At 39.0% G+C, this 144,179-nt stretch overlaps 4 protein-coding genes across 11 annotated transcripts in view; 1 reads left to right on the forward strand and 3 right to left on the reverse strand.

Annotated features, from left to right (window-relative positions):
- Nucleotides 1–13,431: 13,431 nt before the first annotated feature.
- On the reverse strand, nt 13,432–29,087 carry DDX24 (DEAD-box helicase 24). 2 transcript variants are annotated; one of them, XM_054828071.1, is made up of 9 exons: nt 28,965–29,087; nt 27,858–28,598; nt 24,451–24,828; nt 22,639–22,792; nt 21,745–22,260; nt 19,755–19,830; nt 18,975–19,163; nt 16,392–16,521; nt 13,432–14,624 (listed from the first exon to the last, which is right to left on the reverse strand). In XM_054828071.1, the coding sequence occupies exons 2-9, from the start codon at nt 28,579–28,581 to the stop codon at nt 14,389–14,391; spliced, it is 2,403 nt and encodes an 800-aa protein (XP_054684046.1). In that variant the 5' UTR covers nt 28,582–28,598; nt 28,965–29,087; the 3' UTR covers nt 13,432–14,388. The 2 variants fall into 2 exon arrangements, 1 of the variants encoding a protein (XP_054684046.1); XR_008577426.1 differs by lacking the exon at nt 13,432–14,624 and adding an exon at nt 18,492–18,884 and having other exon boundaries at nt 16,442–16,521.
- A 417-nt stretch (nt 29,088–29,504) lies between these two features.
- PPP4R4 (protein phosphatase 4 regulatory subunit 4) lies at nt 29,505–107,888 on the forward strand. 5 transcript variants are annotated; one of them, XM_054827656.1, is made up of 25 exons: nt 29,506–29,705; nt 40,546–40,619; nt 64,260–64,362; nt 69,387–69,534; nt 70,209–70,282; nt 72,448–72,554; nt 75,065–75,172; nt 76,938–77,059; nt 79,607–79,729; nt 83,368–83,537; nt 84,587–84,706; nt 86,570–86,647; nt 88,143–88,226; nt 89,513–89,695; nt 90,466–90,571; nt 91,383–91,530; nt 94,651–94,795; nt 95,683–95,724; nt 95,816–95,890; nt 98,150–98,225; nt 98,630–98,710; nt 99,053–99,146; nt 99,592–99,662; nt 100,437–100,575; nt 106,759–107,888. In XM_054827656.1, the coding sequence occupies exons 3-25, from the start codon at nt 64,312–64,314 to the stop codon at nt 106,781–106,783; spliced, it is 2,370 nt and encodes a 789-aa protein (XP_054683631.1). In that variant the 5' UTR covers nt 29,506–29,705; nt 40,546–40,619; nt 64,260–64,311; the 3' UTR covers nt 106,784–107,888. The 5 variants fall into 5 exon arrangements, with proteins under 5 accessions (XP_054683632.1, XP_054683631.1, XP_054683628.1 ...); XM_054827653.1 differs by lacking the exon at nt 29,506–29,705 and adding an exon at nt 39,424–40,063; XM_054827654.1 differs by lacking the exons at nt 29,506–29,705; nt 106,759–107,888 and adding exons at nt 39,424–40,063; nt 104,594–104,632.
- Nucleotides 107,889–110,258: 2,370 nt separating this feature from the next.
- Nucleotides 110,259–119,614, reverse strand: SERPINA10 (serpin family A member 10). 2 transcript variants are annotated; one of them, XM_054827658.1, is made up of 6 exons: nt 119,512–119,571; nt 118,254–118,476; nt 115,851–116,590; nt 114,126–114,399; nt 113,266–113,413; nt 110,259–110,472 (listed from the first exon to the last, which is right to left on the reverse strand). In XM_054827658.1, exons 2-6 carry the CDS (start codon nt 118,310–118,312, stop codon nt 110,281–110,283), a joined length of 1,413 nt encoding a protein of 470 aa, XP_054683633.1. In that variant the 5' UTR covers nt 118,313–118,476; nt 119,512–119,571; the 3' UTR covers nt 110,259–110,280. The 2 variants fall into 2 exon arrangements, with proteins under 2 accessions (XP_054683633.1, XP_054683634.1); XM_054827659.1 differs by lacking the exon at nt 118,254–118,476 and having other exon boundaries at nt 119,512–119,614.
- A 17,466-nt stretch (nt 119,615–137,080) lies between these two features.
- LOC129206993 (alpha-1-antiproteinase 2-like) overlaps nt 137,081–144,179 on the reverse strand; it is a 9,637-nt gene continuing 2,538 nt past the window's right edge. For both annotated transcript variants that reach the window (XM_054827258.1, XM_054827257.1), the window contains 4 exons: nt 141,135–141,800; nt 139,874–140,144; nt 137,964–138,111; nt 137,081–137,329 (listed from right to left, as the gene is read on the reverse strand). In XM_054827258.1, the coding sequence (XP_054683233.1) occupies nt 137,135–137,329; nt 137,964–138,111; nt 139,874–140,144; nt 141,135–141,783 (1,263 nt within the window). In that variant the 5' untranslated portion in view covers nt 141,784–141,800 and the 3' untranslated portion in view covers nt 137,081–137,134. The remainder of the gene's footprint in view (nt 137,330–137,963; nt 138,112–139,873; nt 140,145–141,134; nt 141,801–144,179) is intronic.

Raw genomic sequence — 144,179 nt, forward strand, 5'->3', positions numbered from 1 at the left:
GTAGTTACTATGAGTATTTATCATCTTTCAGGAACTCTCCTCTTCTCAGTCACTGCAATGCAACAACACCTGGCAAGACTTGGTTTTAGTTGCAATAGCTGAATAAATAAATATGCAGAAAGCTGCAAATGTAAAAAGAAGAGAGGGACTGATAGGGATTTATAGTCAGCCATGGTAAGAAACAACAAGAGACAGAGTAACAACTCATGCTCTGCTATTGTGATAATGCCTAGTGAAGTGGGGCGGAAAAGTGGGATGGTAACTACAGCCAGTGGTGAGAGATATGGCACTGAAGCAGAACTGAGAGGAGAGCAAGGCTCTTCCTTTCATCTTACCATATTTTATTTCCCTCTTGCAAGGAGGGGGTAGGATTCCACAAGGAGAATAACCACTGCTTGTGCAGCAGCATCACTCTGGTTAAGTTTTGGACATGGGACAAAACTCTATCTCTGTAAGAGACCTCCGCATGAAACTAATACTGGAGTTAATCACTGTACCAGCTTATCCCTCAATGTATCCACTGCTGCAATGTGCTCTGCACTTTATAATCCAACAGCAAAGTGAATTTGTTTACTTACAATTCAGTGCTGGCTAGGGAAAAATGTGCTATATCAGATTTGCCAGGATGGATAAAGCCAACAGCTAAAGCAGAGAGATCTATTTACTTCTCACAGGAGCCTTTTGAATTTGAAGGTTTCCTTCCAGAACATGACAAAAGTTTTTGAACGATTGTGGCATTTTTGTGCAAGGAGCACACAAACGCAATGCCTGATATTCACCATTCACCATATAAAGCCAGAATCTTTTCATGTTTTAATTGGGAAAGATGCCTGTCTGGCCTCCAGACACCATGCAGCCTGCTGAACTCCCAGGGTTATAAAATGACAAATGATTTGACAACCAAACAGGCTCAGGCTTACAGGACTTGGGCAATCTTTTGCTCGATGCTTGTTAAGCAACCAGCACACAGGAACCCAGTCTGCACCTGGCAGTTCTGGCTGTATTAATACTATTGGATCAGTAACTAACGAGAGCTGTCAGGAATTGGCAAGCACCACTTGTAAAGCTGTCACTCGAATCCAGTTCTCCCCCCCCGCCCAACACTCTAAGGTATTTAATCAATTTTTCTAAATGAGTGTTTACTTTTCACGTTAACTCATCTGCAAATTTATGCTGATAGCTTAAAAACAAAGCAGAGAGGGAGAACATGTAGTTCTAGCAATTGCAAGGTCACAGAATTTTTTTTGTTGGACTCCCTTCTCCCTAACTCCTCCGCTTTGGCCATTTGGTAGAACAAAGCACATTTACCAGCCCCACATGTACCTGTGCATTAGTCCTCTGTTGGGGAAATGATGCCATATAGTCAAGAACCTGACTTCCTTTTCAGAGCATATAAAATGGTCATAAATATAAGTGCACTAAAGAGCAGGAAAGTTTATTTACGGCATTGTTTGCCCAGCAGTGGAACCGGTGTCTCATGGCTGTTTGTTCTTGCACCGTAACCCAGCTCTGGGAGGCTGTACTTCATCGTGAGCTGAATTCTGGTTTCACCCTCTGCATATGAGGAACAGTTTAATTAAAATGCAGGAATAACAAAGACAGCTTCCATTGACATACAGTAGATAAGCCTTTCTCGGTCAGACCGATGCCTTACAAGAGGCAGTTTTCCCAGTCTAGGTTTTTGGTTTGTTGTTTGGGTTTTTTTTTAGATTGTAAGGCATTGCAGTGTAATGAAGTATAATGGAAAATGCAAACATTTTCTTCTTTGCAAGCAGAAAGCTGCCCCTGGCTAGTGGTAACATCCAGACTTCTGTGTTCAGAAAAGTGCTGGGATAAATGATGGTCCTCTTTTCTAATAAAACAGTTCCTGATAAATGTTTCTCAATGTTTATTTTCGTGCTGTCATTGATCATATTTTAATTAGGAAAAAACAACATGGAATTTCGACTTGATAAAGCTGTCCTTGTTTTTACAAATACTAGGTCTTGATTCCCTTTTTTTGCTAATGAAAGAATGTAATTTTTGTTGTCTTTGGGTGGGAAATAGGAAGAAGAAAGATAAGTCAGTATGAGGTATCCTGTTTCAAGGCTTAAAGGAAGGTGCATTTTTTTTTGCTGAGATTTAGTTGAGATTGAACATTGAGTTTTTCTTGTTTTTCTTGTTTCTTTTTAAATGTGTGATGACAACATTTTTTCCAGCTTGCATTTCTTTATCATTTGGTAAATGTATACTTCATTTCTTTTATGAATGAGACAAACTACTCCAGGTGGGAGGACAGGACAGGGGATGGGGATGGGATGGAAGCTAATGACAACACTTTGTTCTTATACAAATATATGTAGTTGTATTAGCTAAAAGCTAGGTCACATTGCGTATATGTGTACAGACATACATGAATGATGTACTAGAAAATAGACTTTTTAAAACTTCCATGATGAAAGGGACATACTTTCCAATCATGTTTATACATGTATATATGTGCAAGGATAAACTTTTTCTCCCAGATGGATCTTAGGAGATTTTGAGAACCTAGGAAAATAAAGAAGAAAAATAGTGAGAAATATTTCAGCAAATTCAATTCTCAGAATTTTTTTAGCTTGCCAAGAAAACCACACTGTGAGGCATTTTAGAACTGAGAGGATGGAAATGACCTCACTTGAGCCAGCTTAGAAGTAACACTACAAGAAACAGTCTGAAATGACTGCATCTTATACATTGCACCTTACAGCACTGTTATTACCAATGCTGGTACAGAAATCTAATAGGGTTATTTTATTCCTGTGTTATTGAAGAAATTTGATTAACTATATTCTTGTCTCCAAATAGCCTCATTTAGCATTAGTAGCTTAGCACTAGTAGCTAAAGTAGTTGAAGCCTCAGGCTGCAAGAGCTGACCAAGAGGAAACTTTTTGATAAAACTAATGCTGCTAACGCAGAACTAGCTGAATCCAGCAGATGTGAGCGGAATGAAGGAGGATGGAGGAAACAATTCCAAGAGAATGAGGTAACTTCAGAAGAAGGCCAGCCCAGCGACAGTGAAAAATCAATAAGAAATCAAGAGACCACCCACCAGAATTAAGTGAGTGGACTTGGGGATCAGGTGGTGGGTGTACGGGTATAACTGAGGGGCATGATGTGGGGCAGGGGTCCCTCTCTGGAGGCACCCAGCTCGAGCTGTAACCCAAGAACTGATAAAAGAGGAACTGGAAACCTTCACTCAGACTTTACATTAATCAGTGGGATCCTGGGGTCGGAGCCTGTTAGGGTGGCTGGTGTGCAGAAATCCGTAACAGTTTGGTAACCCACTGTGACACTAGGTGACCACCGTTGGAACCTCTCACCTCCAAAAGTCCAATCAGCGCCAACAGGTGAGTTCACCTGGAATCTTTGGCAGTAGGAGGCACCGAACCTGGTGAGTCTTAAATTCCCACTTCAAAATTTTAAATTCTGGTAAAATAGTGCACTAAAGGAGAATTGCACAGCCTGATCAGCATAAGATGCAAAATTTTAGAATGGGAAATACTTTTGGCAGAGAAAAGGGGATGCTCTTACCTGAAGTACTGGAAAACTTGGGTAATATTGATGCTACCAAAGGAATACGGAAAAAGAGATTAGTAACATTATGCCAAGGTGATTGGCCACTCCTTACACGAGAGGGCAATCCAGCGGAAAGGTAGCCACCGCAAGGAACCTTTGACCAACAGGAATTAACCTTCCTCCATCAACATTTGGAAGACAGGTTTCCTGGACAAAGGAATTATTGTTATGTATGGGATAATTGGGCATTTGCTAGGCAAAAAGAAAAGCCTAGAAAAAGTGGAAAAAGTTCCTTCAGAAATACCATGAGTATATAATCTCCTAAAATGCTTGTGGAATCTGCTCCACCCTGTGCTCTGCTCTTTACTTTGGCTTCTGTATACCCACTACTCTCATCTACTCTTATTTTCCAGACCGCCTCACAGGTGGTACCAGAACTGGGGACAGCTGTGCCTGGCCCAGGTGGGGTGCCCCCGGTAGCCAATACAAGGATCTACCGACCTTGGCATCCCCAGGATTTGATTTCTTGGAGTCAACAGACTCCCAGACTTAGAGAGGACCCAGAAAAAGTGTTACAAGTCATGAAGGGAATACTGTGGGCATACGACCCTGCCTGGGGAGATGTGCAGGTGCTCCTTGAAGTCCTGTTCACCCTAGACGAAAAGTACTGAATTCTTGATGTGAACCGTTGCTGGGCAGAACAAGGGGGAGATGCAGCTGCCTGGCCAGCCTCGCCAACTGTGGATCCCAGATGGAATCCTAATGTAGATGCAGATTACAGACAATTGCAATTAGCCAGACAAGGCTTTGAAGGGGCTATACGTTTGGCAGGACAAAAACCTGTGAATTGGTCTAAAATAAGGGACTGTCAACAGAAGCCTGAGGAAAGCTTCTTAGCTTTTCTCTCTAGATTATTTAAACAAGTCAGAATGTTTGGATGAGGAATAGACCCAGAAGCAGAAGCTAATAGACCTCTAATGATCTCTACTTTTGTGGATCAAACAGCTCTGGATATTAAAAAATATTTTTCTAAACATGTTCCTGATTGCCCAGGGAAGTCAATGGACAAGGTAGTAGTGTGTTTGGCTACATCCGTATACAATGGTTGAGATGAGGAAAGGGTTAAAGAAAAGAGACGTCAGAGGAAAGAGGAAGTAAGACTGTTTGTGGCTGTGCTGAGGGAAGGGTTTGGAGAAAGTAGAGGGAGAGGCAGGGAAAGAACCAGCGGAGGTAGATGGAATCAAAGTGATCGCGATTTCCATCTGGGAGCTAATGACTGTTGCGCTTTTTGTGGGGAACGGGGGGACTGGAAACGGGAATGTCCCGTGAGGCCAAGAGGGCCCTGGGGACCTGGATTTGGATGAATATTGCCAAACAGCAACGACGGGAGGAGGGAGACGGACAAATCTCAGGGTACATATGGATTTTGGAGTACTAAACTGAATCATAAGGGTCAAATTGTGGGAAAAATGGAAGACAAGAAAATACTATTCCTAGTGGACACAGGAGCCACTATATCACTTTTGAATTTCAAGCCTAAGGGGCAACTCTCAGCTGATAGAGTATTGGTTCAAAGCGTCATGGGAAAAAAGGAACAATTGCATAGCCAGCCAATGTTGCTACAGATATGTGGCCAGGGGGGTGTGAGAAGATTTGTGATTGCAGAAGAATCACCTATGTGTTTGTTGGGATGAGACCTTTTACAGTCCCTAAATGCCCAGATCTGTCTGTCTCCAGAAAGGGTAGAACTGATATCAGCCGAAAACTCGCACAAAATTCCTGGGGTTCCACCTGAACTTATTAAAGAACCTTCAAAATTGTGGAGCTCCTCTGAAATGGATGTGAGTTTATTGACAGCACAACTGGTCTCCATAAAAACAAAGGGAGAAAAGCCCATAGCAATCAAGCAGTATCAAATTCCCAGGGAAGCAAAAAAATTTCTACAAATCAACCAATATCTGAAAAAAGGGGAGTTATGATAATGCAGTTCCCCACATAATACCCCTATTTTACCTGTAAGCAAAAATAGGTTACACGAAGAAGGAGTCCCGGAATAGTGGTTTGTACAGGATCTCAGAGCAATAAACCAACATGTGATTGTACCTCATCTGGTGGTTTGGGACCCATCAATATTATTACAAATTCCCACCTTTGGCAAAATACTGATTTAACAGCTGCATTTTTTAGTATTCCTATAGCAGAAGACAGCCAGTATCTGCCTTTAAGTGGAAAAGCCAACAACTAATGTGGACCCGCTTGCCCCAAGGGTTCACTGGGTCTCCTACGATATTCTCCCATTTGCTTAAAGATGACTTGGAAGATATTTTATTACCTGGAGGTTCTATACTTGTACAATATGTAGATGATTTGTTACTTGCCCCTAAGGTATATGAAGATTGCTTGACAGATACTATTTGTCTATGTATTGCTTTAGCAGAAAAAGGTCACTGTGCATCTCTTTCTAAGCTTCAGCTGTGTCAGCAGGAAGTAAAATCTTTAGGATTTATATTAAAAGAAGGACAAAGATTAGTAGACCCAGGATGGGTCCAGGCTATTGTAGAAATACCTTGACCAGTAACAATGAAACAACTGTGAGGATTTTTAGCCGCAGTAGGATACTGAAGACCCTGGATACTGGGGCTAGGGGAGTTAAGTAACCTGTTGACAGAAGCTACCAAGGCAGATGAAATGGAGTCTCTATGTTGGGGTCCAGAAAGAGAAAAGGCTTTCCAAACTATAAAAGGAGCTTTAGCTTCCTCCGGCTATTGGGGATTGCCTCTGGGATTGCCGGATTACTCCAAGCCCTTTGAACTACCTTTGAACTATTTGTGCGTGAGAACAAAGGAGTAGCCAGCGGAGTCCTTACTCCAAAGCTAGGTCCACACTGCCGCCCTGAGGTTTACTACTCAACTCAGCTGGATCCTGTAGTGACAGGGAGTAATTCCAGCGTTAAAGCTATAGCAGCAGCAGTGACTACCATAGAAAAAAGTAGACCATTAGTCCTGGGTCACCCAACAACCATATAAGTTCCACACAAAGTAGCACTGATTCTTAAGCAACATGCTACATAAGCATTGTCCCCACAAAAAGCACATCGCTATGAATTAATGATTTTAAATGCAGATAATGTTACTTCGAAAAGATGTAAAGTTTTGAATCCAGCAACTTTACTGCCTGTTCCCTCTGATGGTGAGCTGCATCATGATTGTGCTAAGGTAGTGTTTCAGTCCAGCCGTCTACGGGAAGATCTGCAGGATCAACCTCTAGAGAACTCAGATCTAACCTTTTCACCGATGGATCTTCATACTATGTGAATGAAAAATGACACACAGGCTATGCAGTGGTGAGAAACTTAGAGGTACTTGAAGGAGAACCTCTACAACCCTCAGTGAGTGCCCAAGGGGCTGAATTAACTGCATTAGCAAGAGCAGCCTGGTGGGGACATAATCAGTGGGTAACTATTCATCCTGATTCTAAGTATGCTTTTGGAGTGTGTTATGCAATGGGTATGCTATGGAAAGAATGAGGGTTCCTTACCTTAGTGGGAAAAAATATTTCTAATGGAACTGAAATCTGAGTGGTATTGAAAGCTATTAAGCTTCCAAGGAAAAGTGTTGTAGCACATTGTCCAGCTCATACCAAAGGATCCAGCAAAATTGAAAGAAATAATGAATTGGCAGATAAAGCAGCTGAAGCTGCTGCCTGCCAACCTATACATGAGTGTACTGCTGTAACAACTCCCTCTGCTGATGATTGGCCAGAGATCGATAATCCAGCCCAAACATATGCGGAGATTACTCAGGAAGAACAGGCTCGATGGGAAAGTTGGGAGACAGTGAAAGATGAAACTGGAATTTGGACTATTGGGTGAAAACCCATTTTACCAAGAAAATATTTAATGACTTCGTCTAGGTGGTTTCATGATAAAACACATGGAGGGATGACAGCAATTGTTAACCAGATTGAAAAAATGTGGGCAGCCCCTGGAATACATATGGCAGTAAAAAGGATTGTGAGTTCTTGTCCCACATGTTGGAAGTTTTGCGATGCAAAACCCAAACAGGAGGTTGGAGGATGGCCATGAGCATACTTCCCATTCGAAAGACTGCAAATTAATTATGCTGACATGCCTCCTGTGAGCAGATTTAAACCTCTGCTGGTAATCGTGGATCAATTCTCAGGATGGATAGAAGCTTTTCCCATGAGGAAAGCTGATACTGCGGGAGTGGTCAAAGCACACTTGCAGAAAATCATTCCCGGATATGAAATACCTGAAACCATAGAATCTGATTGGGGTTCTCACTTTTCAGCGAGAATACTAAACCATATATATGTAAGTTTAGGAATATAGTGACAACTACATGTTCCATATCATCCACAGTCCTCAGGACAGGTGGAAAGAATAAATAAGACTCTCAAAACTAAAATTGCTCGAACTTGTAGTCAGGTAGGTTTGAAATGGCCTGAAGTTTTAGGAATAGTACTATGGGATATAAGAAATACTCCTTGTCAACCTCTAGGGTTATCACAAGCAGAAATAGCGTCTGTCAGGCACTTAGCTGTACCTGGGACCTTTGCCACTGCTAGGACTTGCCTCTTAGGTGGAGATGAAGGAGTTGCCAAATTTGTACTGAGTATACAAAAACATCTACAAGAAAATAGGGCACAAGCCAGATGGTTTCAAACAGTACCAGCTGGAATCCGAGTATGTGATATCCAGTCTGGAGATGCAGCAATGATAAAAGTCCACTCTGGCAAAACAAAGTTGGATGCTAAATGGGAGGCTCCATATACTGTGTTATTAACTTCTTACTCTGTTGTAAAGGTTGCAGAAAAGGATAACTGGATTCACCACTCCTGTTAAATGACTGCCCAGAGAATATCAGTTAGACTACTGTGGAACCCGCAGGGCTCCATCAATCCTACCTTGCAGATTGAGACTGGGACTGTTCAAGCTTACAAAGGCTGAAGGAAATCCCAGAACCATGTTGTTTTTGTTTTCCTTCTAGAGCAACCTGGACCAGGGAGTCACCCGCTGCTTGACCAAGTGGACCATCAGAGACCATAAATCAAGGACAGTGTCCCATTTGGTGTATCCACATAAAGTGGCAATCACTCCAGGCTCAGTTCCAAGAGGGAAAGGTTTGAGATGGCATCAGCACACTTGGCTTTGGTTATCCTGCAATAATTGTGGCCCATGCCATCCTGAGTGGTGCATTAATAACTGTTATAAAGGTTGTTGGGAAAACCATCAGGCCACAGAGGAATAATTGCAGTAACATCCCACGATATGACACCAGAACAATCTACAGGTGGTAGAAAGGTAAAGGACAATTTAGTCTAAATGGAACTCAGGTATCTGAGGACAAAGACGGTTGTGACCTTCCATTGGGAAGATGTGGGATTTTAATCTTACATACCAGTGTACTAACATGCAGATATTACTCCCCATTTTGGGCCCTACAAGGCCATTATTTTGTCTGTGGCTGAAAAGCTTATAAAATACTATTGGCCAAATAGACAGGCAGTTGTTACATAGCCCGTGGGGTGCCATATTTACACATTACTTCTAAATTACCTCAGGGAACAATTAGGAACTTCAGAGAAACTTCCCTCATTGAAACTCAAGAACAAATTCTTCACTAGATAGCACATGGAGAAATCCACTAACAGAGGGAAAACTAATAGGCTGTTCCATTTCAGGAGTAATTCCATTAGTGACTGCCCAGCCATTGCTTGTGTAGGCTGATACACTATCAGACTACAAATGGTCTCAGAAAAAGTTGCTTTAGAATTTGAAGACTCTATCAATGATCTAGGAATAGCCATTGAATCCCTCAGCAAGGAGACGCAGCAAGAATCTTTCCCCTCTAAAATAGGTCAGATTATCTCCTGCCATTTCAAGGAGGAACGTTGCATTAATTAGATCTCAGTGTTGTATCTATATAAGTAACAGTTCCCACGAGATGTATCAAAAGGTGATTGAGGCAGAAACACATGCCCACAGAGGAGCCCAAACTGCATATAACCCCCCTGAAAATGACTGGTTACAAAACTTGTTCTCTGGATAAGGATTATCACCATAGTTTAGCAGTCTATTTAGTTCATTGCTAAAAAGTCTTTTACCTGTGGTTATTATGGTTCTGATAGCCTGCTGTGTTTTTACTTGTATTCAGAATTGTTTACAGAATATGCTTATGAAATCTATACAAGGGTATCGAATCCTCATACAAGACCAACTATAGATGGACAGGGATGCCCGAAAAAAAGACAAAGGGAGGACTGTTATGGAAGAAATTTGATTAACTATATTCTTCTCTCCAAATAGCCTCATTTAGCATTAGTAGCTTAGCACTAGTGGCTAAACTAGTTGAAGCCTCAGGCTGCAAGAGCTGACCAAGAGGAAACTTTTTGATAAAACTAATGCTGCTAATGCAGAACTAGCTGAATCCAGCAGATGTGAGCGGAATGAAGGAGGATGGAGGAAACAATTCCAAGAGAATGAGGTAACTTCAGAAGAAGGCCAGCCCAGCGACAGTGAAAAATCAATAAGAAATCAAGAGACCACCCACCAGAATTAAGTGAGTGGACTTGGGGATCAGGTGGTGGGCGTACAGGTATAACTGAGGGGCATGATGTGGGGCAGGGGTCCCTCTCTGGAGGCACCCAGCTCGAGCTGTAACCCAAGAACTGATAAAAGAGGAACCGGAAACCTTCACTCAGACTTTACATTAATCAGTGGGATCCTGGGGTCGGAGCCTGTTAGGGTGGCTGGTGTGCAGAAATCCATATACTGGTGCAGGTATTCCTATGAGGAAAGGAAAATAAATTCTACTTCTGTAAAGCATCCACACTACTGATTAGACTGATATAATTACATCGATAATAAAAGAACATCAGACCTTTAATTAGCCCAATGGTACCAAAGCCCATATGTACTCTGCAGTGCCCTTTCTCTTTTTTTCAAACCCAGGATTTGGGTCTGTTTTCTGTAACTGCATCCCTCACCTACAGCAATTTGGCAATTTGTACCACCTAAAGTTGGTTGCTCTGGAAACAGGCTACAGTTTCTTCCAGCTTCACAGCAAGAGCTGCTGAACTCCAAGACAAACAAATGTAGCAACTCTGTTCATTTGCTTCCCCAAGCTGATGAACTTGACTCAGGAGTCACAGGTTATTTTCCTCTTTCTTATTCACTCTGTGAGGCCAACCCCATGAGGAGCTTTTGACTTGAGAAAACACTGAAACCCTCAAGTACCTTTTACAAAAGGAAGCCGGAATAGGAAATCTCACATGGGCCAGAGAACTATCAGATAACATCTGCTTGAGTAACAGAACTGGGGAGTGAAAGGCATCAGGACCATTTCCTAAAAGAGAGCCCTTCTGTGTGGTGCCTCCCTTCTCCCCAGTCTTACGACCTCTGAGAACATCCTGCTTTTCTGCAAGGACTATTGGATATTACTAACGCATTGCTGCTTGCTACATTATCTGTCTGTTACTAGTCACTCAACTCATGGTCTCCTGAGCTCCTTCCTTCACCAAGCCATTCATCAAACAATCTGGAATTGCTCAGGCGCCCAAAACGTGCCCTGCTAGCACAGGACAAAACAGTGGGTGTTTGAACACCCAAGAAAGCACAGTGTTTCTTACCAGATTTTCCTCCTGGTGTCAGGCAGTACGAGGTGAGGTTATCAGATCCTATCTTCTTTCCCGCTTAGGGACCTGGATACACAAGACTGCCTGTAGCGAGTGTGCCGGTACCCAGCCCTTTCTCAGTTAGGTGCAAATTACCTCCCCTATTCCACATGGCTAGCCCTGTGCCTGGGCTGCCGGCATATGGCAAGGCAGCACTCCAGCTTCTGCTTTGCTAACTTGCTGTTTTATTAACGATACAGGGGAGGCGAGAAAGAAAAGGCTAGGGGAATGTCAGGAAACTTTCCTGTCCAATATGTGAGATCCTGTCCAAACTATCTCCTCAGCAGATGTCTTAAACTACAGGGACTCTTCCTTCTCTTGAACGGTGTATGGCAGACCAGGAACTCTGCGGCAGGGATGAGGCCAACTGGTCCCACGCATTCACAAAATAAAAATGAAGGCTCAGAAGCTATCAGTTTCAGTTTTCTGTTATGGAGTACTGCTTGCTCTGTACCAGCTTGGCCCCTACCAACACTCTGCTGAACTCACGCTTTTATTAATCTACTCATAAGTCGCTGTGACAGCCTAAATAGACTTCAGTGCTTTCACTAATGGGTATTTTAGCAGACATAAGCTGCCACAAAACACAAGATTACTTGTTTGAAGCCTTAGAGTAACTGCTGTGCCAGTAGAGCATTACAGAAACCATTGAATACTACATATTTCATTAAATACTAAAATTAAATTGCCCATATGTACTTGATGTAAAACTCTTCCTGTCTAATTTGCACCAGTAATACACATGTAAATGATCAGAGCTGGAGAAAACATTCTCCTTTGCCGTCCTCTCTTCCTGCAGTAACCTAGTTCACATTGGAGTAGGGCAGATAATTGGTAATATTTTCAAGTTACTGTTCAATAGTTTGTTTAAATTAGCTAAAGCAAGTATAAGGGTTTTCCTCTAGGTAGAGGATTCAGGGTATCCTGGTAAGATAAGGACAAGGCAAAGCAGGCAGCCACAAGAGAGCTTTCAGAGTGCTAGACAAGTATTCTTTTTAAGACACTGAGATATTTTTAGGGTCCAGGCTCAGCTTGAGCTCCTGTGGGGGTGCAGCATCAGTAGATTCAGCATTGAGAGCTCATGCTGAGCACATCAGAGGCTGCAGGAGAAAACCAGCTGCAGAGCATGCCACAGGCGAGCATGAAGGCGGCGAGGAGGAGGAGGGCAGAAGTGTCATGCTTCACCTTGGGCAGACTTAGCAAGACAGTGGGCTGAGGGCCAGACAGAGGGGCGGGAGTGTGAGAACTAGGTTGTTAAACACAGTGAAACACAAGCAGCTGAAAAACTTCACAGCAATGATGGAGAGGAAATAATAATACCCTCAGTTCCCCAATTCAGTTCTCTTGATCATGTGGAATTAGAAATTGCCCAAACTGTCCTACCTCATGCAGATTTTCAGACAAGGGAGGAGACACAGAGCTCTTGTGTCAGGATCCAGCCTTGATTTTGCTGATGAATCGCAAGCAGAAATACATCACAAGATGCAGAAAAGGCCCACTTGCTCTTCAGTCCCATCAGGGATGCAAAACCAATGCAAGTTTCCTTTTCAGAATTTAAGAATGTGATTAAAATGGCACAGAAAAGGAATGAGGGCATGTTTGCCTTTGCTCAGTTCCTTTTTTCAGCTTTCCTTACAGGAAACTTTCTTTAAATTCTTGTTTTTATTTTCTAGGTGTCACATTAATTCCAAAGATGAGTTGCCTTCTTACATGGGTGAGGAAACAGAACTTTACCATCTCTTCCCCCCCAAAACTTCCCCCTCTACTCCAGAGGGCATGAGAAAACAGTGCATTGCAAGGAAAGCTTACGCTTATGATTAAATTGTCACAGGTCTTCTTCAGTAATGCAAGGAAGCAACAGAAAAGCCCTCCAGAGATGCGGGAGTAAGAGGGTCTTCAATTATGCACATAGATAAGAGAAGAAAGAGCTTGCTTTTCTGACATCACCAGCAAGTGGTTGGACAGGGCACTCAACTCCACAAATTTCAATTTGACTAGCTGAGTAAACTGATGCTTCCCATCACAGCAGTGACACTGGTTCTATACTGTATGAGACACAAACTAGAGCTGGCAGGTGAAGGTTCCCTGTGCTCCCACCAATACAGATCCCACTGCTGTGTCTTTTGGGTGCTTTTCCCCCTCTCCTTGCCTGCTAAGTGCAAAGGGCATCAACTATAAGGAATTCAGAAATCTCAAGTGATTGAAAACAGACACAGGCTTTGGGTTTCATAGCAGGTATAATTTAACAAAAAAATCAAAATATATTTTTCTGACATATTTTTAGAAAATAGTTTTAAAAATTATTTGCCCAGGTCAGGTTAAAATGATTTAAAAGCATAATTATCAGGAAGCACTCTTCAAAAGTGACATTTCACAACATCATCATCTTTTCCATTAAAGCAAAGGTCATGGTTCTAACATGTTTTCAAATACAGACTTAACTGCAAATATTAATTAATAAAACACTGAATAGCAACACTTCTTCCTCAAAACTCTACACATCTCCCAAGGTCAGTCCTGGCCCACTGCCACCTTGACTTTTTTTGCACATTATAAACCACATTAACACAGGACTAAGGGAATTAGACCCAGTGGAGAACAGAACAGAGAAATACTATCAGAGGAGAAAGAAAATTGGGAGATATTTCCACAGCCAGAATTACAGACCTGCTGGTAACACTACCTATATTTGCCGCCTTTCTCACTGAATTGGCTACAGTAAAAGCCAAACCTCCAATTACCACCAGCTCAGATTGTACTCAGACTGTATACAGCCTACCTTCCTCTTTCCTTTAAGGACACTAAAATTCAAATCAAGTTTTCTCATTAGAGTATGCCCACAGTGAATTTTACCCATCTCATAAAAAGGAGTAATAAACAGAACTATTGCAGAACTAATTAACATCTATTAATACAGAGTAAGAAAAAAATGAGTAAGAACGTAAGAAAACAAGATCCAAGACAGGATTCAACAGTAACTAACCACGTGTTAACAGAGCCCTTTAAATCAATGTTTTGCTTTGTGCCCGCACAACCAAGACACAGGCAACATCCTCTGATATTACGTGTCTTCTAGCTGAGTTCCTCCATAAGCACTGCCAGCCTTGATAAGGATTGTCCTTGCTTCCGTTGCACTGAGTGATCTTGCTCAGTTATCTAATTTAATTGTATTGATTTCTTCTTCTTGGCTTGTTGTTTGGACACGGTGCCCAGAGCAGATTCTGAAATACCCACTGATGTCTGAGGCAGGAGTAGTTTTCCAGACTGTGTTGGGTACTTGGTTTTCATGAGGACTTTAAACAGTGGCTGGGACAACAGATGTTTTAGTTGTTTTTTCATCCCCTTCAGCATCTTTTGCTTCTGGCTTTCTTCTTGCTCACTAGCTTTTCCTCCTTGGGGCAGAAATCAAAGATACAGAACATTACAAGAGAAGAACTTGCATTGGCCTCTTTCACCAGACTTTTGCAGTACTAGGGGCAGATGCTAATCTCATCTTTCTCTCTGTCACAAGGTCACTCAACTCCCATACAGTCTTCCAGTCATCTGTGACACTTTCAGATCACCCAGGTTGTCCACAAGACAACAAGATCAAGAAGAATTCTGACTGCTGAGTAACTATAGCCCAGGTATCATTCTGCTAAATCATTCAGTTGGTTCTCAACCCAGAACAGACTCAGGAACAAAAGGAAAGGGGGCCCAGAAGATAAAATGTTAACCCAGGGCTCCTAGCTCAGGCAGAAACTTCTGCGTATTTTGTTACTTTATGCATGCCTCATTTCAGCACCTGTAAAATGGGAAGCCCTTTCCTCCTTATACATAAAAACCAATGAGGTGTTCAGATTTAATAACATAGGAGAAGGGCATAGAAAAGACTGGAGATAGTTAATATGGCCAGAGGCCTGAACTGGAGAAAATAAATGAAATCAAGGTTGCTGTAATGTAATGTAAATGAAAGGACATTAGTAAATCCTTTTTAACAGTTTAAGAGGCATTTTATTTATGGGAGGAATAGCTGAGATCTTAATGGGTCTCCAACAAGCTACAGAAGAATCAGAGAATGAATACATTTTACAGCATGAATCTGGCAAGATTTTAGGTGGCAATTACAAAGTGCTTCACTCGAGAGCCACAACTAACTTGGACTGGATGTGCTGTTTTGAAACTCATTTCAAAGCACAGCATACTCAGATTATGTCAAAACAAGACAGCAGAGTGCTAATTATCTGAGAGCGCTCCTGAACAGTTTGGACAGAGATGATTAGTGCTTGCTTGCAAAGTGGTTGAGAACAAGCTAGTTCAGCCATGAATAAAGAAAAAAATTAATCTGAACATGCTTCAAAATCAAGGCATCTGCATATTTAGCAGCTAACAGGTTACAGACAGCTTAAGCTGGAGTGATGCAGACAGCAGCGCTATTCAGCATGCCTTCAAGGAACTGGTAGGAAATGATACCTTCATGCCTTTGAACACAACGTGGCATTTTACAGTGCACTAAGCAGTGCAAACCTTCATGGCATTGAACTAATAGGCACCTGTAGTTGCACAGCCCTACACATTCTCTCAGGCACAGCCTGCAGAACATTTCATTTTAAAAATATAAGAAATTATTTCCTTCTAACACACCACCAAAAACCTCAGCAACTTGACTATAAGTATTGGCCACTTAGCCCACACAACTCAACCTACATAAGGCTCAGATAATTTCTGATGTTTGCTAGTGTTTCCTGGGTGTTCCTACACAGAGCTGTCAGGCTCCTGTCCTGCTGCCTGACTACAGGGAGGTGGGAGAGATAAACAGAAGTGGAGAAACAGCTTTTTCTTTGACACAGAGGGGACAAGACCCAAGCAGGACATACTGGGCTATTAGATTACCCTAAAACGTTTGCCAGAAGCTAAACAGTTCTCGTCCTATGACATGTGGACTTGTCAGCAACTTGCCAGAATTGTCACACCTCACTCCCTCAGCTCCATCACTATCTACTGCACAAGCATCCTGAAAACACCAGGTACCAGCAGTACCATGTACTAAGCAATGACACTCCTTTCCTTCCCCTTCTGCCCCACAGGTTTTAAGAGTTCCTCTGCCATGGTGGGGCTTCTTCTGGACACCACTGCTATGGGACCAACTGAGCATACCCATAAACAAGCATTCTACTTGCCCATAAACATGTCATCATCAAGATCAATCTCAAGAGCCTCTGCAGCTTGCTGGAGCCAGGAGTTGTGTTGCTTTGCCCGACTGTTGAAAAATTCTGCCTTCTCAATCTGCCGTGCCAAATTCATCCGCTCCTGCAACAAAAGTACATTTTAGACATTATGATCAGGTTTAAATGTGGGGCACTTTAGCAGAATCAGTATTTGAACGCATGCATTACAACACAACTGAGGTGCAGAGACACTTTTGTTCCCTACTGCTGTCCCAGCAGATGCCTCACGTAATAAAGACGTCATCACTTGCTGAAGTGTTTTCCTTCTTCAGATCCGTGATAGAATCTGACTTCTAAAACACCTCGACTACTACATATGCCTGAATTTTAACTCCTCATTCTTTAAAAAAAAAAAAAAAAAAATCATTACAGACACTTCAGAAACATGAAGGACAAATCATGATCACTTCCAAGTTACATTAAAGATAGTACAGCTGGATCTTAAAGTTCCTAGTCTCAGCAATAAGGGGCAGCTTCATCCCACTCTGAAGAAATAAGCTCCTGTAGGCCATATGTAAACAGCTACTTATGTTTTCAGAAATGCACCTGATCTTGTTTAGGCACAGGACAAAATGTCCTGTCCTTCTTCCCAGCTGCACACAGGTGGAACAAAGATGTCCAGCAAACCTAACCTGACCTGCAGCCTTCCAGCTGGTTCAAGCTGTTTTAAATATCTAATTCATTACGGAAAGAAAATCTGCACTGACAGTAAATAATAATCAACCCAACAGCAAATTCTACTGTTTGGAATGTGCCTGCAGTTGCACAAAACCAACCCTGTGCAGGACACCCTGACCACCCCAACGCAATAGTCTGGTGCTACACAGTAACAGCACCAGCCAGAACTGCTGGATAATTAAAACATAGAGAGAGGAAATTAAACTTGCAGTTGACTAATAAAACAACTCAGTCACTTCTCCTTAGATCATTACCAGAAATTTCAAATAGTTTTTCCATCTCAGTAAAACTTGAGTCCTCTTTTGGTCTCTCCTCTGCCCTGGTTCATCAATTCTATTACTCTCTAGTGTGAAATACCTTCAGACTTTTCCTGAACTTGAATGAAGGCATGCAGATCCAGGGAACAAGCGTGCTGAAGGGACAGACGTGAAGAACCCGCAGCACTATTAGTCCCAACTTTGCGATTAAGCCCAGGGCAAAGTGTAAATGTGACCTGACCATGTGAAGGGCCTAGGAGGCTGGAGTCCTGGCATTACGATTACAAAGACATCTTTTCTGGGGAAAGGAGCACTGTTATGGATAGGAGTGAAGATCGTGAGACGGTGACAGGAAAATTTAAGTGTGGAAACAATATTTATTTGCCCATTAATTGACAGAGCATGCTAAGAGCCAAGAACTACTCATCAAGAAACACAGAAGGGACCTCTGAAGAAACACTCTAAAAACAACAGATTTCTTTCGGTAACCAGAAACATTTGGTGGGTGGAAAGGAGAGGGGGAAAGATGGAAAAAAAAAAAGATGCATCAAATTCTTTTTGTTACTACCAAGAGGAGAAAAATGAGTCTATGGAAGCATTTCTATAATTTTCTTTCTCTTTCAGAAAGCTGCATCATCTGAAAGATTCACACTAAATATCCCATCTGTAGCAAGCCTGGGCTCTGTAACTTGCTGACATTATTTGCAAGGTGAGGATACTCCTGTTGCCACTGAGGTAGACCCTGGGCTCACTCCAAGCCAACTGGATAAGCATGAACCACAATACCTTAAGGAAAATATCTGTTGCATTACCTGACTGCTTGCATTTTTCTCCCATTCTCAATGACTGCAATATTCAGGCACTCCAACCCCAGCTGGATTCCTTTCAAATGTAGCATTTAAATATGTACAAATGGGACATGGCTGATGTCACCCAAACTGGTAAGAGAATGCTGAGACATGAAATGGCCTCTTACTCAATAGCCAGAAATTCTGTGGTGACCAGATGCTTTCTAAAATACATTGTTTTGCAAATCCTAACCATTGTCTATCTTGTGAGTTGGTGAATGACTGAATTCTCCTTAAAATGGGCAATAACCTAGAAAAAGGAAACATACCTGGTTTGACAAGGCTCAGTGGCAGCTGTGGCCTCACAGTATAGGAACTTTTAGAAAAGCAGAGAACTCATTCCTTCAACTGAGAAGAGGCATATGAAGACCACTGAAGATCCCAGGACCTGCTACTGTTCTCTAGTCTGTTCCTAACAGAAGAGGGTTAACAGTGCCATCCCAGCTCCCAGCCACAAAACATACTCGCTTCTCTGTACTGTTTTGGGGCATTGAGTCACAAGAAGCTGTACGTAACAACATACAAGAAAAATGTAAGTGATGTTTATGTTTGAACATCTTTCTTGGGCCAGTTATTGATGAGAAATCACAAATATTTCTTAAAAAAAGATAAAATGTGATTAACTTCATTTTCAAATCCACATCCTGAAGAGTAAATTTCATCTGAAACGTGGAAAGAGTATGATGGGTAATGGCAGTAATATAAGTAAGCAAGGAACTACTCAGGCTGCAAAGAGATTGCTGTTTCTTTACCTTGATAGAAGTCATGCACTTGGTTTCAACTGGGAAAAATGGCAGCTCTTCACTCTTCTCCAATGTTTTATAAATTTTCCTAAAATTGATCAAGTCATCAGGGCCTATCAGCAATAGGCTAAGGCCTTCGTTGGCAGCTCGCGCCGTTCTGCCGCTTCTGTGTACATACAACTCAGAAGTACGAGGGACCTGCAAATATTCAGAAAACCCATGAAGCTGGCCATGGAAAGCTAGCAGCAGCCTGTCATGCTTTGGCCAAGGGGTTGCCAGAGAACGTTGGTTTTTACATACACATGGTATGTTGCATGAAACACAGCTGAAAGTAAAGTAAAAGATGATATCTGCAGACACTTTTTGTTCTCTGGTCCAGTATTCTTCTTTGCATAACCTTTTGTGAGCATCTCCTAACTTCTGACCCTCTGCCATTACATTTGCAAAAATTGTATGCATCCTCAGATAAGAGTTATAGGGCTGGGTCATGTGACAACTTTGGATATCAAAGTTAAGCAAAAAGGAAGGAGAATCATATCCGTTATGTCATTTCTTACATATAATCACACATTCATGAAGTGCTACCTACCACGGTCAGTCACTGCAGCAATGTGATCTTTAAATACAGAGCACTACATGACAGTTAAATTAATAGTTAAATCTCTATACTTGGGACTATACTATATACAGGACCAAGAATCTCAGCTTTATAGTCTTCAGGGTTTGGATTGGCAAAAGCTTATTTCAAAACAAAAAACCGTAAAAGCAAAAACATTAAAAATATTTAACCTGGTAGTGGATGACGTGCTGCACATTGGGAATATCAAGACCACGAGCTGCAACATCTGTTGTCAGGAGGACACAGCTGAGAAAGTGATAACATTTAATGAACATAAAATCGAAGAGTAAACCATCTGCCATGGAACATAATACAGCGAGCTAGAATTCTACCACAGCAATTTAAGGAACAGATTTGTACTATATCATCTGCTGGAAATATGCTATTTGTTTGCCCTTACAGAAAACGATACCCAATATTACATCAGAGGCAGTCTTGAAACAGCAATTAATGCAAATGTTACCTTCAGCAGGTCTACTCTGTTTCTAATAAAGAAACTCACTACCTTGCTGGATCCTGTTTTCCTATGCTTTTATTCTCTCCCAATTCACAGGAACACTAGCACAGATCGCTATTCAATGACCTAATCCAACCACTTGGCAGGGGGGTATGCTCCCTTTCATTACTTTTCTCAGTGCTCTGCCCAGCCTGGGTTTAAAAATATCTTTAGCTTGATATGACCGTACCATTAACAACACAGTTGATCTTTTGGCAGGAGAAAAAGGTTATTACAAGTTTCTTCAGTTGAGAAAAAAATGACATTATTAACATTATAGATTTAATTAACAGCTTTTGGGGGCTGAAGTATCTTCTACCAAGTTGTACTCAAATAAGTTCTCTCAGTAAATCAAAACCTAGAAATATAAAGGGGAGGGATTCTGTTCTGACAATTAATATTTCTCCTTACCCCCAGAAATGAAGAACTACTCAAAAAAGTCATTCTTTTATATAAAGTCTACTACAGAGATGAAAGTCTCCCTAGGGTATGGAACAATTTGTTTTAAAAAAAGTCTCCCAGCAACTGAAACGAGTTACTTGTAGGTAACGGAAATTTGTTAAGATTTCATGGCTTCTGACTGCATACTCTATAGCTACAAGGTTCAAAGCCGAAATAAACAGAGAAAATTCTACGATCTGCAATCTGCAGGAAGACATGATAGACTGTCTCATGGATTTCTTCTTGCCTTGAAAATCTGCAGTCTCTGAAAATGCCCTGCCTGGCCTAGGCCAATGCTATCGATACTACATTTTGCCAAGGCATACTGCAGATCTATCGTGGCAATTCAACCTCTGTCCCTTCTCTTGTATTACTCTAGGATACCTTGACCGTCAGGAAGCTAATTCATCTAACTCAACACGCAAAAGCCTAACCCAGCAAAAAGTGGTTATTTTTCTGATGGCTTAGTGAGATGAACTGACTTACAGAAGGATCAAATGAGCTGCAGAGCCAGGGCACAGGGGCAGAGAGGTGTGCAGGATGGTTATAAAAGCATATGGCTGAAAACAGGGCAAGTGACAGCTCTTTCAGCAGCAAGGAGCTGTCAGACCAGAGGATAATTCAGGCTCCAAGGGACCTCAGGAGGTCTCCAGTCCAACCTCCTCCTCAAAGCAGGATTACCTATAAGGTTGGACCAGGTTGGTCAGGGCTTTATCCAATTGAGCCTCAAAAACATCCAAGAGTGAGCAGCCTGTTCCAATGCCTGACTGTCCTCAAAGAGGAAAAGCTCCTTCTTACATTCAGCCTGAATCTCTCATTTCAACTTGAACCTGTTATCCCTCATCCACCTACCACACACCACTGTGAAGAGCCTGGCTCCACCTTCTTGATAACCTTCTTTTAAGGTATCAGACAGCTACCATTAGGTTCCCACAGTCTTTTTCCCCAATGATATAAACCCAGTGCCCTCAGCTTCTCCCCTTGCAAAGCAAGTGCTTCTTGATCATCCTGGTGGTCTTCCACTGAACTTGCTCCAGTTCATCACCTGAACCATCCTGTGAAACCTCATCCTTACTCGTTAATAACCTCGCCACATGAACAAGGCACTCACATCCCCAGCTAACTCCCCCAACCTGCTCCTACTCTAACAAACAGAGCTGTTTCCTCTCCCCACTACTCTTTACACAATTTCTTTTCTACCAGGAAGCAGAAAATCAACTCACCTCTCTCGCTCAGCAAACCTTTCCAGGTTTTTCAGCCTTTGCTTTTGGTGCATGTTGGCATGCAAAGGAAGAGGATCGCAATTTAAGATTGTGAGGAGAGAACTGAGGCGTTTTACACAGTCTATACTGTTTGCAAAGACCATGGTTCTTCCTGGATACTGGAGAAGAAAGTAATAGAGATAATAGTCCTTCTCATTTGTATTACAGTGGATTCTGGTTTCTGTCAGAGTCTCAACAGTAGCCTCTTTCCTTGTTAAGTCTATCACTTTGGGTTTGCCCTTTATTCCTACTTTTTCCATTAACAATTCTAGTTTGGTCTTCTTGTCCATCTTTTTAGCATGCTTTTTCTGTAAAACTCTTGTGGGAGTCTGATGGACTAAAGTCAAAGTTGCAGAAAAAACAAAAGTCTGTCGTTGAGGGTTATACTGTGAATCATTTAAGAGTTCCAGCAACTGAGACAGCTCTAAGAAGTGACCTTTCTCAACCATTCGATCTGCTTCGTCAATCACAAGGCACCTGTCAAATAGAGAAAACACAGTAAAAATACACTTGCCCAGATAAATACAAATCTGATACACTTCAAAAGAACTTTTCCTGCTAAACACATAATGGAAGTTCTGCATGTAAAACCCAAAGGAACACCAGGTATGCTGGGATAGCTACAGCAGCCTTCCACATTTCTTTTTGAAAAATCAGGTTTCTAAAGGAAAAACAAGGGGTTTGCTACTGGCTATACTTGACATTTCCTTCCATTAATATAACCTCTGTGCATTTCAATAACACACTCTGGCAAAGAAATAAGTGATCTTACATAGTTGCAATTACTTAATCAGTAAACATCATCAGTATGCAGTGACGCTCAATTCAGTATTCACTAGTTAGTGGCACCTTTACCTGAGCTGCCGAAGATTTGAAAGATGTGGGTGTCTCTCTTTAACTAACTCCCACAGACGGCCTGGGGTTGCAATTACAATTTCTGGCTTTCGATTCAGTACACGTTCTTGCTTCTGTGCAGCCATGCCTCCAACCAGAATTGCAGTCTTAATGCCTAGAACATATAAATAATACTTTTTATCTCACTAATTTATCAGTGCATGCCTTTACATACATACATTCAAAGAAGTATTTTTAGAAGTCTATACTGCAACTTTCAGCAAGCATTTTGGTCAGGAAACTTCAGGGGTTTTATATAACAGTGAACATGCAGCAATCCCCTCAATTTTACGGAAAAATCCTCATTATAGTTAGATGCCAAAAATAAAGTAGCCTTTCTTTTAGTGCACTTGTCTTCCAATAGAATCACCTATGTCCTCCATAGCTGTTAGCTTTGTTTACCCCTACTTAAGAATCTCATGCTTTGTCAATTGTATCTGCGTGAACAAACACGTCCCTGTTATAAATAACCCCATGCCCCTCCAAGAATAAGACTGAGAAATGTTTGTCTTGCTAATAACTGCTCATTTGCTATGTAATAATCCTAACAAGAATGCTCCTGCCCAATTAATGATTCTCTGGACTGCAGAGTAGTGCAGAGACCCTAAGTTACCTTTAAGCAATTTGCTCAGGCACTAAAAGGACTTTAGCTTTGGAAGGACAGACTCCACATGTGGCTTATTTCACCCTACTTCTTCAAAGAACACACTGGCCCATGACAAACTGTGCAAGATTCTTTGAGTATCCAACCTACCGCAGATCTCTCTTCCTACTACTTGTAGGACCCTGTGCTTCCAGGTAGGGATTTTTTTCAAAGTGAGTTTGAGACCACAAAGAAAGCCCACATCAAAACATATTTTCTCTCCTGCTACAGCAACTATACATCACTTGGGCAGCAGATTTTTACACATAAATAGCACTGCTCCTAACAGAACTGTACTTACATAAATTGATTATTTCCGGCTAGCAGTTAAAATTAGCCTTGTAATCAGCTGTAGACTGATGAGCACAGCAGGACGTATAGACACAAAAGGAAGATGTACTTAAGAGCAGTTCACTGCACTACATATCCTCTTCAATAAATAAACAATTACTACTACTGGAGAAGTGGGGAGTTGTTTCCCAATTCTCCCCATCTTGAACACATCCTCACTCATTCACTTAATAGATGTGCTGACCTCTGGTTTGGAAGAGAAAGGGACTGAATTACTTTCATCAAGCACGTTACCCAGCAATGTGCTGTGGCCTGACTGCTGTAGAAGGTAAATCAGACAATCCAGCAATGTCTTCTACCCTTAAATTTTATGGCCATGATTTCTTTTTTTCATAGATAATTTTATATATATATATAAAAAACTATATGTATTGACATATCTGTCAAAAAAGTAAATTATTAAATATATTTTAAATATATTTTTTATATATAATGAAATTATTTTTTATCTATAACCTACATCATCCAAAACTATGATAAAGTTAGCTGTGGCTGGTTATCTAGTACTGATTCTATGTTGCTAAAGGGTGAGTCAGTACCTATTTGAAGGAAGAAACACTTTAAAGCAAAATATCTCACATGAACTGTTTGCTTCCACTTGCATCTCATCGAAGAATCTTAAAGCATTTCTCAAATATCAGTGACTACGAACCCTAGCCCTTCAAAATCCACCCCAATTTTATGATGCAGAAGCAACTGTGGCACACATTCTGGCTCAACACCAATACCAAGATCCAAACTCAGCATAACGTGGGACGTGGCCCGTGGGGTCTACATACCTGTAAACTTTGCAACTGCATCAATGTGGTGTTTTACTTGTACAGCTAATTCTCTGGTGGGAGTAAGGACCAGTCCTAAAAGAGGTCTCTTTTTATGGGAGCTAACAGTATGTGTCTCGTCATCACAATCAAATTCAAAATTTTCCAGCACCTTCACACAGCCTGTTGTGAAAGATACATCATCTTCATCTCCACTATCTTCAACCTGCTGATGGATTAGTTTTTCTGCTTCATCCTCATCTTCCCATCTTGTTTCATCATGATGCTGATGGGACTCTTTAGAAACACTGTCATTTCTGGTTGTTGAGCTATTTGATTTTTGCCACTGCAGCACAGAGTGAATCATTGGAATTGCAAATGCAAGTGTTTTGCCGCTTCCTAAAAAACAAACAAGAAGAATAACACAGACGACAAGTCATTTATTTGAAAAGATGAGAAAAGCAACAGCTAATCACACACTGTTCTTAAAACAAACAGTTGTAACAGACACAAACTCTTTATCTTTAGAAGACCAGAAACTTGCAGCAATAGCATCTTTTCTCCTATTCCCTTTAAACATCTCCTTGAGGTCATCAATAGCGTAATTCCTGGGGAACAGGTATTTTTCCAATCTCTAGCAGGTCAGGCAGATTCATTTGTTCTGAAAGTGTTTTTTTAAAGCTGCAGTTGCAGCCAAGATATTTTTAAAGAACTGTATGCCCGTAAGGAGAATACCATGCCCTAATTGACAGTTCTGATCAATGTTCTCCAAATAAAGGAATAGCAAATGAGGCCAAGGACAAACTGGAATGTACTTGAGGATTCACTTCCATCTTCAATTTGCAGTACTGTGTTTACGGCTTTCTAAGAAACTGTCCTATGATATACTCCATCTAATTTCCTGATCTATCACCAGCTCACATTTTTATAATCAAAGCGCATAAATTTAAAACAGATGATCCACTTTGGAGAAAAGGAGGCTGTCAAATACAAAAACACTCACCTAACTTTAATTTCAAGCGTTCACTGTACCAAACCGCAAGTCACATCCCTGCCACATGTTCCTTTCTGAACTGTCACTAACAGAGGTGTTAGGAGAAGCCTTGTAGCACATCCACCCTGGTTAAGGTTCCCATAAACATCGGTTCATTGACTACAAAAGCAGCATCCAGGGCATGACACTATTACCATTCCTGTACCAGGCCACTGCTGGGAAGCAGTCCTCTGGAAATCTCATCTCAGTTCCTTGAGCACTGTTTGTCCAAATCACAAAACATGTAATGGTTTGCCAAATTCAGCAACACAGAATTTTGCCTATTTAGGGGAAAACCTTAATATTAGTTAATAAACAGCTAAGCTGTCAGTATCCTGACCAATACTGCTGCAATCCAGTTCCCCACCTTTCTGCACGTCTGGAAGGTCTCTTCTGACTTCTGCACTTGAAGCAGAAAATGTTTATAATCTACATTTGCAGAGCACTTATACAGTAAGATTTTGTATTACCAAAGAATCTGTTTTTAAGGTGAAGAACATGGCTGATCTTGAATTAAATGTAATGCAATTTGGCTGGTGCAAATGTCAGTACTGCACCCAGCTAGATTATGGCTGTGATAATCAGGACTATTTTGCAGGCACTACATTCACCCACAAATTAAACAAATAATCACCTCACAGGGCACATTATCTTCACAACACAAAAATCACACACCATAGCCAGGCCTGCAAAACCAGGAGAAAAGCACTGGTATCCCCAGATACTACAGCTCAAGCTAATTCACGCTCCTTTAAACAGTTTTAGATTGTAAGATTTTAGAGATAAAATTTGGTTCCTTAACCAAAAACTTCACCAGTTCTACATGGTAATGAATAGAACTGGTTAGATCCACTGCAAAAACAAGCCTTGACATTCCCCACATCTGATCTCCACTGCCATATCAAAATCTTGCCATTCTCCCCTATGTTACTACCAAAAAAGGGAAGACAAATCGTTCTTTCACCTGTCACTTTCCTCCCTCAGGCACAATGCTAAGGGAAGCTGTAGGATGTAGAAGAAAGAACCGGAGAGTTTGAGCCCCTCCCAGCTGCAGCACTTCCTAACAGACAATTGTCCACATCTTCTCTCAAGTTTCTAAAGGAACACCAATGACCCACTGGGCATCGCTGGAGAGAACCTGGTTTTCTTTCATGAAAGAACAAAATAAATGCGCAAAACAGTCCTGATACCTCAGGGTTATACAAAATTGACTGCAACAACACAACCTGCCACCAACCGTGCTTTCCATTCTGCAGCTAGAGAGGGATTTGCTTTCCAGCACTGTCCAAATGGCACTTTTTTCAGCATAAAACCACCATTTAAATTTTCAGTTCTGTTTTCAAAAACACTCCCTGCGGGGTTTTCTAATCTTATTAAAGCTAATAGCACCAGCCTAGCTTCTAATTAAAATAAAAATGCAAATGACTGCATATCTTATTAGTTACTATACCTTCATGTTCGAGAGCAGTAAATGGCTTTACAAGACAAGCAGTGAGATAAGGCAACTGGAACAGATGAAAAGAATGCAAAGGAAGCCTTTAAACCAACACGGCTTCCAATTGTGCTTCCTATTTTTAGTTTTTATGGAGAAAAACATGTTGCACTGCTAAAGAAGACAAAACTTCAAAGGTATGAGCAGCAAAAAAAGTTAGAAAGTAATGCTGTGCGACTTCACAGCATTGTTTTAAGTAAAAAAAGAAACTACAACAAATTTCACGAAGGCTAACAACGCTCAAAGACAAAGGCATGAGTGGATCACAAGCTGGACAAGAGACAGTACCTCTCCAGTTAATGAATCAATGTAATTCTTCAAGCATAAGCAGTGAGAAGGGCTGGTGACAACCTACAGGCCAAGCCCAGAGACAGTGCACAGGGTGGGCCCGTTTTGCTAAGATAAAGGCCAGGGCCATATTCACAATGGCTAACGCTGTGCCTAGTATTTATTTACTGCTCCAAGCTAGTACTAAATCACCATCAAAAGGAACCTTGTTCTCTGCTTTGCCTTGGCATGGGGACACCCACAGAAGTTAGTTAAGCTGTTGGGAAAATGACTCTGTTTGTTTCATTAATTCCACCCTTTGTGATGTATCACCTTACAGTTCCCAAAATAGGAAACAACTGGAGAAACAGGAGACTTCTGTCAAAAGCATAAAAACTTATTGAGACTTCAAAGCTTTGCACACTGTAAAGATGCAATCTCCTGTGTTTGCAAGTTACAAAAGTTTTAATATGTCACAACGAATCATTACTAATATATTGCATATGCAAAAGATATAAGCTCTTGTCCTACATATCAATGCTTCTGCTACATATAAAAATTCGTAACAATGAGCTGCATTTAAAGAGAGGAGATGGGAAGCACCCAGCATATACAACCAGTTTAACAGATTTGTACCTGTTTCTGCAGCACCAAGAACATCCATATTATCCCGGATGGCAGAAGGCAAGGCTAAGGCTTGAATAGGAGTTGGAGCACTAAACCCCAGGTAGCTCAAGGCCTGCAGCACTGGTTCAGGTACAAACAGGTTTTTCCATGCAGACACATCAGCTTTGTGATCAGTTGAGGCAGACAAAACTTCTGTTGTCCAGTTTTTAACTTTTTTAGAAGTGGGTACTGATGGAAGAGTTTCCTGAGCTTGAGAAGACTTCTTTTTAGCTACCTTCTTTTTCTTTGGAGCATCTTTTGTGCTTGAAGTGCTCTCAGACACATGTCCATGGTCCTCACAATTTGCCACTTCAATTACTTTGTTACACTTTACCTCTTTATCAACTGGCACATCCATTTCCACTGCAGTAGGATCATTGCTTTTATCTGTTTTGCTTCTCAAATCTTTGCTTTTCTTTTTCTTTTTGGGAGGAACGACAGGTGCTTCCTCATCCTCATTACCTTCTTCTGAAATACTCTCAGCCTTTCTCTTCTTCTCTTTTACTTTCCCCACTTTGGAAGAACTTACTAGTTTGTACTCTGTAAGTTCCTCCAAGCATACTATATCTTTAAAATCCTCATCAGCAAATAGATTGGGGTCGATTTGCACACTTTTCCATTTTCCTATTACTTCAATGCCTTTTTGTTTTAATTTAAAGGAAGAATTAAATCTCCCTCTTTTTTTGGTCTTCATTTTTACCTAAAAAGAAACTGGAGAGTAAAAAAGCAGGGCATTAGATCAAAAGAATGAGGGTTACACTGATGATACACAAACACACTCGAGAAAGCAAAGCCTAAGTCATTTATTTTGAGGAATCGCCTTAAATGTAAGTACGGCAGGCCAGGCCTGCAGCCCCGCTCCTGGGACAGCTCCGCGGATAATACTAAAACCGCCAGAATAAATCCCGGCAGGCCGCGAAGCGCTCCCGCCCCAGCCTACCCCCGGTACCACCGCCAAAGGCCCGGCCCAGCCACTGCCGCCGGGCACCTGCCGGGACCCGCGGGAGGTCCCGAGGGCCCCCACCGGCCCACAGCCCCGGGGCGAGGGGCTCCCCGAGCTCCCCCTGCGGCGCTTACCGCGCTGTGCAGCCGCAGGACCGACAGAGACCGGCCGCGGGGCTCTGCCCGACACCAACAGCCGCCACCGCTAAGGCCGCCGCCCGCCGCGTGCTCTTGCGGGCGCCACCATCACGGTGTGACGTCACTGAGCGGCGCCCGCGGCGCCCGCGAGCGCGTTTCCAGGGGGCGGTGCCGGGTCGGTGGGAGGAGGGGCGAGGGAGCGGGGCGGAGAGCTGCCCGCGTGAGGGAGGCGGTGCCGCGGGACAGGGCAGAGCAGAGCAGGGCAGAGCAGAGCAGAGCAGGGCAGGGCAGAGCAGAGCAGAGCAGAGCAGAGCGGCCCGGCGGGCGGGGCTGCCCTGCCCTGCCCCGCCCCGCCCCGCCCCGCTCCTCCTGCCCCGCCCCGCTCCTCCTGCCCCGCGTGTGCACGCGCGCCCTTTTTTCGCGGGCCGCGCGGGGCAGGCAGCCCACCTGCGGTAACGGCCGGTTTCCGGGCCCGCCTCAGGCTGTGAGGGGAGGGTGGTGCGTCCGGCGGGGACGGCGTGGCCCTCACCGAGACGCCTGGCGGGGGGAGCGTCACTGGCTGGGCCGTGCTGGGAGACGCTGTGTAGCCGCCGAGGTCTGCTTTCTCCCGGAGGTGAAGCACGAGTGATGGTCACGGGCGAGGGTTGTTCTCAGCAGGGCCTTGATTCAGGCGCTTAACGTGGCCCCTGACCTACGTTTGGCTGTATGATGCGCTTAAGGAGACAAGGTTTCTAATATGTAAGTAGTTAACGTGAAGGAATGAGGATACTCTTTCCAATTTTTGGGTTACTGGAGAGTAACATGGCTTGCTAGCGTTACTATCAACATAACTTGTTACTGCAAGCTACGTTTTAAACAAAGCACACGGCAGGATAGCCGTGGCTTGCAATCCCCTTGGACAGACAGTGCGGATGGTGACAGCTACTCCACCAGTGTGGAAGAGGGCATACCTTTCTTCTAACCCGGTGTCGCCTTTATCTTTCACAAGTACATTAGTACCTATGGTGCTGTTTGCATAAATAATACTAAAGTGTAGATCAGACAGATTGCTGCAGCACTGGCAAAGAAGGAATAGGAAAATTTGTTTATGTTTGCAACTGAAAATAATCAACATCTGTACAGATCATTTGTGTATTATTGTGTGCATAATACATCTCATTCAAGAAAGAAGGTATAAAAGGCCTCTTGAATTTCAACTCTAAAATTAGCAGCTAAGGTTGAATGTCATCAGCATTGCTCATTCAATAAAAAACTTGTTATTCATGCTGGCTTATGTGTTAATGTGTTCTTTATTATTCCCTGTTTAGAAGAGTATTGTGGGTAAAGTAATGCAATTTGGAGAAAAGGTGCAAATAGCTATAGAAGCAAGCATAATGCTGAGGTCTCAGCATGATTTTTTTTTCTCCTGTGTGATCAAGTGCTCTTTGCAGCTTGATCTTGGTGTAGGAAGAGGACGTCATAAATTATGTACTATGATAATGGCAGATTTTTATTTCTGCTAAAAGACTGGCAGATGTTCTGAATATCTTCTTTTCCTGTGAGACATGGGGAAGAGAAGCAAAACCAGGAGGTTTCTAGGTTATAGAGACCAGCACAGTAGATTAAGGTGCAATTACAGCAACAATTACAATTATTTCTTTGTGGTATCTGCAGGTGCTTCTTGGTTATGTGAGAAGATGGGAAAATGGAGGGTTGTTTTCTTTGTGCATTTTTTTTTAAGGTGTTAAGGCCAAGGGCAGAAATGAGCATATTAAATGTTTTCAAGGACAGTTTCAGTTCCAGGTAATCATCATTAATGAGCTGCCAATACACAACGTGAGGAGTTGCTTCCAATTCATACCCTCATGTGAGCATTTGATGCTTTGTCCTCATGTTCTGTAAGAAATGAGCTGAAATCAGTGAGAGTCCCGAAGTGAGTTCAGGGAGCAGGATTTGATACAGTAGCTTTCACAATTCAACCAGTTATTTATGTAGTACTGAACTGGGGATAGCGATGACTGATAGTGCTGGCTGGCTGATGGAAGCTGTGACTGGATCTTCATGGTCAAGTTTAATGAGGGGTCTCAGCTGTCTTTATGCATTCCTTCATTAAAGGTATCTTTCCTTCCAGGTTGTGTAGATTCAAATTTATAAGTGACAGTTTTGCTAGTTTATAATTTTTCCACTTTATTACCTTTTGTTTTACTGGATATTAGCAAAAGCAAATTTGCAGAAGCAAAAGAAACTGATTACTCTGAAATTCTGGTGTGGCTGACTTAATGCTGATCCCAAATAAAGAGTAAAAAAAAACCGTGGACAGGAGAGTTCTTAGCTGTTAATCTGTCCTTACGTAGTATCAGAGTTTGCAGCTCTGTCCTGAAAGAAAGACTTAACAGGGAAATGACTTGCCAAATTATGCTGAATTACGCTTTTTAATGTAATTACAGACATATTTTTGAGGGGCATAGGAGTATTCTGATTTACTCCTCAAGTATCCATTTGTAGATTCAGCTGACTTTTCTTCTTGATCAGTATTGAGCTCTATATACTATTTATAGACTAAGGGACTGAATTATAGTCCCTAAATCTTAATCTGAAAGAAAGCACACGCCTATTTGTAATGAGAATGGAGGTTCAGAACAGTCTTACCTACATAGAGGTGCAACTCTTCTTATTGCCATGGCGTGAACTGGTTGTACAAGAGGCATTAATTTTTTGAGTTGCTTTGAAAAGGGATAACCAAGGGAACTAAACATTAGCTTAATTTTAAAGTAACATTAATTTTCCTGAGCCTTTGTAACCTGAAAGTGACACAGTTTTTCTGTCCTGTGACAAAGCTTTGTCAACAAGAACTGGGCATTTGTGTCCTACAAGAGAGTCAGCTGTTACACTTTTGGTAAGTACAACTCCATTACTGACAGTGCAAAGCAAGCTTTTGGTTAAAATGCCAACAACAAACAAATCAGAAGTCTGCTTTATCTCCCCCTTCCCCACCTCCCCAAAGACTTCTTTAGATCAACAGTTATTTAAATACCAGGAAATTGTGAATTGAAGATAATAACGTATTAATAATAGCTAATGAGTCATGCTATTTCTATGCTTGCATAACTCATATCAGTACCTACATATTTGATTATTTTATCAATAATTTCCAAATTATCTAAGCCAGTATGTCTGAGGGCCCAAGAGAAATTGAGGGGTTTGATGTCTTGATTACAGAACTTTAGCTGACAACAGATCCTTCTGTCCTTCCCAGCTGTAAACTGATGGTCCTGCAGATCAGTAGCCCAGAGATCATGGTTTGGTCCCTCCTGTGCACTATTAGATACTAGATATTATAAGTTTTGTCAATTAATGTTTTGATGTTTTGTAAAATATAAAAGATTTCTCCTAAGGTTAGTGATCCTTCTGACCAATACCTGTAATTCTGGGATTCAGGTAGCTGAATTCAGTGCCAGGAACAGTTGAATCTCCATGTGAGCAACAGATGTAGGCTTTCACTTGGTAATCAAATTCTTCATCTTGTTTTTTGTCTTTTGCAGGAAGATCAGTGTCTGTTTACTGATTTTTAATAGCCATTCCTGCTAATAAAAGAATATTAGTATACCATGATTTATATTCACACTCATTTTATGGTGTATTTTGCACATGAAAAACTTGCTGCCACTGGCCTGTGGGGTACTTCAGCCTCCTGTGCTTTGCAGACTGTAGAATTTGCTCTTTTGTCTTCTCTGTTATGACAGATGAGGCCCGTCGTCCTGGTCCTGACATGGGAAGGTAAAATCTTGGTTCTCTCAGGCTCAAGGCCTTTGTTCTTGCATTCAGAAGTTCTGGAATATCGTTCTAGGACTGCTAAGATCTTAAGACATAGCACCATAAAAATAATAACTCTGGGAGATGGGTTGTTAACTGGAGGACAGTTTTAGGTTGGATTCTTCTTTCTGTCTTCTGCAGCATTTTGGAATGTTTTTCCTGTATTTCTCCAATTTATTAGTTCTCTATTGTTAAACCTCATTTGAAAACATATATCCCTCTACCTGTGTCTTTTTCTCTCTTTGTTCTTTCTTGTAACTTTGCAGATGAGTTGTTTACTTATCTCTGCGAAGCATTTTTGGTATATAGTATGCTTTGTCAAAGACATAGTGCTGCTTCTCCAGCTACTGCGTTCACAAAGCCAGGAGAAACAAGATAGTCTCCAGGCATGAGATTTAAGACTACTGGGACATTTAACTCTAGTTACAATAGCAAAGACTTTTTCAATTGCAGATACATCAAGGTGAAGATTTTTCTGTGTGACTGAAGGATAGCAAAGACACCTTCATTTAAGACAAGGGAAACATTTGCAATGGTTGCAAATGCAGTCAGAGGCAATAGAATGTATTTTGAAGGGAAGAATGATAACGGAAGTTATGAAGATAACAGAGCATGAAATGAAAGGCTGTATTGGTTAACCAAGGGGAAATGGGAAATCAGGCCACGTCACTTGATAGGGTAACTGGTCTTCTGGGTAGAAAAATAAAGTTAATCTAATCTATCTGGACATCCTCAAAATATTTTCTGTATGAGAAATTATTAATATCAAGGAATAGGAGAGAACTTTGAGGTGAAAGGAGCTGGCTGAAGAGGAAGGGAAATACATGTTTCATTTGGGGGAGCACATTGGTGTGTATATTGATAGATTAACCTATCAGGTATATGGAGTTTACTCAAGGACTTTCTTAAAGTCTTGTGGACTAATCTTATTTTATTAATAACTGTGATACAATATTAAATTTGCTGATGACACAGTTATGAATACAGAGGGGAATTATGATGTCAGGCAGATTGAAAGGACCTCGAGGACCAGAATAATGGGATGAATTTCCTCATACAAAGTGCAGCACCGTTCAGCTAAGGCTAATACTGAGAATTTATACTATTAAGACAGGAGTTAATTAGTTTTAGATTACTGTGGATGAGAATGATCTCATGTATTAACTGATCACAAGATAACTGTGCGCTGCCAATGTAGTATATTTGGTAAATTAATTCCTGTACAGACATTCATTCTTCACAGGAAGCGTTACTTCCCTGAAATTTTTATTTGCAATACTATAGTCTGGTCATTCTAATTCAAGAGAGGTGAAGTCAAACTGCAGCAGATGCCGAGAGGACTTTGAGGGTGATCACGGGATTGAAGAGGCTGTTTTAGGAGTGAAGACTAAATGCTGATCTTAGCTTGTTTAACCCCGGATTAGACCAGATACGACTGCAGTCTTTAAATACCGGGAAAGGAAGAATAATTTAAAGGACAACACTGGCACAAGAAGAAACTCGATAAACTGGCCAACAGTAATTTTAGGTAGGAAATCTGAAGTTTCTATGGCAACCAATGAGTAAAGAATACTTGAAGGCAAAAAGTTGTTAGTTTTAATATAAAGTTTGACATGAGTATGACAGATAGTGTTCATGGTTGTCATAGCAAGGAACTGGACTCATCGGCTACCTCTACATTATGAATATTGGCAGTGCCAGTCCTTGGCCTCTGAGGCAGACTGGTGTGGCTTGACCGTGTCCGTACTGGTAAACTCTCTTAAACTCCTGAGTTAGGGCGCTCGCATCCTTACTGCCAACCGGGAAGTGTCTGGGCTGGCGCTAACCCAGGGAACCGCGTGGAGAGTGCCGGCTGGGCTCAGGCACCACGTTGGCGACTTCACTGGGGGAAGGACTGAGCTCCAGTCCCTGTGCCATGCCCAGTATCGTTTAATTGGTTACTGGTTCCAGAGATGTCTTCCCTTCCCTGCTCATTGTAAAGGGTTGAGAAAAATCCTGGTAGAATATTGTATAGACCTCCCTACTGAAATACTAATGGCACTGAAATTTTTTCCATTATTGTTCCTATTTCTAAAATGTAAATAAATTCTGCTTTATGCGGAGATTTGAAAAAAAAAAAAAAGAAAAAGTAAACCTGGGCAAAAAATGTGTTCTTTTTTTACAATAGAAAATAATTCACTTAAACTTCATAAAGTAGTTTGCTATTAGATCCTACTCTCAGGTCAAAAATCCTACAAATAGCTGGAAGATATGAGGAAAAATGGCACTTTCTATTTGCTTTGTTGTTATTCTGTCGTTGTGCATGTGCTATTAACTACTTTTGGAAAGAGGGTAGCAGATTAGACACTGTAGGAGGAGAACATTACTAGTTCTTACAGAAAGACACAAAGAATGCAGTGATTGCAATCTTACAAATTTTATATATTACATAAAAACAAAAACAAATTTAAGGTTATTTTCTGTGTTCTTGTAAAATAATCTTTTTAGGTTTTTAGATCTTATCAGAGAATATGGTTCACAGTTTACAGTTTACAGATGATGAAAGCACAGTGAGTACATTCCAGTGTGTTTTTCCTTTATACCCCTTTGAATTATGTAGCTGTTACAATGAGATGACCAAAGTGGCAAAAGAACAATCAGAAATTTTCTGCAAATGACAATAGGAAAATGAAGCAACAGTTTCTTAGCAACAAACTGGAAATATGCTAAATAATATTTTTTTCTGCTGAGGTTTGTGTACGCTGTGTTCCAAGCATTGTTCTGAAGTAGACCCAGATTTTTGTCCGTGGTTCTTTTAGATTAATGTTCTTACAGGTTTGCCTCGACATGGAGTTTTTCTGAAGAACCACTGTTTGTGGAGATGTTCTTACCCGGAGTACAAATGGAATCAAAAATCTTGTTTTGTAAGCCTAAGGCATTAGATGGAACATTAAAGCTGCATTTTTTTAAGGGTTTGGTGAACTGTAAAATAAAAAGCAAACCATTCCAGCCAGAGGTTGCTCATTTGGAAAGGGTGAGGAACAGTTGATCCAGCTCTGGCTGTCTCTTGGTGGTGGTGAACAGACTGAATTGAACTTCTGCATAGTTGAGGTGCTGAGTCCTGAGCAGAACTGTGATTACACAGTGCATAATCTACATAGTGTACATTATGAAAAGGTATTTATTTTTTGTGGAATATGAAATTAACAGAAAAAGGGGAAATGAAGAACAAAATGTTTAATTTTGACCTTTACAGAAACTCTTCAGTAGTCTTAAAAAAAGTAAATAAAAAAGCCAAAAGAAACCCCGAAAGAAAGCATTACTTTCAAGTTGACCCAAAATGTATTGCTTCCCGCCCTCCCCCCCCCCAGCATAATCCAAAAATATTCTGCTAAAATCTTCCTCCTTTTTTTGTTTTGGGCACTGCAAAAGAAATTCTGGCTTTTAATCTCAAGTGCACACATTTTACCTGAAAGCATTTCTTGGCATGTCCTTCTATATCCCACAAACCAGTTCCTTCATATTCCAGCTGATTCAGGCATTGCAATAAATGCTGAGATTTTCTAAATTTTCAACTTCTCTGCAAATAATTTGATTTATGGGTTAATTCTTCGGGAACGTGTAACAGGTAAAGTAAGAATCACAACCTTTTCGAGCAGTTTCCAGAAAGGCAGCCACCTAACTGCTGAGGAGCAAAGGAGAACTGTGCACCTGTGCAACATGACAAATCCTTTCACCCAAGAGTCCTTAGGTCGAGTCAGTATACCTGAAGAATCCTTCAGGGACAAAGTCCTCCCATCTATTTTGTCTTTTTTTTTTTTTTTTTTTTTTAGCCTGTATTGCATTTAGACTTTTATTGCTTTAGAAGGCATGAATAACACTATTTCTCTTCTTCCAGTAGGTATGAGTGCCATTTTCCCAGGTGCTCTGCGTTTGTCTCCATCAATGAAGGATTATTTAAAATCAGCCCTGTTTTGGTTTCGGAAGCTTACGCAGCTCCTGTGTTAAAATGGAGTTTCCAGTTCACTCTGGATTTCACAAAAGCAGTATGAAATAGCTCTTCATTCTATTACAATAGCTATGACAAGGTTAGAATGAAGCCGAAAGTAGAGCTGTATTTGGGAGAAGAGAGTAGTGGAAAAGGGAGGAGCTGAAAGCAGCAGCAGCAGTGGAAGGGAAGTCATGCGTGACTTTCATCACAGATGAGAATGACAGACCACTTAGGGTGGATATGCCAGCCGATTTACTATCAGAGGGGATTAATTTTTGTATGTGTCGTTTTGGAACAAAATATGCAAGCTTTTTTTTCTTTTTTCTCTCTATCAGGCAAATGTGTGGGTCAAAAGGAGGTATGTTTATATAGAATCTGGGCAAGGTAATTCCTTCTGTGATCTTTATTCTGGTCCAGTATTCAATTTTCAGAAAAAAAAATCTTATTGTTATACTGCTTTTCGCATTTCCAGGATTTTTGTAGATCTCTCTGACATATCTACTGATCTTAAAATGAATGGGAGTCATACCTGCACAGTGTTTCCTGGACTGAGTTATAAGGACAGATTTTTAAAGGCATTAAGGGAGCTGTTCACTTTAAACCCTCTTCTTTAGTGACTAATATGATAAATCAGCCTAATTGTATATCTAAACTCCACATTCTTCAGTCTTTAAAACTGACTTATGAAATACCTGATTTGAAAACGGCAATGAGTTCCTAATTGAGGGTACACAAAAGAAAATGTCTTTGGTCTCGTAACATCTTTTAAGATTCATGAGAACTACCTGCAAGGTGAAATAACCACAAATTGGCTGTGAAAGAACTTGGAAAATGCTTTTCCTAACTAACTGAGACTGGGATTTCAGCATGTTTTCCTAATACTTAGCATTGGCCAAAGCTTGCATGTCAGGATTCTGAATTTGAGAACATTTTATAAAACTTTTTTTTTTCTCCTTGTGGATCTAGTTACTTAACTACTCTGAGAGGACTTAGGTTCAGTTATAGCTATTATAGCTGCTGTCTGATGATGTTCCTTGGTTAAAAGGATAATGCAAAGGAGATGTTCAAAACAGCGTTTCTCATTTTAATTCGTCATCATGCCTTGAAAACCCCAAATGGTTTTGGTTTTCTATTACATAACAGTTTAATTATTTATATGTACTTTGGATTAGATTTTTCTGCTAGTAATTCTGTTGTACATTTGCAATTAATGGAGATGCTTAAATTTTTTACTGCTATACTGGTTTAACTGAGCACAGGATTTGGCCTAACTAGTACACAGAGAAGTAGCACACAGAGGACTGCATTTATTTTTTGCTAAATAAAAGCTGAGGTACTTACCAGGCATAAAATAAGAGTCAATCAAATTCTAGGCAATGTATTGCATAGTATTATCTAATCCTTACAATTTCTGGAATTATTTTTATACATTATCAACAAAACTTACTGGGTCATGCAGGCATTTCACAGTAAAAGTGAAAAAGAAATGCTGCACCCACTCAAATAAGCCCTTGTAAAATATTTACAGGGTTTTTTAAACTCCAGGTGTGCGTGTGACTGTTGTGTTCCATACGATCATTGCAAAGGCCACTGTCTTGAGGCCCGGAGAATCACTTGGCTCAGTAAATGCTAACCGCAACTGTGCGTGTTGATTCTTGTCCTGCATGCATTTTGCATCGCTAACCTACCCCAAAAGAAGCTGTCTTACTAAATTTTTTTTAAAAAGATAGCGTTTTCCATGCTAATTTGTCCATCAGTTGGGGGTAAAAATGGCGTATCTTTATTTTGAAATAAATACTCTCCATTGTACCCGCAATGTACTCTGTGAGCCAGAATGATAAATCCTACAGCATCCAAGGCCTAACTGCGTGTATCAGGAAGAATATCCACATTGAAATCTGCCCCGCGCCATGTGTGAGTGGTGTGTAACCCCAGTCAGGGAAGCAGTTATGATGCCTTCCATGTAGATTCACAATTCACTGCAAGGACTTCAAAGGGGTTTTTTTGTTGTTTGTTTGTTTGTTTTAGATTAATATAAAGGCATTCATTGGGGGAGGAAGCCGCTTTGGAGTTTTCATTAAAATCAGCATGTTTATAGGTTTCTTCTGTGTGAGTCTGCTTTGAAATGGCAGTGACAGCGGGCAGGACGCTGGTGAGGGGTCCTGGCACAGCTGACAAGGGACGTTACCCGAGCTGAGGGCATGGTAGCAGTGGACGGGGAGGCCGCAGCAGCGGAAGAGGAGCTTCGGGGTAGCTGTAGCTGCGGGAGGGAAAGCCCATGGAGGCCACAGCTGTGGAAGGGGAGCTCCGCGGGCGGCCACAGCAGGCGGGGGGCGCGGGCCCGGCGGGGCAAGCTGGGCCGTGGGAGGCGCGCGCGAGTAACGACCGCTGAGGGGGCGCCGGCGCCCCCCGCGCGTGCGGATCTTGCCGCTGCTTTGCCCCGCGGAGGCCGCTGTAGCGCCGCGTTGCCCCGGCGACCGGCTCGGCGGTGCTGGGGCGGCCCCACCGCGGGGGCCGGCGCCGTGAGGGCTGCGGGGCTGCCCCGGCCCGGGTGCCGTGGCGCTCGCCCCCGCGCTGCCGGGGAGGGCGCCTGCGGGGCTGCGCCGCGGGAACGGGACGGGGGCGGGGAGCGTCACTGCACCACAGCGACCGTCCCTCCTCCCGGGGTGGGAGGGCAGAGGCGGCACCCCGGCACAGGGCTGCTCCGCTCCGCGCCTTGCCCCGTTGGTGAGGAGCAAGCCCCGCAGCCCGGGCACCGTGCAGAGAGGCTCCGCCGTCCCCTCTCCGCGCCCAGAGGCAGCCTGCCCTCCCTCGCCTCCCCCCCCCGTGCGGACAGGGGCGGCCGGCGAAGAGGGGAAACTTGGCTCGAAACTCCCTCCCTCCCGCCCCTGCCGAGGTACCAGCGGCTGCACCGGGCTGCCGGCGCCGGGGGCTGCAGGCACCAGCCCCGCTCCCTGCCCGCCCGGGCCAAGCGGAGCGGCGCGGCCGGATAAAGTTTCCCGTCAGGAGGCTCGGCGGGGGCGAGTGGCGGCGGGCGGCCGCTGCCGCAGTGTGTGCGCTGAGGCGAGGCGGTGGCGGCGGCCTCCCGGCGGCAGGAGGAAGGCGGCAGGCGCGGCTGGCGCGCTCGGAGGGGGTGTTGCGCCGTGTCGGTCCTGCCTCCTTCAGTGCGATGTGAGACTCGGGGAGAGCATCGGTTGCCAAAGGCTTTAGTTGTTACATGCATCCAATAATCTTCTTCTCCAAAATGGATTTTAGTCAGAGCAATCTATTTGGATACATAGAAGACCTGCAGGAACTAACTATTATAGAGAGGCCAGTACGCAGGAGCCTGAAGGTATATACTTCAAAATAGAATGATGCTTTAAAATCCATATGAAACTGTGTCTCTTTGATTTATGTACAGCTAACTGAATAGGCAGTTTATTTTTTACAGCACCAGGATACTAAAAATTGTTTTCAGTTGTTTTGGAATATGACTCGAATTCTATATCGCAGGGACTTAATATTCTCGGTATAACGCTATTAAGCTGGAAAAAAATAGACTAACTTAGCTCTATATATGTGACTTGTTTATACTTTAAGTGATTAATAGGGATAGTGTCTGTCTTGGAACCGTACTTCTATTACATCCCATCTTTTCCTGGTGAAGGATTTATTTGATTGAATTTGAGATGTTGGCTAGAGGTTTCAAGGATTAAATTCAAATTACTCATGGAACTATCTCTGGATGTGGGGAGGAAGGGGTTGTTTTAAGAAGATTAAAATTAGCAAATAGTAAGGCATTGTAAACTCATGTCTCTATTTCATGCTTGACAGACACCAGAAGAAATAGAAAGATTGACAGTTGATGAAGAACTCAGTGATATTGAGAGGGCTGTTTATCTACTCAGGTACTTCCTAAAATATTATTGTGAAACATTGCTGACCATCATGCTTACATACAGCTTTTTTAGTGCTTTACTCCTTTTATTTGCTGTCTTTCAGTAGTAGTTTGTTACTTTCTGTATGTGTATAGATGAGTTAAAAACAGGTACTGTATTTTTTTTAAAAAAATGCATAGGATAGGATGCCTATGTACATGTATAAACATTTCTGAGTTTCTAATATGGCCCTCACCAACACTGAGTAGTACTTCGTTTTCTTTTCCCCTGCAGTTGATTTTGCGAGATTCCCCGAGTGTTAACATTAATAACACCAATTATTCAGTGGCTTCATATTCACTCTAAGGCATGAGCAGTTACCACAGACTGATAACAGAGCTGTTCAAGCATACCATATGCACCTGGGCTTTCAGAAGAGAAAACTTGAGAGATTAGTTTCGTAGTCCTTAGGAAATACTGTAGAAGATACTATATTAACACTTCCCTGTGTTCTGGCTTCTCATTTTACCTCCTCCTCCTTGTTATTTGAAGTATTTATTTGCAACTACTTGAATAACTTAGATTTTGATAGTTTAAAATACAGATCTTTCAACTACTGTGTAAGTCATCTTGAGAGTAGAAATGTTCTGAGGGATTTTGATTTGAATATGCATTTTTAAACAATGCCTAGTAATTAGAGAACCAGCTGCAGCTCCCTCTCAGTTTGCTTATTCTGCTGTTTTAAGTGCTCTTCTAGTCTATGCCTATCCTCAATGTTTAGAGGACGTATTTTCAGTGCCTTAATTTTCCCTTTTTGGGGTGTGTGGCATTATTTTTAGGTTAACATTTTTGTCCACTGATACTACTTTTGATATTGAATTTTGTTTATGTGGTTTTTTTTTTTAAATGCTGAACTTCATTGAATAGTGGATTTTAAAACTTGCTTTGGTAGTAGTTCCTGTAATCAAAGTAGTCTGTTGACTCTAGGGAAATTTAGAGAAAACAGTTTGCATGTGGTGCATATCATTGCAAAGGATGCATATCAGTTTTGTTTTTTACTTCACAGCAATCAGCATGGTTGACTTTTTTTTTCTTTTTTCCTTTCCCTCTTTGACAGCAAATTTCTTTGCTCTTTTCCCAATTAAAGATCATGTTTCTAGAAATACGTCTTTACTGGATCATTGCCTTGTTAAAGGGTAAAAGGTTCCACTTTGTATCTTTCATCCTACTAATTGCTTTTCAACTTGGCCTTGAACTTCTGACATCTTCATCTGCTTTCTCTCTACTTGAGCAGCTGTTCTGGGGACATAATATTCTTTTCCTTGTGATGAAGTTTTCATTTATGCCTCTGCGTTGTCCTCATTGCTGAAAGGTAGCTTCATCTCTGCTTGATAAGCTTTATGTGAGGCAATCGCTTACTGTGATTGTCCAGGTATGTTAATATAATAATCCAGTGGAGGCTTTTGTTGTTCAGTAGTATATTGTATTCCCTGTACTGAGTGAAGTATAAGCAAATGGAGTTGAAAAGCTGCCTGTAGCACAGGTAGTATCCTTTATATAATGTACAAAGGTATGTATTTTTGGCTTGTCTGGTGTTTTTTAATCTATCGTAATACAATACCCCTGCCTGTTCCTGTTTGACAATAATGTCAGTCTGGTCTTTTCATGCCTCATTTTCTCACAGAGATGCATTATTTGCTGCCCTCCAGGTTGTCCCTTATGTGGGACTCTCCTTGATGTTATCCAGAAAGACACTACCTTTTCTGAAAATCCTCCGATAAAAGTTGCTTTGGTGAGATTGAAATGAATTGTTAATGATGTCTGCGTTGTGGTCCATTTGGAAAGGATGATGCTATCTCCATATACATTCAAAAATATGCAAGAACAATAATAGGAAGCGAATCTCTTACCTTAAATATCTACAAATAGTATCAAAGTACTTAATGTTGTGTCATGTTGTCTTTTATATTGCCACTTATTTATGTAACCCTAATCTGCAAGTTGGAGTTTTTTAATTTACTGAGGAGGATATCTTTAGTGTTGCTTGTAATGTACAATGGAGCTGACTAATACTGAGTGAAACCTTTGTATGATACAGGAAAACTAATGTTTAGTAATTATTTTCTGTGAAAGTCTGAAAAGAGTCCTCACATTTTAATAGCTTTCGTTCTGAAGAAAAAGCCCAACCACTTTCTTCTCTTTTTGCATTCTCCTTTCCCTCTGAAACTTGCCCCCAACTTCTCCTCCCCACCTTTGAACTTGGATACTCCAGTCTGCTTATATGCAGTGTTATTGTATGTTTAGTAGATACTTGCTTTTTCTAGATTTCTACTTCTGAAGTCTTTTACTATTGTAGTCTGAAAACAGGTATGTTGACATCCTAGTTGGAGAGAGTAGTACAGCCTTCTACTGTCTGAGATTTTTGGTGCCTGAATAGTGTTTCTGTTTGGTTTCGCTTTGTTTTTGGTTTTGATTCTTGCTATACTGTGTATATGAGGAGGTATTAATTTCCTATCTCTCACCAGTTTCATCAGTTCATTCTTCTTTTTTCACCTCTCATATTACTTTTCATTTGCCAGTAATACTTTGGAGTTTCTGGCATGCTCTTTCTGTTCATTGTCTTCTAAGTATAAATAAATGTTCTTAGCAAATGGTGAGTATATTGACACACTAATCCTGTTTGAAACCCCACTTTCACAGGAATGTGGCTTTATTTTAATTGGTTTTCTATTGTTACCTATCATAGTTTGGTTTTACATTCTAAAGTCCTAATTGTAATTTTGATAATCTTAACAAGTTTGTATATATATATTTTTTATATATGTGTATATATATACACACACACAAAATTATTATTTTTAGGGGATGACTTTGCTTTCAGTCTCCCTTTTTCTGCCAGTAGTATTCTTCAGATAACTATGTAATGCGGTAGATTGACAAGATGATCTAGCTAGAGCTGATCAGTTTTAGTCAGATTAGTTTTCAGCTAAATCAACTCCTTGATTTGGTTCATCATGTGGATATAGAAACAGTTGTGCAAGCAAAAGGACAGGGCTCTAGGTCTCCTGATGGCCAGAATCACTTCAGTATGACGTAAGCATAGGTGAACTTCAGCTTTAGATCATTGTTGCTCAGTTTTAATTAGGTAACATTCTGCAATTAGACTGAGCAAGTTCTAATTTACTGAGAATGCACTAGCAAATTTGGCTGTCATTTGTTGTAATATCAATTAACCTTGATTCTGTTTGAGGAACTGGCCTTCCTTAGATCAGGTTGTCAGGGATGTTTATGAACTTGCCACAGAAATCAAATGGATTTAGGTGCCTGAAGAGGGAGAGGCATCTGAGTGCCTAGGATCTATGTTTTAGAGCTTCAGGCTGAGTGCTTGAGGGTTTCTGGAGGGTCTAACTGGAATCACTGAAGAGTTGTATTCTGACACTGTTATGGATGTTGTTGGCCCAATGGAAGGAGAACAAAATAGCTATGTGCTGCATCTCAACCATGTCGGTGTCAAGATTGATGGCTTATAAAACCATCAGTGGATTAAGACAAGCTGCCAGACTTTGCATCAAAGCGACTGAATAGTTTGCATTCCACTTCAGGGCATTGTGACCTCTGCTTGGACAATGGCAATAAGCAGCTCAGGGACAGTAATTTTTATTCCTGCTATGAACTTCTTCCTGTAGTCTTAGTTTCCATGTTTGCTGATGTTTGATTGATGTTATTACTTTTTTTTATTTGTCTTACTGTAGTTCACCCTTTTAAGGCATACAGCCTATAGCAAAATATGTATTCTTTGCCTGATGTGAATCTGGTTTGGATACAAGGACGGTTACTGGCATGCACGCTGTAGCGTGGTTTGTTTTCTGACGATAGATTTCCCTGGGGGCTTTACATTGTACTGTATTATTTTGTATTCAGCTACTTTTTGTTTATTTGTGTGTTAAAGCTTCTAGGCCTTGACATTTCTGTCATACTCAAAATAACAGGGTAATAATGAGTTATCAAGATAGAAGATTGAAGTATTCACCCTTTTGGGAACAAACGGTACTTTGGTTTTGGAGTGATCCTATCTCTCAGTTTAGCTAACAACACAACTGCCCTCCAAAACATTTAGCACAGTTTTTGAAGACACAATAGATACTTTATCTAGATTGGAAAGAATTCAATGCCTATAAACTTTAGTAAGTGTTTAAAAAAAAAAAAAAAAAGTTGTACTTTATTGTAGTCATCTTTGATTAGCTGAAGTATTCTCAAATTCTAAACATCTTTTTATACACTATATGTTGTTAATTGTGAGTGTCAAAATCACTTTTTATCATTTTTTATTTTTTTTTTATTTTCCTTTTAGTTTTCAGTCTTCAACATGTTAGTTTTGGAGATTTTCTTTGTAGGTGCAGGCAACTCACCTTTGAATGTAAATGAAAGCTTTAATTTGAATGTAACTTTAGGAGATGATTTTCTAATATAAACATTGTGTCAATTTTTTTTTTGTTACATAATCGTGAGAACTAGCTAGTCTATTCAGATTATACACCTTCTGAATTTATGATCCTGATGCATACATAGTATACTGAAAGATCCAGCTGTCATGCTAAGCACGTTGGAAAATAATTCTTCCAACTATACTGGCAAGTTGTAAATACTAACTCAGAGGGAATTTCTTTTTGTTTTCTTGGGCATAATTTAATAGTGTCTTTTATTTTGTAAATTGCAACTTAAATTTTATTAAAGTTTCATTCCTGATTCACTTAGTTGGATGTATAAATTAGTTGCTTGACCTTGACTCTGTTACGCAAATAAATTAATGTTTATGAAACTGATTCTTTCACCTTAAAGTGAAAGGTGTACCTGTAGTCTTCTGAAATGATGCTAAGTCACATACTTTTATTAAAATTTAGATTTGTGCAAATACTTCTCTTGATCATATTTGCTGAGTTGAAACTACAGCTGAGGAATCAGCTGTAAATATCCAGAGCAGAGTTTAAAAAAAAAAAAAAAGCAGAGAGAAAAATCTTCATTTCAGTTTTCTTTCTCAGGCCACAATCAGTGCAGGAGGATGGCAGTGCCAGTCCTCTCCCCATTCTAGAATTTGTGCTACATTTGCCCTTGTGCCTGCACAGCACATTGGGGAATTTATCTGAGGCAAACCCTGAAAATCATGGTTAGTTTTAAAACACATAACAGTGTGATCCAGGACTTGGTGCACCTTGAAAAAGGCCCGTGCCAGCACAAAGGAATCAGGCAGCAGCATGGGAACAATGCTTGGAAGTGGGTGAAATGGCTTTGAGACTTAACACAATGTTTGGCTGGCTTATGGTATTCATGAAGCTAAGGTTTCCCAACATATAGTTTCACAGTCAAGATGAATGAAACTCTTCCTGTATCAGAAAGAGTAGCTTTTCCCTCCTTTCCTTACGTGACTGCGTGTTACTGATAAATTTTGTGTGCCAGTGCTAATACTATTGCAGCCATACAGTCTTGGCCAGATTAGGGAACTGATACTAATTCTAATAAATTTTTCAGGTACTTGCTTACAACAAAATGTGCAACTGCATGACCACTCGTGCTACTGTGAGCATGAGCAGAGAAATCACAGCTGGTAGATCACCCATCAATAGCAGAACATACTCAGTTTGGGTTACTCTATCTTGAATCTATACTTTGAATCTGTGAAGTCAAGTACTGGTTGAAATGATCAGAGAGTATAAAGTATCAGCTGTAGTGTATTTAATGAGCCCTTTGACATTAAATGGACTTCTGGAAGTCTACACGAGAGCTGTGATCGGTGAGATCAGTGGTAGCTCTTCCTTATGCATTGACAAATTCTCCTCTGGAGATGTCAATTACATTTATGTTTCAGAGCATCTTATAAGGAGAAACTAGGTAGCTGTGTGGATATCTTTTTCAGTAGTAAACACAGTTGAAAGAACTGTGGGTTTCCTTAACTTCTATAAATTGTTCTGTTGCCCTGGGAAAACCTTATTATGCTCTCCTAGAAAAGATCTACATAGGAATATCCAGCTAATTATTTACAATGTTTCTTTCTACATGACAAATCCCATACAGGAATAGCATGTTGCCCAGCAGGAGACCAAGTTGGTTTTGTTTTTGTTTAGAAGAGCGCTGGTGTTTAATAAATCACTTTAACAGCTGCACAGTTCATTTTGAGATGGCGCATAATTAATGTGTAAGTATAATAATTCTCCTTTCTATTACCTTCCTTAGAAAGCTCCAAGTGTTTATAACAACGTTTTGTACTTGTGAGGAGCTTTTATCCTCATGCTTGCTCAATATTACTAATTTATGTTTGTATCCTTTGCCTAATTTGGCAAGAGATAATAGTATTGCACTAGTTTATGTCAGGACCTGGAGATGCATCCAGTAGAGACTGCATGAGGATGTAGATGGTAAAACAGTGTTTCGTGTTAGAATATATCAAAGGTACAAACTCCTCAAAGAGAAGGTCAAGCTCTCCATTCATAAGTCTGAGAATGTTTTCACATGATGGTGCCCTGTAATGTAATGACTGTCAGATGTTAGTGACTGAAACAAGTATCTAGTGGATTTTCTTGCAAACTTACAGTTTTGTGAGGACTACTTTATTGTAGGCATAGGGAACCCTTCACATGTCATGGTGTGATGCTTCCACGGCTCTGTATTCTGACTCTATTTCATTGGTTGCTGGCAGAGAGAAGCAGCAGCAGTTAGTACTGGTCCAGCTATTCTTCCCCTAAAAGCAGTAGCAGACGTTTCAGTTTTGTGAGTATCAGGATAGTAGCACGGACCATTACCGGTCCCAAAAATTCGAGTATGCTGAGACTTTTCAGAATGATTCTTAGCGGTGCTACACCACATATTTTTACATTCAGGGCTCTTTTAGATACTCCGCTGAATCTCTGCGAAGCAAGGCAGATAAGACTCCGTTATATATTGGTTCCCATTGCTGCACTTTGTAAACTTTGTGTGAAGGGAAATTGTTTTACTGAGGTGAAATTCTGATTATAATTTAAGGACTTCAGGAACTAGGACTGCAGGCTTGTGCCTGTGTCTGTGCCTCAGCTGATGTGCTATGACAGGAATAATTTGGAATGAGACAAGAAATAGCTTCACTGAGATTTAAAATTAAGTCTGTTCTCTGGGGTATACTTGTAGAACTGTTTTATTTAGCTATTTTTAGAGTTAACTTTAGTAATACTAATATTTTGCCTTTGTTCCATCAGCTGGTAGTCTAAATGCCAGCACTGCGGTAAAGTTACACTGGATCTTTGTCAAGTCTCGGACCCCAAAGCTTTATGGCACGGGAAAGAAACCAGGATTATTTCATCACTTAAACGGAAATTTTTACAGCAGGAGAACAAGCTGGGAATGTAGACAGTTCTTGAGACTAAGCAATTCAAGGAGGTCTCCATTATTCATTGAGAAGTTCTCCTACTTTGGTAGAGGCATCTTACTTAATCTTTAACGGACAGCTTTTTCTATAAGAAAAGTTCTCCATAGATTTGAAGACAAACTGAAAAGGAAATTGGAAGTGATTTCTATAGTGAGGATTTCTATTGACATAGTGTGGCAAAACCCATATTATGGCTGAAGAACCAACTGTTTAAATTATACACAGTTATAGGACTCTGCCTGAAAAAGAAGGTCGTTTCAGATTCCAAAACCGATGCCACAAGTGGCATCTCTAGCCAAAGACAGAGTTATGTCCTCAGGGAAGGATTTTTAAAGATAGGCTAGTGATGCAAAAGTAGCGGGAATCTTTTCATTTGAACATGATAGTCATGGGAATGCTACGTAACTGAGTTGTTCTTGTAACTCACGCTTTGAGAACTAACACGTCACTGGCGTTTTTACATCTTGATTCTCCTCCCTCCCTGCAATATATAATTACCTTCCTTGATCAGGTTGTGTATGGGTCTTTCCAGTCTGAACAATAACCGTATCCCTTGCAGGCTTTGAAAGTAAGGGTTCTCTAATTCTTATGCCTCAGTCTGTTAAAACTGGTTTTACGTGGCTATCACATTCACTGTAGTTCTTGAAGTTGCTCCTCTTTCATGAATAACCTTGCTGGTCTCATGAAGACACTTTTTGACAAGATGGAGTCTTTCCCATTGAATGTTAATTCCCTATAGCCTATCGGATGAACACTTTTGTCTACGGAAGAAAAATATCTTTCTGCTTTATGAGTCATAATAAAACAGAATGAGAAAAGAGACAACCACTTGGAAACTTCTGCTAGATCTCTTAGATACATCTGTCTGAGGCATGCTTTATTGCCTCTGGCTGATACTTTTATACAAGCAGGAAAATGTACCAGACATTTCATATGCATGTTATTATTTGAATGGACTTTTGATGATACAGGTATTCTTAATTTCTACCTTTTAGCTTTTTTTGCATTCAAATAAATGTTTCTGCATGTTTCTTTTTGCAAAGCATTCCCCTACAAGGGGTTAATGTTAAGGAATAAAAATATCAGGCTCTGGATGTATTCCTCTGTGTCTTGGTAGCGGTTGTTTCAGGAGCAGTTTTCTTTGTTGCATGTTGTGTGGCTGTGGGTTCTGAGAATGTGTACAACTCTCATGTGCCGATTAGCTGAGTCATTCCTTGTCAGTGCTATCAATTCACAGCAGGATGGAGGGGAATTGCTATGCTTTCTTGAACTTGTTTCCAACAATAATTAACGTCTTGCCCATTTACCCCTTACATACTAATGGACTTTAGATACCTACCCCTTTCCTAACAGATTGTATAGGTAGACAGTACTACTTAGTCATTGTATAATTCCAAAATTACACACTCTTTGTTTACAGAAACATGCTACAGTGTGATTTTTAGTCCCAGTGTTTCTCTGTAATTCCTGCTTTCCTGTTCTTCCACTGTTCTTAAACTTACTATAGCATAAGAAAGTCAGATTCAGGCTGTGTGTAAGCAGGGACGGGTGAACTGACATGAATGGAATTGCATCATTTTAAGTGTGTATGAATCCAAGCTGAGTATAACAACTATGGGTCTTGTTTTATTGACTTTATCTACTTACGAGTAGCCAGGAAGGTATTTGTAGGTCTTCACACATTTTTTTTAAAGTTACATTTTCTGTAAGATTATATAAATAAAGACGATTAGCATCACCAAGTCAAAATGATGTATAATGGTGAAGAAAGACTGAAGCCTCAAAGAGCATAATCTTACATTCTTTCTAATGGGGGGAGGGGGAAGTAATTTCTCCATTCTTCTTGTCCTTATCCATTTTTCAATAATCATCCAGTTTAAGAATTCTTCTGCCTTTGCAAATAGATCAATACAGACATTTTTTTCCTAAGGCATTTTTCTCATAGGTTTTTAAAGTTAAAGCTTCCACTTGATTGTGGAAAAAAAAATTGGAATTTCTTTTTTCCCAGTGTATCTTAAATCAGAATGACGTAATTTGTTTTTATTTTTTTTAAAACCACAATGCACTGTAACTTTGAATAAAATGGCAAAAGTTGCCACAGGGTTTTCTGTGGCAGTCCAGAATCATGAAGAAGGGTATAAGCAGAAAGTCTTGGAGCCCTTGGTTTTTTGCTTATGAGAATAGCTTTACATACAAATTGTCGATTATGTCCCTGGCTTTTTTGCTTCTGAGAAAAGCTTTGTGTGTGAATTGTCAATTATGTCCCTAGTAAAAAGCTTTGAGTCTGCATTTCTTGAAGTAAAACCAGTGAATTAATTTGGGTAGGTATCAGTTAGCTTTCCCCCCCATGGCTATTGTTGAACAACATTAAGCACTAGAGCCATCAGTTTATGCTAAGATTAAATAGAAGTTGTTCAAAGCTTCCTGTATAACTCCAACACATTTCTCTTTACCAGTTGGAGAAGAGCAGGAAAGTTGGATTCAAGCTGGGTCGAAACATTGATAGCTCAATTGATACAAACAGAGCTGCACAGTAGGAGAAGTGCTGTTGCACTCAGTAATACCAATACATTTTGCTTGCAAGGGGTTATGTCTGCAAAATGGGATGATTTACTGTTTGCCTGTGCTGCATGAGAAGTGCAGCTGACCAGCTTGTGGTCTGACTTTTCAAAGTAGTATATACTCTCTGGTGTGGTTTTTTTCCCTCCTTTTTCCTTTTTTGCCTTTTTTTTTTTTTTTTCCTCCTGCCTAGTGAAATTGCTTGGTAACTTCTGTTTCCAAGAGTATGTATTGAGAAGGCTAGACTAGGGACAGTAAGGAAATATTTTAAAAGTGCTAATTATGTTTTTGTTGTAAATATGAACTGATTGTATTGTTTCTGACAGAATAAACTTATGTAAAAGAGAAATGTGAAGGACATCTGCTTTAATATACATATTTACATGGTAATATTGCTTACTTTGTTGTGCAGGCCTGGAGATAAAAATGCTGGCTTTAAAGGGAGAAACAGCAAAGATGCCATTTTCACTGCTGAAATTGTAACTGAGCTTTTTGAGGAGGAGGATTTATGTCCATATTAAATAGCAAAACATGAGTCACTGCCTCATTGCTGCTTGCACCAAAATTCTTCTGTTATAAACAGTTAATCTCCTTTATGTAATTTCATTTAAAAGCTCAAGTTTAGGATACCTATTTCTCTGCTGTTTTGGGAACTGGAAGTTATTTAGGGTATGGTCTTCAGGGCAAGATTTATTTTTATTTTTGCTTTTTACAACTGCATCAAGTACTAACCACTAAATCAATGGAGAAAAGAATGATGACTACTTAAAATTAGTCTGCTTTAGTACAGGTTTTAACCCTAGAGTATGTCTATTTTGTCTTATTTTTATCACCATGTAAGGCCAACTGTAGGTGCATTTTAAGGGTTATTTGGAACTTCTTTTGAACCTTGCATGCCTGTTGTATTACACATGAAGAAAATACTTGCACCATGAGTTTGTAATAAATGATTAGGTTCATACTGGTATGGTAAAATCAACTCTTAAGGACAGATAAATATACTTGTGCTTTGATCACTTAAACCATCCCACCTATTTGAAAGTGATGTGTTGGAGAGTAAATAGATCAAGAAAATTAATATCCAGATCCTTGTATTTTATTGTTTGCCAATTCTGAAGGCTTTAAGTACTTTTCCAGTGTCTCATCTTACCTCCTGATTAAATGAAGTTGACTTTTTTTTTTTTAAATGAACTATTGGGAAGTGGCAGCTTTTGGATCTATTATATATAATGCCCTACACCTAGAAGACCCATGAGTTTAAGAAGATTCTAAGTAGATTTCAGTACTTGTTAGGTCATTTGAGGTGTTCGCTCACTTTATGTGCTTTTTAGTGAAGGATGCAAGTACTAGGGTTTTGGTTGCTGCTTCCCCTTTTTGAGCTCAACATACAGAGGACTGATTTTATTTTTCCCCAAATGTTATTCCTTCCCTTGCAAGTGCATGCATCTTATTTTCCTTTTCTTTGCCATCATCCGTGTGACTGGGGGTTTGCCTTAAGTTCATTCTCTTCAGGAGACTACACACTGAATAGCAGTGGAGATGGTTTGTGTGGCATCTGTAAAGACTACGTTGGCTCTGTGATACTCATAAAGAACTTTGGAGTTCTGGATGCACTGAAATAACATTGATATTCTAAGTACTGTGTGCTGTTTTTAAGGTAAATTCTACCTGTAGATATCCATTTGCATGGATGCCGTAAAAGTATTATTAATGAAAATAATATATTGTGTTACTATTCCACAATGAGTCTAGGTGAAAAATTTACTGCCCTACACCTTTTAGTGATCAGTTAATTCTGTTCGTTTTCAGTAACAAACCAACCAAAGGCGGGGGGGAAGGCGATGTGCAAATGGTATTGTATCAGTGGTTGCCTTTTACTGTAATTTTTCTTTTTCCATGTTACTTTTGCTTCCATAGAAGGATATTGATACTAACATAGTAAATAGATAAGCCAGATATTCTGGTGGTTAACACGGGTATGCTGTGAAGAATCTATGCAGTTGAGCATTTGACATGCATTCAAAAGAAAGAGATATTCTTTTCTTCCAGAGATGATTCTGAACTAATTTTAGTAAATGTGGGTGGAATTACTGGTAAATGCTTTATTTATTCTTTCCATTGCAGAATGTCAAACTCTTTTTGGGATAATTGTACTGTTAGAAATAATTTAAAATATGAGTATGTGAGGAAAAAATAGTCTTAACAAAAGGCTGTTTAATATTGTTGTAGTAATTTTGAAGGTAGGGAATGTTATTGGAATTATAAGTACCTAAATCTAGTTGGGTAGGCAGGAGGATTCTGGTGGTGTGCTCATAATGATTTTAACAAGAATGTAAATACAGATGAATTATCTGTATATATAATACTCATTTTTATCTACTGTTTAAAATTATTATGCCAGAGAGCTGGAAATTTGCAAGACTTGTGTCATCACTTCGATTTGTTTATTATGTTAATTGCATTATCTGGTTTGATTATCTGTCCACTCCAAGCTGTATGCCGTTAACAGAACAAATCTCATGTATGTTTAAGACATATGACTCTGACTCTTTTTTCATTTTAATTAAGTAGCTGAATTTCATCCTGCTTTCCAAGGTGAACATGAATCAAGTAAAGCACTCTTTTGTTTGACAGAATGTGAATCAGCAACAGCTTGGAATTGAAGTAATTTTTAGTTATTTGCATGTTTACCTCAGAAAGCTGCCTTTGATCTATGGTTGCTTCTGATGGATGAGGAAACAACACTAGAGTTAGCTGTTTGACATTGTATTGCTGATGCATGTAACTGCTTCAGTTTGAAGTAGATGTCCAATACTACTTGAAAATACTTGAATAACAAACAGAAGGTGAACAGGCAAGGTTTTCCACTTCTGAGCTGTCTAAAAGCTAGCTTATATGAGGACTAAGTTCACAGTTTGGTGTTTGTTCTGTAATTATTTTTTTTCTTTTGAGTCACCAGGTCCTTTGAGTATGACAGCAATAATTTGTTAGAAATTTAGTGTTAACTGAAGTCGTCCTGAAGTCACAGTCAAATTTCCTTAGTTGGGAAAAAAGAACTGCTTCTACAGCTAAAGCTTCAAAAGAGTTTCTAAAATTTCAGATACATTTTTCAGCACTTACAATTTTGCTTCCATTTTTTTCAAACTGAAACATGAGTTCAGCTTATTATATATGATATCTATCTACTTACAATATCTCTATAAATATATAGATATATTTCTCTTGCATATGAAGGAAAATGCTGCAAGCAATAGCTTCTAACCCTTGAGGTCAGTCTCTTTACCTGTTTTTCTTTTCCTCCTGGCTTTTCATTCACTGTACTCATACACTGTACTTTTGTTCTGTACTCAGCATTTTTTACAATATCTCTACTGGTCTTTTACATTGCCACTTTCTTTTGATCCAGTCTGTGTGATTTTGAAAATGCATAGTCAGCTCATGTACAAAGTATGTTCTATGTACCATTTGTTTATGTTATAGTGGTTGATGCAGAAACATTGATTTTTGTTGTTCCAGATCTTATAAGCCTATTCTAAAAAGTTTGGGTCTTTTGGAAGATGGCTCAAAAGTCCTAGCTGTACTTTAAGTCTTAGAAGATTATGGTTATTTCAGGATTTTACCATTGTCTTCAATATAAACCAAACTCTTGCGTATACAGAAAAGGGTGGTTTTTTTATGACGCAATGCTGATATAGACAAACGGACCAGTAACAATTACTTTCCTGATCTTTGATGTGCTTTTCCTCATGGTATGCAGAGGAATTCCTAATGGAATTAGTATAGCATAGTTCAGTTTTAAATGATTAAAGAGACTCATAGCAAGGGTTGAGGTGAAGGGATGATATCTTCTGTTAAAGCAGTCAATAAATCTTGAAAAAATAGACAATATTTTTTTTTAGACCTGCGAGTCTATTTTCTAAAGGAGAGATTGAAATGTACAGATACATATTTCTGAGAAGATTCTCATAAACTTCCACAATTATTAGATTAGCTATGGAATTGATACAAGATGGAGTATGTTATGGTCAGAAAGGATGAGCATGCATGATAGAAAGACACAGATAAGTAATAAAGTAGGAGCTTTTGGATCAATTGTGTATAATGCCCCCCACTTATAAGACCCATGAGTTGAAGAAGACTCTAAGTAGATTGCAGTACTTGTTAGGTCATTAAAGTGTTCATCTCTTTCATGTCATAACTAGCTTTGTGGATGAAATAGACTGATACAAAAAATAAGACTGGAGAATGAAAAGCGATCCTGTCTAGTTTGGACTATAAGATAAATTTAGGTCAGCAGAAGTAATTTAACCTTCTAGAATTTGGTTAGCATCTGTGATTCTTCACTGCCCCCGCCCCCCCCCCCCCCCCCGCCACTTTCTGTGTAGAAAAATTAAAGGCCTTGTACTTTTTCAGAATACTTCTTGTATCATATAATGCATGCTGTGAAATGACAAATCTTGCTGAAAGTGAAAATTATAAATTCTGAGTCAGTGAATGAGGACTGAGCAGAGGGGGAAATAATAGCTACTAGCTCATTTTTGTTATATCACCTGGGAACTGGAAATTGCATTATCTTAATCTTGAAGTGAAAAGGGTGGGTTTACTTTTCAAATTTAGACTCAAAATAAAAAACACCAAGGTGAATTCTACCCAGAGACGATACAAAATGCAATATGTGTTATAAGTCATCTAAGGAAGAGGAAACACTTATCTTCTAGGAGATAATATAGTTGATACTAGGGTAATATTTGGGAGGAAAAATGTGTTCCATTGAGGCACTTCCTATGTTCTTGAAGCTTTTCTTAAAATTGAAGGGAGAAAACCTTCATGTTTCCTCATGGTAATTAGTGTTTAAACTCACAGAAACTTATGATGTTAGGAAGAATGAAGTTATTGTATCATTATAGTACATTTGTTTTGGCTCAGGAACAGAAAGGAGTATTTGTATGAATTAGAAATCCTTTCTCTCTTTGACAGTTGTTCAGCAAGCAAACAGAAATAAGAAACTTCAGTTGACTGAACTGATCCTGGTAAACAAGGTTACTATGAATACAAAAGTACTGTGCAGCTAAATCTGGGTTTTCCATTCTTACTGTAATTACATTAGAAGTTTTATTTGTAGTGGTGCATGTTCAATTATGTACTAAGATCAGATTAATTTCTTGTTTTTTTAATATGTAGATCATGTATATTTTATTCAGATGTGCTGTAAAATGGCCAGAGGAACATATATATGAAGGAGAAGATCAGGATGGAAAAGTAGTTTTGAAAATGAGATTTTAATTGGAAAGGGTTACCATGTCAATTGCAAGATGTTCATACTGCGATATTATCAGGACTTCTGACTTCTTGAAAATGGATATTAATCAGGTGTTACATTTTCAGATTCATTTTATTCTATCTTATTTTCAGCAGAATTATAGAAGCCTGAAAATACAAGTTTCTTCTCTTTATTTGCTCTGGCTAGGCAGGTAACAGAGGGAAGGGTTAAAGATAAAAGCTGCTTATTGCTTCTTGGACCCCATCACAGTCTTGAACTTGATTACAGTCTGGTTTATATCCCTATTCTAGAATCTTGCATATTGTTATAAATTTCATATATATGAAGGCTTGCTTACATAAATGTTATCGTATATTAGTGTACACAGAAGAAGGGCATTGGCTTCTAGGACAATTTAAATTAGTTTTGATGTTGTTACAAATGGCACCCAGCTAACTGTGGTCTTCAGAAGGTGTTCTGACAGTGAAGAAAGTGCAGTATACAGCTTAGGAGCCCCAATATTGTATTTTAATACATAAGATTGGTTTATGATATATAAAATAGTTAAGATGATACATAGATCTGTAGTTATGCATATATGTTGTGTCTAAACGAGTAATGTTTTCTAAATTCTTGTACTAGCTTTTTTTTGAGAAGGAAGCCTCTTGTTTTAGCAGTTACTGAACAGTGCCAGAAATGTAAGCAGTTCAATACATCAGATATCTGATTTAAAAAATATACCCCAAATATTTCATATATCTTTGCAGTTTCAAATCCTAGGGCAAATTATCAGATAAAACATCATTTTAATTCCAGATACTTTTTTTTGTCATTTGCAACATGGTAGAGGATAATGTACAAACAATTTTGTACAGCACTTGCATGGTCTATAAAATCTCCCTTGTAATATAGTTTCAAGACTGTGTTAATGTTTGTACAGCTCATGCTTCTCGGTCTTTGTTCAACTGAGGCTCTTAAAGGAAGTTATTTTTATGAAATGACAGATCCTTCCATGGGACTGGATCTGTTTATAATAAACTTATTACAATGTGTGTCAAATAGATGTTCAGATACTCCTGGTATATAATTTATGTTTACAGAAGTATACTTAAAATGTAAGCATACATAACATGAAATAAGAGGAAAGTTACTGCTTTACACCAATATTAAGAAACGATTGTACTTTTACAGAAAATACCAGATTGTATTTTATGAAAGGAGTATTTGCTTTGAAATAAAATGAAAATTAGTCTTAAAATCACTCATCAGTATTTGTAATTTCAAGACATTTTTTTACTCTCTAGATTTTTTCCCCTTTTTGTTACCAAACCCCTGAAATTATACAAAGACAAAATTTAAAAATAAAACCTGTAAAAGTGTTAGTTTTTACTTAGCAAGAGAAGTATGTAGAAGGCAGTTTAATAAATGTTAAGTCTATGTCTTCCTGTCTGCATAGGAAAGATTGCTATATAAAAATCTTCACAACAGAAGTAAAGAAGAAACTCTAAGGAAGTCTTATGGGCCAAGCACTTTTATGTTATTGACAGAAATATTTATCTGGATTTCTAGTTTGCCTTGGCAACCAGTATATTGTACAGGAGAACAGAAATCCTGGAAGGAGAATTGATACTGAGTCATTCTGAATAGGCTAAATCCTGTCAGATACTGAGCTTTTATATAAATAGGAAATTCAGTTTAGGATTTATGAATCACAGTCACAGAATAGTTTAGGTGGTTGGGGACCTCTGGAGGTCATTTGGTCCAATGCCCTGCTCAAAGCAGGGCCACCTTCCAAGTCTAATGTAATCTTGTGTTAGATCAGGTTGCTGAGGATATCGTCCAGATGTGTTTTGAGTGTCTCCAAGGGTCCCCCAACCTCTGAGCACCCTTTTTCAATGTTTGGCAATTTTCTTTGTGAATTTCTTTTTCTTAATACTTTCCTAATACAGTTATTGAATACTGTATTAATTTTTTTAATCACGTTATTCTCATCCCTCACCCATTGAAGTTGGTAAATTTTTACTTCTGTTTTCAACAAATGCAGATTTAAAAGAACACAGAGCATTTTGGAATCTTGCACTGCACGGGGTGTGGAGTTAACACTGTAATCCCCTGCAGCCATCCATCAGAACTTCTAGGTTTGTAAAACTAAGTTACACAAACCACGGACTTCAGTGGCTGATTCAACAATGGCTATTTAGCAAGTCATTTTTGCTGAACTGATAGAGTTAGCCACAGTGTTAAAGAAAAGTCAGTTCATAAACACAGTGCTTTAGTTAGAGCTTGGGTAAACATCATACCTCAGTCATTTTTACAATGCTGTGTTCTGCTCCTGTCATTGTGTTTTGCAGGCTAGTGCAAATGAAGGAGGGAGAGAGAGATGTAAATCTATCTTCTCCTTTTCAAACTCCTTTGTGGTAATATTCTCTTGGGGAACATTCAGTGACTAATCTTCTTTCTTCATGCTGTAGAAGGAGCTGTAGTCCTTCATTCCCATTCCAGATACAAATTTTCCTAATTGAATACCCAGGGACTTTTTAAACTCTTTTGTTCTTATTTTGCAGAATCTATTTTTAAAAATGCTTTTAAAATTAAACTCAAATTGGATTTTTAAGTATCTATTTTAAGTAGTTAGGTTTTTTTAAATATAAGAAATCCTATTGTCTGCCCTGAGCTTGCTGAAAGTTTGCAAACCTGGAAATACCCATCCTGAATATGAGAATCATAATATAGTTGTGGTGGGAAGGGACCTCTGGAGATCCATCTAGTCTACCTCCCTGCTCAAAGCAGTGTCAATTAGAGCAATATATTCAGAGTCTTGTCCTGAACTCAGGATTTTGGATCCTAAGGATGGAGACTCCACCTCCTGTCCTGGCAATTAATTCCAAAGTTTGAACACTCTGACATTAAAGAACTTATTTTTTTAAGGTTTCAGTGGAATTTCCTGTGTATTCAATTTGCGCCCATTGCCTCTCGTCCTGTCACTGGGCACCACTGGAAAGAATCTGCCTCCATCTTCTTTACTGCCTCCCATCAGATTTTATATATACTAAATAAGGCCCCTAAGCCTTCTCTTTTTGAGACTAAAAATCCCTGTTATCTAAGCTTCTGCTCATATACTAGATGCTGTAATCCCTTAATCGTTTTAGTGGTCCTTTGATGGACTCCCGTCTGTCTATGAGTTTCTTGGGCTGAGTAGAGAAGAGTAATTGCCTCCCTTGAGCTGCTGGTGATGCTTTTCCTAGCACAGCCCAAGATGCTGTCAACCACCTTTTGACTTGACACATTGCTGGCTCCTGGGCAGCTTGGTGTCCATTGGAACCTCCAGGTCCTTTCTTGCCATGCTACTTTCCAGCTGGCTGGCCGGCCCCCAGCCTGTTCTGGTGCTTGGGGTTATTTATTGCTCCACAGATGCAGGACTTGCATTTCCCATCGTTGAACTTTGTAAGATCCCTGTTGGTTTGTTTCTGCAGCTTGTTGAGGCAGCAGAACCATCTGGTCTATCAAACCCTCCTCCTGGTTTAGCTGAGGGTGCACTTTGTCCCATCATCCAGGTCATTAACGAAATTGTTAAACAGTATTGCTCTCCATGTAGACTCCTGAGGTAAACCACTAGTGGCTGGCTGCCTTACCATTGATCACAACCCTTTAAGCTCAATAGTTCAGCCAGTTTTCAGTCCACATAACTTTCCTTTTATCTAGCTTATACCTCATCATTTTATCTATGAGGATATTATGAGAGACAATGTCAAAAGCCTTGCTAAAATAAGTTAAAAAACTTCCACCATCCAAGCCAGTCATCTCATTGTAGAAGGCTGTCAAGTTGGTTGGTCTGGCATGATTTCCCCTCCGCAAATCCAGGCTGACTACTCCCAGTCACCTTCTTGTCCTTCATATGTTTGTGAATGAGCAAATCCTCCTAGAAACCAGTCTCAAGGCAGTCCTAAATATAATGTAGACTTCCATTTTATGAGGGTAGAAAAAACAAGTAAAACCAAATGCAGGGGCTAGAGGGAGAGGCTTAGTGCTACGCTTGCACTTGAGAAGTACCAGCTCTTCAGTGAACCTTGTAGCTAGATCAGCTTTGGTACCACCGACTGGCAGCAAGTGGCAGGTGTTGCAGAGGCAGTAAGTGTCAGGACAGAAGTGTTCAGGCATGAGAGCTTTCCCCCTGGCTGAGGATTCCCTGCATTGTAAAGTCACTGGGATCTCCTGTAGGATGAACGCAGAAGATGAGTCCTGAAGTTTTATATTTAAATATTATCTATGTAGATTTTGCTAGCACAAAAGAGGTTGAGCTAAATTGCTTCTAAGTATAGGGCTCTGTTGAGTTCTTCTATAGTTAGCACTGTTAATAAAGGAATAGCACTTTCATTACATTGAGCTTACTGTGACTCTAAAGAAAAGATTTAGCATTTATTTTAATATATTTATTAGTACAAAAGTATCTAAATCTGAGCATTTAGCAATAATTCATTATAATCCTGAAGTCTTTAATATTTAAAGAAAATCTATGGTGCAGCTTCTTTGGTAGAAATAGAAAAAAAATCTTCTGCAGTTGGAAAATTACAGGCTGTGTAGGTGTTGAAATGCCTCCTGCTTCACATTCTTAATTGGCAGCAAGCCAGATACTAAGCATTTCTGGTTTAAAGGGAAATGCTCCCCTTTTCTTTCCGTTTCTGGCTGACAAAGTTTTCTTGCATTTGGATACAAAATGAATAAAATTTTCAATAAAATAGCTTCTCCTAGTTACCTTGACCTTTTGCATTATTACTGGATAATTCAAAGGTGCACATCTCTTCCTTGCAAGTTGTGTTGTAAGGAGTTGGGGCTTCATCCACCTTGTGACCCTTTTCTACTCTGAGACCTCTGGATTTCTCAGTTCTGCTTTAAAGCTTTGTTGGAATTAGTATGTGATACTCAGAGAAATCTGCCATAAACATGAAAGGCTTCAATATTCATAGCTTTAAATTAGATAATAAAAGGGTTTTGAATAATGCAAAAATATTGCAAGCTGTAAATATATCAGTAATTAATCATTAATTTAAGTCCATTTTCAGTAGTTAACAGAATACCATCCTTTTGCTGAGTTTAGATAATGCTACTGGGAGACGTGTTTTTACTGAGGGCTCATACATGCTTACCAAATAAGATTGCAGGGATGCCAATACTAAAATCAGTCTGAAAATCTGTACTCTCATCCATTTTTGCTGGTTTTGAATGGCATTAAAAAGGACTTTGGTGTAACTTTGCCCTGTCAAAACTTGTCAACATTCTTGTGTTTACAGACAACAGTTAAAAATATAGAGCGGTGTATGTGGTAACTAGTCAGAAAATTGGTTCCTAATACTTTCTAAGAAAATCACATTAGCTTAATTTTACATCAGTAGTAGTCTTAACAGAGAATTAAAAAAAAATACAAAAGTACTGATACATTTTCTCAGTTGGAATGCACACTGCATTTAAAAAAAAATGCAGTATTGAATTAGTAATTTTCTGTATTCCTAAAGTAAGATAGATACCAAGAGAAAAAAGATAATACATACTAAAAAAGTATAGGAAATGGTGATTGGTTTTATGCTCTGTCAAGTCTTTTCCTATTGATGTTGAAATTATGTATCTTAAATTTGTCTTGTTTTCAGCCTGTTGAGGTTTTTTTAATTAATATTTTTGTTATTACACTCTGATACAGTGAATTTCAGTGTATTTTTCTTACATCTGTGTTGACTTCCATACTTAGCTGTAATTTTTGTTTGCTCTTTATTATTGTACATGTACAGGCGCAATAAAGGTGAAGTCCCCGCTCTGGGAATGATTCCCAAATTTTGCTTAGCAGGTCAAAATGTTGCAGCCCTGATGACAGCGATGTGTGATAACCTTAGTACAGTGTTAACAGCTTTCTGCTCACTTGTTACTCATCTTAGACTTTATGATAACTCTTCTGTTTGGGTTCTTATCTTTCTAATATTTAAGGTGTATGTGGGCCATTTAAAAAAAAAAAAAAGGTCAAAAATACTCGTTCCTGGCATTCGTGGTGTGTAGCACCTCTTTAGAACAGTTATTGCCATGGCTAAGTTTGTGATGGATCCTTCTTGATTGCTCTGGAACTCAGGGAAATAGGAGTGTTTTATTTTGTCCCAAATTAGTTATATTAGTTAGGTACTGTAATCACACAAGCATTTCTAAAGATATTAATTCATGTTCAGGTTGCACATTGGGAAAAGGCTCTTCACTGAGAGGGTAGTCGGCCACTGGAGTGGGGAGTTGGACTCGATGATCTTTATGGGTCCCTTCCAACTTGAGATATTCTATGGTTCTAATATATTACTACGTGAGCAATCAACAGGACTATATGCAGTGGTGAAGTTAAGCATAAATGTGAATGTCTGTAGGACGAAGGCTCGTAATGTGTTTCTGTGGGCAGGAGCCATCGTGTACTTACAGCATCCGCCTTCAGAGGCATTTCAAGGGCACTATCTATCTCATCTATTTAGGCTGAGATACATTGCTCTTTGTTGAGTCCTATTTCTTTCCATTGATTTTAAAGGAAAATTATCTTCGAGGCAGACATACGCTATCTAAGATTAGGTTAATTCCATCATATATGCTTTAGACAAGACACATGCTTTCAAATTACAGGCACTTTGTGTTATTCTGTACAAAAATGAGACATATCTGCCATAGCAAGATTTACTTTTTCTGGAAGGGGAAGGTTTTGTTGGGGCAGAGGTTTTCCCATGTTAGGACCTGTATAAAGAGTGATAGTTTGTAGTTGGTGAGTTAGGTAATTACACCTGTCTGCAGAATGGAAACCTAACCAGAAGTGAACTGGGGTATGTGTGTGACCCTCCACCTTGCAAAGAGGATTTGAATCCTTGAATTCCTGCCTTCCAGCCTGTACTTTATCTTCCAGAACGTACTGCCCTCTAACATGGGAAATTATATTTGCGAGGATAGTGAAGAATACTTTCTTTCACAAATACACTTAAATTGCAGTTTGCTAAACACGATTAAGTTAATGCTGGTGATACCTAGTTGTTTTTTGAATACTTTCACTGTGAAATTATAGAGTGCAAAGAAAAAAAATCTTTACAGTTGGGTATTACAATATTTCTATTGGGGTATTTTAGTCTCTGTTGATTTTAACCAAAGCTTTTACTATTCCTTCTTGCCTGTTATACAAACATATCCTCATTTTTAAAAGCACATTTGTATGCATTCAGCAAAATCGATCCAAATTAGCCTGCTTGACTGTACCTATAATTTGATTTGATCTTCTGAAAGACAGGAATGTTGAGGATGATGCATTAATGGAACGTGTAAAGATCTTTTCAGCTCTAAATGCTGCGGAAATGCTTTGCATCTTAACTGTGAATTCCCTGGTATACTTCAGAGGCAGAACAAAACTGGAAGGTGGTTGTGCAAATCTACTGTTCTGTGACCAATTTATCTACCTAGTCCCCTTCCTGAGCACATAAGTTTCACTAAGAAAACTTGAAATAATGACAGTATGGGAAGACATATATGGAAGTATTTAAAAGTAGTTTTACTATGAATTTCTTTAAAAATTATGTGTATAATCATATTGTACATTCAATTATAATGTCACACTAAGAAAATTGCATATGTACAGTTGAGCTTTGCGTGCTTATTTATAAATGAGCCGCTTAGCTGTTGGAACAAATCTGAATTTGTTTAGCAAAATGGATTTTATGCATTTAAACATGAAATAGGATGTGTTGATGTTTAGTTTTATTTTTAATTTTGGCATTCACACCCTTTTGTTTTCTGATTCCATCCTAGAAGTTTATCCACTTGGGTAGTTTTGATTTTTGTCTCATGCCTTTTCTTCATTGCTACTTACCCTTTCCCTCCTATCCTGCACTTTTTTTTTTTTTCTTCCTTCCTTCTTCCTTCCGGGATACCTTTGAGAGAGGCAGTATTAGGAGAAACATACAAGATCTGTAATCTAACCAAGTTTTTGCATGCTTCTTTAATCATATTCGTCAATATACATCTGATTGTTTTCCCTACAAAAAGGAAAAAAAGGTAGATTTCTGTTGAAATCTTGTATGTTGAGTGTAGTTTTCATTAATATCTTCTATTTGTCCCCTTTCTAAGCTTTATCACTTGTATTGTTATAATATAAAAGTTTCCACAAAACCACTGCCCTTACCATCCAGTTTGAAAAGATCTTTCAAACATTTTATATTTTTTTCCAAAGGTACGCTAAAAATTAGAACATTCCATATTAGAAATGATACATAACAGCTTTTATGGTTCATATTTTAATGTTGTTTTCTATTACATATTATCTTAAAAAAAAGTAATACTTTTCTTGATTTATTATATGAGTAACCTGGGTAGTTTGGGTTTGTTGTTTTGTTTTTTTAAATGAAAGCTGTGAGCTTGTAATCATCGTATAGAGTAATGTATTTCATGTATATATTTTTGTAAGTTCTGGCCAGGATATCCAAGGAACAAGTGTGGTGGCAAATCTTCCAGTCCTAATGCGACAGAATCCTGCAGAAACACTTCGTCGGGTTTTACCAAAAATCAGAGTAAGTTCTGTGTAATGAAGTTTGAATGTATCTTTTTCTGCCAGTATTTTAACAAAGGCAAAAAAGCCCACTTTTATCCAACCTACTGGATTAAAAAAAAAGGTGGGGTTTTTTTCATTTTCTGTTTAACATACTGAATCAATTTTTTTCTTTCGTGTTTCTCCTTTGAGAGCAGAGTTCTTCCTGAAATGAAGTAATAATAAGAAATGCTGGGGTTTTTTTTACCCTTATTTGTCAGGATGTGAAGAAGTGGTAATCTTTGTCTCTCTAATAAAAAGTCTAATATAGGAATACAGTTTTTGATTCTAGTCTTAGGGGTTTTTTATATAGGGATGGAGAAGAAATTTAAAAGGATGCTCATTAATGTGATCAGGATCTAGGGCCTGGAAAATATTTGTACAGTGGGAGTTGGAGCTCAGTGTGTCTAGATCAGGTGATAATTACTTTGTAAAAGTATCTTCCTGCATAATACTAAAGGACATTCAACTGAAAACAATATATGAAGAAACAGGAGTTAGGAACTGAAGACAGAAAAATTATAAATTAAGCAGACAATTTTAATAATAAATCTGATCAATCTTTGAGCAAATAAGTAAGAAAATGTGTTTTTCATTTTGCAGTGTCATTTAAATCCACACTGAGTGCTGCCTTAGTTGATAAATTAAATGAAACTTAAGTTAATGGGCTCAAGGCAGAGGTAAAAGAGTGAAATATAATGAGATCAGTCTAAATCTAAGTGTTCTTTTCAGGTTTAAGCTTTATAAATTAAAACTTTCTGGAATGTATGAAAGTTAAATTTTTTTCTGTGGCTTTACTCTTATAAAACAGGTTCTTCAATGGTGCTGTTATCTAATATTTATTTAATCTATAATAGAAGAACAATTCTGTTGCACCCATGTTCACTGCACTTTTAACTGCAAAACAGTGTTTCATATCATTAACCACTGGATCTAATTTTTTTTTCCTTATCCTTGTTTTTATTGGAGGAATAGTCCTGACCATTAAATGGAAACTGTTATAGTCTATAAAGGCATAACCCAACCCAACTGCGATTAGACTCTTGCAAATGTAGTCTCACATTGCAGGGAAATAAGCTGACTTGCTTCACTTGTTTCACTTCTGTAGATTGGAAAAAAATCATTTGTGAATTCAAATTTGCACATGCAAAATGAGTTGTATAGGAAGTTCAGGGTCCTATTTATCTGAAATGATTGTCACCATATAACTGGGTAGGGAAACAAGCGAACATATTTAGCATACTTGCAGAAAACCAAAAGCAAAAATAAATACTTTTTTGTTAGAACTGAGGATAAAACAGATACAGGAAGAAATAAATGCAAGAAATGTTCTAGATGGATACATTGCAAATTTTTATTTCACTTGTGAGAAATTGATAAACCTGGTTACTTTTATAAATAAATATAGAAATGTATATCTGCAAATTGCTTATTATTCCTTAAAACCTAATTAAATTAAAATTATATTGGAAACCATTTATATTTTAACAAAAGTGTTTTAGGTTGAAGATGAGCAAAATCAAACATGCAATACAGCAATAAATATGCCAGATCTAAGTAATGATTAAATTGGATGCCAGTATTTTGGTTATGCTAATAAAACAAATACGTTGTGTATCATTTAGATGTTAACGTAGGAATGAGATCATGAAATATTTTTAAAAATTCTATGGTTATAATCAAGTGACATCCTTGTATGGGTTCTTTTCCATAGAGATCCCCACTCTGGATTTCTGCATGCACCTCCTCATGAACCTTGGAAGTCATTGAAATGCAGATTTAGGGAAAGCTTAGACACATTTCTCAGCACTTCTTGTTGTGCACAAAATGGCTCATCTGATTGACGAACAAGATTTTTCCAAATGCTGTGATTGCAGAAAACTATGGATACTCTTGTTGAAGTGTATACATCAAACCTTATTCGGTGCTGATTAGTTCCAAACTCATTTTCACAGTTACTTATTTTCCTAATATGTCAGTCTCCCCTTGAAAGCTTTTCTTGTTTCCTAGTTGATTTTATAGTTTAAGAAGAGGTGGGGTGATTTTCACCCCACCTTATTCCTAACATTGATTTTAAGGTCCATCCTCATTGTGTCTTTGAGCTTCTGTAATCTTATGTGTCTTTCTAGTCCTAAATAAAGATTTCTGTCATATCAACGCAATTACTAAAACGATTGAGTTAGTTTGTTTCTGCTTGCAGCATTTTTTCAAGAGAATTCTGTTGCTGCAGGACATAAAGTGCATTAAAGTAGAGGTGAATTTTCTGTTTTCCAGTTAATGGAATAAGCCAGGCTTTCTAAATTTTGTGAGTTTTGATGCCTGAGTTTAACTTGTAGACATTAGGATAGTTCAAGGATGTGCTAATACCCTTAAATTCCATTAAACACGTTTGTCTGAATAAAATAGGAAAAGTTTTTTTTTCCTCCTGAGTGAGAATCTGTGGAGGATCCATGTACAGAAAAATACATTACTTTCTAAATAAATAAGTAAGTATATTTAAGTCACTCAACTTGAGTTCAGTGAAATTGGAATGAGAAGGGGAGACCCATACATTTTCATAGGTGGAACTGTACGGTTCTGAGTGCAAACGTCAGTGCAGGCAGGTGTATAAGCAATCTAGAAATTTACATTTCAATGTCTCCCGAGGTCCATGAGGAGGCACATCCAGAGAATGTGTTCTCACACATGATTATCCAGAATTGTGTGGATCTGGGGAGGAGACTATTTGGAAACTTTATTTGATGGTAAGTAACCTTGTTTCCCTTGTGTACAAAGTGAATGCGTACATAAAATTGAATTTAGCTCCATTATGTTCTGGTCTGCAGTGGTGTCTTAGCATCTACAGTGTGTAGATAGTTCTTTTGATTATTTTGGGGAATTTTTTTTTTTGAACAAGTGTAAGTCAAAATCCCAGAACAGTATGCACAGGTATTCTAATGCCAGAAACATTCAAATGACAACATTGGTAGTTTTCCTTGTTCTTGGCTGTGGCTGTTGTAATAACAATGGAGCAACAAAGACAGAGAAAGGCTGTGGCAGTAACAAGAGGGCAGTTTCCATAGCTATTGAATGCAAATATTTTATCACACTGGGATTGGTAAGCTGCACAATGCTCTTTCTTATTTTTTTTTCATTTGGAGGAGCAGGGGCACAGAGAATGCTTTTACAAATATACCTGGATGTAAACTGAGACAGTTGTTGAGAGATAAGTAATGGTTCTCTTTGAAATCAGGTAAATTAAAAATTATACATTTACACACATGAACTGGTTAACAGTTGTGTAATGAAAGCTTCTTGTTGTTTTACTTTGAAGCAAGCAAAGTCTACTAAATGATTCTCAGATGTTCTCTGCAAACTGTATTTTTCTCAGCAAAATTCCTCTGCTATGTAATGCTTAGGTGTATAATGGATATTTTCTTAATCTGATCTAGGCTGATTTTTTTAAAAAAAATAAAATATCAGCTTGTTGCAATTTAAGCCAACAGGCAGCTAAAACAACCACAGAGCCGTTCGCTCACTCCCCCTCCCCCAGTGGGATGCAGGAGAATCGGGGCGGGGGGGAAAGGTAAAACTCACGAGTTGAGATAAAGGCAATTTAATATGACAGAAAAGAAAGATAATAATAAAATAATAATATACAAAACAAGTGATGCACAGCACAATTGCTTACCATCCACAGACTGCCGATGCCCAGCTAGTTCCTGAGCTGTGGTTCCAACCCCCGGCCAGCTTCCCCCAAGTAATATGCTGAGCATGATGTCATATAGTATGGAATATTCCTTCGGTCAGTTTGGGTCAGCTGTCCTGGCTGTGTCCCCTCCCAGCTTCTTGTGCACCCCCAGCCTGCTCACTGGTGGGGCAGTATGAGAAGCCAAAAAGTCCTCACTTGGTATAAATATTACCTAGCAACAACCAAAACATCAGTGTGTTATCGACATTATTCTCATCCTAAATCCAAAACGCAGCACTATACCCGCTACTAGGAAGAAAATTAACTCTATCCCAGCTGAAACAAGGACACAGCTTATCACTTATTTTTGACCAGTGATTGGAGAAAACACTCTTCATCTCAAGCACTTTATATATGTGGGTTTGTATCTTTTTTTAAAGTGTTAAATAGGAAGTACTTACTGAATTAAATAGGAACTCTTACTGAGTTTGGAATCACTTGTAAAATGAGTGTAATGCTTTAGTAGTAGAATAATGCACTTTATTTTCTCATGAGATAGATACATTTAGAGAGGTAAACAAATGGAATGTCCACCTAGCTGCTAGATACGTACATACTTACAATGAATGCCATGTCATAGATTGCATCCTGCAAGCTCTTTGCATGTGCGTAAATCTGAAATTTAAAATTGCTTTTTGTTTCATTCAAAAAATTTAGCAATATTTCATTCACCTATTATCTTTGTTTAACTTTTGAATTAATGCTTTTAAAGACAGCCTAATTAATTATATTCTTATATGTGAAAGCTAAGTAATAGTAAATGCTGAATTATCTAGATAAATATTCTACTACATCTTGTTTTATTCTTAAGATTCTCTCTCTCTCTCTCTCTGCACACACACATAGACATTTTCATTTGTGTTCCATGTCAGCTGGCAAGGGATGAAATTTAAATTGCCTTCTGCTATTTTAGTATCTTTCACTAGATGAATGAAATACTTCTTTTTAATTCATGTGCATAAACAGCAGAAGCACAATTGTTGGCTGGTCTGGTTTTACATCTCATTTTGTAAAGTAGAAAAATCCACACATGTGTTCATGAAACTGAAAGTCATAAAAATATTATAGTTAATTTTATTTTTCTTAAAAGGTTCATGCTATAAGAGACTTGAATATCTCCAAGTAATTGCTGTGAAGAGAAAGTAATATTACAGCCACTTTTGTAGTTTACCCAGGTTGTTGCATATTTCCTCTTAAAAGTGAATGTAAAAATTTGAATGTTCTTTCATTACATTTCTGCCTCATGCTCTAAATTGATATAATTTGTAATTATACAGGAGGTGCTGCATGTTGCAGGAGTGGAAATGCAGTTAACAGCTGCTGTTTCATTTTTGACTGTTCTGCAAGAGGAGTCAGTGTCCATTCATACGTACTCCCACTCCTTCCTACACATCATTCTCCAGAACCTGGAACACAGAGATGCAGGTCAGGGCTGTACAACTTTACTGATGGCTGATTACTTTTATGTTTTGTTTCCTTAGTGACCATACAATGCTGTGTAAAGCAGTGAGCGCAATCACTGTGACCTTCTATCTAGGCTTGCATGAATGAAAAGATATTTGCATGCTGACCACTTACGTACTGATACTTAAATGAAATTCTGATTGAAGTAAACAAAACCACTTTGTCTGAAGGATTAAATCCGGAAATTGTTACTGAGTCCAAGCTTCTACTGAAGTACCAGAATTTTGTGGCTGAGAAAATGGAAGGAGGATGGTTAATGTTTCTTCTGTGATGATTTGTTTTTCTTAACTTCTTTGACACTACTTTTACAACATAAAGAAAAAACCTAGAAAGTTTCAGTGGGCATAAGAAAAGAATATGCTTCTAAATGAGGGAAATCATCTTTTCGAAACAAACAGCATCACTGTTATTTTTGTACAGGAATTGAAAAGGTAAAAGAAATAGGGACAGCATTTGCTTCTCACCTATCCTACTTCTTAGTTTAAAGTCTTGAATGTTAATTTTGTGGCTTTTAGGTACATAGTTCCTTGAAGAGGCGCATGTAAAAAGCAAGAACTGATTTTGTAAAACTGGTATGTGTTTTGTTATACTCATTATATGTACAACATAACATATAACCCATTTCTTTCTAACAGGTGTCAGCAATGCATGGCTAGAAACTCTTCTTGCTGTAATAGAAGCTTTACCAAAAGAGACTATCAGACATGAGGTAATAATATTCTCTCACTTATGCTAACAACAAATTAATAATATTTTGTAAGTTTATTTCCCTGCAAGTCTCATTCACTTCAGTAAGATTTGTAGCAGTTCTATGCCTGTGAAAACAGTAATGCTTGTGGAACATACTGTAAGAGAGGACTGTGCTAAATGGTGAGACAGGAAGGTCACATTAAAAATTTTAGTGTTCTTCAGCAAATAAAGACTATTTACTGTAACACTTCCACTGCACTTAGTATTCTCAGTAACATGTTTTCATGTATCCTGGTTTGGCTTACAGGATAGTATCTCAGTCTGTGTCTTCATGAAGAAACTACATTTTGTTTGCTACTGGACTAAAGTTCTGATTTCTCCTGAACGGGACTGAATGCTAGAGATCCATTTCATTGTGTATTATTTCAATTGCTCTTGATGTACCAAAAACCTAATGCCCCGCAAACACTCTTACCTTTCACTGTGTAGCTCAAGAAAGAGGAAGGAAGTCTGTCACTAAGTCATATTGTCACTCCCCTTTACTCAGTTAATTTATTCAATTTTGTTTCAAGTATTCATATTTCATTAAGTTTAAAAGCTTTGTGACAGGTCTATTTCACTGTCTTTATAATTCAAAATGCTATGGAGATTTAAATATATGATTGTTTGTGTAGTATAAAAATACTCATTAAAATTAGTGGGTAATTGAAATCCAGCACTGTTTAAAAAAATAAACTAAAGGGTGAAAAGTTAGGTTGGGGAAAAAAAAAGAGAAATTATTCTGGTCACCTCCAAAATCTAATAGTAATTTAAAAGATGCCATTTAAACAAGATGGAGTTTCTCCCCTGATTTGTCTCTAGGAACACATTTATAAGTTTCCACTAAAATGTGCTTTGGGAAGATCGCAACTGATAAAGCAGTGTTGATTCAGCAGCTATACAGAAAACTGAATCTGAAAAGGGGCCTTTCATGTTACTTGAAGGATCTGTGTATGAGAACTTGGAATATTCTAGTTGGTAACTTTTTTGTAAGTAAAATCATAGGACAATCAGATTCCAAGGAAAATAAGGGAAGGTGTGTGTCTCAAACCAAAGCTCAACTTAACCTAGTATGCTGTTTCTGGCAATGGCCACTTCGTAGGAGAGACTGTGTCTAGGCCAGTAAGTGGAGTTAGTATTGCTAGGCGTGATGTGTTTTCTGTCATAGTTCAAAGACCACAAAAGTAATACTCAGGTTGGTAGATAACTAATGATGTATTTCTTTATGCAGTGTTACAGTTAGAAGCATACCTTATGTACTAATTCTAGTCTGGTTGATGTATTTGTACTTAGAGTGGTAAGATTCTCTCACCTGAAAATTTTGGTTGGTAAGAGGAGAAAAATGCTTTTAGAAGACCGTTGGACTTTCCTGCCTTGTATATTATCCTTTTGTGGAGCTCTGCAAAAGAGATTGAGTGAGGAGCTGTGGCAGGCTCCAGGAGATACCTCTCGGTAATGTTCTTCTAGGCCTGGCACCTGGATTTCTGTGATTATTTCACAGAGCAATAAATAATATATATATTAATATGATGTTCTGCAGACCTTTCTTAGGTTGTTTCTGGCACCACAGAGCTGATCCAACAAATGACAGCAGAGCTCTGATAAAGATGCAGGTTTTCTGTGTCTGTGTGGAAATGAAACCTCTTCCCTACAGATCCCCGAAGTATGCATAATCAAGAGGGATCATTGCCTCAAGCTTTACAACAAAAGAGGTGTTTCCTGGGAAAACTTATGAGAGGAAACCTCAGAGAGGCTTCCTTTTCCGTTCTCTGCATATTTTTTTCTCTTGTGCAGGAACATATTTAACAGCTTTTGTGAAAATTACCAGCTAATAGATAGAAATATTCATATACAACTTAGTCTCAAAATAAAGACACAAGTAGACAGATGTAAAACTGTGGCTGTGACGTGAATCATAAACTGCTATTTGGGCCAAGATATAGGTTTATTATGCTATAATTAGCACTGAATATTAAATACACATTTCCAATAGACTATTAATGTACACAGACATCATTATTGTTAGTAGCGATTAATGCCATGAAAGGTGTAGATGACATTTGGGATATGTTTTTCCAGGTATTTTTTTAAGAAGAGTAATACATTATTTACTGTTCACATTTCTTATTTTTTTCTTTAATATAGATCCTGAATCCACTTGTTTCCAAAGCACAGCTTTCTCAAACACTTCAGTCCCGCTTAGTTAGTTGTAAAATCATGGGAAAATTAGCTAACAAATTTGAAGCTCATATGTAAGTAGACCGTACAAATATTTTCATTCCGCAGTATATACCAATACAAGAAAAGTAGACTTTAATGCAAAAATGAAATGCTTTTTTTTAACAGATCCCTTTATCTGGATATTAATAATTAATAAAAAATGTTCATTATGTAACTAGCATATTCAGACTTGCTGTTGTTCATCAGTTTATAACTTCAGTTTGTATGTTCTTCCACAGGTTCAAATAAGTACCGTTTTCATGCCATACTGTTCCATAATGTTTTTCTTACCAGGAAATAAGCCAAACAGTAGACTTCTCTGCAATTTAGAGACAAAACACAACTTCATCACCTTAGAGTTTCTTGTCATAAAGACAAGAATCTTGTTCCTAAATGTTTATTTGTCTAACCAGATTTAACATGTAGATATATATATTTTTTTTTTTTTTCCTATCCCTAATTAAATGGAGGTGTATCAGGAGCCACTGTTATTGCCTGGTATTATTCAGCTCTTAGATTCAGCATCTGTGGGTTTGGACAGTGGTGCGGAAGAGCAAAGCAATGTTGAAAGTAAATCTGAATAACTTGTCTGCCCAAAGCAGTTGGCAAGGTACATTCCTTGGACAGTTTATCTGGGTCTTACAGTAGTCGGACCATTTCACCAAATGCATTTCCTATCCAGGCAATTGGACATACGTGATTTTTGCATAACAATAGAAATCCACTGGGAGCTACTACATGGACAGGAAACATGTCTAGCTGAGGAATTCCACTCTAATAATGATTTTGATCTGCCTCAAAATGCAAGAATTCAGCATAACAGAAAAGATGAACAACAGGACCATGTGACAAGACATTTAGGAATAAATTTCTTTAAATTATGATTCTTTTTCTTCAATAAAAAGAACTGGAAGCAACCAGAAGGAAGCTATCTACATCTTCATTTGCTATGTAGGCTACACTTGTTGCACATGCAAAAGTTAATGAGCATGATAAAATAGTATTTTTTGAGAATATTACCAAAGCCTTCAAATCTTTTATCTTCAAAATTTGTAGAATTCTGGCAGAATCACAATTGTTTTTATTTATTTGATGTTACATTCTCATGAAAATAAAGTGACATTCCAGATTACTTGGAATCTTACAAGAAATTATAATAGCATTAACCATAATAAGTTCAAATAATCATAACTTCTTTTGTTGGGTTTCTTTAATATGCTTCCTTGCTGTTCGGAAATAGGAAACCACTCATTTCAGTGAACAGATAGTAGCACCATTTCTGTACGGAAGCTACATCTTAAGAAGATGGCTGAGAATTTTCTGGGACATATTGATCATCTAGTAGAGGGCTCTAAGTGTAGTTTAGAGGGCTGAAAAGAGATCTGGATCCACAGGTTTTGAATGTGACAGGCTGAATAAGATTCATGATACGCTCTCATTCCCCTTGCAGGAGGAGTCTTGGTATTTATATAGGCAATATGTAAGCATATCTTCACATTCTTCTTCAGAATGGCACCATTTTTCCTCATAAAATTTATATGATAATAAAACCCCTTTTCTTTTATGTTTTACGTGACTCCCAGGGTATTTTATAGAGTATTGAAAAAGTTCTGACCTTAGAATGGAACATTAGTTTTCCTACTCTCTGTTACAACGGCTAGTTACAAACAAGTCTTTTTTGGAAGTAATCCGTATTTCAGAGTATTCTAAAATACCAACCTCCCAAAACTTTGTACAGTTTTTGAAACTTGAGGCCAAATTTTGCTGTAAGAAGTAAATTAATTTTCATTGGAATGAGTGGAGGCTGCGCAAGCTGGCTTGAAAATTTGCTTGTCTGTGTCTTCATATTATTTCTCTTGAGTTTTGCAACAACATAAGGATTTGGATAGAGCTATTTTATGAATACTCATGACAGCATCTTGGGCAGTGAAAGGAAACACAATGGCTGATTCTGCCAAGTTATAGTATGTGTTTTTAATTAAATAGAATTCAAAATAGTTATTTTGTACCTGCCATTGATTTAACATGAATACTTGGGTCTACTTGCTTAAAGTCATTGCAGTACTGAAGCTTTTAATCTTAAATTCTTTTTCCATTTTCTTCCCAAATATCTCTTTGGTGATACATGCCTTCCAAAGATGAGATATTAGAGACAATTAATTGGTATTTACAATTCCATTTATATAATTCTTTGTATTCTTACAGTGACTGTTCAAAAATTGTACTGAAGATGGTTATTAAATGAGGACAGCATCTCTAAGCCTACCTACTATTTTTGTAGTTTAAAAAAAAAATGGAAGAAATAGGAGCAAATTATAATGACTGTAAATAATCCTTTTTCTGTTTCTTTATAGCACATATTTGTGTCTGATGTACAGTATTCTTTTATAATTCCAAATTCTCAGAAAAATCATTTACCATGTGTGATAAATGTGTTTAAAAAAATGCCATTAGAAGTAATATATGGGTAAAATTTAAGTACTACAGAGTAGATTTTATATATTCTTGTTCTGTATATTAATAAAAAATATTCATATTTTAGTATTAAAAGAGAGATTCTTCCCTTGGTAAAATCACTGTGCCAGGATGTGGAATATGAAGTTAGAATTTGCATGTGTCGGCAATTGGAACATATAGCTCAAGGAATAGGGTGAGTACAATTTGTATAACTGCTGCTAAATGCAAAATCTTTCTCTGAGATATTTAATGGTAACCTAAAAGCTGCTTTTAAGATTTCTAACTTAATTCATACGTACTCAGTAATAAATTTGGAGTGTACAGATGTGTTCTTAGGAATTGGCTGTTTGCAGTTGGCTCTTTTCCATTTTCAGATTTTTGTAAATCTGATAGTAAAATTGCTGAACCATGCAAAGAGTTTTTTGTAAATAATGAGTTCATCTATAGCTTCTTGAAATAATCTCAATTATCCATTGATGTCATTGGGCTTATTTAAAAATGGAAGAGGATTATGGCAAGTATTAGCAGTTTCTAATAATTACTGTGCAGTTTTTTGCAAAAGGGTGCTAAATGTGTTTTTGCCTAGACCCTTCCCAATGATTTAGATGCTTTAATCTCATAAGAAATGGTGAACTGTCAGTATTTTTGATATGTAAACTATTGCAGTGTTTCATATTGAGGATGAATAGGTAGTAGGAAAACTAAAGACAAATAAATAAACAGAAATAAACACCTTTTTAGGTAAATATTGAAGACATAATGTGACAACAGTTCCAGTGCTAATTTTTACTGTTTAGTGATGTTACCTAAATGATATCATGTTATTTTTTCATAACTTTATATGAATACTTAATCATCTGTTTGGAAGAATACTCTTAAGCTACATCTCGATTTGCTGGTAGCAATAATAAACTCTGTAAGGTACAAATCACTTTGATTATAAACATTTGAAAGTAGTGTTGTTCATATTGATTTACAAAAAGGACAGCTGTTACTTGTTTAGTCTGATTGGAAGAGGTATTTGGGGCATTTTTATTTCAGTAAAAATCTGGCATCCTGGAGGTTGTGATCAGTTCTGTATTAAAAACTGTGATTGAAATGACAGTCTAAACTCTTTGTACACAGTCATTCAAAGTGTCAAACATAGTTTAGATTTTGTCATCTTGGTTAATGCTCATGTAAAGTGATTTTATCAGAGTGTTTCTATGCAGTTTTATGTTTTGGGCATTATAAACATTGAGGGCCAGATCCCTGGCTATTATAAATTGCTGAAGTCCCTTTCTTGAGATGTGGTGCTCGCACCACCTTTCACTAATTGATGAGCAGACCAAGAGCTCGTACATGAGAACAGGATGAAGTGGGCTTCTTAACTCAAATGCAGACAAATTCAAACACTAGAAATCTTGACTACTATAAATAAATAAATAAGAGCATGACAGAGAAAAAAAAGTGGAAATACTGGGTATGTTTTCCCAGTTCTTGTAGTAGTAGTTGCTTACCCTCTGTAAAGAAGGCTCATCTTTGAAGTGTAACATTTGCAGGCACTGCAATCCAACATGACTCATATTAATAATTTTTAGCTTTGGACATCTCATTGAGCAGTTTCTGCATATTTGACCAGAAGAGTTTTCTTAGTGACACAGTGAAGTAGCTGGACTCCTTTGAGGTTTTTTCAGACTGCATTTTTTCTGATTCATTTTGAGCTAATTTGAATGCTTTTTTTTTTAGTGATGAAGTTTTGCATTTTAAATTTACATATTTCTTTGGCTGACAAAGAAAAAAGTCCTGAGATTGACTGGTGGTTTTTATTTAATTTACATTTCCCTACAACTTCATCATTTTTCCTTCTTGACTACCCAAAAAATACCTAAATGAGTATTTCAAGGGAGAATTCTGTTTTGCTGTGGCAATATTGTTTCATTGTAAGTTTTCTCTTGACTGCTTGCCTCACTTTGCAGGACAGAACTAACAAAAACTGTGGTGCTTCCTGAGTTAGTAGAACTGGCAAGAGATGAGGGCAGCAGTGTACGCCTTGCAGCTTTTGAGACATTAGTGAATCTGCTTGATATGTTTGATGCAGGTAAGAATTTAATTCAGGCTTACTAGCCCAGTTCTTAATGCTTTAATGCATCTTATAAATGTATTTAAATGCTTTTTTCCCCTGTCTATTCTTCAGACACTTCTGATTTTATTTTGTTTATTGTTTTATCCTTTATGTATTTCATGTCTTACAGTGCTTTATACGTAGTGAGTTTTAAGGAAGGTGAACCAGTTGTCCATGAAATCAGTTATCTTCGAAGCTTCTAATGTAATGTGGCTAAATAGAATGAGTAAAATTACTGTATAAATGATAGGAATATTGGGTTGTTAGTTTTTACTTAATGCTATCAATACTCAGAATACCAAATGTTAGCTCAACAGATGCCATTGCTTGTGGTTTTTTTGCTGTTATCTAGTTTTGGCCTGTTAACTGAAGTAAAGCTAGTCCTAACTACAGACTGCAGCCTGCCTTCTGAGCTGAAAAGCCCAGACTGGGGCAATGATATGATATTTGTGTGTGTATCAGTAAACCTTGTTCTTACATGTTATATGTCAAATACATTTGTAAATTTTGGAACAGAAAATATTTCTTCATGTCCCATAAACTGCAGTGTGCACAATTGATCATTTTTAGAGGTACTAAGCATCAGCAATTACTATTTAAATCCCTTTAATCTTGTGGCTATATGACGCTGAAAGCTTTCTTCTTTGCAGTGAGAAAGTGTGTGTATTTTATAAGGCTTTTTTGTATTTAAAACAGAAAATGTAAATGCTTGTATTTTTCTCAGCGCTTTATATCTTTCATCTGATCAACATGCATATTTCATGCTTCTCCAGGTGTAGGGGTGAGTGTGTCTTCATGTGAGGAAGGAGAAATTCTTTGTTGTTCTTTTGGCATAGTGGTGGTGGGTTACCTACACACATTGCTCTTGGGTTCTCATTACAAGTTCAGTTCAACACTGATTGGGGCAAACTTTAAGGAGAACAACTGTGACTGGTCCAGCGTAGGGGAACATTCTGGGTAACTGCTGTTCCTTGTCCTCCAATCAACTGCTCTGTCTCAGTTTTTTTCAGGGGGATGCAGGAGACAGTAACAGCCAGCTTTTCTGGCTCTGCATCAATTCTGCTATCTGCTGATTTTTATTTTTTTTTTACAACTGGAAATGTACAAAGCAGCAAAGTACATGATAGATCATTGCCATAGTATATATGAAAAAAATACTTTATATTCTTGATCACTGCTCGTTATTTGCCACTTTTTATACTGTCTTTTTCCAAACTCTTCAGTTGTTTATCTTCATTAGCAACTTTATATTTTGCATCACATTTCCCACTCCCACTCCCATCTTACTGACTCTACTACTCATTCCTGATACATAAGTGAGGAGCAAATATTTACTGTACAGGAACTTGGTGATGAATTACTAATATACATGATTGCATATAAGACATATGGAGGAGTGCATAAAGAAGTAAGATTTTGGGGAGAATACCATAAATGGACTTTTTAGCAGTTAGAGCTTATATCGGTAAGTATGATAGTAGGCTAATTTTCAAATTATTGAGCCTTTGCATTGATGCTATCAAGTTTGTGCTTCTCTTTGTACGTCCCAGTCTTCACTCCTCCCCCGCCACCCCCCAATTGCTGTAACTACTGCTTTTAGCTATTGAAAAAAAGTTTAGAGAAAGCAATCAAGGATTATTTACAGGTTTGCAAGGAATCTGTTTCTAGAAATTTGGTTTGTGTAGTTTTTTGTTTCGTGTCTGAACTAGAAAATGAACATTTTGAAGGTAAATGACCCAAAGTTATATCTTAGGGTTTCTTTCCCACAGTATCAAAATAAATTTTCTTCAGGTCAAACAAAATATTTTTTCCAGCCGTAATTATTTGCTGAATTTTGGTGTTGATCTACTATTAAAAAATCCTAATCCCTTTAAAACTTGAACATTTTAAAGTACGATGGTTTTATTTAAAACAACTCAAACCACATAAATTTCTTTGAACGTTTACTCCTTTATTTTATAAGGAGGCAGAGTGCTTGGGTTTGATTTAAATTTCTAAATGATTTCTTTCCTCTGCCCTCAATTATTTTTTTTTGTCTGTGAATTTATTGCTTACCCAAAAATTTTCAACCTCCTCTTCTCAGTAGGTTGAAAAAATTCACTTCCAGCATATACAGATTTTTCTGTTTACTGTCATGGTCATGTTCAGTCTTGATCTCCCTGTATTCCTACTGTTGTAGGAAATATTATTGTAGGAGTATACTGCAGTATTCTTTATTTCTATCCATGTATTCTTGGTGAATGGAGAAGTCATTTATTCTCTCTTATCCTTTACTGGGGAATGCTTTTTCCCTAAAAACAAACAAGCAAACAAAACAGGTAAGGTATTAAAACTTAGGACGTGTATTATGGTAGTATGTTCGTCATTCGCTATACCTCTTATTTTCTACCTCCAGTGAGTGCCTGCCAAAAATACTCCCGAGCATGCTTAAATGATATTTTTAATAACTGATTATGGAAGTTGACTCTCTGTACTTCTTTTTTTGACAAATGGCTGACTTTAAACTTTTCTTTTGTTTTTCAGATGATAGGAGTCAAACTGTGCTCCCCCTGGTGAAATCATTCTGTGAAAAATCCTTCAAAGCAGATGAATCAATCCTAGTTTCTTTATCTTTCCATTTAGGGAAACTGTGTAATGGATTATATGGTATGATTTGATGTTCTTTTAAAAAAGTGTATTAAAGATGAGAGAAGATTGGAGAATTTGAAGCCCTTGGAAAATATCCAGATTTGAATGTATCAAATGAAATGATAGCTAGGAAAGGAAATATGGAAGTAAAAGTCTGAAATAATGTATTGCAGAAATATTGGATATTGTGAATTTCCTCTTTAGGTGTCCATCTGTTTATTGGGATTTTTATGTTTAGACAGGGACAGAGTATTTTGTTTAGACAGGATCAGAGATGGAAACATGGTGGTTGTGTATATTGGTTTGACTGATTTATTTTGATTCCCTCTTGGATATTCTGGAGCTTGTGAGTTGGGTGACTGAATTTTTGAAACTAGAAACCTTTGAAAGCATAGTATGTTAACTGCGTACGTTCACTTCTGTGCTTGATATCCTTTTTGAGGCACAGTATGGAGTGTGGCCCATGAGGAACTTCAGCGGAGAAAGGAGACCTAGTGGCATGTGGATTCCCAGCTGCAACTGAGGCCAAATCTGTACCCATAATTTTTGTGGTTCTCACTTGAGCATAGCAGATCTGTCCTTGATCATTCTGCCCACCATATACCCCCTACACAGAGCCTACCTCTGGAGGGCCAGCGCAGAATAATAGTTTTATATTATAGAGAATTTCCCTCTAGACTCTTAAACCCTTTGATCTTTCTTACAAATCTTTAAAATGATCCTTTGTGATCATGTTATAGACTATCCAAGTGACTGTTGCTTCACTACAAATAACTCAAAAGTGCTGTTCCACCATGTCAAACTGTTAATTACAGAAACATAGAGCTAGGGCAGTCCATCCTGGTTTTATCCTGTCTTCCCAGTCTTCTTTTCTCTAGGTTGAATGACTTTAATTGCTGATCTCTCTTCACCTCTGAACTCTTGTCTGGCAAGTTCATATTTTTCTTGAAGTGTTAATGCCTTTGGAGAGCTGAACAAAGTGAAGGGGTTACTTCATGTCTCTTGCAAGCTATATTGCCATTTACTTTTTTTGGTTTTTTTGCAACAGTTGGCAATAGTGTGACATTATTTGTCCAAGTGCAGCCTATGAAGCTTTTTTTTTTTTTTTTTTTTTAATAAATCTGACAGCTAGTTAGTCCTTCTCTTTCTTGGCCTTGTGCAGACAATGCAGATCTGGCTAAGCATGGTACCTTATCTCTGTCCTAATGGAATAATAGTCTAAAGTTTTAAGACCATATGTCCAGTTTCTGAAGATCATTTTAAACTCTTATCTTCTGGAGTCTTCCTCCAAGGTTGATGTTATCAGAATATTTAATAAGTGAAGTCTCTAATCCAACATCCAAAAAACCAAAATATTGAATATTACCAGAACTTGGATACAAGTCATGTCAGTGAGCCCCGGGTAACATTCTCTTAATTGGTTTTCCAATCAGTTTTGCAGCACCTTTGTAGTTTTTCATCTCTCTTTCCTGATTCCTTATTTTGCTTGTGAAAACATGACCTTCACTGCATCTTCTGTATTCACAGGTCCTCTTCTCCACTACTAGAAAGAAATGGAGTCAGTTTGACAAGTTTTGCTTTTGCCATGTTGGCTGCTACTTGTTTTCTTTTCAGTATTTACAAGTAGATATTTTTTATTTTTCTTCCAATTTTTTCAAAAAATGTGAATCTGACTGATCTATAATTATATGGCATGTCCTTCCCCTCTCCAGCTATTAAATATAAGTACCACTTCAGCCCTTTTCTATTCTGATATCTCACTTATCTAAGATTTCAGCAGATAGTACTTTAAATACTTTTGAATACTGGAATGAAGCACATCTGACCCTTCACATGTTGAAAACCTCTCACATTTAAGTATTCACTGACCTGTTCCTTCTCTACTTAAAGCTTGAATCTTTGTCACTGTTATTAATTGTACTGAGCTTGATGATACTAGTAGAATTTGAGAAAGAAAATAAAAAGCATTAAGCATTTCAACCTTCTTGGTTTCAATCAGTGATAGCTTTCCTCTCTCCCTTGAGTAGAAAACGGAGCCTTTCCTTGATTTTTCTCTTACTAGTAATGTGGTGGGTTGATCTTGGCTGGGGGCCAGGTGCCCACCAGAGCCGCTCTATCACTCCCCTCCTTCACTAGACAGGGGAGAAAAAGTATAATGAAACGCTTACGGGTCAAGATAAGCACAGGGAGAGATCACTCACTAATTATCGTCACGAGCAAAACAGACTGAACACAGAGGGAATTCATCTAATTTATTACTAAGCAAAACAGAGTTGAGGAACAAGAAATAAAACCAAATCTTAAAACACCTCCCCCCACCCCTCCCATCTTCCTGGGCTCAACTTCACTCCCGGCTTCAACCTCCTCCCCCCTCAGCGGCACAGGGGGACAGGGAATGGGCGTTACAGTCAGTTCATCTCACGTTGTTTCTGCTGCTTCTTCGTCCTCAAGGGGAGGACTCCTCTCATCGTCCCCCTGCTCCAACATGGAGGCCCCCCGATGGGAGACAGTCCTTCATGAAGTGCTCCAACGTGAGTCTCTCCCACAGGCTACAGTCCTTCACAAACTGCTCCAGCATGGTCTCTTCCATGGGGTGCAGACCTTCAGGAGCAAACCGCTCCAGCGTGGGTCCCCCACGGGGTCACAAGTCCTGCCGGCAAACCTGCTCTGGCGTGGGCTCCTCTCTCCATGGGTCCACAGGTCCTGCCAGGAGCCTGCTCCAGCGCGGGCTTCCCACAGGGCCACAGCCTCCTTCAGGTGCCTCCACCTGCTCCGGCGTGGGGTCCTCCATGGGCTGCAGGTGGAATCTCTACACCCCCTCATCCTTCCTCCATGGGCTGCAGGGGGACAGCCTGCTTCACCATGGCCTTCACCACGGGCTGCAGGGGGATCTCTGCTCCGGCGCCTGGAGCACCTCCTCCCCCTCCATCTGCACTGACCTTGGTGTCTGCAGAGTTTCTTACATCTTCTCACTCCTCTCTCCAGCTGCAAAAGCTGTTTTTTTCCCTTTTTAAATATGTTATCACAGAGGCACTGATTGGCTTGGCCTTGGCCAGCAGCGGGTCTGTCTTGGAGCCGGCTGGCATTGGCTCTATCAGACACAGGGGGAGCTTCTAGCAACTTCTCACAGAAGCCACCCCTGTAGCCCCCCCGCTACCAAAACCTTGCCACGCAAACCTAACACAACTTATAAAATGACTTGCAATTTTTGAAGCTAGTTACATTCCTGTTTGTTCTGAGTTTTCTAATTTTATTCTTATATCTCTTTATTATCTGTAGCAACATGGCCTAATTTTTCAACTTTCTGCAGGCATGCATTCTTCATGTGACTGAGTTCCATAAGGATCTAAAAATTTAACCAAGAAGAATCCAGTATTAGTGGAATAAAAAAATATATTCACAGTCCTGCAGTTAAAGTCCTGAGTATTTAAAGAATTATGTAAAGAGAAATTAAGATTCACTCTGTTATAGTTAGCTGTCATTTTTCTGTAATCACTTTTTCTGTATAATGTGTACTGATGATGCTCTGCTAGACTCAAGGCAGTGAGGAGGAGGGATAAAAATCAACATATTTGATAGATCTGTAAATGAGATTTATTCTGGGACATTATTAATAGCATTTGTAATGAGGAAAGTAAACTTTTTTTTTTTGGAAGGCATTTTTACTCCTGAACAGCACTTACGGTTTTTGGAGTTTTATAAGAAGCTTTCCACGCTGGGTTTACAGCAGGAAAATGGACACAATGATAATCAACTACAACTTCAAACTCTGGAACAGGAAAAGAAGTATATTTCAGTGAGGAAGAACTGTGCTTACAATTTTCCAGTAAGTAACATTCATTTAAGGTTAAATAATTTGTGTCATGCATATAGCTCACTAAATGGGACTGCATGAGAGAGAGGTTATTGCCAAATTGTATGTTGTTAGCTAGATTCTAGTTTTCTCCTGGAAAGTTCAAGTTAATGGCTTAAAGTAGAGGTTGTCCAAAAGGATTCCTCTTTGCAGAGCCTCAGAAAATTATTGGCAAGTTTTGACAGAGAGAGTGCTGTTCTAAGAAGTTACTAGTCTCATTCTTTCCTACATGTTTTCCTCAAACCCTTAGCACAAAGACTTTGAGAAAATGGCTGTGAAACAGCGTCCCCAGTCTCAAACCACTCAAAGCTAGGTTTTCGCATTTGCTGTGTCATGGCATTACGGGGAGTTGAAGATTGAATCTGCATGGTTAGATTCATGTTCTAGTCATGTTCCTGCGTGAATACAGAAAGTCTTTTCGAGTTTATGTGAGGTCTTTAAACTTACCACTCATGTTTCTGTAAATCTACTTTGTGTTTTGACATTCTGCATTTATATTTGAAGAAAATATGTTTGTACCAAGAGCCAGTAGACAGATATTTTTATTCTACCTTTTAAAGACAAGCACCATGTATGTAGGTAGACATCTGTTGGTTTATTTGAGCAAAACCAAGGTATGTACACACACAATTATGCTGAAATTCAGATGTTTGCTTTGCTACTTGCTAAAACGTTCTTTGTGTTTGTAGTCTCCAATTGCAGCTTCCACTAGTATATGGAAACATTAACAATATTTATAAAAGTAAAGTTTTATATATTTTTGGGTTTAATCTATGACTTCAGGAAAAAAAGCCTACAGTATGTCTGGAAGATATGTAAATCCAATTTAGTTCTTAACTTCAGCACTTGTCTGGTGCCTGTGTTTTGACACAGCCATCAAAAATGCCACACTTCCTCTTTAAAATCACTGCCTGTTATCTCCCAAGCGTCTTGCTGGTTGTAACTCAATGTTTTCCTTTGATAATCTCTGATAGTGTGGTCCTTTAGCTATACAGTTAATAAAAGACTTTATCTTTCCACAGGCCATGATTGTTTTTGTGGATCCAAAGAACTTCCATTTAGAACTATATTCTATATTCTTCTGCCTTTGTCATGACCCTGAAGTTCCCGTCAGATATACTATGGCCATAAGCTTCTATGAAGTAAGTCTACAATGGTTCTTTATTAGTACTTACATGATTTCACTTTATGTTGTTTTCTTTAAGCGTACTTTTGTGACTGTTCAACCGACATAAAAAGACAAGAAAACTTGTTGAAATTATTTAGTTTCTCACAGGTGTTCAGTTCCTTTTAACCTGTTTATATAACCCATATACACACATTAGTCTATTTAAATTGTGTGACATTTGGCTACAAGACCCTACTGCTAGGTGAGCTTTAAAGGCGCAAAAGCTAGAAGAAACTTATAATGGTCTAGAACCACAAACAGAAGCAATTGTAGTAATTACAATATTTGAAGATTTTCAATGCTATTAGAAAATAATGAGACAAATGGGAGAAAGGAACTTGCCACATCTGGTCCTGAAAACCTTCTTTAGAACTGTACAGTCTGCTACTATGCTGCTGTTCTGTGGAGAATATTTATATGGATCAAATCTAAGTTAAATGCTCAATTTAATATGAAACTACTTGGAAATTTATTCAGATGTAGATGGATGTGTGTTCTTGTTATTCCATTCAGTTTACATAAGTTCGACTGTATTATTTTCATAAAAGTTAAAAAATGTATGACTGCACAGATATTATTAGCTATATGGGGTGAATTCCAGAAATGAAAATACACTCTGTCCTGATTGCAGTAACCCATATAGGGAGAGCTTTAAGGTTTTCATAATGTTTTACTGAGAATCCTTGTGTTTCAGTCCCTGACTTAGCCTTTTATCCCATTTTGTTGCTGGGGAAATTGGTAAGTTAAGCAGCTTGCTGAAAGCATTTAAATCACTAGTAGGGGCATAAATGACGCTAAAGTGGCTTTATTTCCACCATTATAAGAAAGGTGGATGGATTTCCAGGTCTTGTTACCTACTGACGCCCTGTCTTAACAAATGTTAATCCAAGGTAATTGTTGACATTGTTAAAATTAGCATCTAATTGTACATAGTATTTTCTGTTTGATGTATAACACTTTTAAGGTACTGCCTAATACAAGCAAAGACTTTTAGCTCATTTAGAAAAAGCCTGTAAAGTTATACCTAGGTCTGAACATACAGTTAGTGGTCGTTGATTTAGTTTTACCATAACTAGGCAACCACGTGACACCCAAAAATGAGTAATTTATGGCATTCACTGCTAGGTGGATTTTTTTTTTTAAACTCCTTTAGTCATTTCCTTAAAGCTTCATCTTGATTGGAAGTAAGCTCTTAATTTCACTTGACTCATATAAACAAAGAAAACATTAAAACCCATCATCTCAGTGTTCAGTATGGCAAAGATCTCATTCCTCGAGTTTTTCTCATATTTGCTATAAAACCTTTTTAACAGTGTGGAGATGCTGGTATTTTTATAAATGTATATGTGACTTATGAATCACAGTAGAAAAGCCCCAAAGAAGTAAGGAGGGAAAACTTCAGATGGAAAGGCTGGGGAAACTTAAAATCCAGCACAGACTAAGCCAATTTTTATATTTTATCTTTTTTAAATTATATAGCAGACTGACTGTTAACTCTCCTAAGGAGCATGAAGCACAACATTTGAGTATTCCAGAACGAATTTTTCTAACCTTGCAGTGCAGTCTTAAAAATTTTTAGTAAATGTGAAGAAGAGTTAATTCTAAAAGCATTTTTCCTGGTTAGGTAACAGGGCTGTTTCTTGACTCATATTCTTTATATAAGCATATTTTTCATGTAATCAGTGGGAAAGTACACAACTTTAGAAGGCTGATATTAAACAATTGGTCTGCATCCCTTCTTCATGCCTGCTGTAAAGTAAGCATATGTACTATAGTTGTTGTAGTGCCATGGAGCTAAAGAATGTTTCACCTTGCTATGTTACTGTGATTTTTTTAGGTTGCCAAGCTTTTAAATTCTGGTGTGTATACAATACATAAAGAACTGGTTACACTATTACAAGATGAGTCACTGGAGGTAATGTACTTTTAGTGGAACTTTCTTTTGCTTGTTACATTGAGGCAGATTATCTTGATGTTTAATAACTCTGCAATAAGACAGTACAGTAGTTGTTTGAAATTGTCAACAGCTTTTACTGCTGTTTCACAGATGCTTCATAAAGATGCCAGCCTTCTGTGAATAAAAAGGAGGAAAATAGGAAGGTGTTTGAATTTAGTAAACCCACTCTGAATTTATTAGCTTTTAAAAATATTCATTCTAAATTGTTTTAATTGCTATATTATTTATTACCTTACAAATTATGTGGAAAGATTTAGTTTTGATACTGTATTAAAATAATCATTGATAGCGTTCAAGGTTTTTGCTTTGTTTTATTTTCATTTCTCCCATTGAAGAGGAGATGAAGAAGTTGTGTATGGTTCAAAGATCAAGATTTATAGAAAGAGTTTCAGTCCAAGATCTGGTACAGAATCTGTGAGTGTGTTTATGGGAAAGTTTAGTGTACCTCCGTTTCAATCAGCATAAAACATGAACCACTTTACTATATTACAGACAATATAGCAAGACTTTTTGGTTTGGAAAAAAGGCAAATATTTAGATTTGAGACAAAATCACCATTTCCTCCTATACCAGTTATTCCAATAGCTCATCTTTTTTGTTTTCTATGTATGATCTTTGGATACGGCATGGAAAAATGAGTTTTACTTTCAGGTGCTCCTTTTTGTTTTGGTACCCTTTGTTAGACATTTTCAAGGAAATTAAAAGTGTTCATAGAACATCCACTTACTGTTTATGAAATTCCAACTCATCCTAAAAGATTTTTCAAGTTGAACACCTGAAAGTTGAGATTCACAAGCAGCTGGTGATTTTGAAAAATTCCTTGGTTTGATCCCTATACAGTTATCTAGATAATAAAAAATATTTGATGCTTTATCTTATATACCACCTCAGTAAGAATTGGTGCCAAAAATATTTATTTATGTACTTTTCTAGTCTAGTTTCAAGTATTACAATGTTTGAAAGTAAGTTTATTCTATTAATATAGAGTATATATTCTATTTTACTTTATCTACTGCAGTTTTTCCTAAAGCAGGAAAAATCGCTTTTAAAATTCAGCTGACAAATATTAAAAAAAAAATGTTTCTCTGTGTTTGTTGAGGCTCTTACTTAACTGTCTATGAAATACAGATCTTTCTTAAGAATGAATGTTCATTTTAAACTACTGTATGCTATGATTAGTTTAGAAAGCATTAGCTATGGTATTCACATAAATCAAAACTATAGTTTGTTTTCCTAAACTGAAACTGGTAATACTTACGTTACTACATTAAAACATCAATTTAAAATCACAGTCCTCATCAATGCAAATACATTGTGTGTCTTTTTTTTTTTTTTTAACATGGATGTGAGAAAACAGTAACATATGAGATGTCAGCAGAGATACGTTGGTGAGGCATAAAAATTGAGTCAAATTAATTTACAGACCTTATTCATGCAGCCTTTCTTTAAATAGGTATTAGATGCCCTGGTAGGTCACCTTCCTGAAATCCTTGAACTAATGACTAGTGGAGGAGAAAACAGTGGATCGGAAAGCAAGGTGGGTATGTTTTTTTAATTTGCTTTCTAAATGAAGGTAGTAGCAAAGTTGTTCAGACATATATTTTATAAAAAGTCTTTCATTATTAGTTTCTGCTTTGGAGAGATGTAGTTTCTGTGATTTTTTTTGATTGATTGTTGACTTTATAAACTTTAAAAAAAAAGGGGGTTTGAAAGATTAGACTTAATATAAAAATGAACAGTTTATCCATGTTCTTTTTCTAATTAACTACAGATTTGCTGAAATAGATCAAACTTTGTAATACAATCATTAGGTTAAAACAAAACTTGGTTTCATACTAAAGGTGTGATAGCTAATACCTAATTACTCTGGTTTTATATTGATGTGGCAACTACCATTTTCAGACACAGTTTCTGTTAGAAGGAAGCCTATTTCCTGAAGTAAAGGCACTGAATTAGGTTTTAGGAGATCTGTATTCAGTTCCCAGCTTTGCTAATTTAATTATATGTGGCTCTGGATGATGGTTTATTCAGTGACTCCTCACCTGCAAAATGGAACATGAAAGATCATCTCCTGCTTCAAGATACTGTTTTAAGCATTCTTCCTAAGAGAAATCGAGCTATACCAACAATATAAGAACTTAATAAATTTATTTTCTTGTATGGACAAAAGCTGAGAGTGTAATTTAAAATGTGAATTTGTCAGATGTTTACAGCTGTAAATGTATATAAAATAAAACGAGTGCCATGTAAAGTGTGGCAGTCTGTTTGATTTTGGTTAGTGCTAAGGAGAATTTAGCTTGGCTACTATGAAGTCTTTACCTCCTACTGAGAAAAGGTGTATAATTCCTACTAAAATTAATTAGTGATCTGAAAGAATAGCTGCAAAGATTGAGGCTAGAAGGAAAATGGGATTTATTTGGTTTGAGAAAGAGAAGACCAAAGAGGGTTGTCATAATGGTCGTCATATCTGTAAAAGAGTATTACAAAGAGAACAATGATTAGTTGTTCTTTGTCAGGAGGAGGGGTTGGAAATGAAAATGTATGTAGTTAGGTACTGGAATAGCTTTTTGACTAGTTAAGTGGCATTTACTGCTTAAGGGAGATTGTTTAAACCGGATCGATAATTTTTTTTTAAGAGCAAGTTAGACTAATATCTGTTGGAAATGGTCACAGTGTAGCTAATCCTGTCTGAGGAGAGGAATTAATTAATCCCTTAAAATGTCTTCCCTTCTTACAGTGTTGTGATGTGCTTTTTGAGTGTAGTAACATGACATACAGCTAGAAGATGTAAAATTATTTTAACATTTATATTTTTATTTCTAGTTATTGTCTATTCCTGACTTGATTCCTGCATTAACAACAGCAGAACAGAGAGCAGCAACTTCTTTAAAATGGAGAACTCACGAGAAGTTACTACAAAAATATGCATGTCTCCCTCATATCATATCAAGTGATCAGATTTACTACCGTTTTCTTCACAGAATGTTGACAATCATTTTGACAAATGTGAGCCTGCCTGTCTCTTTCCCATTTTTATGTTTATGCTATTTAGAACAATGACCACCAGATATTTGCTATATGTGGTACTTCATATATTATATTAATCTTAAAGTACTACTTCTCATTGCATAGGGTATATCAGACTGTGATTTTTTTTTTTTTTTTTTTTAATGTAAGACTGAGAAATTGCTCTGAGAAATCCCCCCCATTTGAGGTGCAAAATTTGGATTGGCAGATTGTCATGTTTTTCCTCCCACTCAAGACTTCTTTCCTTTCCTTGTGCTCATTTTCAGTTTGTTTCTAGGTAAATCAAAACTTTTTCCTCTGAGATATGTCATCTTTTTCCTGATTCCGTACGATACTTCACATTGTGTTCCATTCTTTATGAAAGAACACTTGATTCTGAAAATGATCACTTAGAGCTACTAGTCTGAAATTTTATTGAATTCATTCAAGAGTAAAACTGTCTGCTGTAAGAGCAGATGTTGTAAATTTTATTTTCTAACACCTACAATGTAGAAGGTGCTTTCCAAACATGGAATACTTTAAGGTGTTTATGAAATAGTTCAAAAAACAAGTTAGGCAGAAGGAATAAAGAAGTAGGTGTCTCATTAATTGGCCAAACTTCCTTCTTCTCCCTTACATTGTGCCAATTATTGCAAAATTTATAAAATCAGGCTAATTTTTAGCTGTTTTTTCTACTTCTCGAATTTTTATATATTTTTAGTCATATTCCTTCAGGTATGTTTAATTGTGTTCCTTTTATTTCTTTCAAGAATGTCCTGCCAGTCCAAAAAGCAGCTGCTCGAACTCTCTGCGTTTATTTACGTTATAATCGCAAACAAGAACAGAGGCATGAGGTTATTCAGAAGCTGATCGAACGTAAGATAATTTTTCCTTGATGACTTAGAGAGACAAGTTAGCTTTGAGTGAAGATCTATTTATGGTTATATTTATTCAGTGTAACTTCCTGCCATCATTGGTGGGATTACACTTAGAAGACATTCAGTTGCTCATATTATCGCCAGGCAAAGCGTATTGTGCGTATGCGAGGAATATATCTGAAGCTTATGCAAAGGAATTGGGAAGGAGGCAATGTGGGAAATTGATAATATGCCAAGACCCCTCCAACCTTACTTCTTGAATCCAAAATTGCTTAGCTGTAGGTGCTGTAATATACAAAGCAGAGTTCCTTTATAGAAGTAAAATTCTCTAGAGGCTTTAGCATAACAAGTGCTGAATAAATCTTCTCAGAAATTAATTTATGAATGAGTTAGTCACATAAGTTGGCTTTCTGGTCTATGCTATGTATTTTAAAGATAGGTTAGAAGTTTGAATAGTTCCCATTAGCAATCCTTAACATTTACACAGTAATTTTGATACACCTTTGACATGGTTGGAAAGGCATACAGGGCTTTGTTCAACACAGTAGCTAGTTCACTTGCTATGTTTGCTTTTTCAGATAGTTAAAGGGACAGGTTGAATTTCTGAAAAAAAAAATGCTCAGTGACAGAAATAGCTATTGAATTCAGAAGGTTAGGTTTTCACTGAAAGAAAGAATTGAGATAGGCTGAGAACCTGTGCCTTTTGATGAGTGTGATTATCATCTTTGAGTCAAAGGTTAACCTTTGAAATGTTTTCTAGCTGACATTGAAAACTTAATAGATAATATCTGTGGATTGTTATTTTTCAGAACTGGGCCAAGGAAAAAGCTATTGGAACAGACTTCGTTTTTTAGATACTTGTGAATTCATAATGGAACTGTTTTCAAAATCATTCTTCTGTAAATACTTCTTTCTACCTGTGCTTGAGCTTACACATGATCCAGTGGCAAATGTGAGGTACTGTACAAGGAGTATGTAGCAGTGTACAGGAAAAAAGCTTTAAATGGTATAATAAGAAATATTGTTACAGGTTTTATGTCTTGTTTAAATTATAGGACTTGAGTAAAAAGATACAGAGCCTTCAGGGTGACCAGTATTAAAGGTGTAGGGGACTATGGGAATGATGTTAGAAAACCACAGAAGCGGGTCATTCTGAGTGTTTGGGGGGGCTGATTGAAACTGTCAGATTTTGGGACTGAGAAAGGAACACTGAGGCAGAGGAGCCAGCAATAGATGAGAAGAAAGTAATATGCTGTTTCATGGGTGTAGAGAGAGAAACATAACTTCACAGCCTCCATTAACTTCCATCCATTTCAACATCACTATATGTGAAGTAAATCATACGAGCAATTCTTTCAGTGGCCTGAGCTTAACAAATTATCTTAGATTTTACCTTATGTAAAAGTTTTCTATTTCATTGTTAAAGTAAATTGAAAAAGAATAGAAAAATATAATGGAATTTGGTACGTTATTCATTTTTATACAGTGCTTTTTCCGTTATTTTTGTAGTCAATTTATTTTTTCACTAAACAGATAGGGACCAGGCAGTTATTACCAATAACAAAACAACTTCTTTTTTTTTTTGGTCATATATTTTGTGTGATTTTACATTTTTAATCTTATTTCTGGTGTGTAATTCATGTTGTCATCATGTCTGAACATCTAATACTAATGCTGCATAGAGATTTACATAACCATAATTTGTACATACATGTGTGCATTCAATAAGCTTCAGCAAGTATGGTTTATTACAAAGTGAAGATATCTAAATAGACCTTGTGTTTAGTATAAGTCCAACATCTCAATTCAGCAGGATTCCAAACCTAAAAACTGAGACATTTTGTGCGTACAGGTTAATATTCATGTCTCATGCCCTTAAATTAAGGGGATTATATTAAGACAACAAACTAAATTTGTATATAATCTGAAGTAGATTATTGCTTTTAACAAACATTTTTTAACTAAAAGCTCTATTGATTCATTATTAAAATTTAATGGAAACTTGCAATCCCTTAACTGACATTAAAATTAGTTTTGTCATATTTCTTTTCTGGATTGTTCCCTAACACTTTTTTATGAAAGGAATGCACTGTCTGTAGTAGATTGAAGTTTACGAGTCAGACATATTTGTTAGCTCATGATTTTAAAACAAACTTAGGGAGATACTATTCTAGCTTTCTACAGAATGATGTAATTCTATGTAATGGGAAGTTGTGAAGGTTTTGAAGCTATAAAAAGTCAGATGAATTTATATAAGAATTTTTTTTAATGTTATTAATCACAAAGTTACCATCTCTGGCATGGGGTTGTGTCTGATCACAAGCCAGTGGAATCTGAGAACAGCAGAGAATATCACCATGTATTGTTCTTGAGGGTTTTTTCAATCTACTCCTATAAATTAAAACTACTCCCTATTGTATGCTATTACTGTCTGATCAAATGCAGTGATTTTTATTTTCTTAAATGTATGAAATATTTTTTATTTAATCTGCAGAGTATTTTGGTGTTAATGATATAGAAAGCAATGAACACATTTTTTTTATGTAACCAGTTTAGAAACAGTATCTAAGAATCAAGGCAAATCAATTATTATAGAATCATAGAAACGTTTTTGTTGGAAAAGACCTTTAAGACCATTGAGTCAATCGTTAACCCAGCCCTGCCAAGTCCACCACTAAACCACATCTACACATCTTTTAAATACCTCCAGGGATGGTGACTCAACCGCTTTCCTGGGCAACCTGTTCCAATGCTTGATAACCCTTTTGGCAAAGAATTGTTCTTAATATCCAATCTTAACCTCCCCTCTCTCAGGTCTTCCTTCTGGCCCTTCTTGTAGATGGGCATCACATGCGCTAACCTCCCGTCAACTGGGACCTCCCCGGTTAGCCAGGACTGCTAATAAATGATGGAAAGTGGCTTGGTGAGCACTTCCGCCAGCTCCCTCAACACTCTTGGGTGGATCCCTTCCAGCCCCATGGACTTGTGTGTGTCTAAGTGGTGTAGCAGGTTGCTAATCATTTCCTCTTGGATTATTCTGCTCCCCATCTCTGCCTTCCAGCTCAGTGGGCTGGTTACCCTGAGAACAATTTCAGTCCTTTGTACAGAAAAGACATGGTTAAGTTCACCTAAGTACTTCATGCCGTTCAGTTTCAAAGCATGTAAAGTTGAGCTTCCCGGGGCACCTAGTAACAAATTAAAAAAAAAGTAACCACACAGTGTCTGAGCACAAAAGTATTGTTTGACATTTGTTCTTGATTTTTTTAATATGAATAATTTTTCTCCCTTTATTTACTGCATTTAGAATTGCATCCTCAGTCAATAGAGCAGCTTACAGCTTTTCTTTCACCCTGATTCCTTATCACACTGTCCACCCCTTCTATTGCCTTGAGGAGCGCTTATTGGACCTTTGGCTAGGCTGATTAAACTCACTACACCATCAGAAAACTGTCCATTTTTTTTTCTGCCCCCTGTGCCCCCGTAAGTTGGTTTTCTGCTGTGTTAGTTGAGAGTTGGGCTGCCTGAGCTGATGAAAGGTCCAGCCAGTAGCAGAGACAGCCCAGGTGGGGGGAACCTCCAGGCAGAAGCAGGGAGATAGAGTAGCAGGAAGAAGGGCTTCCTTGTTTTAGGAGCCAGTAAATAGTTAAATCCTTGTAGTCTGTCTGATACACCTTCATACTTGCAGTTGTACAGAACTGCAGTCACGTGATTTTTGGTGAGACTTAGGCTCCTTTGTACTGATGGACCAGACTTCCAAGGTATTTAGGTACCTGATAGTTAGGTGTGTAGATAATTTTGAAAATCTAGAGGTCTGCTGATCTTCCTAGGTTAAAAAAAACCCCAAACCAAAGAAATCTTTATTGACTTTCAGATACAGGACTGCAGTCCTGATCTATGGAGAAGTTTTTGAAAATATTGCAGTATATCTGGAAACAACACATAAGCAACAATCATTTCTGAAAAATAAGACCTACTAACTTAATTATTTTATGTCAAATGTAGCATGCAATACAAAAAATAATAATGATTATTAAACTTCTGCGTCAAAAGGTGAATATTTACTGGGTTTTTTTGTAGAATGAAGCTATGCTATTTGTTGCCAAAAGTTAAATCTACTCTGAAGATTCCCACTGATAAACATTTACTTCAGCAGTTGGAATTATGTATTAGGAAACTTTTGTGTCAAGAGAAAGACAAAGATGTCCTGACTATTGTAAAAAGAGTAAGCATTTTTCTTTTCCAGCAGCATTTTGTCTTGGGGTTATCATTAAAAGTTAAGATGATCAAAGTTATGCTTTCTGATGATGTTTTAATGTAACAAAAGGAGACTAAAGAATTCTATTGTCTATTATGTAATTTTGAACAATTAAGAAAAGATGTAGTATAGTGCATTCTGTCAAATTTATGAGAGTTAGTGTTTCCTTGGTTACTTACATTGCAGTTACTTTCTAGTAGCTGAGATTCAGGATTTTGGCTCAATGACCATTTGTGAAAAAGTAACAGATGACTAAAGATAGGATTAAACGTTGACCCTAGTAAAAATGATCAAGTCTTTGAGGTAGAGATAACTTGTTAATCTATTTATTCTATGATACAAAAGATTTGCAGGATTTTGAAAAGTTACAAATGTCTTTGTAGTGTGAATATTCACGAAAAAGTACATCTTTAAGGGATGGCCATGCTTAGTCTCAGAGAAGCCATGAAGTGAAATAGCTGAAGTTGATGACTTCCTTATAGAGCCAGTCTGCAGGAGAGATTGGGTGACCACCTGCCTGGAGCATCCTGGCTCGTTCAAAGATTCCTGAGTTGTTTTCTCAGCCTTGGTTCCTAGGTCCGTGCTCCAGCTATTCATGCTTCTGTGCTTTTGTTGAGTGTATTTTGAGTTCTATATAAATAGTCTATTAGTCCTTCATTGTGAGTCTCAGCGGGACTCTGAGAATACTCTTTGATAGTTTTTAATTGCATTTGTAGTACAAAAATACAAGCTTCAAATGTTTAGGAAGAAAAGGCATGCTTAATTTGGAATACAACTATTCTAAGTTGCCTATCTGATCAGTTTTTTAGGTAAAAGTTGAGTAAGGATAAATAATGTTTTGATTTTCTTTATAGACAGTGTTGGAATTGGACAGAATGGAGATGTCTGTAGATGCTGTAAGTACTTACTAACTTTAATACTTACCAAGTACTTTTAATTCCCATTTTCATGTAGTGATTTTTTATTTTTATTGATTTTATTTTGAAGTTTCAGAAAAGATTTTACGAAAATGATTTATTGGATCAAGAAAAAGAGAGACAAGAACATCTCCTTTTGGAAATGGTATATTTTATCAGTACAATCTGTTCTTTTTTAACAGTTTGTAGCTAAATATTAATGAGGCAATAATTTTAAGGTAGGGGAAGTGCATATTATGGAGAGACCTGGTAGTTTCATAATCTGTGTGTGGTTTCATTTTATACTTTACAATAGGGTTAAGTCCTTCAAAGTAACATATAACTTCCTTTTCTTTACTGCCTAAATTTTGCTGTATCAGTTAGAAAAGCAAACTGGAATTTTTTGAAAAATACTCATGTTTGATGCCTCTATAGTTCTAAAATCCCGAGCCCTTCAGTACACTTTATGAAATCTTTTCGAGGGAGCTCAGCAATTTTTCAGGCATGTATAACATGATAAATTGAATAATGAAACCCCTCAGAATCCATATACAGCTTCCATAGGCAAAGAAATGAATGCCATAACTTCTTTTGTGCCAAGGAAGCTGAAGGAGGCTCTGTGTGCAACAAGCTTTCCTGTTAGCCAGGAAAAAAAAAAAAAAAAAAGAAGGGCCATTGACATCTGCAGCCCAGCACGAGGGAGACTTAGTGCAGGTTGTATTGAGGAAAAGGAGCTGTAAGATACTTAGGAATTGGAAGAGAAGTCTGCAGAATGCTTTTCTTATAAACTTACAAAGCTATTTATCTTCAGTCATGGCTGTAAGCAAAAGCTGCAGCAGGTGCTTCACCACATAGCCTACTACATCTTCACAAAGCTTAGATTAGATTAGTGCAGTCCTCTGTTCTGCTGCCTCCTCTCCAGCCTGAGGTGGGAGAAGCTAAGAAGCTGATAGGATTTAGAAGAGGCCAAATTTCTTTAGTACTGTTCCTCTGACTTGTAGGAATTTACCTCCTCTTTAGAGAACAAGAACAGGTTCAAGATGGCCCTTCTGTTGGGCACTTGATTTTCTCAGTTCATGATACTTGTCTCATGTACTTCCTGCCACCTCCCATTAGCTCGAGCCAAAGGTTCAAGCTTTGTTCTCAGGACCTGCATACAGATATTCAGACTTGCACTTAACATTAGCATTTTTTAGGTAGAGACAATTAATGTTTTTTAGGGAAAGCATTTGGGCCTGTGGCAAAATAGCCTCCAGTGAGCTCTGTGTTATTGTGTATTGTGTGATAAACATTAATTTTTACCCTGTTTCTACAGCTAGACTTTAGAAGAGCACTTATACTTTTATGATATATGCAATTGATGTGGACATACTTTCTGTGTCACAAAGATCTCATTAAGCATTGTCTGTAAGAGGCATGCTTTTGAGGAACTGGAGGCATACACAGTAAATTATGACCTGTTACAGTGCTAAATAGATGAGGAGCCATTGATCCCAGTTAAATGTATCTGACTGCTACAGTTTTTAATACTGAATATGTTAATAAGTTTCCTTAATTTTAGTAATTGACTTAGTAGAAACTATCTTCCAGCAACCTTGACCTGAATTAATTACCTCTTTTTTTTTTTTTTTTTTTTAACTTGGGTAGTAATTAGAGTGAAATGAAAAAATAGAGTAGAACAATTATGATTCACTTGGCACTTTTCTGCACTACGTTCATAATAAAGATAATATTATGCAGCTTTTTGGAGTGTTATCTATTCACCAAGAATCCTGAAACAAGTATTGACTTTTGAAATTATTGATGTAGCTGTGTTAACACTGTCTTCTTTCTATGGCTGTGGTCTCAAAAGGTATTCTAAGGCTAGCTAATATTACAGACAGGCAAATAAATTCCTTAAACTTGAAGAATTGTAAAATTTGCGTTTGTTTTGCATAAAGGCTTATCAACTCTAGATGTTAGACCTTTAAAAAGTTTGAACATATGTGACACACTTGACCATTTGAGAAAAACATTTTCATTGAATTGTATGTTTGAATTAAAAACTATTGCCAGTTCTATTATCAGAGTATCTGTGTAGTGCAAAAATTTTACATTATCAGCTGCCAATTTTTGTATCTTTTCAACTAAAAATAAAAGGCCAGGCATAGTTTTAATAAGTTAAAAATGCGAACTTCAACTCTGAGGTTCCTTCATAATTAAAGTCAACATTTTTTCGTGTGATTTTTTTTTTATATGTACCCTGATATGTATACTGATTTCATTCTGTAATATTTCATTGATTCTCTGGATATTCACTAGGCGTTGTACTAATTGTAGTAAAGAGTAGAAATTAACTTATTTTGGTGATTTGGAAGCAGTCCTTAATTGAAACACAATATTTTTTTCTGAGTAATACTTAAGAAAATTATTCTTTTTTTTTAAGGAACAATTAGAAAAAGAGAAGCAGCAAAGTGAAGGAAGATCTACAAGTATTAACGATAAAATGTTTGAAAAGAAGCGTAAGTTTATTTATGTACTTATTGTTTGTGCATACCTTACTCTTCTACAGAGGTAGAAGAGAAGGGAGCAGAAAAGACACTTTATACAGTAAATAGATTTTTAGAAAGTGGCAATAAAACTTTTTTTCTATATATTTCTAAAGATGTTTATGAAAACTGGCCTCATTATGTTAGAGGGAAGACTTTTACCTTTATTTATAAAATACATGACTGTTGTCTGGTATTTTTCATTTTGGGAGGTAATGTAAATACTTGTCTGTGGTATATTTGAAGTGTTAGTAGCACTGAATTAGATACTATCGCTGTTTACCCCAGCACTGTGATATGTTATGTCCTCTTTTTTATTTAAAGTTAAACTTTAAGACAGAAGTATTTATGCTAGACTTTTTTTTTTTTTTTTTTAGGTAGAGACAGTAAAACATCATCGGTGTTGGCAAAAAGTATCACTCTCTCTGTTCCTGGAAGCTCTTCTGGTACATCAGCAGGTAAGAACTCTTTAAAAACCCTTCTAGAATGCTTTGATCTCACATCAGCAGGTTAAAACCCACGAAAGCTGCTGTTGACGTTTGTGGGCCAGGGTTTCACCTGCTGCACATAGGAAAAGATTCCACTCCTAGAACTGTTTGTGTTTTCTATGTTTTTTAGTTTTATTTTATTCTTTAGTATATAATTAGGTGACATAAGGTTTATTTATTGTTATTGAAGTATTTAAATCAGTTCATTCAGCTAGCATAGGTTGACAGAAAATGATATTAAAAAGTGTTCTTAATTATTGAGGAAATGCAATGATCTCCATGTTAAAAAATTTTTGCTGTTTATAATTTTAGGCAAAGACGACAAGAAATCCAAGTTGGTTCGAAGCCAGTCTTTCAGTACTCAAGCACTACATCCAAAATACAGCAACATAGACAAGTGTCCTAAGTATTTTTATTATCTTCATTGCTTACCTCATAGGCAACTGTTTACCTAATAGACAACTGTTATCAAATTATATGCACACAAATGTATGAAAGTAGTGATGTGCTCACTGAATTGTGACGTAAATTTTCAGCTTTCTGTTTAATTAAGGTATGCAGTTTTGAACTCAGGGAAGAAATACTGTTTTAGGATGTGCTGAGGCCTACAAATTCTTATTAATTCCTTTTAAGTTAATGTATATCACCTTTTATCATATATTAAAAATATTTTTCAATATGAACTGCTAAATCTAAATATGTACATTTCTTAAAGAAATTTCAGCATAACTCTCATTTAATTTGTTCATATAAAATCAGAAATTACCTTAAATATTATTAAACAGCAGGATGATACAATTAAGAACAACACTTTTCTGTAATAAGCAATTTGGTTTGTTTTGTTTTTTAAGTAAAAGCTCTGCTACAGGATATACATCTTCAGTATCAGGAATGGGAAAGAGTTGTATGTTGTCCTTTAGTGGTAAGTAGGTTATTATATTATATTTTACATTAGTTTTTTGTGTTGGTGCTGAATATGTGGGCCCCATTAAACAGGCATACTGTAAGATATCATACTCCTAAAGAATGTAGAATACTAGATATCCAATATGTTTGAACAATTAAGTGCTAGTCTACCTTTTTTCAGATTTTTTTTTTGTTTGCATGTTTGTTTAAAGTCACATTTAAAAGTAGTAAAAGTAAAATCAGTTTGGCATTTCTTGATTGGCATTTTGGATGTCATAAAAAAGTTGTTCTTGCAATTTGCTTCCACCCATTTTACACGAGGAAAGGGATATGTATAACTTCTACTGGATTAAGGGAGAGAAACTGCTGTCTGGAAATGCCCCTCTCTCCATTTGCTGTTGAAGAGTTTGGATGATTAAAGATTACACTGAGATGAATTGCTTGCTAGAGGAACCTGCCTTTTTCTGTTCACTACCAATAGACACTAGATAATTAGCTTAGATGAAATAGCTAAATTTTAAGCAGCTAAAGATTGACCAATTAAATCTCACTATTTTCATATATTAAATGTATTAATCTTCTGTTCCAAAATGTGTCTTCTAATTATTTTTATTTAACTTTTTTTCATAAAAATACTTGAAGAAATGTTAAGTTGAAACCATTCCCTTATAGAAACTTAAATCTTTTGCATTATGGCCATAGGAAATATGCCAGTATTGCCACAGGAAAAACAGCTCATTCCATTCACTCTCTGTGTATTCTTTGTCTAAATTGCAACTCTCTATTTCAGATGATTCATTCCGGACTCATTCTACTGGTAATAGTGGAAACACTGCCTTCCCTTCCAGTTCTTCTTCTCGCAATTTATTTAACTCAGCTGACCAAAAGAACAATGGAAATAAGGAGAGGCAGTCTCGAAAGATGAGCATGTAAGTGTTTGACAAGAGATTAAATCAAGCTCATGAGTAACATTTTCAAAGAGAATTCAAAAAAGCCATATAAAATTAAGCCTATATTTATGATAGTTCTGTGCCCAGATTTTGAAATACTAAACCAACAGGATAGAAATGTGATGTGTACAATTACAAGTGGTTTTAAGATTGTGTTGCATTCCCTCTTCATTAGTCTTTCACATTGGTGGTTCTGCACGTTTGCATTCAGCTGGTACATGATGGGGAGGGTGGAATGGGATACAGTGAAGGTTAATGTGTTTGATATATAATTACAGTCACTGTGATTTAGCTGCCTGTAGTTTGAGATGCAGAATTAATGTATTGTTAGATGATTTAATTTTTCCTTTTACCTCTTTTTATGTCCTTATATATGTTTATGTAATACTATGTAACAAATTAATGATGAATTTTCAGAGTTATGATGAACCAGGTCTGCTACTTGTTATGAAGGCTGCCTTCTTTGCCTTACGTTAACCATTTAGATTAAAAAAAAAAAAAAAAATCAATGCTAGGCATCTCCCTCAGGCTGTTTTTCTTTAAACATCAGCCTAAGCTGTTCAGTGTTTTGCAAGAACAAAATGAAAGATGAATTTGTTTGCTCCTGTGATAAAAGTGTAAGTCTTTTCTTAGAAAATCGCTGTGATGTGTACTTAGTCAAATCTCTGTAGACTCTAGCAGCTACTTCCCTGCAGATTCCTTTTACACTATAGCTACTATAGTAGTTCTAAATTACTATCATTGGACTAGCTGTAATTTTGGGTGCTCAAACTGAGAGAGATTTGCTTTCTTAGCCAAGGCAGAACAGAAAAGAGGCAGCTATAGCAAGAAAGGGAGGTTGGTTGGGAAAGTAGACTTGAGTGTAGTGAAAACTAGAACTAGAAGCTGAAAAGGATGGGGAAATGCAAGCTGGGCCTTGGAAGTCTGAATAGGTATGAGAGACCAAGAATGAAAGGAGAGTCCAGAATGCAAGGTGTGCATTCAGCTACTTGTATACATTGTGTTATGATACAGTCTCTTGCTGTGTGATCACGTAGGGTTTTTTCTACTAGAATTTTACTGTACAAGACAAATTTGTTTTGGAATGAAATCAAGTTTGCGTAGTGACCTGTTGTTTTTAAAACTACATTTTCTTTGTACAAAAGGTTCAAATATAAGTAGTGAATGAAGGTAGAGTGTTTGTGGAGTCAGTGGTTTCATTGCAGAAGTACTTTAGATGCCAAGTCAAATTGCACTCTATCCCTGTCTTTGACAGAGTCTAATACCTTCTCTTAAATATTACCCACAGTACTTACCTCAGACATTTTACAGGTTACCATTAGGTGGTCACCAATTTCAAAGAGCATGATTTCAAACTCAATAGTTAGATTAGTAGACATGCTGACATTTTCAGCTATCTATGAAGAAAATGGGACATGTATCTTGAGTACATGAAATGAAGTATGGTGCTACGTACTTTCAAAAATTAGGTGTGCTCAAAAATCCATGTGCTTTCGTTCTAATCACTGCATATACCTGTTCGCTGTCTTTAAAACCAGAAAATTAGTTCAAATATTGTAACTTTTTTTTTAGCAACCATTGTAGAAACTCCAATTACTCATCCGTCTCACAAGGATTTCAGGAAAATAAATGGATTAATATTCACAAAGGAATTAAATGCAAAGATTGGTTAGACATTTTTTGCATCACATAAAACTTTTACAAATATCAAAGGTTTTTCTATCTGTCACTTAAAATAAAAGTGCTATCTTTTTGTTTGAATAGAAAGGGACAGAAGAAGACCCACAGAGAGCAGTTTGTACCTTTGTCTTCAGGCAGGAAAGTGGAATGTAGGAGACTCGGCTTCAAGTCTCAGTGTACCAATCCCAAGTGAAAACTTTAACAGCAGACTATTTGAAAGTAGGTATCTGATCAAAAACAGTGATAAAAAGTAGCATCATAGAATGGTTTGGGTTGGAAGTGACCTTCAAGATCATCTAGTTCTAACCCCCCTGCCATGGGCAGGGACACCCTCCACTAGACCACGTTGCAAAAAGCTCCATCTAACCTCACCTTGAACACTTCTGGGGATGGAGCATCCACAACTTCTCTGGGCAACCTGTTTCAGTGCCTCACCACCCTCACAGAGAAGAATTTCTTCCTAATATCTAATCTAAATCTACTCTCCTTCAGTTTAAAGCCATTACCCCTTGTCCTATCACTCCATGCCCTTGTAAACAGTCCCTCTCCAGCTTTCTTGTAGGCCCCCTTCAGGTACTGGAAGGCTGCAATAAGGTCTCCCTGGAACCTTCTCTTCTCCAGGCTGAACAACCCCAACTCTCTCAGCCTGTCTTCATAGGAGAGGTGCTCCAGCTCTCTGATCATCTTCATGGCCCTCCTCACTCCAACAGCTCCATGTCCTTATGTTGAGGGCCCCAGAGCCAACCCAGTACTCCAGGTTGGGTCTCACAAGAGTGGAGTAGAGGGGGAGAATCACCTCCCTTGACCTGCTGGTCACGCTTCTTTTTGTGCAGCCCAGGTTACGGTTGGCTTTCTGGGCTGCAAGTGCGCATTGCCGGCTCATGTTGAGCTTCTCACCAACCAACACCCCCAAGTCCTTCTCCTCAGGGCTGCTCTCAATCCATTCCTTGCCCAGCCTGTAGTTGTGCTTGGGATTGCCCCAACCCATGTGCAGGACCTTGCCCTTGGCCTCATTGAACTTCATGAGTTTTGCATGGGCCCACCTCTCAAGCCTGTCAGGGTCCCTCTGGATGGCATTCCTTTCCGCCAGCATGTTGACTGCACCACACAGCTTGATGCTGTTGGCAAAAGGTGTACTTGATCCCACTGTCCATGTCGCCAACGAAGATGTTAAACAGTGCTGATCCCAATACCAACCCCTGAGGAAAGCCACTCGTCACTGCTCTCCACTTGGACATCGAGCCACAACACTTTGTGACATCCAGCCAATTCCTTATGCACCGAACAGTCCATCTGTCAAATCCATGTCTCTCCAATTTAGAGACAAGGATGTCATGCAGGACAGTGTCAAATGCTTTGCACAAGTCTGGCTAGATGATGTCAGTTGCTCATCCCTTGTCCACCAACGCTGTAACCCTTTTGTAGAAAGCCACCAAATTTGTCAGGCATAATTTGCCCTTAGTGAAGCTATTTTGGCTGTCACCAATTGCCTCCTTATTTTCCATGTGCCTTAGCATAGTTTCCAGGAGGATCTGCTCCATGATCTTGCCGGGCACAGAGGTGAGACTGACCAGCCTGTAGTTCCCTGGCTCTTCCTTCTGGATACTCTCCCTGGTTCAGAAAGTCCCTAAAATGTGTAGTGTCAGAAGCCAAGAGGATATACTAGGGGAAGAAAAATGGGTTTTTTTCAGAAAGAAGAGCAGGCTTAGGGTGACCTACATTTAATTCTGAATAAGAGTTTTAATGTTTTATATTCTTATGGGAAAACACATCTCTCCAGTTGGTATAATGTCTGCTGCACTGTAGATTCAATTTTGCTTTTGTAATCTGGCCCAATACTTAATTGTTTTCATAAGAAAATGGAGCGGCTCTATAAGGAGATACTAAGAGATACAGATACAGGAATGGTTGGTGGTAAATGCCTTCATCCTTGACCTTGTTGACGACAGATATGTTTAGGTGTATGTCTTTTATCTTTTCATTTGTTCAGAAAGTTAGTCCTGGTGCTAAAGGTACACATACTAAAGTACAAAAATGTAAGTTTCAAAGAAACATTATTTTCTAAGTTGAATGACGGAAGAAAATTATATCCAAATATATAAGCAATCTCAACTCTTATCGATAGAAGAATTTGAAAATTGTGTGATGAGAAGTGCAATTGAATTGATGCTCATGAATAACTGTCACCATATATGGATTCACTAAGGCAGAAAACTTGTGAGAAAATAATATTTGAGTATATATTTAGACTATAACATCATGCAAATTTACGTATGTGCTGGTTAAACATTGCACTGACCATCTTAATTCTGTTAAGTCCTAGCTTTTAGTTTATTGGCTCTGCAACATGAATAAGGTAACTTCTCATATGTTTCTTTTTCTAAGTAATTATGTGTGTTTGTGAAGAATGGAAGATTAGGCAGTAATATGTTGTTTAATAATTAAAATATCAACAGATATAATTAATGATTCTTAGTTCAAAGTGATACATGTTTGGAAAAAAAAATTAATCGTTTAATCTTTTCCATAAAAGTGCTCTCCTGAATGTTGGCAAATGTTCACTTTTGACAATATAGTGCAGTTTGCAGGGATGAAGAGTTTCTGATTTCATATATTCATGTTGTTCCAAGAATTTTGCAAAATCCAAAGTTAGTTTGATGGAAAACTGAGGTCTTTACTTACCATACTCATGAGTTCAGACATTTTGTTTGTCCCGTTTCAGAGATGTGTGTGTCAATTAAAATATTCTCTTATTGAAGATAATGTACATGCAAGAAAAAAAAATCTCAGTAAATCCTGATCCAGTGCTCACAAGCAGGTGACAAGAAAATGAGCATTACCTCTGGTGTCATTTGCTAGACCTTAGGTAATACTCAGGCAATAGAAAATGCAAGAATTATGCTAAAGATGCACGCGTATAACTTAATGGTGGAATCACAAGAGAGATGAATACCTGCTTTAAGCACCTTATGGGATAGGAAAGAATCGCAAAGCACACTGGTTGAGTATTTCATCCCACAAGAGACCTTACTTAAGTCAATTTGCAGAGCAAACGTGCTTCTGACTTTGTGTTGAAGAGTTGCCAGTTATATCATGAATCATCCTAGAGCAGAAATTGTCATGATTCATAAACACTGCGTTCCATCAAGTTGTCCGATCTTGAATTATTATGCTATGTAGCTTTATTATCTTCTTTTAAATGTTTTCATTTTTATAAGATTAAGATATTTTCTTTTAGGATGGGAATTGCTGTTTTGCTTGAGTTTACATTGCTGTAATATGATTGATTTGCATATGCAATTGGTTAAAACTATTTTCCAGAACTTTATAGATCAGCTTATAAAATATCCAGCTTTATAGACAATGTTTAAGAATTTTGCATCTTGCCTATAGACATACAGATAGTGCCTGATTTTATTTCATTTTCAATTAAAACTTACTTCAAGAATGAGGGGTGCAGGTTTTCCATCCTGTAATAAGTGGAAGTATATTTATTGTTACATAGAAATCAATTTCTGAATAATAAATTGATATCAGTATTTTGTAAGATATTCACAACTGACCTTTAAGACATCCATATTAGTGTGTGACCATGTTGTAACAATTATATGCATAAGTATGTTTAAAATAGTGTCTTTCATCCAGTCATATAATTGCTTAGGAAGTGGAGCACAAGATGAAGTAGTTCTGCCACCAATCTACTACACTTTGAGTCGATTACTTATGGCTTCTAATCATGTTTTCATCCTGCCATCTAAGATGCTTAGAGTTCTGAGGTCCAGGGGGACTGGCATGTGATTTGGGTCCTGTTTCTAAGATGAGGCTAGTAGGTATCCTGATGCTGATATATTATCATGATAGGTTCCATCAGCAATTTTGAAGGGTGAAACAGAACAATATATTGCGTTATGTCTAAATGATACTGTAAAATATTAATGCAAATCAATATTTCCACAGAGTTCTAAAAGTTAAGCCCTGTTCTTTGAAATATTTCTGACCCATACAGTTGTTAATTGATATACCTATAGCTCTGTGAAGTTGAAGAACAGTATATTTAAAGATTAAAAAATTAAGGCTATGAAAAATGCAGGAGTTGCCCAAATGATGTTGTGGTCAACAGAAGACCTAGAAATAACAAGCTCAAAGCTTCTCTCTCCTCCCTGTCTCCACTTTCCCCAGATTTTATCATGGGTTAAGATGCAGACCTCTGGCATTATTTGTAGCTATGTGCATGTAACCGTCTCAGAGGGATCTCTACGTGACCTTCTGTAGAGAACTTAATGGAGAAATACACTTTTCTAATGAAGAGTGCCTTCAGAAAGTGTCCATTTGACTTTCTCAGTGGGTGCAGTACAGCAGCTAGTAATTTTTAAAGTACAGCAGCGAAGAGTTATATTAAAATGTTGCATGCAATAGCAGTTTATTATGTTATTTAACAATATAGCAACAACATATTATGTGTGTTTCTTCTTTTGTATGAAGAAAAAACAGAAAATCAAACTCTTAGATCTTCTGACAGAAAAAGAAGGGAACCAGAGACTGGTGGAAGCAGCGTTCTGGTGCGATAAGGTGGGAGTGGCAGATGGGACTCTCTAATGCCTGGAATGAATAAAATGCATCTTGCAGTGTTAAAACTTTTTATCTTTTAAATAAAATCCCGAGCTGTAAAATATGTTCTGATAAGTAATGTAATGGTTGCAGAATTCTAATGTTGTAGTGAAATGTTATGAAATATAACTTCGGCTATGTGCTCTTAACTGCTGCAGCTAAAGAGAGGATTTTGTTTTCTTCCATTATGCCTTTGTAGTTCAAATTCTTGGATTCAGAATGCATATATCCATTATTTAATTGGCTTATTTACGATTTTAGCAATTCTTAGCACCCATGTTTTATGCAAGAAATAGAAGGATTTGTTATGAATATGAAAAAGTAATCCCACATTTTAAAGAATCTTCAAACCTCCTTTAAGACCAAAGTCCAGAGCCATTGATCAGTCTATAAAAAACCACAAACTTTTTTGTAGCATTGTGTTGTGAGTTTGGAGGTAATGTTTTTACAAGTGCTAAGTAAAGTTCATAAAATCCTGTGTAAGTTTCAAAGCAATCTAAAAGCAAATGTCTCCAGATGGTATAAAAAAAAAAAATATCGTTTCATAAGTTTTGTTGTATAAATACTTGTTTTAATTTTTAGTATTTCAGACTGTATTTTCACTTGAATAATTTATAATGATGAATCTAGTTTTTAATCAGCTTATATTGCAAACTATCATGCTTTGGTGATGTCATCTGCATTTGTTTGTATTAATGCTAATGTTTCTATCAAAATTTGTCTGTGGGAAAACATGCAATTCTATTTTAAAAAGTTCTATTTATGCCAATACTTGAGAGAGAGCCTATGAAGCTATTGTCAGCTTCTCTATTTCAAAATGGAAGCAGCATAAATATATTGATATCAGAAATATGTGGTTTTTAAAATTTATTGGTGTATGATAAAGATGATCTGATCTGTGAATGCATATGCGTGTGTGGTTACTTTTTATAATGTAAAAATATGAATGATGATTTACTCAAAATAAAACCTAGGACAATGCTGTACATGCATGTTCTTGAAAAAAAAATTTCTCAGGGCATCTTTTATAATTAAAATAAATAAAAGCATTTACCTATAGAAGGTATTTATTTTAAATAGTAATAATGCTGGATGTATACTGTCTTGTGTGAAGTACAAAATGTGTCTTTGGATTTAGCAGTGTTTTACTGTCTGAATTCTTAAGCTTCTTACACTGCAGTTGGATTTAGGTGTATTCTCTGTCTTTACTCACAGACATTGTTTTGGATTCTGTGGAAACACTCAAGTTTTCAGTTTGTTCTGCAGCCTGGTGTAGGATCTCGTAAATCACAGATTTCTTTAAAAGCTTCTTCAGTATTATGATGTTTAACATGCAATATTGATACAGATACACAGATGATCTATACTGGCTCCTCCTAGGTTCTGCTTTTGTCTCATTAATGAAAACAGATACTCCCAGTTCCCTGGGGACTAACTCAACATGCCACAGCTGCTCACCCGTGGGCCACAGGAGACTGCTCAATCTGTTCTCAGCCTGACTTCTGCCAGGGACCAAACTCAGATCCCAAGTACCCAGCTGCAGAACAGGACTCAAAACTGTTTTTGACTCTCTGATGCCTTTACTAGAGCAATGCAGAACAGCCAGTAAGTTCAGAAACTTGAACACAAGCTATTTCTCCCTTTAATAAGCATGTAATGAGTTCTGTATACAGTCTGTCTTTTGTTTCTTATTGGCTGTCATTTGTCTGTCATTTTTAACTGATTTAGTTAATGCTGATAACATATGCTCCACTCAATAACCCTACTATGTATTAAATTCCTGCTATATAATCTTTAAATGCTCTATTTAGACATTTTTTTGGTCTGCACATCTTCCTTGTACAATACTCCTGGTGTCTTGTGTATACTTTCATCAGTCCTTCACACTACAGACCTCCATCCCAGCAATCTTTTGTGGGGCTGCTTACTTCTGGGTTACTTCTGTTGGAAAGCACCAATACTTTTGAACCCTTTGTTGTGTTGCTTTTACCTGCAACTCAGAACAACAGCTGGAGGTCAACTGTACAGTGATAATTGGGTGGTTCTCATATAGAGCAGCGTTCTTCCTGTTATTCAGTCAGAGGCAGGAAGGAGTAATTCTCTTTCTTTCCGGGCACGTTCATACTGCAATGTGGAGTTAGGTTACATGCACCTTCGTAGTCTAGTCAGATACCAGTCTGCCTGCTAAATCCTTTTGTGAGTGGCTTACACCAGTGTTTGGGCTGCTGTGGGTAGACATCTAATAGTAACTGCAATGATTTTTAGAGATGTTTACCAGCTTTACCCTGTAATGTATCTTTTGTATCTTCTCTTGTGGATGCATCTGTCTGTGTGCGTTTACTGATAGACACCTTTGAAGCTTCTATGCCAAATGATTTTGAAAACTTTCCTGCCCCCTTTTGGGCAGCTGTTTTGTGAAGGCTGTATGAGCAAGTAGAGTAATGCTTAGATCTGTTAGGTATATATAGCTAAGAAGTAGCTTTTTGCATTTTCTCGTACTTTATATATAGGAATCTGCTGCTAATTAAAATTTACTAAATGTTAAAGATCTTGCTGTTCTGTTAGAATAACTGCACTACTTGAATAAAGTGAACTGTGTTTATATAATGGAAATATTTTTCTGAAATATTTTGACAACACCTTTTGGATTTTAGGATCAATTCTGTGAATAGATTTATTCCACTATTATGGAGGTATGTTTTTTTTCCTGCCAAAGTCTGTCTTAGTTCAGACATAGAGGCCTGTTACATAGTTCACCCTGATGTCTAGATGATAATACATGCAGAAATTCTGTTTTTAGGAGAGGCCCAGCTTGGTGTTATGAAGTAGTACCGATTCATATTTTCCAGGTCCAGAATACCAAAGTTATTTTTCAGAATTATTTTGTCTTTAGTAGAAAGAATATTTTAAAAGCAGGCACATCATGTACCCTGAGAAAATGAGGTTATTTGATACTCCGAATAAACACTTTGAAAGAGGTCACACTCCCAGACGATGCAGACTTCATGTTAGACTCAGTGCAATTTCTACAGTAATAAAGATCTCTAGACAGAGGCTGTAAATTCTCTTTCAGGGCTTGATCCTGCTTCTGCTGTGGCAAAATTCTGCTAACAGTGAGGTCAGTAGTCTCTTAAGTCTCATTGAAACAGAAGAGAACATTGAGGAATATCAAGCCTGCAGTGTTTGGGAATGAGCTTCCTGAAAATTTTGGCATATGAATCTCTGCTTTCTCTTCAGACCTATTACTAAAATATTAATAGGATGACCTACTGCTAGCTGGAGAGACAAAACAGGTTTTCACATTTTCATATTTCACTGTCTTTTTATTCTACTGTAAATTAATAAAATAGAAATAAAGCCTCTTACATGCCCCAGAATAGAAACTGTTACCTTTATTCACATTTCTGTTGGATCAATCACCCTGCCAATGAACAGTAATGTTTTAAAAGTTTCTTCAAAAATCATAAAAAGGAATGGTCGGTCCACTTTGATAACAGGAGGCAGTGTGAATGCAGTTATTTCTGACCCACTAGCTACTGCGGCCTCAGTTCCTTCTTCATCAACTTCAATTACTGCCTTTTGGACAACCTGAAATGCAATGTAGAAATAAAATATGTGACAAATATTAACATGAAGAATGTTTTTCCAAGTGCAAGGCATTTAGTTGAAGTAAGCTTTTGTTAAGGATTAAAATGAGTAGGTCTGTGCAATCTAGCTCTGTCTGTTAGACTGGTAGACCCATATGCTGTCTACTTCAGCAGCGGAGGAGTTAGTACAGCCACCATAACCACAGTGTGGATGCCAGTTCAGGTGTCATTGTGCTTTTCCACATTTCTGAGCATAGGCCTCACTTAGAGATTTTGTTCCCGCAGCTGGTAGCATGAAGCAACATTGCATCTGTATAGTGCTCCTCTGTGACACCTAACTCTACAAGGGAGAGGTTCTTAAAAGTGGGAAGTGTGTTTTCATCAGTGACAAACACTGACTACCTATGTCATTCACAGTTCATTTTGTGAGAGCTTAGGCAAATACACCAATGTTGCCTTTTTCCCTGTATATTTCTAATTTGTACGTTTGGTAGCACAAAGTAAATATGTACAGCAATGAGGTACAACCCTGGATTGGTCTGAGGACCTTCCTGAAATTGCAGTCTGGCAGCATCTGATTCTTTTCATTCTTTCAGCCTGCATGTACCTCCGAGTACTTCCCCTGTATTTGGGTCTGTACTGGTGAACTGTCTAGTCAGCTAGAGCATTCCCAACTCATAAACTACTAATTCTAGGAATGACTTATGTGAAGATGGTTGAAGGACTTCACCAGTGTTGAGCTCTCGGGTGAACATTCTGAAATAATGAAGCTGGCAGTCATGATGCACAGGGACAGGATGCTCCTCTGGCACTTTGAAGCTGATGCACATACTGCTTCTAATATTGGTTAGCAGCTACTATTCAAGTGTTATTTTTTCATAACACAATAGAGTTAACTGCTGAGAATCAGCATGAAATAGTTGTATGATCAAGAGGAAGGGAGAAAAATGCTGCACATTTCCATGGTATTTCCCAAAAGTGAAATAATTTATACCAAACTGAAACTCACTGCAATTTTATCTGTTAAATATTCTTAGGATGTTATGTTTTCCCAGCAAGGTTATTTTATTAAGCCAGCACCATTTTGAGAATCTGTAGTTCAGGGCTTAGAGTTTTTGAAATGCGTATGGAAGCATTTATCATACCACCTATTAACAGTTTTGGCAAATCACAGTCTTCTGTAAGGATTTGGTGTAGGGAGACTTGTAACAGCAGCACCAGTAGCATAGAAGAATTCTTTCTGATAAGGTACAAATACCTGAAGAGAGGGTGCAAAGAAGAGGGAGCCAGGCTCTTTTCAGTGGTGCCCAGCAACAGGACCAGAGGCAGTGGGCACAAACTGAAACACAGGAGGTTCCCTCTGAGCACTAGGAAATGCTTTTTCACTGTGAGGATTACCAAGCATTGGCACAGGTTGCCCAGAGACATTGTGGATTCTCCCTCCTTGGAGATAGTCAGAAGCTGTCTGGACACGGTCCTGGGCAACTGGCTCTAGGTGGCCGTGCTTGACCAGGGGGTTGGACCAGATGACCTCAAGAGGTCCCTTCCAAACTCAACCATTCTGTAATTCTGTGAACTCTCTCCTGGAGTTATGGCCCTAGGTTATCAATGCTATACAACCCTGTACAACAACAAGCAGTTGCATTATATAAATTCCTTACATAGGTTTGTAAAGCTATGTTTTTAAATTCTTTGTCAGATAAATATCATTTGAGTCTTGTTTTCCTCAACTGTTTATAAGTCAAATTTGTTGCAGAAATTTTGTTACTTTTACCCTAAGGTATGAATTTGCATTTAGCTTTAATTGCATTTTATCTTGTTCCACACAGTCCAGTTCCTGAGGCCACCAGTTTCTCTGTGTGGTATGCCTTTTATCTTTCTTTGACCATGCCTCTTAATTTTCTATCATCAGAAAATTATCTTTTGTATAGACTAGCAGTTTCTTATTAATGGGACATTTCTGGTCACATACACCTGTTCCTTCTTGATATTGGTGTGATTGTCAACTCCTTTTTCTTCCATTCTTTGCTGCTTCTCATTCTGCCTCTGTTTTCTGTCAGTCTTCTGAAATTCATCTTTGCTGTCCCTTAAATAGTGGTACTGAGTTATCTTCTCTTTTTCCGTGGGGTTGTGTTCCTCTCTTCTTAGCCATTCACCACCCTTGCCTTTGCCTGTTTAAGTGATCTTTAAAAGTTTCAGTGTATGAAGTGGAGCATCCGTGTAGGTTGGAATATAACTGTGTTGTGCTGATGCTTGGCTGTGAGATTCTGTTTTTTCTCTGCCAAGGTATACAGAAAGAAATGCAGGACTGCTTCAACTTCTCTTTCTCACTGTTACCTTTTTGAGATTTTATTATTTCAACTTCAGAAAGTTCTTTATTTGTTAAGAAGAATACCTGTCTCTGGACTATCTATGAGGGGGTCCCTCTTTGGGTTTCCATCCTTGCTCTGGCTTTTGCCATTTGACTGTTGCTTACAAAGTCTTACTTGTTCACGGTTTTGTTGAGTTGTCCTCCTTCCCTGCCAACTGTATTCTTCTTGAGGCAGAGCTTTCCTTCTGTGATGGGTTAGCTTTGGAAGGGGTTGAGCACATACGAAATGTAACTGCCCCTTCTACACGCCTCATACTTGAAGTGGGATCCATACTGATTAGTGTATGCAGATTGCATATACTTGGCAGATGAGGTCTGTTAGTTTCCTCTTAGTGTCCCTATAAGTGTATATGACATAGTGTCTTGGCTGGGCCATTTGTATACTATTATAATCCAAGTAGCAAATAATTTTAGAAGGCTTACCTGTGAAACTGCTACATATCCGTGATCTGTGAGATGACTGAGATCTGCTCTATGTGTAAAGAGATTTTTCATTCCAAGAGCATGAAGCAATTTCTTCATTTTGTATTTTTGCTCTAGTTTGAACTTTGGAAATGAAATATCCACTTTTCTGTTTGAAGGAAAAAAAAAAGTTCAATGCAAACTTGGAGTATATAGTAGATCACTTGACTGTTGAAGTGCATGCTACTCAGGAATTAAGCTTTGCACAGAAAAAGAAAGGGCAAAAAATATAGTCTGCTGGAATTTAGATTGGCAGAATATAATCTCTGACCTGTTGACTGCCAAAGATGCTAGAAATAATTTCTGTCTCTATAAAATACTTACAATGTCCTTGTACCAGGGTGACACGCTAATTTATTGACCAGTGAAAAGAATTGCCACTTCAGTAATTACATTTCACAGGAATAATTTGGGTTTACATTTTCATATCCAAATTTATCCATTACTCTGGGTTTCCACTGGTAGGAAAGGTTTAATAAATATACTGCATATCTAGATTTATTGTGCACTTTGCCTGGTAGTGCTAAATTTAAGGAGAGAGAAGGCTTAAGGAAGAATTTGGAAAGACTAGATTGAGTATGCCCTCAGAGAGACACATTTCTGAGACGAGCCACAGACTTGTCACCTCAGAGTGGAAGCTTTTACATGCCACTTGGGCTGTGGGTAGGCCATTAAAGGAGCTCTACTCTGTAGATACCTAATGCCATGGAGATCCCAGCATGTGAAAAGGGTTAGGAAGACCAGCTAATCTTTGTTGTGCTTTGTTGCTTTGCTGCAATAGATGTAAAAGATGTTAAGGTAAATGAGTGTCAAAGCAATACCTAGTTTTCATGTTTCCAAGCCAGGATTCCACAAGTTCTGTAGTCAAATGGTCTTCAAGTGAAATGTAATCTCCTTCCTTTTCTGGGATGGCAATCAGCATGTGGGCTTTCCCTTTGTAAGGCAGCTTTATCACAGTGCATCTTAAGTTCTCATCAAAAGTTGAATTAACTTTATCTGACTTGAACATCATGGGTACCTGTACGCTTCGGTATTTGTTTATGTGGAAAGTCTCTATCTCTGTGAATTTGGAATTAAATGGGTAGACCCACTTGCCTGAGGAAAGAAAGAAATTAAATAATTAAAAAAAATCAGTATATTTTCTATATCTAGTTGAAGTGTATGTCAAATGTGTCTGGGATAAGTGGATGGCAATTACAGTCTATTTAGTGTATGTGCTTTAAGTTTTTTTTACAGCAGGAAAAGGAAGTAATCCACAAAATAAACTTCTTCATTTGCAGAGAAAGAAGGGAAGTCTTTTTCTAAGGTTGATAAGTTGTCAGTCAAGTTCAGAACTGATATCCTTTTTGTTTATTGAATGCCATATGAGCATCTGTCTTGTATTAACATGTCACCTTCTCTGAAATTCTCTACTAGCTGTTCCAACATCCTGGTTCTGCATTAACAATACAACGTTTTGGATGGGGATTCAGCAGTACACTGGTGCACTGGAATGTGACCTCTACTATACTAATGATTCTGATCTCTACCATTGCTTTCAAATGTAGCCACAGCCATTTATCTCTTGTCTCTGATTTTCTGCCAGGGAATGCAACCTTGGCATTGGACAAACTGCACTTTTGCAAATATGAAAGAATAAACTTAGTCCATAGTGGGGCTGTATGGCTGAGGGGTAATTTTCTTTGTTCTCATGTGTGCATTTATTTTAGTGGGGTTTCCGTGGATGGCATCAGCTGAGTGCTTCAGACTGGAATAGTGGCTGCAACTGTGGGTTCTCTGCACAGCATTCCTCTCGTCCCCTTTGTCGCCCTAGCACTTTGTCTTTGCTTTTTACCTAACCGGGTGTCTCCTGGCTTCTGTATGGCTGTTTCAGAAGAAGGGGTGAGCTATGGCTCCCTGTCATTGCCGGGATCTCCCTTTGGAGTCCTTATCTATCTTCTAAGTCAGCGGTGAGAAAGACCCCAACAACAGAAAAAGGAGCATAAGATAGTTGGCAGTAGAGGACCTCTACACAGAACACTCTCTGCCCATCACAGCTATTTCTTTCCCTCACCCTGTAAGGTAATATAATGGGGTACTTTGGTTTATCTGGGGGAAAAAGGTTCTTGACTGAAATAGAGAAATTATTTTTATTTTCATGATTTTGTGTACTATGTAAAATCAGTCAATGATTTTATGCCCAGTATCTGGCATTCAAAAGACTATAATGATTAAGGCTTTTTCATTTTAATTGTTGAATGAATATTAACCATCTTTTTTTGTCATAAGGAGGGATTGTTCAGAGATGGATTGAGATAGTTTGATGCAGGGCTTTTTGTTCTCTTTGAGAGTCCGTTGTATGGAATAAAGCATAGAAGAATTGTGGTTCCCGATCATGAAAAATAATTTACTATTAAATAAACCTAACAGAAGAAAGAAAATCTAGATAGAGACATAGAGAAAGCAGGACATCATTGAAAACTTCATTGAAACTTCCCCTAATGTAGCTGAAGTTAGAGTCCTGATTCTTATAAATAATCATTTTGCAAAACAAAAACAACAGTTACCTTTAAAGAATATGTAGTCCACAAGTAGCAGTTTACTATGGTGGTCAAGCTCTTCAAAAAGCTCTGGGATTTTTCCTTTGGTCCTTTTGTTAATGTTTTGATTTATGACAATTTTTGCCTGTGTAAAGTTTTGAAAGTCCACTCTCAGGAATTCCATATCAAAGTACTGCTTAGATAAATTGAGGAAAGACTCCTTGAGTCTGAAGTCCTTTTGGATAAAAGAAAGAGTACCTTGCACAAGGTGAAGTTCTTCATTCATTGTGATGTTATCTTTCAGTTGTTTAAACAAAGCTGGTAAATGATGGTGATCTGTTCTGTCCTTCCAAGCATGGAGGTTTAGACCTTTCACTATTTGTCTGTGTGTTTCCCCTTTGGCTGCCACCATATATGCAGTCATGAGAGCTGATACAGAAAGGGGAGAGATGATTACGTTGTTATCATGTGTCATTGCAATTTTTCTGTAGAGGTTAAATCCAAAATTTGCAGTCTTTTCAGTGAAGTTGTAAAGAGTGAACTCTTCAAGACTTTGGTCTTCAAAAGGCTTAGAGATATTTTTATGATGATGCCACTCTTCAGAAATATTAACATTTTTATTTCTTTCCAAGAAATTAGTCTCTTTTTCCTTCTTTGGAATTTTAGGTTTGATGCCAGCCTGGATGATTTCAACACATATTTCACTTAAGAGAAGTAGGTAAATTCCTGTTTTCATGTTGACATCTAGTAATGAGCTCTTTTTTTTCCTAGTAAAGAAAATGGAGAAAGAAAGAAAGAAAAAGGCAACACAATGACTTTTTAATTTGTTCTATTCACAGTGCAAAAGACATACATGCAGTAGGGTGGTCTGTCTGCATCTTCAATGTATATACTCTAAACCTAAGATCTGGTTCCAATCTGAAAGGTCAAATTTAGATCAGTGAAAGAGGGAAGTTAAGCAAATCCAGAAGAAACATCATCATCTTCTGGTATTGGTGGGTCACATCAGAACTGATTTTTTCCCTTGCTAACTTGTAATTCCTTTACAAAATGAAACCCAGATTCCAAGTACATTATGCAGCTCAAAGATGAAAAATCAGCTTGTTGGACCTATGTCACAGCTTTCGCTCTGGTGAAATTGATGTCATCTATAAGCACAAAAATTTTAGGCAGCATGTGCTGGAAATGAAATTCTTGCCTGTCATCATTTCATTTCACTTTTCATCCTTATGCTATAGGTTGTTTATTACTCCATTCAGATCACTCTCCTGATCATATGCCATAGGATTCCCAGTTCTTTTGTACTTCACTGTACAGAAAATGCTGAGGCAAGTTTGTGAGTGCCATCCCCTCCCTGAAAATACTGTGTTTCAATGTCAAATAGCACAAGGATGAAAGAGTTGTTCTGTGCTTAAAAATACAATATTTTACACAAGTTGTGATTTCTGAGCAATTAATGCAGGATCTCTCATCTGTCCAACAAAATGTTTGAGAACTGGACAGATCTTACAGAAGGCCTCAGGCAAACTTTAGCATCACACATTGCTTGTGTAAATTTGCACATGTAAATGTATTTTTCAAGCATAAAATGCAAATATGCTTATCATTCATCTTTCCATCAAAGCAATATATGAATTTCTCTCCCATACAGCAGTGTTGAATTGCACCTTATAGAAAATTCTTGAATGGCCATAGTCTTTGGAGACGCATTTTCCCATTGTAAATTAAACAGGATGTTCAAGACCACCAAGCCTGCACAGAATCCTTTTGTATAGCAGTGGCATGCAAATGGATAAATGAGATAAAAAGATGGATTATATGGCCTGTCATTAAAGTAGTAAGTGATTCAACAATCTGGAAAACACATGGCAACTATTGACTACTCCTTTTAAGTTAAGGATCTGTAACAGCAAATTACGGTGATCGTATGATTTGTGATTTGGCATATGGGAAAGCTGGTTTTAGTTGATTGTCGTTTATTCAGAGTTCAGCTGAATTTCACAGTTGCCTGATTCAGGCTGTGGGAGTTAGTCCTGAAAAGGTATGTTGATGTGAGTACTGAGACGTCTGGGTGCCAAGTCACAGGGTGCTTTTGGCAGTCAGGTGGTGCGCTATTTTCTTTTGAGATAATAGGTCACGTTCTGTACTTGGTGCAACACAGACGGGCTGTAATGATTTAATCGGCAGGCAGTGAAATCCCTGAATGTTATGCCTCCTCTCAAGTGCATGGCAGCCAGGAAACAGACTAAAATATGCCGCATACAGTGGTTGAGAGTATTTTTTCTTTCCCATTAACTCTTGCTTTATTTTTATAAGGTTCCCAGTGTCTGGGTTCTGCAGGGCTGGAATAGAGAAGGGGATGACTTGACTTCAGCTGCTGCCTTGCTGGCCAAATGGTGCACGTGACTTCTGCAGGGCTGGGATACTTACCCTCCCCTGACGGACTGCAAGCAGTGCTGTTCAGAGCTATGGCAGTAACTGCAAGGCATTTCTGCTCCTTATGTAGTGACCCACTTCCGTGGGCAGTAACACGCACCGAGCCAGTTGTTCCTGCCACAGTGCTATGCCTGCCCTGGCAGCAAAGGAGGAGGTCCTTTCCTTGAGGAGCCATCCCTACTTCAAAGAGGTATCCTCAGAAACTGCAGAGTCAACTCTAGCAAAGAGGCAGGAATTGGAAAATTTTGTGTTTGATTGTATTTGGTCACAGAGAAAAGGCTTTCTGTCTGCAACAGCAGCAGTCCCTCTGAAACAGCATCAGGCCTAACTGCTCACTAGACATTGCAGAGCACCAGCTCTTCCCCGTCTTTTCTGAGGATAGTGCAATTCCAGTGCAACATCTGAGAGCATTGCGTTTGGCAGGTGTCACTGTTGGGTCTCTCTCTGAGAGGTCTGGGATGGTACTTGTCTCAGGAGGGCCAGCAGATCCCCCCCGGGGAGATGCGAAGGGGCTGAATGGAGGAAGCAGTGAGCTGCCTTCCAACGGGCTCTGCCTTCCTAACACAAATAGGTTTCAGACTGAAAGGACGGGGCGAATGCAGAAGCCCTTGTTTACAGGCACATCTCAGATTGTTCAGCGCTCAGGAAGAAGAGTCCTGCATGCTCAGACTACACAAAGGCTACTGATTTGGGTGTCATGGACATCACAGGAGTAAGAACCTCAGAACTGCACTAAGCATTCACTGCCAATTTGAAACTGCAAAAATTTAAAGTTAACATTACAGCAGCTTTATCGTTCAACTTTAGTAACCGTAAGAAATAAAGCATGTCCTCTAGGACTAGGAAAAACAGTTCTGGAAACAATAAAATTATATTTTTTGCACATTGTAGACTTGTATTTTTAGACCTGAGTGAAACTCATTGCTAACTTTAGAGAATGCACTTTATGCATAGACAGTTCAGTAATATACATATAAGTATTAGAGCAAAGTTAACATTTATTCCATTTTAAGAAATACTTGTTTCTAGTAGTCTCAGATATCAGAGAAAGAAGTTTCTTGCTTAAATGCATTTTTCTTCTGAAGACATTAGAGCAAGACAAAAATATATTAGAATGCTAGTTAAGAGCCATTTAAAACATCACATCTAGAGAATAGCTGATAAATACATAAAATTACATATATGTATATATATATAAATATCATAATCCTTCCCTTTACAATCTAAATGCTTCATATAAATCTTGTCTTACCTATTAGGTAGCTCCTCTGTTACTTTTCTCAATCAACTACGTTTAAAAATGAGATGAAGATGTCTGTCCCATATACAAGTTTTTCAACAAATATTTGCTCTTCCAAAGAGTGATAATCTGGTTTTGTCTGTTATAAATTAACTGCTTTATAAACACAGAGTATTGTGTTTCCCATAAATGGCATAATGAGGGAGGGCTGTATTCCAGCGAATACGTTATATCTTTTATGAGAAACAAGAGAACAGTAAACTCTTTGCATCCAGTCCTTCAGCACGCCGGTGGCATTTGGCCCCGCACGTCAAATCACCCATGAGAATTATTTTACTGGCAGGTTCTGATCTACTCAGTGGTGGAAGCAGTATCCAATCACACTTAAAATACCCCTTTCATAAAAGAATAGGTCACTATTCACCAAGGCGGAGGGGACGCGAGGGAGGGAGGGAGAAGGTACAGAGCGTTGGTAGGGGTGTTGTCGGCTCCCTTGCCTTGCAATTCAGCCATTCCTTTTAGAGGAGACACCAGGGCTCTGCTCCCTGTTTGAAGAGCACACCAGCTATTCTGGAACGTGTCAGTATGCCAGAATTAACTGACTGATAAGCACTGAGTGATGTTTCTCCTATAAAAGACAAAATGGGGGAAGCTGATATTCCTGCAAGAGTTGTACAGAGCTACGGGAAGTAAGAGCAAACTTTTTGAATTTTCAGTTCGTCTCGCTTGGACAGATTACACAGGCTGGTTTTGAGTCTTGAGCATTATTAGTTGGGCAAGGCACGTTCTTCAAGACAGATAGTTTACTCAGCAATATCTGTGGTGTGGGCATGATCTAAACTCTTCACTATTTTGATCATTGGCCTAATTCCAAATAAAATATAAACATGGAACTCCCTATCTTCCTCTCATGCTCCTAAATTACTTTTTAAAATACTCCCAAATAAGACAGAACATTTCATTCTGATTTGGATTGTAAAAGAAAAAGAATTTGGCCTCAAAACTTGAGATGAGGGGACTAGTCTCTACTTTTCAACTGAACTGGAAAAAAAAAAAAGATCATATGCAGTCTAAGTGGAAGCATTGTTGGAGAAAAGGATGAAATTTTAGAAAGCCCATAAATGACTTGGGCATCCAGGACTCAATGCAAAAAGGCTTTTGTTTGTATTACTTCTATAAAAGTGACAACAATGTTTGCTTACAAAGTGCAAGATTTGATTAGGAAGTACTTAAGACCTGAGCATAGTCCCTCCATGGTCTGACCAGGTTTGTATCCACATTGCAAGGACACATTACTGGAGGGCACTTGTGGGTTTTATGCTCTTAAGTTCAAGAGGGCTCATGAAGGGTTGCAGGCTCTAAGTACCTGAATGCTGCCTTGATTTAAATTCTTTAAAAATATTCTTCCTTTTAGAAACCATAGGCCCCAAGTATATGTGTTGAATTAAAGAACACGGGAACGTAAGACAGGGTTACTGAGTGATGGCTCCGCCCTAACATCACGCCGTCTGTTCCTTAAACATTAAAAGCTCCACTGTGAATGCCTCAGTGACTCCAGAACTTCATCCTCTGTCCAGATGACTGGATTTATTTTTCTTCTACTTCCTAGTCTATATTTATTTGTGGTTAATTCAGTTGGATTGAAATTCAAATGTCTTCTCTTTATATGGAAGAAATTTGCATCTGATATGGTTGAAAGCTGCATTTACTGTGATGTGCTTCTAAATCTATGCATCTTCTCGAGACTGTGGTACTGTGGTTTTGGCCCAAGAAGTCAATGCAAGGAAACCTGACACACACAAAACCATATCCAGCTTTTGTGCTCAGCAAAATTAGCAATGTTATTTGCAATGACAATAACACAGCAACCCCTGACACGCATGGTCACCACGGGAAGCCCTGCCTGAGTTAAGATGCAAATATTGACATTTAATATTCAAAAGCTGAAGTCTTGTTAATAGATGGTGGTGAAAAGAAGGGTTTGAAGAAATCTAAAAGTCTTTGAATCTCTCAGTTAAATCTTTTCTGGACCACAAAACCCACATCAATCCTATTTTATCTGGAAGAAAAAGGAGGCTGCTATGAGATGTATCAGCTGTGTACAGAGATCTGATGGAATTGTCTTCCTCTCTAGTTACTCACAAAGCCCTTGCTAGTTTTTCATGCTGGGTAACACCTTGCTGAGAGTATTCTCCACACACTATTGGGAGTAACGTATTCCTCCCACCAACTACTATTTATATTTTCAGTCGCCCCTTGGATTCAACAGAGCTTTCTGAGCAGTAAAACACCACACAGCATATGGGTAGTGCTCTGCCAAACTATACATATTTGCAGAGCGATTTACTGGGAGGGGATTGCCGGTGTGTCACACTGGCAAAATTGCACTTTTCTGCAGTTTAAGGCAAGACCGTCCCTGAGACAGGAACAAGCGAGGGCAATACACGTGTCTTGCTGCCCAGTCGCGTCTGCTGGGAGCTTGTGCCAGCACAGCGCTGAGGCTGGGCGACAGGTAACTGATATGTCAGCAGTTGAGCTGAAGACCGCCTGTTCTCTAATAGACAAGTTTTTTTGGATGCATATTCAACTCTGCAAAACTTGGCAGTGATTATGTAGTCCAGGTTCTCACCAATCTGTTTGTCAAAGGTCCTGTGACTCTTGAGTACCTGGGGGTACACACTGCAGAGGCAGGCTCAGCTGTTATTCCAAATATTCAGTGGATGTTTGAAGTTCTTCCATCCTTTTGCAGTTCTTGTGGGGCTGGCAACACCTCTGCCTCAGTGGCTGCTTTTCCTCTTACTTACTTTCCCCAGTCTGGTTTAGGAAACCTGCGGTGACTGTGGAGCAACTGTTCATCTGAATATTTGGTTTGTTTTGGGCTTAGGTTCCTGTGCTAACTATGGTTCCTTCCAGTTACAAGCCCCTTGGTACAGCAATAGTGCTTGCTTAGGTAATGCCTGTTTCGCAGGCCGTCCCCATTTTAGCGATGTTTGTAACTTGACCACAGCTGAGCATCAAAGTGGGCTATGAGATATGATGGGCATGACTGCAGTACCAAGAGATCAGGTTCCAGGAAGGAAAACGGTGGTTTAATTAAATGTATCTGTACCATGTCCCCAGTATGAGATTTTTTTTGGAACGGAGTTTCTTGCCTTGCTCAAAGTAGTAGCCAAATGGATATGTTTCACTCAAGGCCCTGCAAATTTCTGTCCCCGGCTAGTGGCCACCCATTTGGTTTCACAAGGGCAGACATAGGATGTTTACAGCTGTCTTGATGGAGCTAGTTGAGATCAGTCAGAAACACTGTCCAGGCTGGAGTCTGATGAGAAGAATTAAGGCTAAAAGTGTTAATTTAGGAAAATATTTGGGTTGAATGTGATCTAAGCTCTTCCACATTTCTTGGACTAGACAAAATACCAGTGTACCAGGAGCAGTGCAAAAGATACGCAGAGATGATTTTCAAGGATCTATACTTCTTCTGAAGCCTCACTGAGAAATTACTCATAACACACAAACTAACGTGCTCTCACAGTTAAAAACCAGCTCTTTATACATTCTCTTGAACAGACTTAGTTTGTCAACGAGATGATTCATCAAGGTGGCTGCTGCTTCTCCCCCTCAAAGAGTGCACGTTACAACTGAAATCAGCTGGATGCAAACACCCTGATGCTCCGTATCTCCACTTCTTATAAGCCTGACCCTTTTCACAGAGAACTAGGCCTGGGTGGTTGTTCGTAGGGGAGGATTCCTGTAGCGAAGGCATCACTGAAAGGTACGTATTCCTGCATCTTACCCGAGGTGGGCTTGGGTGTGTTACTGTACCAGATGGACAAAGCAGTAAAGCTGTAGTATTTTGTAACGTAGGGCTGAAGTATCTCCTTTACCTTTTCAACTTCACAGTCAAGTGCTGTCTAATTGTCCTTGAGCACACAAGTAAAATTATAATTGTCTGTTAATGGGACATCTTACTATGGAAGCTTTTATAGGGAATGCCAAAATGCTGACACACTGTAATAGCGTGTCCAGAGAAGTACTATAAATTTTCAGTAACAGGTAAAACAATCGTCCATGAGGTATGATGGAAGTAGTGTGAATCCTGCTTTATTCCGGGGGATGGAATAAATGACCTTTTAAAGTCATTCCCAGACTTGATTCTTGTGATTCTCTGAATCACAGAAAAGGAACATTTTCATTCTCAATAATGTATTTGACCTGCGTTTTTACATACAAGAGTTCAAGAGCTGCAGCAGTGGGTGGCTGGTGTTTGCCTAGTCCCCGTGGAGCCAGCAGGTGTCATCAGAACCTTGATTTCTCTGATGGGAGGAAGGATAATTTTGTGTGTTTGGACATCTGCCCTTCCTTCTGTGACTTAACTGAGTTTGTGTTGTGAGGCAGGACTAAAGCAGGCAAGAGACACAAACTTAAAAAAACGGCACTGGAGGATATTTCCGTTCTTCTGGGAGGGCATCTCAAAGTTTCTCCAGTAGATGTGAAACGCAAGTGCATTTCTATTTTAAGTTCATGAAAAAAATCAACTAAGTGTCTAAGAGATCGGTATAGCTAAGGGGAAAAATGCTTATTATTGCATCTTCAAAGTGGCAGAAAATATTTATATCAATGACTTCTGATCACCTGAACTTGGAATATGATGCATCGTCCCACTATTTCTTATCCAAAATCCATGTTTACATGCACTGTGCATGCATCTCCTTGCTGCTGTGATAATCAAGGCGAGTTCCAGTGACTTGCACTCTTTGACTGTCTGGCCTGAAGCAATTACCTGGCGTAATGAAGAAAACTTTGCACTTTGGCCTCTGTAGAAGAGAAGCAGAAGATGCCCTCCTGCACTTGTGAAATGTGCTGAGGTTTACGAAGTACCAAATGAGTGCAAGTTAGTGTTATCCACATTGCCCAGAGTGGCTGGCAAAGAGCTCTGCTTTGTGGGGTTGAGGTTGTTTTGTTTGTTTTTCTCCTTTTAAACACGGATATCACTACAGTAACCTGCTACAGGTCTGATACTGGTTCTCATGGCTTGAGTGTGAGCTTCCTGAAGGCTGCACATGGTGGGTATTCAAAAGCAACTCTTCTTCCTGGAGAAAGTATGTATCTACCTGGCTGTGGTTTCACAAAGTATTTAAGCAAGGTTCAGTTTTCTCTACCTGGTCTTCAGTGAGACAAGTCAGTGAGCTTCCATTCGTTTCTGCATGCTGGTCTTGGCGCCAGTCCCTGCTTGAGATTTTAAAGACAGAGTTTAGCTGCAAACAATAAAACTAAAGCGGAGGAGCAAGGGCAGATAAACAAATGTTTAAGAAGACATGAATATTTTCTTCAAATACCTTATGAAGCATAGTTCTTGTGAGTTTGAGTTAAAAGGATAATAAATTACACGCTGCTACATACCAGAGACAGCCATAGTGATCAGTCTCAAATGTAGGGCCAGAGACATTGGATACTTGTGTCTATCACTCAATCATATATATATAAAATATTAATTTTCATGAAACAGACATACTAAAAATCCACTATCAGTTGAAAATTTGTAACTAATATTTCCACTGTTTCTTTCCCATAAGGAAAGATATTTAGACAGTGAAACAGTTAAATGGACAGCAACCCCTGTCTATGAGCTGTGTGAGGACTCAAATAAGGTTTTCTTTATGTTCCATAAGAATATTGCATTTAATATGTGGGCAGTGCCAGATGTGAGGTGTTAATTTTCCATTTCCTTGTTTTAAGCGCTAATGTCACTTAGCAACCTTACTCATCTTTGAAATGGAACTTTTTAAGGATGCACATATATATTGCTAGTGAGAAGAACATTTGTATTACAAAAAATATTTGGGAAATGGAACAAATCCAATCTGACAAAGCAATAAAGGTCTGAAACATACCAAATTCATACAAATTTCATGAAGTCAAACAACCTGATCTAGGACAGAGACACTTTTACAGCCTGCACTGTGGGAGGAGCTGATGAGCTTGTCTTTGCTAGACATCAGAGAATCCACACCAGAGCAGCTATGGAAACCAGGTTTCACTGAATTTGTAAGCCAGGTAACTATTTATATATATATATAAAAAAAGTGCATAGGTTTGCTTTTGGGTATTTATTTTTATGCTGGTATGTTAGGCCCATCAGCGTGTTGGAGGTAAAAGAAACCTTAATATTCCCTTGCTGGATAGCAAAGAGTAGTGAGATACGTTTGTGCTGAGCAGTTTTTATGTAAGTATCCACGCTGAGAGGGTGACAGGACAGCTGGAAGGAGGGGAGAAGAAAAGGAAGACAAGGTAGCAGAAAGCTAAGACTTTATTGGACAGTGCTCAGAAATAGTAACCGTCCTTGGAGACACTCAAAACCTGGCCCAAGATTTCATCAATCCATGAAGCATAACTGGCCATTCAAGGTCTGTTGCTTGGCTAGTGACAGCATTTTGCCACGTGGTTGGCGCTGGCAACACGGTCTCTTTGGATGCTGACTCACTTGGAGTAGAAAGTTGTGCTCCCACAGGACGTGGACCACGGGCCAGCTTAAAGCACCTTCACTGTCAGGGCCTCTGTGAAGATTCAGCTGTAGGTTAGCCTTGCTTTTTTAGGTATAGCCTTTTGTGCTAAAGGCATAAGCACAATATCAGCACTGCTCTATATGCCTTTTCTTGGAAGGATTCCTGGTCTCCTACAGGCAGGATTTTGTGCCAAACTGAAGCATTTAAAAGCCTATAATACACTGTATTATATATTCCTTTAAAGAGAGTGGCGTCTCCAGCGTGGGAGCAGTCTTACTTCAGACACTTCCTGGCTCTGTGGCCAGATCAGAATAAGTCACTGAACACATCGATGACATCCTTCTTACCTCCCAGAAGGTCTCATCTAGCATCTTCAGTTGTTCCTTCTTAGTAATTTTTGATTGAAAGCACCTATTTTGTTCCCTGTATAATGAAACGATTTTTGGATCCCACTGAAGTCACTCCATACTGAATGATAGTAACCTTGGTCAGCAGCTGATTATAGAATGAATGTGAGATTTCTGCATCATATAATTTGCCTTTGATGGGGGTATTCATTTTTCTTTTTGGCATTGTAATGAGCATGGAAGCATTTGCATTGACAGGAGGTTTAAATTACAATTCACCACCCACTGTTCTTCAGTGAGCAGTGGTGTGTTCAAGTTCCAATCATTGTCTTTCTAAAGGACAGCCAGTCCTGTGGTCAGACTTCTTGTCAGCCAACATTTCTGTTTAGTAGAAGATAAACGTAGGGTGAATATGATATTTCAACTAAATTTTATTGAGCCAGTGGCTATATTTAACAACACTTTGCTCTCTCTGACCAACAGGAAAACAAGTGCTCTTGTGAACACCAGTGCAATAACAGCATGAAATTGAGGACTCTGTGTCAAGAGAGAGCTTGAGAACAGGCTTTAGTTTAGACTTTAGCATCATGGTTCATACACTTGCCACCCAAACTCCTATCTGCAGCTTGACTTTAGTTGTCTTATAGCTTAGGCACATCATGTCCGTAATACACATTGGAAAATCTAAGCTTGGACACAAAGATGTTCTGCAGTCCCTTTCTGTGGTCACTGAACCTTCTTTCATACTACTTGTGGTAGGTCAGACCCAGTGATAATCCACCTGGTCTGTACGTACTCCGTACGGGTTGGACTGTGTAGGCAAATGCCTTTTGCTTCTAACGTGCTCCAGACGTCAGGTCTCAAGTCCTTCTTAGACTTGTATATGAGCGTGTGGCAATGTGCTCAGGTGCTCAGACTCCTGCTACTGTGTACCAGATCAAATTGTTCTTCCCAGGTAATGTGTACCATGATGGGCTACAGAAGAGGGACACATTGGAAGCACTAAAGAGAACATGAAACACAGAGAACTGATGTATTTCATCTGAAGAAAGGAACCTGTAAGATACAGACCATTACAATAATAAATAGAGGAAAATCATCAGTCTTTTCAGTGTGGATATGTTTCATCATTGTATCAGTAAAATTTAACTGCCATAGGGCTGTCTACATGAGGAAACAATGCAGTGGAACAGTGATGGGGAAAATGTTACTACCCTAAATCCTTGTGTGGACTTTCATTCCAGCATAAGAGTGACTTCTTGTTTGAGCTTAAACTCTTTGCCAGGTGACAAATTTAAAAGGATGTCTTTTACCAGAACAAAAGTTGCTGTACAGAGCATTTTCACTGCAGAACTATATTGCTGTAAACTAATCCTTTACATCATCACAAAATCTTGTTCTTGTGTACATACAATTTTAATGTGAAGGTGGAATTATTAATCACATATAATTTTTGTTAATCAAGGCAATCGTTTCTGCCTTTTTGATCAAAATTCAACATGTGAAGCCTTGCAAAACTCACAGCTTCCACTGCCAGCTAGCACTGCAGGAGCAGACGTATTGCCCACCCTGTGTCTGTGTGACTCCCATACTTACTGAAGAACAATTTGACCTGACGTCTGGAGCATGTTGGAAGCAAAGAGATTTGCCTGTATAGTCCAACCTGTACAGAGTACAGACCAGGTGGATTATCACTGGGTCTGACCTACCACATACTGACTTAGAGAGCAGCTCTTACCCTTGGTGTGCCCAGATGGGCCATGGCTTGATGGGTTTTGAGTTCTCACTGAGAGCTGGGCCTTGTAGGAGCAATTACACTGGTACAGCGGTGCCTGCACCAGTACAACTCGTGCTGCTCAGGGGAAGTGGCATGAACAGTCTCTGTGTGAAGCAGTTGTATAATGACATAACTGTATTACTTCACTGAGCCGACTGTGGGTTTAACTATGCTTGCTTAGGCAAGGACCAATTTAGTAATTAATTATGCACATGCTGCAGCTTATGTTGGTAACAACACATCTAGTTCAAGTAGATGTGACAGATGCAGGTGTTGAGGCCAGTCTGCACCATGATGCTGAAAGCCCGCAAGCAAACAAGCTCGTAACAGATGAGGTTGCAAAGCAAAAGTTGAAGCCAGGCTGGAAGTTTGGTCCTAAGCACGCATGAAATGTCAATGCCTCTTCTCTTTTTCAGTTCTGCTGAAAAGAAAAATATGCTGTGCAATGGAGTCTTTGCCCAGAGCTTTATCTCCTGGTTTAAAATCGAGCAATAGGGCATGGGGGTGGGAGAGGTATGCAAAGTCAGCATGCTTGCTGCAATGCAAACATGAGGGTTATCTTAAATTTACCCTGAGAGACTGAAAAACAAATATATAAGCTAGCAAAGCATTTTCTTATAGAATCTCCACTGTGCATTGAGAGTTTCTTAGCCACAATCTCCTATAGAGTCATTTGGTTTAGTTATAGTAACAGCTTGTAACACTTTTGTGACCCCAAAACATACAAGAAAGATGAGTGTGTGTGTGCATGTGCATTTGTGTGTGCATGCATCTGTAGGAAAGAAATGCAATGACACTGAACATAGGTAAATGCCAGGACATCAAGCAAACAGGTGCAGAGCTGGCAGGACCTGGGCTGTGTCCCTTTGCCCGTTACGCGGGGTTTGCTCAGGAATGGTGGCAAATTGTAGTCAACCTGAGAGCAGATCTGGGGAAGGAAGCTGAGAAGAAAGCATGCCTTGATGGAGCACACTCCACCCCAGGGAGGCCCTGCTGCCATGTCAAGCAGCACCAGCGCTGCTCAACAGTGTGGGAGGAGCAGGCAGGAGGGAGCAGAGTCCTAAAACCCACCGTTCCTTCTGTAATCTCAACAGCAGTGCATTTGAGCTGGGGAGAAATCTCCATTATAGATTCCTGTCATCACAGTCTCCCAGTAATCTCAAAAATGTCCAGATTTTGTGCTACCTTGTTGTATGGTCTTGGTCACTTCCCCATCTGCATGGGGAGTGAGACTCACCTTTTCTTGAAGCACTTAACGAGCCATTGAGATATGCCCGGTGTTGGTAAATGTAACCTGCACTGGTTACAACATGATATACATGGTAGGCAGAAGAGAGCTGAAACAAAATGTGCTGGCTGTCTTAAAGTGTCCATTTTTGATTCTGCAATGGTATGGTGATCCCTGTTGTCATATCCTAAAAACGTTGGGTTTGCTCGTATCAGGTTAAAGGGGGCATTTGGAAGTTGCTGTTTGTTCTGCAGGGGAGATCACGCCTCTCAATGTGGCAGCAAACACACTTATACTCCTGAATTCAGACTTCCAGCTTCATGGAAGCCTCTCCTTTCCCCTGCCATCCCCATCTGTGCTACCTGGGGAAGGACAGCACAGGCAGGGCTTGGGGCAGATGTTACCAGGACTCTTCCATCATGGCCAGTAGCTCTCCGCTTGGCAGGGAGGCTGGGAGCCACAACTCCGTGTCTCCTTCCACCCAAGCTCCTGTTTATTCTCAGCCCTCACCATAGGGATACCCCCAGTTTCTCAACCCAAGTGGCCTTGCACGTAGCCAGGCTCATTCCCAGCACCACCAGTCCTGGTGGCCATGGGCAGACGCAGACCGAGGTAACCTCCCGTGCTAACCAGGGAGGCTGAGCTTTTCTGCAGTTGCCAGATTAAACACACCCTTTGTTTCTTCAACTTTGCATTTGTATTTTACTAAAATCTGGAATCATTAGAGAGTTTTTCTTCAGTGACTGGAGGAAGCTGACTTCACAAAGAAAAGTGCATGAGAGATCTGCCTGTTTGGGAAGACTGCTGAGTCAGCCCAGCTTCCCTGACCGATGCCGGTGGGCTACGTGGGAAGGCATCAACCTTGCGGCCTGTCGTGACAGGCTGAGCTCATTTCCACTGCAAAGCCACTCCAGAAGTGTATCTTTTCCCTGCTACTGTATGAGGAACTCAGGATATATTTTGAGAATATATGAAAAATAAATCTCTCTAGTATATATTGCTAGAACTTTCTGTTAAAATTTTGGATGTTATACAAATATTAAGTCATGCTAGACTTTTACCTGTGGCCAAACATGTTATGATAGTTAAACAGTTATCTCCCTCACTTTGAAGCCAGCTATTTCAACACACTAGGCAGCCTGATAATCTCTCAGCTGCATCATTTAGCAGGCAAATAGATTCTCTGTGTAAAAAACCGTAGCAAACCCAGGGATATAAAATAACAGATAGAACTAGATCAAGCTGTAACACAAATACTCCAAATTCTTCTATCAGGTTGCCTGGAGAGTGATCACAAACACAACCAGATTCTCACACTGGTCTCCCACAACCAATAACCTGCACAACCACATTCGCACCTGGCCTGCAACAAGCTGTCCTTAAAAGTGCTGGCTGTCGTCAGTGCAACACCAACAAAACTGTGTTTCAGCATCAGTTCTGGTTAGAGGCTGGGCGCTCTGGGAGTGGTGATTTTGACACACGTGAATGAGCACAAAGGGGTTTTGTCACAGCAACTTCTTTGTGGCTGTCACAGAAGGACAGTCACAGTCATTTACAGCTGGGAAGATTTGGGTTTTGAATAGTTTTTCCATGTAACCATGAAGAAAGCAGCCTACTAGTTTTTAGCTGTGATTTCACCTCCTCTCGGTGAGCCGCTGTCCCTTGTCAGTGAGCAGAGGCATGCTGATGCCTTCCACTGATCTGTAGCTGGTTGGCTCAGTTACTGAAGATAAGACAGAATAAATAATGATGAAATCTTATTTCTTATGGCTATCCAGCGGGGGGAAAAAAAAAGGTGCTTTTGGTCAAATTGCTAAATATCTAGTGACTGAATAACAGAGTATCAGTATTTCAGATAAGATAAGGAGGCAAAGAAAAAGGAGTCACACTGATGCCTGTTGTACTGCCTTCTCTGGTTTCCAGAATACTGAAGCAGTTTGAAATCTTGTCCATGGGACAGGCCTCCTCTGACGACCTCAAAAGAGTGGAGGGGAGCCTGGTAGCCCCGGAGTGGTCACCCAGAAGGTCCCTGGGCTGCAGGTCACAGCCTTCTGCCTGGCGGGCGTCCCCGTGCACCCAGAGGCAGTGGGGCAGTCGGGGTCTCCTCCCTGCGGCCGCCCAGGTCTTGCCTGTCCATGACATGGCTGGTCCTATACCAACCTCCCGCTACGGTCTTGCCGCCCAGCTGTGGGAAAGAGCTGGAAGTCCTGTGGTCCAACACGTGGCAGGGGGTTCCATGGGAGGGCAGGCCAGGCAAAGGTACTTGGAGGAGGATGGTGACCTGGCTGCCAACCAGGGCTGTCTCCTTGCCTTGGATTCCTCTTCCTCCTCTTGCACCAGCTTTTGCTTTTTGTCCCATATTGGTCCACAAGGTTTTAAGTGCTCGGCAGCTGGCAGAGCTCACTGACTGACTGCAAAGGGGTGATTTTGGGGGGGATGTTTTCTTTCCAAAACATCAGTTCTTTATGTGCCATCACCTAGGCACTGGAAGAAGGGACCTCTTGGACACTGGTATCACTCTGAAGCTGATCTTGTGCTAAAACACTGCCTTTTGGGTAAACCCATCCTGCTCTTGTTCCAAATACCACAAAAGCTGGCATCCAGGGCAGCTTTGCCATTCCCTTTCTGGACCCAGCTTGTGGCCATGTGTGTCTCTTGCATATCTCATGGGCTCCTGCCCCCCTTCCTTTCCTGGTGATCTCTGGGATCACCCTCCCGTGGTGGGGACACTGCATGGGTGCCAGCATCCTCTGACTTACTGCTGAAATGAGGATTTTAATGCTGCAGCCTCGGCGTGCCCTGGGGCCGCTCATCCCCTGCCTTCCCCTTTTGCCAAAGAGACAAGTTGGACAGGTCTGTTGTTGCTCATACATCATTGCATGTGGGACGCCAGTCCTTCAGGTGTCCCTTGGCAGAGGGAAGAGAAACTGTAGACAGCCATGGTGTAGTGGGTGCTGGTTTCTCTGTGTTGAAAGCTCCCATTTTCCCCAGCCCTGGGGTCTTGCTTGGTGTCTCTGACATCCTGCAGTAATTATGATGACAGAGAGCAAGTGAGATATTACTCATGCTTGTTCACATGTGTGGCTTGCAACAGCCCCCACATTGAGTGTCCATCAGGGGACCGCTGTGTTTTCTGGCACCACCGTCTCTTCTCAAAAGCCTGGGGCTCTGGTCATTCTCCTCCTCCAGATCCACTCATTTCAGAGATTACCTTGCACTATATGGGGTATTTTCATATTGCATATAGGAAGCAAGAAAGCAATAGGGCTCTTCTGTCCTTTGCTCTACCCAGGTTTGCAGGGGACTCGCTGATATTACGAATTTTTTTGCATCCAAGTAACAGAGTAGGTGACTTGAATTCCCACCATTTTTTTTGTACTCACAGTGCTGTTATGGTGGAAAAAAACATGCCTTGTATGCAAAGATGAGAATTTATCAGTAGTATATTTAAAATCCTAACAGTCTTACCCAAGAATTATTAGTCTGGTTACAATACTAAGACTTACAGTTCAGATTATGTATAGTTAAAATTAATACACACAAACTTTTTTGTATCATCTTCCCCATTCTCTGGTGTTATGCTTACCCTTTCTCTGTCCCGCTGGTACCTCAGGTCAATGGCTTCAGCCCCAAGGGAAGGGGACGGCAGGACAGCCGCATCCAGCGTCCTTGCCAGGAGGAGCATGAGGGTGGTGGGTGCAACCTCTGTGCTCCGGGGCCTGCTTGGGGTCATTCTTATACATTTCCTCAGATGCTTTACCCCTTGCTCTTCCTTCATTGGCTCACAGCTCCACATTACACCTGAGTTTACTACCTGTGCTGTGTTTTACATACACTAAGTACTTGATCTGTGTTCTCCTAGTCATCCCCCAAACTGATTTTACCCAGCTCCCAAGGCTGCAATTCTTTGATGAGCAGTAACTGAGCACCAGCAAGCTCTTTGTAGCCCTGAGGCCACCAGTGTCATCCTGTGCCTGTCGTCTCAAGTGCCCTGCTATCATCTCACCATGCCTATGCTCCTTCATCTTCCATTCTAGGGCCGTAGACACTTCACTCTATACAGAATAACTACTTGTTCTTAGTATCTCCTAGTTACAGAAATACCTGTATGTGTAATGATATGTCAATTTTATACCATACAATCATATAAAGCTAAGGAAAAAATTAAACGAGTTAGGTAATAGCACCTGATTGCTGGATAATTACTGTTACAAACAAAGAAGCTAAAACAAAACCGGAGGCAGGCCAGGACAAGTCCAAGCAAAGCCTGACAAGTGCAGAGACCCAAGGCCTGCGCTGTTGGTTTAACACAAAGCAGGTAGCTGTGTTACAAGCAACAACACTGCTGTATTTGCAAGGCTAACGGCTAAGTTGACCCATGTCTTTCTTCCTGCTGAACGAGCGCTATCAGATTACACCTGCCTGAGGCGTAAATGCGGAGTTTCTTCCTTGACTCCTCATTTTAGGGGGGCTGAGGGACAGGAGTGAGAAGTGAGGAGAGTTTTGTTTCCCTTCCTCCAGGTACAGCCTTGGATGATCGTGACAAAAGAGCAAAACATACCCCAAACACCTCCTTCCAGAAACAGTGTGTGAGCTGGGGAGACTGTCGCAGTCTTGGGATGTGGGACTTGGAGCACTTGGAGGCTGCCGGGCTACAGCCGATGGCACGGCCCTGGTGCAGTCAATGAAACGGGGCTTTCTGCCTGGCCAGGGGACAACCAGCTCACCCAAACTTCGGATCATGACAAGCGCAGCTGTGAGTCCCATCCCCACACTCTGTGGCTGTGTTAGCTGTGTCAATGGCTAATGAATCTGGTCATTAATTGCTCTTGAGATGAACCTCTGGCTCCTTTATATGCATGCATTGCCCATCGCACGGAATGGGAACAGCTGAGTGACCCGAAGCCCTGCCTTTCTGCCCAGCCTTCCCCGCTCTGCCGTGAGTGCCCTCGAGGTGTTCGGCAGGAGGCAGGGAGCCCCGTTGCCTCCTGCCCTCCATTTCTCGGGAAGGAGGAGAGCAGGACCTGCTGGTGGAGCAGGTGCTGCAGCCGAGCTGGCAGCGTCCACCTCCCGCACGAACAAACAGCGCCGGCGGGTGGGAGGGATAAAATGTTAGTCTGCAGGAGGGAGAGTGGGAGGCTGTGAAAAAGATCTGGTGCAGAGAGGAAACATGAAGAGCGAGCGTAATAGGGAAAATCTGTTTGGTGTTGCTTGCGGCGACGAGAGCAGGATTGGGAGAGTAGGACTTGGTGGATGGGGGGAGGGAGAAATGAGAACGGGCCACATAACAAATGGCGCAGCGCAGCACGGACGTAGGCAGGGAGCAAGCTGTCTGCTGCTCTTTTGTGCTAAGTGTGGTGCCTGCCTCTTCTTCAACACTGTCTCTGGCAAATCCCGCAGTGGAAAATCACAGCACGATGTCAATACACCAGGAGCTACTGCCTGATGAAGCAAGTCTGGCAGACAGCTCCCGGACGCCAATCTTGACATTGGCAGGAAATCCCCTGTGGGAATGGCAGACACCCCTCGCCACCACTGCTCTGTCTTTCCATGGCCGGCACACAGGTACCGCGTCCCTGCAACCTCTCCAACACATTTTACAAACACAGAGGGATCAACAGGAGATGCAGTGAGAGGAGAGGCACAAGCTGAGGAATGCCAGTTCTGCGTGGCAGCGTGTCTACCCCTGCACCTCCCTCCTACTGCCCTGTGGGTTCATTTCCCTGGAATTTGGGAGGAAAACAGAATTCCCACATTGTGCTTCTGAAGGGGGCATGTGTCTGTGAGAGCATCAAGATGCTGAGGGTAGGAAAGAAAGGAGTCTTCTTCCCAAAATATGGATTAACATCCTGCAAAAGCTGATTTAGCTGATGTGAGGGATTCTCTTGATCTTCAAATCTTTCCCAGAACCACATGGGGACAACCTTCCTCTTACTATGCTGTATTTCTATGTATATGTCTCCATCCACTCCAAAAGGTTTACAAGGGAGCGTGCAATACTTAGTCTTGCAGCTGCCACAGGTAACTGTGCATCTGGGACCTCTCTTTCTTCATTTCTTGATGTAAACTGAGGATCACTCTACTAAAATCGATTATGTCAGTTTTTCAGCTGGTGCAAATTGGTGTGACTGACTCAGGAGTTCAATACATAACTAAGGATCTCACCTCTGTGACCTCTCTCATCCCTAAAGGTTTTACTGTTGCTTTGCTGAATGCCTGTTCTTTAACAGCAGTTAACAGTAGGAGTGATAATGGCTAAGACTGACCCTATTGATGCTGCGCTGTGCAGTCATATTTCAGGAAGACAAGAAACCTGCAGTGTCAGATGGGGTGCCTTATAAATTATTGCTGTGTGGATGTCGGGCTGCAAAGCCACCCAAAGAGGTGGAGGTGAGTGCAGGAAGGACCCAGGAAGATGATGCAGTGCGCACGTATCACTTTCACTCAGAGTCCTGCCATTGATGCTTGTGAGCTCTTCATACACTTGTCTGTACAGAGACTGTGTCTATTTAGTCAAAAAACATTGTCAAGCACCGCGTATGAGAGTTAACAGGAGCTTTTTACTAAGAACCCAGCACAAAGGGGGCTTTCCTTTTGACTGTCAAAGGGGAGACAGTGCTTTGCACCAGAGTGATAAAATCATACTTGCTCTTATTTTCACAGAGGGCACACAAGACCTTGCTGAGGCTGTGTTAGCTTCCCAAGCCATTTGATTGCTCCCAGCGTGATTCCTGATGCTGTGACACCATTTCATCTCCTTCCTAAAACCACAACTGTAGGGAAGAAAGAGACAGCTGTGCTCTTTCTGGTACCTGTTGCCATGGCAGGTCTGTTGAAAGTGGTTACCAGCCAGCCCTCAAGCTGCACTATGTCCTACCTGGGTGCCTGCCACTGCCCACTGGGCCAGGCAATCTGCTCTTGGGTGCTCCCTACCTACTTTCTTGGCGGTAAAAGGACAGCACTTGAAATATCTACAACTTTCTAGACCCTGATTATACATTTTCTACAAATCTCAGCTGACGGTATGTTTGCGTAATTGCCATCCAAATACCTGCCCACCCAGCTACATCCTCCTTCTGACCACTGATGGCTACATGCGTGAGAGGTCAGCTACTTGCAGGGGCTATCTAAGTCTCTTGAATTGGCAATACGTGATTGAAAGTCTTCAGGGTCAAGAGCAGATTTGATTCTCCTGCTCTGTTTTGAGTGGCAAGAAACTTAGGAAGATTTGCTGCTAGATTAATACCAAAAATGATAAAAGGTTTCTGGTGAAGAACACAGATTTCTTTCTCAGTTGAAGACAGCTTTTCACATTGCCAGTACTGTCTCCATTAGAAGCTTCAGTTTCCTGTGACCCTGTATTGTTGATCCAACTCTTCCCATCTCTTGTTTACTTACTTATGGTAAATTACAACCACTTCTGCTTTGTTTGCAAGAGTGTTAATCATTTTATCTGCTACTCTGGCTGACAACCACATATTAAGCAGGAGTCTTCCATTCTAATACAAATGTCTCTCTGAATACTGGCAAATCTTAGGTCTTTCTTTGGCTTTCAGTCAAGTAAAAAAGGCATTCTTTGCTAGCTGAATTTAAAACATTTTCCTTGCTTTCTCTTGAGCAAGTGTCATGGTCAATATCAATAGTTTTTGAAAATAACATGGAACGAAAACACTTGCTGAAAAAGAACCATATACTAAGCTGGTACAAATGGAAATAAATCACATCATGCAGTTTCACGTCTTCTTTAATCAGTAATAGCAAACAGAATTCATATGCCATATCAGCTACCGATAGTTGGGTTAACTATTTTTCCTACAAAGAGTGTACTGTTTGTATCTCTATCAAAAATCAGCATGAGGAAGGGACGGTTGAATTCAATGGTTGGAGGAAGAGACACTGTCATTATTTCAGCAGCAGTTGCTGCTGCTGCCTCAGTACCTCTCTCATCAACATCCAGAGCAGCCTTATGAACAACCTAGGAAGAAAGAAAACAGACAGTCATTCTGGGCAAACAACAGCCACCTGAGAGATGAGTCAGACCCCTTTTAAAGCAGCCCTGTTTTGGAGGATCCATTGAGAAGTGAGTAGAGGCAGTAGAGATGTGAGCTGTGTTGTAATCATGGCTGCTTTAAATGAGGACCAGGACTGAGCTACAGAAATCTCCTCCAAAAGAAAAAAAAAGTTCCTGACTATTTTTCCTGTCCCAAATACTGGTTAAAGGATGGTGGCTCCACTTGTAAGAGCTTGGCTACACCTCTGAAACTGAGTCTCCAGGGTGGGAGGACAGGCGGTGGTGGGCCCAGGAGTGTTAGCAACTCCCCTCAAGGAGCCAGGGGTTGATGTTCCTGTCATGTTCCAGATACTGCCCAAGAAATCTTGGCTGATGCAAGTCTTGGAAGAAACAGATGTGCAGAAAACTAATCTAATCTCCACTGTCACCAAGGGCCAACTCCCTTTGTGAGCTCGCAGGCTGAGTCCAGGGTGAGCCCAGCTGCAGGCAAGCTGGGAAGCTGGCAGCTGTATTTTGCTGGTGTTTCTGGATGTTACCACAGAGGGGTTTTCCTTCATGTTCATGAAAGAAAGGAGAGGGCCAACAGCCACGGACTTACTTTAGAAACCTTCAGCTCTGGGGCGCCAGTGATGCCAGAGAGATCTGCCTGGTCGGTGAACACATCCACAATTCCCATCTTGCTAAGGACGTTCGTTATTTCATAGCTCCCGGAAATAGAAAATTTGGGGAAGTAGAGGCTCACCAGGCTGTTAGGTAGAAGAGAAACACAGAAGGTGGTGAGAAGGATTTTTCACCAAGGTAAATGATGGTGAGAAAGCTGTGTAATTCCCATGAGTCACACTCCAGGGGTTTCGACCCTGAGTGCACAATGAGCACTAATTCAATTGCTGAAGTGTCCCTTGGTGATACAGGCACTATCATTCATAGTAATAATAATATTATAATAATAATAGTAATATCCATCTGTTGTTTTGCTTCAGCAAATCTGAGAGCACTCTGCAAAAGAGGACAGTAATGAGACCCCCTCCTTACAGCCAGGGAAGACGAAGCGTGGAGGTGACAGCCTATGTCACTCAAGAAGGTGGAGACCTGAAGCAGGGCATAGGCAGAGTCTGCTTGGGGAGAAGTGTGGCAAACCCCAGCACTTCAAAGCAATGCAGTGTGCTTGGTGTAACTGTGGCATTTGGCATGGCTCCAGGGAAGGTCTGTGCCCTGCTGCCTGCACCTTTGGACACCCTATCCTCTAATTGTCTTCCTCCCGTGGGCTGGCCACGACTGAGTTTGCCTTTGACTGTGAGCTATCTGTAAGCTTTCTGTGCTGTTGGATTTCTCTTCATGCACTGTCTAGGGAACCTCAGAGCCTCCAAGTCACCTACTGCCCTTTAGGTAGCTCAAGTCTTCTGCTATCTCGCCGAGAGGCAGGTTGGGTTGAGTAGCAAAACAGACGGGATCCAAAGCCCACTGCTGTAGCCTTATGTTGTACTGCCCAGTGAAGATGATGGGACCAAATGTATTAGCACTGGAATCAACATAACATAATAGTAGCACTGAAATTGGCATTTGTTTCTGACAGCCTCTCCCATGGAGAACTTATTCCTACATTGGAGGAACTTGCACCAAGAATTAATTTAGATAATGATTTTCCAGATTTTGCAGCTGAGAATTATACCTTTTTATTTTTCATATTTGAGGTATCAGATTATTAGCTTATATCCAATTTGCTACCCATTATGTTTTTATTAACTGTGCTGGCATTTCTATAAGGATGCACAAAGAATCATGGGTGTGAACTGCACAGCCTTATTAGTTATGAATCAGGGCAGAGCTTGGTAAATTAGGCACGTATTAATTTGGTATTACTCATCTACTGGTGCTAAGATCTCTTCCCTCCCAGACAAACAAGGTTGTAAACCGTGTTAGCTGATGTTAGTGTCAATGGTAGGAGCTAACAGAACCTCATTAGATTTTTATAGTTTCAAAAACAAAATGCCAGAAAATCAGGACACCCATAATTAATCACTAGCCTGTTCTAACAACCACTGTGTGCTGCAGTGGTTCTTGTAAGGAAGATATTTGTGTAGGATACATTACGTATGTATGCATTACTACAAACAATTTAAGTTATGTTTTATTTAAGGTTTAGACATATGTCTGAGTCATAGTGTGTCAGTGACATATGAGAGGTAAAACACATTAGCTGAAACTTAGAGATTTGCCTTAGAATTGCCACCTTCCCACTCAGTCAATGGACTGGTTTAGAAACGCCAATCTAGGCTTGCTATTCGTGACTCCTGGGAGCCCATCAGGATGGTCTCTGCTCTGGTGGGAGGAGCAGCAAGTCACTCAGGCAACAAAAAAATAGTTAAATGCCAAGCAGCTGCAAGATTTTTACAGCCAAAAATAACCTGCTCAGTTCCCAGAATCAGCAAGTACATAGTGTTTGCATGCCCAAAAAAGAAAAAGGACTATAAATCTAGGTGCTGCTGCAGCTGACTGGCAGATGATTACCTCTGGAAGAGATGGTCTGACCATTCCCGGATGGTTTCCTTGACCAGAGTTTGCTCTAACAGCTTCATTTTCCCTTTTGCTGGCAGAACCAGAAATGCAGTAGCACTCCCATTATAATGAAGCCGTACCACGGTGCATGACAGCTCCTCATCAAAATAGAAGTCAAATCTGCCCGTCTGGTGCATCATAGGCACTTTCACAGTAGTTTCAGCATCCACAAAGAACTGCCTTTCTTCGGTATGTTCTGGTTTAAAAGGCATTTCCCAGTTGCCTGATACAGAGAAGGAGAATGCAACTGAATATGTCATGTCCCATCCCATCATAAATTGAATTTTATATAACTAGTAATAATATTCACCTATTCCTTCATTTGTTAAATCCAGAATTTTCAAAATTAATGTATTAAATGGACATCACAGTAAGGCAAGAATCTTTTACCTGGTCAAAAGGGTGCATTAGATTCCAATTTCACTTTATTTTTCAGATGCCAGTAATGAACTAATTAGGCATTTTCTTTATACCTACCACTACTTTTCTGTTCAGGTAATCTAAAAGTGCCCTTTCTGTAAGTTGTCATTTAAGGGCTTACCTGTCATCATCTCTGTACTCATATACTATATGCATTTCATTTCTATTTACTTTAATTGTAAGCCTGAATTTGTAGATAAAACTAATGTAGGAGCTTATATCTGAGTGCTGTTAAGTCAGGCTTAAGAGCACATTATCTAACCCATATCAGAAATGCACTGTGTTTCTACTTTTTTCCTTAAAATGTCCTCCCCTGTTCATCATTAGCTTCTTCCATATACAAATATGTTAGTGTGTATACATAAAAGACTCTGATAGGAAAGAAAAAAGGAGTATGCAGTAAATTAGGCCATTGAATCATGCATACTTTTAAAGAGAGGCATTAAAAAAATTAGGTCATGCATGCATCTCAGCACCTTCACTGAAAATTAGAAGAACATGAGGCAATCAGCGTTACGGCTAAACCCAGCTCAGGCTGCACGGGGGGCTGCGGCTTGAAGCAGAGCCCTCACAGCTGCCAAAAAGAGAACCAAGCCTGTGTGGCCCCCGACTGCCTCCCCGTGCCGAGCGGGGTCCTGCCACCTCTCCACCACCTCCAGTATGCCATTAGGTGATCTTCTGGCCCAGCAAAGAGCATTTGAAATTTCCCCCAGAACAATTTCCAAATGAGGTAGCTGACATTAGATCTGTCGATAAGAATGAATAAAGTGAATGCGAATCCCAGAGGACTTACCTTTGAAGAAAACAAAGCTAGCCAGAAGCATTACAGTCTGTGGATCCATGTCCTTGACCAAATTAGTAATTTTCCCATGTGTTTTCTTCTCTATATAATCATTGATCTGCTTCTCAGCCTCCGTGGGATTGTTAAAGTCAGTGGTAAAAGCCTCCAGCTGATACAGAGCTTTGGCATCATCTATAAACTTTTTTAGAGGTTTCATCTTCTCTGTTAGAAAGATGGCATTCCCCATGTTGAGCTGGACCCCGTTCTCGGGATGGCTCAGCATGTGGATAAGGTTGTTGAAGCCTTCATGTATTTCTTTCTCCTGAATCTCTGTGAGGTTGAAGGCGAGTCCTTCCAGGATCTGAGTCTGAGTGGTTGATCTAGCCCCTAAGGCCAGCATTGCAAATGCAGTGGAGATGCTTACAGGAGAGAAGAAAATGTTCTTATTAGGTGCCTCCAGTGTAACCTCTTTAAAAAATTGAAATGCAAAGTCAGCATTGCTTGGCACTAGTTTGAGGCAAGCGATCGCTTCACCTCTGCGATGCATGTGGTGTTTAGGTTCATTTGGATCACGTCCATTGTGGTGGCTGGGTGGGAGCTGACCATGGGCAATAGCATGAAGCCCAGCCAGTAGCAAACTTATGTAGAATGTGGTCTTCATCTTCTTATATTAAAATCCTATGGAAAAAAGGAGAAGCTATTACTAAGGTAAGTAAATTAATTAAGTAAAAATAGTTATTCTGTCATTCACACTGCATAAGAAATCTCTCTTTCTTTTGTCCTCAGTTTCATGTTCTCCAACTCTTGTCATATATCTTTTAATTTTCCCAGGCCTCCTGGCAAGTCTTCGCCAACTCTTTCTGCCACCCTCACCCTAAATATCTGCAAAGGCAAAATTCGGCATGGATTAGCTGAATACACAGCACCCTCAGCAGGCCAGAGAATGGAGCATATCCCATCAGAAAACACACCATGGCTAATCACTGGAGAGCTGTGATACCACTGTGCTGTTGACACTAATGTTCTAAGATAATTCCTGGAAAGTGCATCATGGAAGAAATCTGGATTTTCTGTGAGTAAAGGGAGAAAGAGGAAATTCATGCAAGTAGGCAGCAATCAGTAGCTACATACAAACAGAATTTGAGCAAACAGGCATGAAGGAGATCTTTAAATAAACTTTTGGTCAGATTGATAAGGCACCCTATTTCAAGAGAGGACAAATGATGGCAGCTGTTTTTCAGTAGCAAACTGAATGTAAAGCCCTGTGTCTCTAAGGAATAGATGCTCTTTCCTTCTGAATAAAAATGATGCAATGCTTTAAATAAAAACCTGAAGTAATATGTTGTCTCTTAATAGACAAAGCAAACCATTGGAGTGGGTTCATTTTCAGCACAGCAGAAGCAGTCAGTGTCATTAACAAAAACAAGGCCTTATTTTTATCAGATGCTCTACTGGTCAAAGGGCGATACATTTATCAACCTGTTACGCTCGGCTGTGGTAGCTACATTCCTTTGCAGAGCTGACACTCTGCACTGTATAAGCTCTTACAAAGGGACCTTGGAAATGTGGTATGAATGTCCCAGTGGGCCTCATTTCTGAGGAAGAATCTAGGGCAAAGAAACGGTGAGAGAGTTGCAAAGGATTTGGGGACATAATGAGCCAGATTTGCTAAAACTTGTGCAAGGAGAGCCTTATTAAACCAATTGCGCCTTTCTGCTCTGGCATGATTCAGCTTGAGAGACTGTCATCAGAAAGTGCTACGCTCACGGTCCTGCTTTCTCCATAACATCGGAGGCAACAATTTGTATTAGTAGTTGAATATCCAGTTACAGTTAGACCTACATAAGAACAACAAAACATTTTTGAGCTACAATCAAATATTCAAACATTTACATGTTTGCTAGAAGTACTTCTAAAAAACAGGCCCATTTGCAGTAACACCTACTGTGACACTGACAAATAGAAGAACCGTAAGGGTTCTTGGTAACTACATTTTCAATTACTGTGCACAGTAGGTTTAAATTATAGTTTGGCCTCCTCTGATTTTGACATTGAAATGATACTTCTCAATATATTTAGCTACTTGTAACTCAACACAAGAGCTCCAGTTCTGAGTATTTAAAACCGCTATCAATGAGCCAATGTATTAGTCAGACTTTGAAAAGAAATCAACTCCCAAACAAAAGCATCAGAGCTAAGCCTGATCTATTTCTACATATCCAGCAGGCCGATTCAGAAGCTGCCTCTGGATAAATTATTCACTGTGAACTATTTACTCAGCTGCAGTCATAATTTATTAAGAATAACATGAATACGAAAGAATGAAAAATTTCATTTTAAACATAAGTGACCACCTGTTCCCTATCTCATTACATTTAGTATTTATTACAAAACACAGCAGATAGACAGGCTTTTCTATATACACATTGAACTGCTAATTTCTATTTATTTGGAATGCAAAGCAGACATGGAATTTAACTGACCTGGCCTCAAAATTATGGCTACTGTATATAGCATGGTTTGGCTGTAAGGGTTCTGTAAAATACTGGTTAGAGTTTTCTGAAGGTTATGTTCCTATCTTGATATTTTTGCTCTATGTAGTTAATTTATGTACTTTCATGGAATTAATTTCATTTTATTACAGCTCTGAATTCACAGCTAATTAAATGCAATCTGAATCTGAATCATCCATCTGTTACTCAGTACTGGCCAATCACAAATAGTCAAGACTCATGAGTCAACCCTCACAAAAATCTTGATAATGGTTGATTTTAAAATCATAAGATTATAAAAGACTCAGCAGCTGCAGTTTGTAGAGGTTTTTCTTGTTGTTTAAGCCATGAAGATAGGCCAATCCTATTAGGCCCTTCTTTGAAATATAAAGGTACTCTTATAGTAGAATTTGCATCCTGTAAGCCTTTAGAATATGATTGTAGGTTGTTACTTCATACTTGATATTTACTATTCCATTTCATATTATTGTGGCTTCTACGTTAGCAAGTGATCAGCCAGCGATAAATTGACAACAAAGACCCTTTCAGTATGAAGCAGAAGATG

The sequence above is a fragment of the Grus americana genome, chromosome 5 (genome assembly GCF_028858705.1).
Source record: "Grus americana isolate bGruAme1 chromosome 5, bGruAme1.mat, whole genome shotgun sequence".
Classification (NCBI taxonomy): domain Eukaryota; kingdom Metazoa; phylum Chordata; class Aves; order Gruiformes; family Gruidae; genus Grus; species Grus americana.

Excerpts from the sequence above, each read along its gene's own strand:
- DDX24 (XM_054828071.1), bottom strand. The coding sequence starts at position 28,581 with ATGAAGACCAAAAAAAGAGGGAGATTTAATTCTTCCTTTAAATTAAAA. Across the intron at positions 24,829-27,857 it reads TCTTGGTGCTGCAGAAACAG|GAAGCGGCAAAACACTTGCA; the intron begins GTACAAATCTGT and ends TTTGTTTTTTAG. Across the intron at positions 14,625-16,391 it reads TGATGATGACATGTTTATGG|GAGGAAAAGCTAGTGAGCAA; the intron begins GCAAGTAGAATG and ends TTCTGCCCCAAG.
- PPP4R4 (XM_054827653.1), top strand. The coding sequence starts at position 39,947 with ATGCATCCAATAATCTTCTTCTCCAAAATGGATTTTAGTCAGAGCAAT. Across the intron at positions 69,535-70,208 it reads CCTGGAACACAGAGATGCAG|GTGTCAGCAATGCATGGCTA; the intron begins GTCAGGGCTGTA and ends TCTTTCTAACAG. Across the intron at positions 88,227-89,512 it reads ACAGTGGATCGGAAAGCAAG|TTATTGTCTATTCCTGACTT; the intron begins GTGGGTATGTTT and ends TTTTATTTCTAG.
- SERPINA10 (XM_054827658.1), bottom strand. The coding sequence starts at position 118,312 with ATGCCTTGCAGTTACTGCCATAGCTCTGAACAGCACTGCTTGCAGTCC. Across the intron at positions 114,400-115,850 it reads GGACTACATATTCTTTAAAG|GCAAGTGGGTCTACCCATTT; the intron begins GTAACTGTTGTT and ends TTCTTTCCTCAG. Across the intron at positions 110,473-113,265 it reads GATATGTAGCAGTTTCACAG|GTTGTCCAAAAGGCAGTAAT; the intron begins GTAAGCCTTCTA and ends ATTGCATTTCAG.